Below are 144,179 nucleotides of genomic sequence, written 5' to 3'. Positions count from 1 at the left end.
TATCAGGGAAGGCAGAGTTTGCCAGGTTGAAACTGTGGCGAAAGTAACCTCACCATTGGTTTTTGGAGGGGCCTGTTTGCCAGCCTCCTGCCCTGTGACTATGGCCCTGGGATGTATTGCCCTTCTAGGAACTGATTTGGGCATAATGGATTTTTATATTGCTGTTCCTGGCCCTTAAACTACTTTGGAGCAGTGTTACCCCAGATAGCTATGCCATGGAGCCCATTCGTATAATGAAAGACTATGTTAAAGACTTTGGCTTCATGGCAACAGAACTGTATGTATGTGCTCTGAGCGCCATTCAGTAATAATGTGCGCTCAGATCTAAGCTATCTGGGGATATGTTGAATGTAATACACAGAACAATATAGGAATAGGTTGCGCCAAAGCTGGCTATGGTCCAGCTAAAATATACAAAGTCCAGATAATAAATAGTGCCAAAACAGAGTCTCAAGGTGGGCCTTATGGGGGCAATGGCGACTTGTGTAGAGGAATGTTTTCTTTATCGGTCAAGTGAAGGCGGCTTTCAGGATCCATATGTAAAGAAAGAAACAAGTGCTAGTGCAAATACGTCTGATACAAAGTGTTGAATTGCAGGAAGAAGAGATCTATCGAAATCCTACTCACGTGTAGTAGAGCTAAACTAGCTCTAGTGTGGGTGGCATACAGCGGTACAATCCCCACTTGTAGGATACGTAGGGAAGTATTGGTCTTTAGATCCGTATGTGTCACGTATTCATCCGCTTATAAAAATGTGGTTAATGCAGCAACCAAATCCACAGAAGGGTTAATGCTGAGCAGCAATTATGCAAATGGGAACCTAGTAACTGCCTTTGGGGTCAAAGGCCGATTACAGCCTATCAGATTTAGAGGAGGGGTATTTAGGCCCAGTTCTCATCCTGCTCAGTGCCCTGTCGTGGTTTCCCTTGTGGTTGTCCGAGAGCGCGTTCCTAATTCAAGTTTCTTCTGTTTTTTTACTTTGGCTTTGATTTTGACTTCCCTGTATTCTGTATCCCTGACTTCTGGCTTTCTCTTATCGTTGTGTCTCTTTCTGTATCCCCTGACCTCGGCAAGTATCCTGACTATTCTTTGGTACGTTAAGTCCGGACATTCGAAGGCCCGGTAATACGTTACCTATTAGTCATCTGTGTGACACAATTCTACGTGCTTGATCAACTAGTAATCTTGACATTACGACATGGCCTTAGATCCTGTAGAATTGTGTCAGCACATAGCTGCTTGCGAGAGAAAGCTAGTGGAGAATGATCACCGTATGGATCAGTTTGCCCAGCCTTTCAGTATGCTCCTTACTCGAACAGCGCATCTGCAACCTGCGGCTTTTCCAACTGTTTCACCTCCACCTTATGTACCTCCACCTATAGTACATAAGGCACCTACTATCTCCCTATCGCCTCCCCTGCATTTTGATGGTAATATTCAAGAATGCTGGGGATTTATTAACCAAATTGAGTATCATTTTGAGACCTCACTGGGATCTTTTCCCACTGAGAGAGCTAAAATTGGTTACCTGATGAACCAACTTAAAGGTAAAGCTTTAGCTTGGGCTAATCCGTTATGGGAGAGTAGTAGGAGCATTGCACACAATTACCAGGAATTCCTTGTGGAATTTAAACTTACGTTTGAACCATTAGGCAGGGAGGATGACGCCTCCACTGCCCTAATGCATATTAGACAAGGGAACCGGTCTATCTCGGAGTATGCCATAGAATTTCGCACATTGGCTTCCGAGGTAGACTGGACTAACAGCTGATTAATCTCAGCATTTAAGAAGGGATTATCTGAGACTATGTTGGATGAGATTGCTGCCAAAGAACTACCCAAAAAACGTAATGAGTTTATTACGTTTATTATGCTAATTGATAATAGTCTCAGAACCAGAAATAAAACCAGCTTCCAACTTATCCAACTTATCTGAATATATCGAAATTTTATTACAGCTATCAGTAAAAATAATGAAATCCTACCTAAAAGACTCCATGATGCTCCTGCGCTTTTTAAACGATTTTATCTGGGACTCTGATTACATTTTAGTTACCTGTGATGTACAATCATTAAACACAATTATCCTCCACAAGAAAGGCTGTGAAGCAGTTTTTTTCAATTTTAAAGGAAGCTAAATCCATCCCTGAAAATCAAATCAACTTCATTATACAAGGCATTAAATTAATTTTAAAAACAATTATTTTGGGTTTTTACTCATTTTACATTCAAAAACAGGGAAGTGCGATGGGGACCAGATTTGCCCTCGGCTATGCAAACCTTTTCATGGCACATTGGGAATCCCAGGCCATTTGGGGTGAGCATACCTGGCGGGCAAATCTGATTACATATTTTAGATACATAGATGACCTCTTTTTTTTTATATGGAAGGGTACAGAGAATTCCCTAACACAAGTTTTAAATCACCTTAACAACAACACACATGGCATTATCTCTGAACACAGTAAAAACAGCATACATTTTTTAGATTTAGAATTTTTTTATCAAAGAAGGCAACAGTCACACCAAAACTTTTTTTTTTTAAAGTAATTGAACAATCAAGCTGTCATGTTAAGCCTTGGTTGGATAGCATACCCAAAAGCCAATTCCTTCGTCTCTGCAGAAATTGTTCAGACACCAAGGATTTTATAGAACAGGCCCAGTCATTGAAAGAAAAATTCATTGATAAAAATTACCCACAGACCAACCTAAACAAAACAATAGAAATAAATAAATACATAAATAAATCAATAAAATTGGGAATCGGGGGAGGGGGGGAGGGGGGAAGGGATGACACGTTTATTTTTTTACAGATTTTATGTCCTATTTGTAGCAATAATCAGAGCATCCTGTTCGACCTGTGTTCATTTTCTGTTCTTGTTGGGATCTAACTGCTCCAAGGTCTCCGGCGACCTTTCCCTTTTGGTCTATTAGTTAACTTTCGTGACCCCTCCTGCTATTCCGTTTGGTCGTGGACCTGCATAGAGGCGCTCCTCTGTTTGTGTCATTTGAACTAAAGACTAAAAACTAAAGACGATAAAACTATGTACATGTGGGTGAACAAGCCCGGTACGGGCGGCTGTCTCTTCTTACTCTAACTTGTGTAGTGCCCTTTCCCTGTGGAAGGGTTTTGTCTATATATATATTTTGTCCCGAGAACTAGTCCTTTTCTTTTTTTTTTTCCCTTTTACTCCTTCTCCACTCCCATTGCTGTTACCCACTTCGAGTGGGCTAAGATAGCATATTTGTTGGTTGGGTTATGTCTGTTCAGTCCCCTTTCGTACTCCAGATTCGTGGTTATTTGCTGTAGTAGGGCCTCCCTAGTGGGTGTTTGCGTTTGTTTCCATGCTCTCGCTATTAGAGTGTTGGCTGCTGCAAGAATATGAAACCGCAGCCGGGAGTTTGTCACATTGTGTTCTTCTAAACCCATGAACAAGAGTCCACACTCTGGTGTCATCGTGACCTCTTTCCCTAGTGCTTTTGTCGCTATTTCCTCCACCCCCTTCCAGTACTTGGTAATGCTTGAACACTTCCACCATATGTGGTACATCGATCCCGTCTCTTCTCTGCATCTCCAGCATATGTTGGAAGTGTTTGGGTAGATTTTTGCTAACCTCTCAGGCACCATGTGCCAGCGGTACTGCAGTTTGCGCATCTGCTCCAAGTGGGACGCGCAACTTGTTCTCTTTTTGTGTGCCAAAAATGCTTTTCCCCATTGTTGTTCAGTATATGTTTTCACTATGTCTGTTTGCCATGCAGTCCTATATTTGTCTAGGGTACTTGCCGACTGTTGGATCAGCAAGTTGTATAGGGTGGACATTAGCCTCCTGGGCTGTTTTGCGGTGTCACATAATTGTGCGATGCGTTTGGCAGTGGCTGTGTCAGTGTCATTTTTAGATCCCTGGATCATGGATTTTACTTTGAGATATTGGAAAATGGTGTTGTGTGGTAGTGCGTACCTGCGTTGTAGGTCTGGGAAGTCAGCCAGTTTTTCTTTGTCGTACATCTGACTGAGTGTTGTGCATCCCTGTTTTATCCATGGGCGATAATCAAAGGTGGGGTTTGCTAAATGCAGGCTGTACAAGGGGGTCATTTGCGCCCACTTTGTGGTGTCTCCCCATTGTGACCTGAAAGTGTAACTCAGGCCCCTGGGACATGCCCAAGAAGCCTCCATGTCCACCCACTGTGGTACCTCCTCCTTCGCGTGGGCCTGTATGACCGTGGTCAGGATAGCCGCTTTGTAGTATTGTCTGATGTCTGGCATCCCCAGGCCCCCTTGCGCCTGCGGTTTGCACAGTACCTTAGCTGGCACCCTGGCTTTTTGGTGTGCCCATATGAAGCCCATTATGAGTTTTTGCAGTTTATCTAGGTATGATTTTGGTACTTGGATTTGTAGGGTTCTTATTAAGTATTGAAATTTTGGTAACACTACCATTTTGACTGCGGCCATCCTGCCCAGCCACAACAGGAACTTCCCCTCCCACCCCTTCAGGGTATTCGCTATACTCCTCAGCAGTGGGTCATAGTTTGCCGCCAGTAAGTCTGTCAGGTTTTTTGTGAGTTTAATCCCTAAGAATGTTAAGTGGTCTCGCCTCCAGTCTAGCGTGAAAGAATTTTGTAGGAGCTCCAGCTTATCATTTGTAATACCCACTCCGATGGCTTGTGTCTTTGTGATGTTTAGCTTATAGTAGGAGTGTTTGCCATATGTGGTTATTTCCTGTAGGAGGTTGGGGAGAGAGATTTGAGGTTGGGTAAGTGTCAGGAAAATGTCATCCGCAAATAAATTGGTCATGTACTCCCTTTCCCTGATCGTGATGCCGTGTATGTTTGGGTTGGCTCTTATCCTTGCCGCTAGGGGTTCCAGGGCTAATACGTATAGCTGGGGCGATAAGGGACACCCCTGCCTAGTGCCGTTGGTTAGTGTTATGGGCTCTGAGAGGAACCCTGAGTTTAGCACTTGGGCCCCAGGGGAGCTATACAACGCTTCTACCATTGACGCAAACTCCTCCGGGATATCAAACTTGTGCAGCACCGCGCGGAGAAATCGCCAGTTCAGGCGATCAAAGGCCTTCTCCGTGTCTAAGGAGACCAATAGCCCCCCTTGTTCCTTTCTGTGGAGATGGTGCAATATATTGAGCACTTTTCTCGTATTGTCAGACCCTTGTCTTCCTTTAATGAAGCCCACTTGGTTGTTATGTATAATAGTTTGCAAGATTGCCCCCAATCGGAGCGTATATATTTTTGCCCGAATTTTGGCATCGGTATTTAGTAGGGATATTGTCTGGAAGTTCTGTGGCAACGTGGGCGATTTACCTGGTTTGGGTAGCGTTACTATGTGCGCCTTCAACATTTCAGTGGGTAGGGTTTTGTGCTCAATGGCCTGTGTATAGCTTTTTGACTATGTAGGGTGCTAAGATGGTGCCAAACTTTTTATAGTACATGTTGTCTAGCCCGTCTGGTCCTGGGGACTTTCCCGATGGCAGAGACTTTATCACCCCTATTATTTCCTCTGTGCTTATTGCTTTCGTGAGGTCCTGCTGTTGGCTACTTGTGAGGTGCGGCAATTGTAGGTCTCTTAGGTACCGTATATACTCGAGTATAAGCAGAGTTTTTTAGCACATTTTCTGTGCTAAAAAAACCCAACTCGGCTTATACTCGAGTCAATGTCTGTATTATGGCAATTTACATTGCCATAATACAGACAATGGGGCTGTGGGGGCTGCAGAGATCTTACTTACCTCTCCTGCAGCTCCTGTCAGCTCTCTCCTCCTCCGCGCCGTCCGTTCAGCACCTCGGTCAGCTCCCAGTGTAAGTCTCGCGAGAGCCGCGGCTCTCCCCCCCACTGAACTACCAATGCCACTGGACCACCAGGGAAGGAGAGCCCCCCTCCCTGCTATGTATCAAGCAGGGAGGGGGGACGAAAAAAAAAGATAGTAATAATAAAAAATAAAAAATAAATAATAAGTAATAATAAAAAAATAAAAAATAAATAATAAGTAATAATAAAAAAATAAAAAATAAATAATAAGTAATAATAAAAAATAAATAATAAGTAATAATAAAAAAATAAAAAATAAATAATAAGTAATAATAAAAAAATAAAAAATAAATAATAAGTAATAATAAAAAAATAAAAAATAAAAAATAAATAATAATAAAAAAATAAATAATAAATTAAATAAATAAAAATAATAAAAAAAAAAAATTGCCCCCCCCCCACCAAGGCTCTGCAACACACACACACACACACACACACCACTCATACACACACACACACCACTCATATACACACGCTGCACTCATACACACACGCTGCACTCATACACACACGCTGCACTCATACACACGCTGCATTCATACACACGCTGCATTCATACACTCACGCTGCATTCATACACACACTGCATTCATACACACACTGCATTCATACACACACACACTGCATTCATTATACACACACTGTAAATAAATATTCAATTAATATATTTTTTTTAGGATCTAATTTTATTTAGAAATTTACCAGTAGCTGCTGCATTTCTCACCCTAGTCTTATACTCGAGTCAATAAGTTTTCCCATTTTTGGGGGGTAAAATTAGGGGCCTCGGCTTATATTCGGGTCGGCTTATACTCGAGTATATACGGTATGTTTGTATATCTTGCTCTATTGGTTGTGGGGTCGTGGGGTCTAGTTTTAGGTTGTATAGTTTGGCGTAATATCGCGCAAATTCATCGCTTATGGCTTTAGGGGTATTTAATTTTTGTCATGTGTGTGAGGAGAGGTAGGCTATCTTTTGGGATGTTTGTTTGTCTCTAAGTCTTTGCACTAGCAGTTTGCTAGCTTTGTTGCCTTGTGTGTATTGGTGGTGTTTCAGGCATTGTAAGATGTGCTCTGTGTGGTCTAGGGCTTGTTTGTTGAGAGTTCTAGTTATCTGGAGTATGCGCTGTCTTTTGTCGTCGGTAGGGGAGATTTGGTTTTGACGGTTTATGTCGTATAGTTCTTTACGTAAGTCGAGTGTAATTTTTTGTGCTTGTTTACGGGGGTATGATGCTCGCCATATTAACAGTCCTCTCACCACTGGTTTGTGGGCCATCCAGACAGTTGTAGATGAGACGTCCGGCGTCTATTTTCTGCAAAATACTGTTTCAATTGGGCGGATAAATCGGCCACAAACTGTGGGTTATGGAGCAGGGAGTTATTAATTCTCCAGGGGCTATGGTGCTTGCAGTCATATAGATCTTTCATTTCCAGGAGTACTGGGGCATGGTCTGACCATTTGATCTTAATCTGGTTGAGGTGGGGGCCCGACAGGAGGAACCCATCTATTCTGGAATATGAGTTCTGGACGTGTGAGAAATGTGTGTATGCTTTTTCCGAGGGGTGTGTCATTCTTCATGCGTTGTAGTAGTGGCAATTGTGTAAAAGGGTCTGAAGGGCTTTACTTTGGCGCCTAACGGTCCTATATCTATCACTAGATCTGTGAGTGGTCGTGTCCACAGTCAAAAATGTGAATAAAGTCTCCGCAGATCAGTGTTATTCCTTGTCTTATTGATGTCAAAGTTTGACATATTTTGTGCAAGAAGTTTCTCTGATTTGTATACGCAATTGTATACTCCATGTCATTAAGTGTTCCCACTATCACTACATATCTGCCCAAGGGGTCTACGTGTTGCAATTTTAGGGAGAAGGATACATGTTTACTTATCAATATAGAGGTGCCTTTGGACTTCGTTGGGGAGGTAGAATGAAACTGATGTGGGTATTCCGTAGTTAATACCTTTGGGTGGTCATTTGTGCGGAAGTGGGTCTCTTGCAGGCAGACCACGTCTGCGCCTTGTGTCTGTAGTTCTTGGGTTAGTAAATGCCTTTTTGCCGGGATATTTAGTCCCCTTACATTAGGTGTGTATATTTTCATGTAGGGTCTAGCATGAATGGTTGTGCTGAGTATTGTGAGTGTCTATTTGTCGCAGGGCGGCCCACTCCTCCCAGTGCTATCAAGCGGAGTCGGTCTACCCCTTGGGTCTGTGTGGTGTTTCCACAGGTACATTGGCTTAAATAGGACTTATGTTTTCCCGTTTACCGTTGAAGGAACGTGACTTGTCAGTGCTGTATTTGGGGCCGCCCACCCGGTCCCTAGTATGGTCCTCAGTGTCATGGGCAACCGGCCACATGCCGCTTAGTGCGACAGCATAAAATCATAACCAAACAATAAAGAAAGTATATACAATATTAAACTTTGCCCTGCTTGCGGCTAGGCACGTCATTCAAGCGCCTTGGGGGTTGAAGCTCTCTGCTCCTAAGCCTGGGACAGCGCACGTTTTTTTTTAGGCCTTTTCAGCTATGGCAATTTTTTTTTTTCTTTACCCAGTGTAGCAATTGGGTTACCGTAAGTGATTACCTGGGTACATTACATTGCATCTCTCTGGGATCCCAATCCCTTCAAAGCCTGATTCCCCCCTTATATTTCTGGGCAATTCCAATTACCCCAGGGGCCTTATCCATCTCTAGTTTCCCCTGCCAACTATGTAGGGTTGTAACTGTGTTCGGACAATGGAATAGTTATAACATTAACTTTTTTTTTTTTTTTTTTTGTGATCTAAGCAATAATACTGTGGTAATACTTGTGGTTTGTCTCTGTCACGTCCTGCTCTGTTCTGTGGAGATGTCTGGCCTTGGCTTCTAGTATCCAGTACTCTTGTTTAGTTTTTCTTGGTTTTTGGTTTTGTATTCTATGTCTTCTTGTTTAGTTTTTCTTGGTTTTTGGTTTTGTATTCTATGTCTGGTTTTCTTTATGCTGGGATTTCTGGGTTCATTCCTGTAATCAATCCCTGGGATTCCCAGTCTCCAGGTTTCATTTAAATGTTTGTTTTATGTTGACACACCCGTTTGTTTTCCACCATTCACTCTGTTTCAGTGTTCCTGCAGGCAGCTCCTCAAGGCTTCTGCCCTTTCTTGCAGGTAAGTGCTATATATGTCTTTTGGTTGTTTTAGCATACAGTGTAGGTCCTGCCAGAAATGGGGTACATTGGCGTTGTTGGCAGGCTTATGGCAATGTATGATCATATAGTGTGACTAAATCCCCATAATTTCCATATGTAGTACTTAGTTATTTCTCCTATTGTTTTGCCTATGTTATCTTGTCTTGTTTTAGTTTGTATACCCAGCCCATGTACAGTCCTGTCCAGTCATGCCCATGTTATGTTCATGTTTTCCTTGTGTATATGTTCTGGGTTTAGCTTACTATCCTTCTCTGGTTCTGGGTTCTCCTAGTTTTGTCTTGTTTCCTTGTTTGGTGCCTATCTCTAGTCTTGCCTTGTTTCTAGTACTGGATACAATCTTGCTGCAGAGCCTCCCTATTCAGCTCCTGGGAGGTCTGCTTAATTTCCAAGCTCCTAGTTCCTGGTATCCGCTTAAGCTGATTCAGGGTCTTGGTATGTGGCTGCACAAACGCTGGTGCTCAACACCAGGGGGCGTGCGGTTACCCTGCACCAGACCCTGCTAATCCACCTCCACGCTGTGACTCCTACTCTGAACATCAGGCATACTGGGTCCCGGTCCTGCACCGCCGCCCGGACACTGTCTGGGTCCCGGGCACCGGACCGCCACCCTGACAGTCTCAAAATGATTCATTAAGTTTTCTCCATCATCATGTCCATATAGTCTATGAATGCTTGGCTCTCTTCCAGTCTGGTTCTAGCCGTTTCGGTTCTTGAGGCTTGGTGTTCTGGGGTACAGATGACATGCCCCATTCGTTCACTAAGCGGGCGCCTTCCTCCGGAGTGGAGATTATTATGGTTTTGCCGGCTTTCTGCACCAGCAACTTGACTGGATACCCCCAGCGATACACGATCCTCTGCTCCCTGAGCGCGGCAGTGATGTCATGAAATTCTCTTATTTTCTTGAGCGTAAACGCTGAGATGTCTGCGAACAACACAATGTTCTGATACTGCTCAGACAGGTCTTTGCGGAGTCTGCTGCTCTTCAATATGGCCTCCTTAGTGTGGTAATAGTGCATACGCACTAGGATATCCCTGGGTGCGTCCGATGGGAGGAATTTGGGCCTCGCCGTCCTATGTATGCGATCAAAGAGGAGCATGTCTTGCGGCATGTCGGGCACCATAGTCCTCAGATACTCTGTGACATGTGCTGTTAATTCATTAATGCCCATGGCCTCTGTTACTCCTCTCAGCCGCAGATTGTTTCGGCGACTTCTATCCTCCATGTCCGCCTGTTTTACCTCCTGTGCTGTGATGCGCTCAGCCATTTGGGCCAGCTTATCCTCCATGTCATTATATGCCTCCTCAGCGCTGGCCATTTTTCCCTCTAACCGTGAGGTTCTGGATCCTAGATCTCCCAGTTCTTTGCGCAGGTCGCCTATGGAGGTCTGCACGCTCTTCATAATCTTGGTGGACATCGCGTCCAGCATACCTTGCATTATTTCTTGGGTTAGATGTCGGTGCTCTCGCAGGGAACTGCCTCATGTGCGTCGTCTGCGCCATCTTGGCTTCCCGCCGCCTGGGAGGATTCTTTGAGCGCGCTCGGTTTCAGAGTGAAAAAATGTGCTTTATCCGCCTTCTCCGTCTGTCTTTTCGGTTTTGGGTAAGACATGATAGCAAGGTAGGTTGGTGTTTACAATTATTTGTGGGGCAATTGCTCACTTTAGGCCTGTTGGCACGGAGCCGCTGTTACATGCGACTTCTCCCGCTGTAGTCCAGGCCACGCCCCCCTTCATGCATATTTATTAATGTATTTAAGATTATATGTTATGTAATTTTGCTAATAATAACCAACCTTCCTAAAAACCTGTATGAATGCACCTTAAGAACCCTGTCACTTCTTTATAAAATACTTTCATTCACTCCCCTTTACCTATTTGTTGTTGTTTATATGTATATTTCATACATTTATATAGTGACAGCCAGTCCATGTTCCCCACTCGCCCTCTGCCCCCTTCCCTTCTCCCATCCTTTATATTCTATATTAGTCCCTGGTTTAGTCTGTCCCTTTAGACTACACATTATAGCCATTCATCAGATCAGAGTGTGTTCGAGTTATGTCCCCTCCTTCCCTCACAGCCATATCAGCTGTACACTCCCCGGCCGACGGCATCATAACCCCCCCCCCCAGCCAAACTACACGCCCATTTCATCTGCCTCCACACACTCCCTCCAATAAGCCTGGCAGTTCATATTGTTTTTTCCCTAATACTACATGTCCCAATACTCCTAGCGGCACGTCACGCAATCGGCCGGGATTCCAAAATGGATGCCGATCACGTGACCAACTAAAATATAATTTTTACCTCATTTAAAACCCTAGTTTTTACTCCATATTTTAGGGGACGCTACCCTGATACCCTATCTATTAAATTATAAAGTCAGTTCTGTATTTTGAAAATTTACTTTACTTTGATGACGTCATTTGGGCACCAAATCCTGCCCATAATTAAAAAATCAGTCCCCCTATATAAACCTTACCCTACCAAGCATGTATTTTGTCTCCACTTGAGAAAGCCTTCATAGGTGAAACGCGTTGTGGATATTTTTATATTTTATTCTGTATTTCTAATAAAGGTATTTTGGCTACTTTTAACTCACTTTGATTGTGCCATTTTACTTTTTTATTCATTATTTTTATTTTTGCTTGGTATCCTGATTTCACTCCTCCTGCTGAGTATTACTCCAAAGACATCCGAGGTGGGGATTATACCACTCACGTCCGAGTCATTGAGCAGTTTGCCTGCTCAATCCCATGTGAGTATACATTTTATTTATACTAGGTATATACTATTTTATACAGCAAGCACTATTAGTTGTCTCTTCTCTTTCATGATCTATATAACGAAACTAGACTCAACCCTCTACACGTATCCTATAAGCGGGGATTATACCGCTGTACGCCATTCACACTAGAGCCGGTTTGAGCTCTACCCCACGTGAGTAGGACTATAGTAGACTCTGTTGTCGTACATACCACCTCTTCCTAGACGTATTGCCCTATCATCTGTCTTTTTTTCCCCACATATGGATCTAAAGACCAATACTTCCCTACGTATCCTACAAGCGGGGATTGTACCGCTGTATGCCACCCACACTAGAGCTAGTTTAGCTCTACTACACGTGAGTAGGATTTCGATAGATCTCTTCTTCCTGCAATTCAACACTTTGTATCAGACGTATTTGCACTAGCACTTGTTTCTTTCTTTACATATGGATCCTGAAAGCCACCTTCACTTGACCGATAAAGAAAACATTCCTCTACACAAGTCGCCAGTGCCCCATAAGGCCCACCTTGAGACTCTGTTTTGGCACTATTTATTATCTGGACTTTGTATATTTTAGTTGGACCAAAGCCAGCTTTGGCGCAACCTTTTCTTATATTGTTCTGTGTATTAGCTTTTCCTATAGGGCTTAGAGGGAACCCTATTTTTAGGTTGCTGCCTCCTATATTACCTAGCTCAGTATTGGTTTACTTTAGCACTGTTTCCTTCTTCTGTTTTTATATGTTGAATGTACCTTTATATATTTATATGTTGAATGTACCTGTTTTATGCAATAGCTGCACAGTTATATATTTTTATATATTTTATTGTATTTTGCTGCCATGTGGCTAATGGAGTTTTGCCTCTGTCCTTGGAGATAATTGGATTACTTCCCAATTATCTCCAGGATAGAAGACTCTGTGGAACTGGTTTTGGGCAGAAAAGCCATGCTTCATTTGGTTACAAAGGACGTCGATCTAACTTTTGACCCACTGGACCAATTTGTATGATTTTGACGTATGTTTGTATTTGGAGTATGCTGATTCTGAAATTTAAGTTTTATGTGAATGTGATGTATACTTTTAGAGTTATGAATATTGTGTAAAACTGTTTTCCTGCCTTTGATAATTAAGTTAGACCATTGTGTTCAGTAATTATATCACAGGCAGAGGGGAGGATTTTGTGTGGGAGTGCCTGTGTGTATTGTACGTATTGATTGGTTGTTCTGCAAAACCCTGTGGGCAGTACTATGTGTGTAAAATGTGAATAAAAGAGGCTGTATGTGCCAGTACAGGGAGTTCTTCTTCACCCTCAATCTAGAAACCTGTCTCTTATTGGGGGAATTGCTATATCCCTTCAAGGGATTGCTATGCTCTGCACGCTCCCTTGGATAATCACTTCTAAGCTCTTTTAAGACCTTGTTCCTGTTTTGCTAGCTGAAGGAGTCTACGGTGGTAATGGTGTCGGCTGGAGTGCTTGGAGCCCTCAGGAAGCGCTAGGAGCATCCTTCAACGGAGGTACCCAGTCGGGGTGCCAGGTGGTCCGTTACAGAAACGCTGCAGGATTATTTAGCCGTTTGCCCAGTGGTGGACGGCCCCCTGCTGGGGCATATACCAGGATCCCCTCTTACACGTTTCAGTTTCAGAGGGTCTGGCAGTTTTGTTTTGCAAAATTTGGCTATAAGGGCAAATTTACTACGCATTCCTTCAGAATCGGGGCAACCGAAGCGGCAAACTTGGGGTTTTGGACTAGATGCTATAAAAAGAATTGGGAGATGGGAATCAAACTGTTTTAAGATATATGGGAGGAATAACATGATTTAAAGTATTGATTTCATTCCCTAACACTGTTATTATTTTCTCAGGCACCGTAACAAATGTTTGGGTTATAGGTCATTCGTTTGTAGAACGGGCCATGTTGAGTGCAAGAGAAAGAAAATATGGACTGAATCTGGACTTCCAGCGAGAGGACGTCAAAGTATACTGGAAAGGTGTAGGTGGTTTATGTATTAACAAGTTAATCAAACTCATATTGGAGTGTGCAGAGGTTTGGCCTGCACTAGATGTTTGATATTTCATATGGGTGGTAATGACATTAGTGTGTTGACATCTTTACAGTTCCTAAATATTGTTAAAAAAATATTTGTTTTAAAGTGAAAAAGTTATTTCCTTATACGATAATGGTTGATCTGAAGTGGTACAGCGCTGGCGTTGGCTGATCAACAGAGAGTTGAAACCCTTGGTAAGAGTGCGTGGAAAGTTTAAATTTGGCACTATCAAGAATTTTGCCAGAAGTGGGAGGATTTTCATGCAGACACTGTGAATTAGATCAGAATGAACAGGGTATTTTTCTTAAAGACATAGGTCTGGATATTTTAATCTAGACCTGCAAAATATGATTGAAAAGGCCTTGCTGTGGGAGGCCTCAGCTGGGGGTAGTTCTATCCCTGGCTGAGGCAGTGGGGCAAAGTCATCCTCAGGTTCAAGTTCTGAGGATGGATATTGTTGAGTGGTGGTGTTAAAGGCGGTCAGGTTAGATATGACTGACTGGCACTACCGTATATACTCGTGTATAAGTCGATCTCATGTATAAGTCGAGGGCAGTTTTGTGACCAACAATTGTGAAATATGCTATGCCTCGTGGATAAGTCGAGGGTAAAACTTGGGGCTATGAAATTCTGTGATTTTTAGAATTATATACACACTCATACAAACACACTCTGCATTATACACACACACACTCATACAAACAATCTGCATTCTACACACACACTTATACAAACACACACACTCTGCATTATATACGCACACACTGTGTGTATATAATGCAGTGTGTGTGTGTTTGTATGAGTGTGTGTAGAATGCAGATTGTTTGTATGAGTGTGTGTGTATATAATGCAGAGTGTGTTTGTATGAGTGTGTGTGTATATAATGCAGAGTGTGTGTTTGTATGAGTGTGTGTGTATATAATGCAGTGTGTGTGTGTTTGTATGAGTGTGTGTGTATATAATGCAGTGTGTGTGTGTTTGTATGAGTGTGTGTGTATATAATGCAGTGTGTGTGTGTTTGTATGAGTGTGTGTAGAATGCAGATTGTTTGTATGAGTGTGTGTGTATATAATGCAGAGTGTGTGTTTGTATGAGTGTGTGTAGAATGCAGATTGTTTGTATGAGTGTGTGTGTATATAATGCAGAGTGTGTGTTTGTATGAGTGTGTGTAGAATGCAGATTGTTTGTATGAGTGTGTGTGTATATAATGCAGAGTGTGTGTTTGTATGAGTGTGTGTAGAATGCAGATATTGTGTGTGTGTGTGTGTGTGTGTGTGTGTGTGTGTGTGTGTGTGTGTGTGTGTGTGTGTGTGTGTGTGTGTGTGTGTGTGTGTGTGTGTGAGAGAGAACTGGGTGGGAGGAGGGCTTTTTTATTATACATTTTTTATTTTAATATTTTAAGTTTTTTATTTTATTTTAATATATTTTTTTATTTTTTTTTTATATTTTTTATTGTATTGTTTTTAATGTTTGATTTAATTTTCGTCCCCCCTCCCTGCTTGTTAGCTTGCCAGGGAGGGGGGCTCTCACTCCCTGGTGGTCCAGTGTATGGGCTGTGTAGGAGGGGGGGCTGGCAGAGAGCATTAACTTACCTTCCTGCAGCTCCTGTCAGCTCCCTTCTCCTCCGTGCAGCTCCTCTGTCAGCTCCCACTGTAAGTCTCGCGAGAGCCGCGGCTCTCGCGAGACTTACAGTGGGAGCTGACAGAGGAGCTGCACGGAGGAGAAGGGAGCTGACAGGAGCTGCAGGAAGGTAAGTTAATGCTCTCTGCCAGCCCCCCAACAGGACCGCCGGGCTTGTAATGAGCCCGGCGGTCCTTGTCTATATTATGGCAATGTAAGTTGCCATAATACAGATATTAACTCGAGTATAAGTCGAGTGAGGGTTTTTCAGCACAAAAAATGTGCTGAAAAACTCGACTTATACTCGAGTATATACGGTAAGTGATGGAAATAAAGTAAAGTTTTTGTGAAGTGAAGTGAAAAGTTTACCTAACATGTTACCGTTATCAAGTTTTGGTGTGTGCCCCAATTTGCAAGCTTTTATAAAAAACCATGGCCAAGCCTATTGAAATAAAATAAACAGTGTCTGTGTTTATTGTGTGGTCTAAGTTATTTATGTGAATTATTGCCTACCAGACATATAAAGTAAAAAGGACTCAAATTGCTTTTGCAGTTATCGTGATCTTGGAACAAAATTGAAAGATACCTAAACATTTGACAAAAACACATAAGAGACAAAATGTAGACATGAATTGTGGTGGCTGCAATGAAACCAAAACAAAAACAGCTGAAGACTATTTTTTTAGAAGCAGCATTTGAGGGAGAACCAAGTCTGACACAGTCCCTACAGGAAATGGTTAACCCTGCAATTAGTGGTCCTTAAACACACAGTACAATATCATTACAATATTTAGCCGCTCACTGAGACTATACATCAGTGGTTGTCCCAAAGGTAGATCCCCAGATGTTGTAAAACTATAGCTCTTATAATGCTTTGCCTTTAGAATGCTTTAGAATCAAAATCATGGAAGCTGTAGTACTACAACATCTGGGGATTTACCATTTGGCCACCCCGGATACATAAATAAACATTGTTTTGGTATTTTTAATCTAGTTTTCCCAAATAAACTAAATTTTTCTAAATAGGTTTTTATTTTGCATGTATAGTAATAGCAAACATAAGGCAAATTGACAATTCGGTGCCTACGCAGAGGCATAGTATGTTTTGTGCAACAGATAGAGCCGTTTACAAGTTATTTATCAAGTGCGACATAGGCAATAGTAAGCTGTTCACAGTAACTGGGTGACTATTACACTTATGTTTGTAGTTAAGGGTAAAGCCACATGTTTAGATGTATGTTAAGTAAGGAGAGCGATATAACGCTTTGATATCGAGTATGTGACCGGGATAATACAGGCATTTACGTAGTCCAATATGGGTGTTGTATATCAGCATGTAGTTGGGTCCAACCATGTGGGGCTGCTGCTTTCATGTTGGTGTTAGAGAAGGCGTGACATGGTAGCTGAAGGACTCTATGCCTATCTAGGCTGGTGTAGGAATATTTATTGAAACGTATTGCATGTGTGTCGTGGAGTACATCTACATTCAGCATGCATGGTGGGCAGCGTCGACCGCGCGTTATAGTAGTGTCCAAATAAACTAAATTTGAAATAAATATTAGTAGACTTTTTTCATTTTTGTTTTTGGACAATGGTTCACTTAGAAAATTCATCTGCCATTATCTGTATTGCCATCTGTTGTGTTATACTTGGATAATTTTGTACTTTGAGATAATTGTCCATACTTTTAGGCACTGGCGTACATACCGCGGGTCGCAGCTGCGATGGGGCCCGGCCGCCCTGCGAACCGGTACGTATGCCAGTTTGACAGCCTCTTCTCCTGGGGGGCCCAGGAGCTGGCCACCTCAGGGCCCCCCGAGGGTGGCAGTGGTCTCAGTAGGAGCGCGAGGGAGCATTCTCCCCTGAGCGCTCTCTGCCCAGCTCCCTCATGCGCACCGCATTGATGCCCGAGCCGGAATATGATGTCATTCCGGCTCCGACATCAGTAAGAGCTGGACAGAGAGCGCTCAGTGCTCCCTCGCCACCTGCAGGACTGGCTGCCCAGCAGCACCACTGGACCCCAGGGACAGCTGTAATCCCCTTAGCACACCCAAAGGTAAGGAGGCTGGGGGATTAAATAAAAAATATGAGTGTGTGTGTTAATTTTGGTGTGTCAATGTGTGTGTGTCTGTTACGGAGTGTGTTAGTTGTGTGTTTGTGTGTCTGTTATTGATTTCAGTGAGTGTGTTAGTTTTTGTGTGTTAGTTTGTGTGTTTGTTATTGAGTGTGTGTCTGCTAGTGAGGGTTCGTGTGTGTTACTGTGTGTGTGTCTGTTACTGAGCGTGTTAGTTTGTGTGTGTCAGTTAGTGAGTCTGTTTGGTGTCTGTTAGTGAGTGTGTGTTTGTCAGTGAGAGTATGTTTTGTAAGTGAGTGTGTCTGTCTGTCTGTCTGTCAGTGAGTGTGTGTGTGAGCTAGTGTGTATGCGTCTGTTCGTGAGAGTGTGTGTGTGTGTGGTTAAAACCCCTTCAGCACTTACCTTTCTCCCGCGCCGGGCTCCCTTGGCGCTGGGGATCTCTCCGCCCCGATCCGCCTCTCAGCTCCGAATGCGCATGCATGTGCATTCAAACCGCACATAGGAAAGCATTACTCAATGCTTTCCTATGGACGTCCAGCATCTTCTCACTGTGATTTTCACAGTGAGAATCGCAGAAGCGCCGCTAGCGGCTGTCAGTGAGACAGCAAGTAGAGGCTGGATTAACCCTCAGTGAAACATAGCCGTTTCTCTGAAACTGCTATGTTTTCAGCTGCAGGGTTAAAACTAGAGGGACCTGGCACCCAGACCACTTCATTGAGCTGAAGTGATCTGAGTGCCTATAGTGGTCCTTTAAGTGTATGTATCTGCATGCAGTGGCGTACATACCAGGTGCCTGCTGTATTGCGGCGCCGGCCTGCACAGAGCAAGCGCGCACGGGGGGTGGGGGAGGCACGGATCAATTATCGCACCGGGGACCCCATGGATGTGTGTATGCAACTGCTTTTAGTGTACTATTTCAGGTCTTCACACACATTTCTTTAAATCTTGCATTGGTGCAAACAAAAATTTTAATGATCATTTAAATAATACTTTGGAGTTCTGTCCCCACATCATCTAACATAAATATAAAGAAATGATAAACAACTCATTGGGTGTTTTTTTTTTCATATAATAAGCCAGTTTTTGTTTTTATTTTTTTATTCTCCTAAACACAACTGAAATAACAGTATATAAAGAACAGTAAATGTATAGATCAGTCATTTCACATATGAATGTGATAAAAAAAATAAAAATAAAAACCTATTCTTTAAATACTGATTCTTAAACAGCAACAACTGATTCTTAAACAGCAGAATATAAAATGCACAGGTCTTTGATTGATAATCATAGAAATATGTCATGCATCAATGCATCCTTTCAGTGGATCAGTTTTCCAGAATATATACTTAAATATTGGAAGTAAACTTGCAAACGTATGGAAATCTCTATGTTGTCTTGTCTGCATTGTCTTTCCATTTGCTGCCAGCAATTTATACTGAAGATTCCCCTGGAAGAAAAGTTAGAGAAGACAGGTAATGATCTGATAATCTATACTCTTCATTATAATGTAAAACAGGTATTGATGAGAGAACTGCTATTCAGACCAAGTACACTTTTTATGGAATCATTTGCACACACACAAAAAAAAAAGAATGATATGGATAGGATGTTGTGTATATTTTGCCAAGAACACTAAGGGTGAAATCCCTGTTATGGATGCAGAAGTCTGGTGGTGCAATAAGCAGTAGATACAGTATACTAAACTGAAGCTGTCCTCTGTATGCTTCCCCATATTTTGCATATTGTCACGTTTTGTCAACTTCAGGCTTTACCATAAGACAAAACATTTACCGGTACTAATTTGTCTTATAATATATTTTGACCACTTTTCAATTGAAATAAAATTCTGATATATTCAGTGTGACTATTTCATAGTCATGCATTCTTCGTGCAAATCAGAACAATTCCAAGTGATAATGGAGCTTATTTTCTTTAAAAAAAAAAAAAAAAAAAAAAAAGTACATTTAAATAATATAGCAGCACCTATCTATAAGTGTAATAGCTCATTAAATACACTACAATAAACAAACATTGACACCTCTTGAAAAATCAAAGATTTAAAAGGAATCATACCAGATTAACCTTTTGTTACAGTTAGGGGTGTGCCTAATTTTAAAGTTAATTTAACGCATAATCACCCTAAATAAGAAGTAAAAAAAAAATGTTTTTAGTTAACAGTAAAGGTTTTTTATTCCTGTAACAAATATATAGGATACAGCAAGAATACATCTCTAAAAGGTATAAATACATTTAAAACTAAAAATAATGAGATCATTTTACATTAATGATTTTTTCATTTGTTTTACTATGGACTTAATTTATCATGTAATTTGTCTACAATTGTGGTCTACAATACGTAGGCTGCACAATATGTCCATTTCACAAAAGAATAGGTGAACATGTGAATATTTTAAAGTGTTATGAGCAACATAGTGTGCCTGCACATTGTAAGAAATATCATAACATGAATCCAAAGGAACAGTTAACTAACTAAAAGCCATGGCGAGGGGTGATCATATTGTAAATATAGGTAGAGAGGAGATGAAATTGGTACATAAGCTCAGGACATTGGAACCTGATAGGTTAAATATAGAGTTTGATCTTTTGATATATTTTTATACACAGTTCTTGTGCATTTTTGCTTATATACATGATATTATGTGATCTAATGTTTTTCTTCCCCATTTCTCTCCTTTCAAGGTGCATGTATTTTATTCATTTTTTTTATTTTGATTGTATCCTTATTTGTTATTTAGTCAGGTCATTTTAGGATACTGCTATATATTTTGTATTTGTTTTTAATTGGCATTTCTCAATAATGTGTCTGTTTTAATATATGTTTGAGCATTCTTAATAAGTATTTTAATATGTGTTGCTTCAATTTGTCCTATTAGATTATCTGTGCTATATGTCTTTGAAATGCAATGCATAATCATTCTCCTTTAAGCATGGACATTCTAATATCCCTAATTGTGTTCTACATGTTTTAATTGCATGTTTTGATTGCATGGAAATGAAGGTTTACTTTGATACCTATTGCACAGCGCTACAGAATTTGCTCGCGCTATATAAATGATAAAATAATAATAATAGCCAATCACATGGAGGTATTATCTGACGTTTTTGGCGAGTCCCATCCATAGAATGGACATAAATACCACTATTAGCAGTGAAAGAGCAGATCTGAGGAAGCCGATTGGATCGGCAAAACCTGTCATTTGAAGTGATGTCATCACCATGTGTGAAATGTCATTGCCCAGCCTCCCGGAACCAGAGTTGCAAGTTAGTGGTTCAGAGCCGGCAATTTATTTTCCCCTTCACTTATAATGTCCATCTTTGCCGACTGTACTTTAAACAATCTCTTTTTTTGTTATTGTCTCTTACCCTTTTCAGAGTGTCCCATGTGTGTTGTCAATGGGTCTATTCATTAAATGGTGAGTGAAAAGTAAAAAGTTTAAAAAAGTCTCCATCTCATCGAAGCTGAAAGTTTTCAAATGTTACTATTTTGACCTATGTTAATGTGTGACATGTCATGATTCCCTTTTATTCCAGAAGTTTGGTCCTTAAGGGGTTAAGCTTTTAGAGACTTAGCAAATCACTGTTTAGTGAATTGACCCTCAATTGTTTGTCTGCTTGATCTTTATTTAGGGAGACAGGCACATATTAAGAAACAGACTGAAGCAACGGTAGATAGAGACCTATCTATATAAATATACTGTCTATTACATACTGTACATCCATACACATACTGCTATATATATATATATATATATACATACATATATACATACACACCTATACATACACACATACACACATACACACAAACTGCCTTATACATATAAACACACACCACCTAACAGACATACACACATGCACACTGCCAAATACATACACGCACACTGCCAAATACATACACACAACCACAAGCAAACTTCCTTATACTTATAGACACAAATACTGCATAATACATACATGCACACAAAGTGCTTAACATACACACAGAAGCTGCCAAATACATACACCAACACATACAAACTTCCTCATAACCACACACTTCATAATACATACACACACTGCCTAATGCATACACACACACTGCCTAATACATACACACTGCCTAATACACACACACACACACACTAAACTATCACATACTCAGGTAGGAGCTGGGGCACTGGCAGCAGCCCATCCAGCCTATGTAGTGTAGTGTAGTACCTCCTTTGCAGCCATGCTTCCAGTTTTTCTATATGGTCCAGGAAAGGACAGGAGGGCAGGACATGAATGATCTGCGCTAGCTCTGCCCTCCTCTTCAAAAGTCTCAAGGCTTTTTGTCTGGAGGTCTTGAGAGGAGTGGGTAAAAGCAGGTGGGGGCGGAGCTGCACTGTTTAGGATTGGTGAAAGGTGGGGTTATATGCAGGGTGCATGATTAATATTTTGTGGACGGTCAGAGGCAGGGCTATATCGATAGAGCGAAGAATTCATTATAAGAGTGGAGGAGGGCAGGAGTAGTGTGGGGAGGGTGCTCCTGGAAGCTCTGTTACAGTAGGAGTCGGCACACGCTCTGTATATTGTTCATATAAGAATAAGAACCCCTGCGGGCACTCCGTGTTACACTGCCCAACTGGCCTAATGAAAGCGCCGGCCCTGCCTTTAAAATGGCCATTGTCATTACCATGACTCCTCCATTATTTTATACATGAGGTCTTCAAATACAGTTTTCACGGAAGATTAGAAAAGAAACACGAAAGCAGTAATGAACTAGGAACGCTTTTCTAATATTATCTTAATTAATACAAAAGCACGAATTATATGACCTATGTTTCACGTTATGAGTGAAAACAACTCAGAAGATCTTTTTGGTTAGCAGATAAACAATAAATGAAACTGAATAAAACATGGTAAATTTTAACAGCATGTGTAAGTTTTAAGGGATAAGCGAAGCACCAAAACAGCATTAGCTAAATTAATCCGTTATGGTGTATAGATCATGTCCCTGCAGTCTCGCCGCTCAATTCTCTGCAAGTTTAAATCAGCTTAATTATGTTCTCACCACAACACCCCTCATTGTGACTCACACAGCCTCATTACAAATAAAAATTTACAGCACAGCATGTTCATTTTAGACGCTTATTTTTTGCTCTGTTACTTGAACTATAATCACAAACAGAAGACTGATTTATGTAATTCAGTGATCAGATTCTAACTTAAATAAAGTGGGTAATAAAGGAAGTTTCAAAATTAGACTTTTTCTTTATGGAGTGTGTAGGGAGGCTATGTGAGTCACAGCCAGGAGAATTGTGGCTAAGGCTTCATAAACAAAGGGATTTAACTTGAATGGCAGAGACCTGAGCAGTTACAGCAGTCAGGGCCATTATCTACACACCAAAACCGTTTAATTAAGCTAAAATATGTTTTATGCTTAGAACATTTCTTTAAATGGAAAAAAAGGAAATTGAAGACAATTTTCTAATTTTGTAACTTAGCCGCAACACCAAACAAAGGATTCTGACTGGAGTTAAATCAGTAATTAGGAAAACATAGACATTGTAATTCTGCTATAAAACATACACAGTGGAGCGCTATATTAAAAATATAAGTGCAATAAATCTAAATTTGGTGGTGATATCACTTCTAAAAATAAACCACTTAACTTTATATATCTTTATAAGTCAGTGTATATACCTTGAAAAAACAAAATATACAAAATAGTGTATAACATGTTGTAATATGCCATATGTTGTTGCTCATTTGAGGTTGTATTTACCTAATTTTACCTGATAATGAGCAGATGATGACTTTTTTTAGGACATACTGTATCCTGGTTCTCGTCATATCTCCCCCCAGAGATTTTTCAGTGTTTCTTTTTTCTGGCAACCCTTCTGTTCTCCAAGGTTCTGTCCTTGGTCCCCTGCTATTCTCAATCTATACTGCCTCCATCAGGGTCGGACTGGCCCACCGGGATACCGGGAAATATTCCGGTGGGCCTCGGCACCTGGGGGGCTGGAGAGAGAGAGGGAGCCCTGCTCCCTATATTTTAATAATATCGCGGCCGCATGTCACTCTGAGGTGATTACTCACCTTGCGGCCGGCGGCCCCATCTCCTGTGCTGACAGCTGTACTGCTGTCAGTATCAGTGAGTGTGCCGGGCGGCCGCCTAAGCGGCATAGCTGTCAGTACAGGAGGACTGAGGGAGGGGGCGGAGCTAACTACCATGCTCCCTTGCGGTTCCTATAATTCTCAGCTCAGCCACATCATAGAGTAATCACTACTCTATGATGTGTCCATGCTGGGAATTATGGGAACCGCGAGGGAGCATGGTAGTTAGCTCCGCCCCCTCCCTCAGTTCTCCTGTGACAAGGTAAGCAGGCACACAGAAAAATAGGGGAAGGGTGGGGGGGGGGGACAAGAAGTGGGGAAGGGGGGACCAAAATTGGGGAAAACAAATAGAGGGGTGACACAGAGACTGAGGGGTAATAGAGAGACACGGGGACGACGACAAAGAGACAGAGGGGTAATAGAGAGACATAGGGCAAGGTGGGACACATTCACAGATGGGGTAATAGAGAGACAGGGGATGGGGGGGACAAAGAGAGGGGTAATAGAGATAACAGGGAAGGGGGGGAACAAAGAGACAGAGGGGTAAGAGAGAGACACAGAGGATGGGGGTACAAAAAGACAGAGGGGTAAGACAGAGACACAGGGAGGAGATGGGGAAGAGAGACACAGGAAGGAGAGAGGAGAAAGAGAAACACAGAATGTTTGTTGGGAGGACAAAGAGACATACAGTAGGGAAGGGGAACAAAGTGACACAAGATTTGTGGGAGGCAACGCTGGGCTGGGAGAGACAGAGTGGCTGGGAGAAGAGAAAGAGGCACACAGTCTGGAGTTAGAAAGAGACACACAGATTATATTTGGAAGGGGAGAAAGAGACAAATCTCATCTCATTGATTGGACTCCAGTTGGCTGACATCTCGCTCCAATTAGCTCTTGGAGATGTCTTTAGTCTAGGGGTTCACATACTTTTTCCACCTGCACTGTGAATGTTTACATGGTGTGTTCAATAAAAACATGGCAACATTTAATTCTTTGTGTGTTATTAGTTTAAGCAGACTGTGATTGTCTATTGTTGTGACTTAGATGATGATCAGATCACATTTTATGACCAATTTGTGCAATTTGTATCATTCCAAAGGGTTCACATACTTTTTCTTGCAACTGTATGCATGTATATTGATGTGTGTATTAGTAACATATAATTATGCCTATGATATTTACACATATAGTAATATACATTTATATATGCATAATACACACATAAATGTCATTAATATATATATACCGTATATACTCGAGTATAAGCCGAGTTTTTCAGCACATTTTTTGTGCTGAAAAAACCCAACTCGGCTTATACTCGAGTCATAGTCTGTATTATGGCAATTTGCATTGCCATAATACAGACTGGGGGGAGAGGGGAGCTGGCAGAGCTGTACTTACCTTTCCTGCAGCTCCTGTCAGCTCTCTCCTCCTCCGCGCCGTCCGTTCAGCACCTCGGTCAGCTCACAGTGTAAGTCTCGCGAGAGCCGCGGCTCTCGCGAGACTTACACTGGGAGCTGACAGAGGGAGCTGCACAGACCGCGCGGAGGAGGAGAGAGCTGACAGGAGCTGCAGGAAAGGTAAGTACAGCTCTGCCAGCCCCCCTCTCCCCCCACTGAACTACCAATGACACTGGACCACCAGGGAAGGAGCCCCCCTCCCTGCCATGTATCAAGCAGGGAGGGGGGACGAAAAAAAATATATAATTAAAAAAATAAAATAATAATACAAAAAAAAATGAAAAAAATAATAATTAATAATATATTAAATGCCCACCCCCACCAACACATACACAAACACACTGCATCACACACACTCACACTTCATTCATATACACACACTGCACTCACACACACTGCATTCATACACACACTGCACTCACACACACTGCATCACACACACTCACACTTCATTCATATACACACACTGCACTCACACACTGCATTCATACACACTGCATTCATACACACACTGCACTCACACACACTGCATCACACACACTCACACTTCATTCATATACACACACTGCTCTCACACACTGCATTCATACACACTGCATTCATACACACACTGCACTCACACACACTGCACTCACACACACACTGCACTCACACACACACTGCACTCACACACACACTGCACTCACACACACACTGCACTCACACACACTGCATCACACACACTCACACTTCATTCATATACACACACTGAACTCACACACTGCATTCATACACACACTGCACTCACACACACTGCATCACACACACACTCACACTTCATTCGTATACACACACTGCACTCACATACACTGCACTCACATACACTGCACTCACACACACTGCACTCACACACACTGCACTCACACACACTGCACTCACACACTGCACTCACACACACTGCACTCACACACACACTGCACTCACACACACACTGCACTCATACACACACTGCACTCATACACACACTGCATTCACACACACACTGCACTCACACACACACTGCACTCACACACACACTGCATTCATTATATACACACACTGGAAATAAATATTCAATTAATATATACGCACACACACTGCACTCATACACACACACACTGCACTCATACACGCACTGCACTCATACACACACTGCACTCATACACACACACTGCATTCATTATATACACACACTGTAAATAAATATTCAATTAATATAATTTTTTTAGGATCTAATTTTATTTAGAAATTTACCAGTAGCTGCTGCATTTCCCATCCTAGTCTTATACTCGAGTCAATAAGTTTTCCCAGTTTTTTTGGGTAAAATTAGGGGCCTCGGCTTATATTCGGGTCGGCTTATACTCGAGTATATACGGTATATAGAATGAGCATGTATTGGCCCAGTCTTGTTCCTAGTTGCATACTCATGCACAATAACATATTCAAAGTGAAGAGTGCACCCATAGAACTTAAAAACAAACAAGATCACTTCATTTTTTTTTAGTTGTGCAACTGCAGACATTCAGCATTTCAGTACCATTACTAAAATGTCCTTAATAGGCCAAAGTAGTTGTCCTGAAACATTGATTACATGCAAATGTACGTCTACTTAAAATAAAGGCACTCTTTTGTTTATTTTGAAGCCCTATATGCGTTCTTTCGTTGGAGTAATAGTTTTAAATTTTAAGTTATTTTTTTACCCTCTATATCAGCACACTATGCTGGTGCGATGCATTATTGGGCTGGTATAGAATTTTTTTCCAGGGCTGCTTTTAGCTCCCAGTCCGGCCTTGGCCTCCATTGCTAAATCAGCTCCTTTGGCTTCCAATATCACTTCTATCTATCTATCTGTCCTCTTCTGATATCTTGCTGCCCTCTTTACTTGTGCCTCTAACTGACTCTCTTTTTCTAAATGGATGGCTGCTCTTTTCCTTAAACTAAACTTGTCCAAAACAGAACTTCTTGTCTTTCCTCCCTCGAGTGTTGCTACTCCAGTGTCTCTCTCCGTCCAAGTCGATGGCATTACCTCACCCTCACAGACTCACTTCCTATGTGACTCCAAGCTCACCTTTACCCCTCACCCCTAACTTCCAGTTACTCACCAAATCCTGCTGTGTCCATCTCAAAAACATAGCTTGCATCTAACCCTAGAAGCCGCTAAGGTGTTAGTCCATGCCATTATCATCACTCTCCTTGACTACTGGAATTCACTTCTCATTGGTCTTACCGTTTGCTTACAGTTTATAATTAATGTGGTGGCTAGGCTTGTCTGAGTGTTCATCTGCATCTCCTATACCTCATCACTCTGTCACTCTTACACTGACTCCCCATACATTTTACAGTTCAAATTGAAATTCTGGTGCTTGCTTACAAATCTGTATATAATATTGCTTCTACCTACCTATCCACACTAATGTACAAGTATGCCCCATTCAGGCCCCTATGCTCTACCGAAGACCTGCGACTATCTCCTGTTCGTACTTGCACCTCTGTTGCCAATCTTCAAAACGTCTCTAAGGCTGTGCCATTCCTATGGAACTCCCCAGCTCAGCTTTCCCTTTCTGCACCTTTGTAACCCACTTTGCTTCTTCTCCTGTAACTGTCATCCAAAAATCTAATCCTTCATTGTAAAGTATTGTGGCAACCATTTGTATTGATGTGACACTCTGGGCTACACACCAAACCTTGAACCTTGCCATGTATTTTTTGGGCTGGCAGTTTACCCTCCATGTTTCCATATTTCACAACCTCCATTTTCTTTGTCAACTGATTTAATATTGTTAAAAGCTTATTTGGGCTAAAGACTAATTATATTTTATTTTGCTATGTATGTGATGCCTTGGAGGATGGAGTTGTCTGGAGCTCCAACCCTGGTGTTGTTGCAGAATAAAATACATGCAGGTTGTGACAAATGCTCCTTCCCAAGAACGTTTGCCAAGGACTCCTGGAGGAGTGTGGAAACCGGCCTCCTGCCCACTAACTATGGTCCAGGTCTAAGACCCCGTTCGGGAGTTACCCTGCCCAGCCGCTACAAGCCGCTTTCCCTGGGTGCCTTGGGTTCGGCACTTTCCCTTCTCACACTCACTGGCGACCGTTCTCATTTACCAAACCCACGAATGGTCCACGGCGGAACTAATTTTGTCATGAGGATTTTGTTGGTCCCCGGTCGCCTCAGCGGTACTTAGCCGTGAATGTTATGGAACTGTGCGGTTCCCGGACAACATGATTCAGGGTTTTGAACAACTTTGCAACCCACCAGAAGAGTGCTTTTTGGAGGGAAGGTGCCTGAGACTAACGGGAACAAACGCACCCTGAGAGTCAGGCGAAGCACCACGTATTGCAGTCGCAGGGGCTCCCGAATGTTGAACGGCAAAAGCACTAAACGCCCTAGGACAATTTTGGCATAGGACCATGTGTGCGGCTGGTCAGAACTTTAACACAGTGGCGTTTCCACTACACTGCATGGATCTGAGCACTATTAGGAGAACTTGGACACTCAGATCAGGGCTATTTGAGGATGCACTTGTAGGTTTATTTTATGTTTTTATGAGGTTTTGGGGTATTTTTAGGTTTTATGTTTTTGTGTTTGCCTCTCTGTTCCTGGGAGATAATTAACTTACCTGTCTTTAACACAATTATCTCCCAAGCCCAGAGATTCCTGGGAGGGGCTTGTGGTGAAGACAAAAAAAAGGCTGTGTTTGGATGCATTAAAAACCAGTTGTATTCCCAGAACTATGTGTCGTCTAGTTACTGGGAGGGGAAAGGCTAATCACTGCTCAGCACCTTGTTCCAGCTCATGGAGGATTCGGCGGGGAAAGTCCTTGTAAGTACTAGAGCTCACAGGACTGTGTGTCATTCTGTCCCTGGGAGGGCATAGAGCTAGTCCCCTATCCTGTTCCAGGATGGAGAGGCTCCAGGAGGACCCCAGTCAAGCCATGGCGACTGGGGCAGAAGCGCTGAGGTTTTCCCCGGTTCCAGCTAGGAAGCGATCTTTGGCAGAGTTACCCAGTCGGGGTACAGAGAGCTCCGCTACAGTGGTGTCTGTGAGACCAGGCATGTAACAAGAGAGAGAGAGTTTTTTGGCTTGCACACTCTAAAAAAAAAGAGAAAATTTACTCATGTATGTTCTTTAAAGGAACAAACTCAATGCTGTTGCTTTGATGTTTTGAGGTCTTGAGCACCATCCTACCTAAACAGATGAAACTGATTACAAATGGTTTAACCCCAAATTTGTGTAGCCAGCACCCATCCACTCTGTACCTGTTCTTCTAGCCAAGTCCTTGGCTTCAATGAAGAAGGTTCTCTTTTAATTACTTTCACAGGGTAGAGCAGCACGTTTCTCTGAAACTAAGTTAAAAGTATATCCCCAGTGAGACCTTACTTCTTGTTTCACCAGGTGTAGCATTTATGCCAGAACAGGGAATTTTTACAGTCCTTGGAGCCACAACATCGTCAAACACAAAAAAAAAAAGACTTGCACCTTTTATAGTTTCCAATAGAGCGCTAGGAACTTTAACTAATAGGCATTGCTGCACAGTTTCACCAGTTTGTAAATAGTAAATTTGTCACAATGCCAAAATTATGTTGGTTGTAATAAGCTGAGCTCTAACAGGGTTATTCACTAAAGTGAGAATTGCAGGGAAGTCAAAGCAAAGTCAAAGTAAATTTAACATTTAAGGTCAGCTATGCTTTCAGTTCAGCTACTTTGGCCTTTCAAATTCACTTTAAATTCCCTGCAATTCACACTATAGTAAATTATGTGCATTATTGTATGTCAAAAATAAAGAAAATTTAAATATGAATACTACTTACATCCTTGAAAACATTTTGGATACTTCATTTTGCCATCATTGCATTCTCCCTTTAAGGGATTTCCTGAATTTATATTTTTAAAACCAGTTTTGCACTTAAAATCTACTTCATCACCATTTTCATAAATGTGCTCATCTTCCGGTGATATCAATTCAACATTTCTAGCATTGAGGTCTTTTGTGAAAATTTTGCATGGCTCTACAAAATAAAAGAAAGGAATTCACTTAATCTCAGCAACAATTATATGAACAGAATCCTTTCAAGCAAGGAAGGTTGCCAAATAATGGAGAAGTTAAACATACCTGGGGAAAAAATACAACCATTTTGAGAAGGGAATGAATTGGAAAATACAGAATGTTCATCATGTTTCTTATTTTACTTACTAAGACACTGCGGAAGATCAGACCACTGACCCCTTTCACATTTAACACTTATAGGCCCAGAGAGCACATGTTGAGGATCACATTCAAATTCCACAGTGGAGCCTGAATCATAGCCACCTTGGTTTTGTTCACCTTTAAGTTTTCCATTTTGAACTTCAGGAGCGGACTTGCATTTTTCTAGAAATATAAACATTGTTTATAAATGTTAGGCTTTCTTATATTATCTCATCTCTAATGTGAAGCACCATCTGCAATCACACTAATGTCAACGTCTAAAATACATTATATAGGCCCAAATAGACTTTCTAGACAAACAATATCAAAGTCTCAGTGAAGTGAACAGGTACATGAACATTATTTCATTAAAATAAGGGATTAACATTTTTTTTTTTTATGTTCAATATTTTATTGAATTTCCAAAAATAGACAAACGAGCACAATTACATCGAATAAAGTTTACATCATAAACAGTGCATGTTGTCATCAAACACATTTCAGGAACCTATAAAAGTGTTATACATGAACTGCAATTGTTCCCGTTTCTCGTCCATCTGATGATTAGAAAGATTGACATATTTTAACATATTAAGGGGGGTAAGGGAGGGGAAGAAGGGGTGGGGCAAGGGGAGAGGGGTCGATCACTTTCCTCAGTGTTTGCTACTCCGGGAAATGTAGGTGGGTGCGATGGCTTGGTGCTTACGTTGGAGTACACCCTCTGGTTGCTTTGCACCATGTGTCCCATTTTCCCCATGCTGTTTGCCAATATTTGTTTGTGGTTCGTAATCGTCGTGCTGCCATTTCGTATTTCTTAGTGGTGTCTATTGAGGTGATGCATTGGTCAACACTGGGTGGGTTTGTGTTTAGCCATGTTCTGCTAATTGATGTGAGTGCTGCTATGACTATGTGGTAGGCTAGGTATTTGTCGGCCTTATGTATTTTTGATGGCAGTATTAATAGTAGGTACGTTTCTGGTGTATGAGGCATTGTGGTACCTGTTACCTCCATTATGGCTTTTGATATACCTTCCCAAAAGGATTTGAGCGCTGGACATGACCACCATATGTGGGTCATTGTTCCTGCTTCCTTTTTGCATCTCCAGCATTCAGCTGATTTGCCTTTATCTGTTTTGTGTAGCCTGGTTGGCACCATATACCATCGGTACAACACCTTCCTGCTAATTTCCACGTGGGAGGCATTCAGAGTGAGGTGTTTGTGTGCAGTAAGGGCCTTAGACCATATTTCGCTTGGAAAGTTGTGATTTAATTATTTTTCCCATGCTCTTACATAGCTTAGTGTCTCTACCTGCTCGTCTTTCTGGAGTAGCTTGTATAAAACTGACAGCATCCGTTGGGGAGGTTTGCGCGTAGTGCATAGATTTTCCATATCAGTAGGCTCATGGCCCTGGTTTTGTAACTTATGCTGTGTCAGATGTTTGTGCATCCAAGACTGTAGTTGCAGGTATGAAAAATATGCTTTATTTGGGATATTAAACGTCTCAACCAATGTTGGAAAGTCCGTTAGTCGGCCTTTCGTCATTAGTTGGGAGATGTTGTCGATGCCACATCTGTTCCACACTCCACAATCAAATCCGGGGATCAGGATTTTGAGAGCTTGGATCTGTAGAGCTTGGGAGATGTGTGTCGCTGTGTATTGTTTTCTATAGTAGTTGTCCCATACATGGAGTGTTGCCTCCGTTGTGGGGCATATGTCTGTGTATTTAGGTCGTTTATGTTTGGGTATCCATATGAGCGTGGGTAGCATAGTCCCATCTGTGTGTGCCGCCTCTATTTGGCTCCAAATCTGCTGTGTTTTGTGGTGGAAGGTGGATATGAGTGTGTTTAACATGGCTGCTGTATAATATTTCCTCACATCCGGTACTCCCATTCCCCCTGCCTTAAAGGGTCTATATAGTATACTTGCCGCAACTCTGGGTCTTTTCCCCCCCCAAATGAATTGGTTCAGGACTCGTTGGGCTTCTGTAAGGAAATGTATCGGCACTCTAACCTGAAGAGTCCTAAACAAGTATTGTAGTTTCGGCAGAACCATCATTTTCACTGCCGCGATTCTACCTAACCAGGAGACATATTTCCCTGTCCAGCCTTGGAGTTGGCATCTAATGTCTTTTAATAATTTTGTGTAGTTTGCCTTGTGTAGTTTATGCAGGGACGGTGTGAGATTGATACCTAGGAAGGTTAGGTGGTCGCTTTTCCAGTCATATGCATGTGAGCGATGTTGAGACCCATAGCCTGCGTCTTGGTAACATTTAATTTGTAATATGAGCAGTTGCTAAAGTGTTGTATTAAAGATTGAAGGGCCGGTAGAGAGATATCAGGTTTAGCCAAGGTAAGCATGACATCGTCTGCGAACAGAGTAATCTTATGCGAGCTCTCACCTATTTGAATCCCTTGTATGTTATCAGAGTCCCTTATACTTTGTGCTAGTGGTTCCAAAGCTAAAATGTATAGTAGGGGTGACAGTGGGCAGCCCTGCCTCGAACCATTCGAGATGTGGAATGGCCTGGAGGAGAACCCCCCGTTGACTATTTTTGCTGTTGGATTGTTGAGACTAGTGTGATGAAGCTGTTTGGGAACTCAAATTTCCTTAGAACTGCTTTTAGGTATCCCCAGTGTAGCCTGTCAAACGCCTTCTCCGCGTCCAGTGACAGAGCCACACTGGGTTCCCCCGTTTTCTGGATCTTGTGAAGGATGTTGATCAATTTTCTGGTTCCATCCGATCCCTGCCTGCCTCGAACAAAGCCCACCTGGTCGGCATTGATTAGGGATGGTATAATGGTACTTAGTCTGTTGGCGTATATCTTCGATAATATTTTTAGGTCAGTATTTAATAGTGATATGGGGCGTAGGTTTTGGCATTTGTGTGGGGGTTTCCCTGGCTTTGGTAAGGTGGTTATGTGAGCTAGTAACATTTCTCTCGGAATAGTTCCTGTGGTGATAATGTCATTGTATAGTTTTTCTAATGTGGGGATCAAAATATGTGCAAAGGTTTTGTAGTAGATATTTGTGAACCCGTCCGGGCCAGGTGATTTCCCCTTTGGGAGGGCTTTAATCGTGTCTGCAATTTCCGTTTGGGTAATGTGGTCCTCCAGCAGTTTTTGAGATTGTATTGGTAATTGTGGTAGTGTAATGTCGGCTAAGAATTTCTCTATGTCCGTGTTTGTGGGTTGGTGTGTTTGTTTGTCCGTCCGTAGGTTATACAGAGTCTCATAGTACTCCACCATCATGTCATTTATAGTCTGAGGGTTATGCACTTTATTCCCTTGCGAGTTAATAAGATATGGTATTTTTGCATTTTGTCTTTTGTGCTTCAGAAGCGCTGCCAGTGTTTTCCCTGCTTTGTTACCTTGGGTGTATGTATTCAATTTTAACCTATGTGACAGAAGTGCTGTGTTGCGTAATTGTATGTCATTCAGTTTCTGTCTCAGTTGGTCAATGCGGAGTTGTGAGGATGGGGATGGGTTTTGCGTATGTGCAGCAGTCGTGTCCCTCAGTGCTCGCAGAAGCTCCATGTACTCTGTTTTTGATCGTCGTGTAGGTATGATGATTGGCTTATGAGAATGCCCCTTATGACCGCCTTGTGGGCCTGCCATAGAGTAGCAGGGGAGGTGTCAGGTGTGTCATTAGTGCTGAAGTATGATGTTAGTTCGTCTGTGAGTTTGGAGCAGAACTCCTGATCATATAGTAGGGTGTCATTTAGACGCCATTGTGTAGTCCCACGGAAGTTGAAAGCATCCCTTAGGGTTAGATGCACCGGGGCATGGTCAGACCATACAATATTCCCTATCCTACTGTGTTCTACGTGTGGAAGCAGGTTCCCAGATGTAAATATATAATCTATTCTCGTGTACGTGCCATGTACCGGGGAGTAGAACGAGTATTCTCGACCATTGGGGTATTGGGACCTCCATGTGTCATATAGATCATGGTCCGTCAGTATTTTCATAATCTCTGTCGCTTGTTTACGTAAGTGTTTGAGTCTGGGTGATTTGTCTGTTAATGTAGTATCAAGTTTAGGTTGCAGTACGTGATTCAGGTCTCCACACAGGATTATGGACTGTTTTTGGGTAGTGTGAATTTTGTTGAGGACCTTATTCAGAAAATGTATTTGATTAGTGTTGGGTCCATATACACTCACCAGAGTGTACAATTAGTTGTTTAGTGTGCAGCCTAATATCAGGTATCTGCCTTGTGCATCTTTTTTTAGGGTTAGAAGTTCGAATGATACTGATTTGTGAATAAGAATGGAGACCCCTCGCGATTTTGTGGAATAAGTTGAGTGGTATTGTACAGGGTAGTCTCTGCTGGCGAAGGCAGGGACCCTGTTGTGGACAAAATGCGTCTCTTGTACGCAAAGTACATCCACTTTTGCTCGAGTCGCCTCTTCAAGGAGAAGCCTCCTTTTGTGTGGCGTGTTAAGGCCACGAGCATTTATGGTTTGTATTTTCATACTTTACTTATTGGATTTTAAAAGGTTGCGTCTGTGTTTGGGCGATATGCCCTGATTTGCATTGTTTCGTTTTTTATCTTGCGGGGAGTATTGTCCCTCTGCCTCTTATGTGTTTTATATGTGTCCCTTGGTAGGCCACTTAGATTGTGGTAGCAGAGCTTGGGGCCATCGCCTCTATAGGGTAGTTGATATTGGTGAGAGTTGCGTATTGTGTATGTTATATTTAGGAATTTGAGCGATCGTGGTCTTGGTGGGGTTAAGGGTGAGTGACACAGGGGAGGTGGGATAACTATGTACATGGTATCTCCTTTGGAGATCTCGTGTGGGTATTCCACACTCGGGGAAGTGGAGAAATTTCTTTCCTCCATTTGCGTGGTCGTTGGCGCCCTTCTGGGCTCGGTTTAGCTATTTTATTTGGCTGCGTTTCGCTTGCATAAGGTGCACGGGCTTGGGCTCGGGCCTGGGACCGGGTTTTAGTTGCGGCTCTTGGGGCTCTATAGTATCTCTGTAGTGTCCCGTCATATCGTGTCATGTGGTTTGTTACAAATCGCTATTTGTAACTGGCCCTTTAAATGGAAAATTGCCCTGCTTCCCTGGATTGTGGAGAAGCCTATTTGCCAGCCTCCTTCCTCATGACTATGGCCCCTGGAAGATTGTGCCCCTGAAAATGTATTAACTTTTATTGGGTGTGTATGGCCCTTTAAGAACCGTCTGGGGACATATTGTGACTTTGCTGAACAATGCCCCTTTAAGACTATGTCCCCAGACCTGTAAAATAACTTGCCCCTGGCTCTCTCCCACTTGGTTCAGTAAATAAGGCTTACTGAACCAAGTACCACACAGGCGGACCACCCAGAAGTTAAAGTGTGCAGGCAATTTACCTCCCAGGCTGTGAGGTTACTGCAGGTTAATTGCCGAGCGCTGGGTGGCCGCCATTCGGCAGCCGAACACGTGGCGGCGGCCATTTTAGTCATTCGAATGCGGTCAGCGGTGTATGCTAAAGATTCTGTGGAACCAAAATCGGCTACACATTTTGCCGAACACCGCTGACCCTTACCTTCTCCCATACTGAACTTGCAGCTCCAGAGACTAAGTCCCGTTCGAAATGGGACTTAGTCGTTTTTCGGCATGAAATTGACCGGCCGCACAGCCCAAATCTATGGAACTGTTTTGGGCAGGAAATTGTGCTTGCGGTCGGTCATAAAGGACTTCCAGCTAACTTTTGATCCACTGGAGGGATTTGGCTGATTTTTGGAAGTGTTTATGTTTGATGTATGCTGAGTCTGAATATGCAACTTTTATTGAAATTGAATGCATGGTTTTAAAGTTACAGTGTGTGTGTAAAAACTGTATTTTTATTGTATGTAATAATTGGTTTAACTGTTTATCTGAGGGGAGGAAATGTGTGGGCTGCACCAGATGTGTGATTGGTGATTTTATGCCTCCCCCTGGGAGTGTCCTATTTGCATGTAACCTCAATAAAAGCCAGGCTGGGTGTTCCAGCATCTCAGACCTCTTCTGACCCTCAATACGTAGCCTTGTCTCGTTATTGGAGGGAACTGTTATATCACACTGGGGATTGCTATGCTCTGCATATTCCCCTGAGCTCTTAATCACTTAGTTCTTGTAAGAGCTTGTTCCGGATACGCTCTCCTGGAGGAGAGGTCTTCCCCACACGGTCCTGGAGGACAGAAGCCGATCCAGGGTGGAAGGAAGACGGCGCGGCTCCAGTTAAGCTACGGCGGTTGTGGAGCCTGCGGTGGTTGTGGTGTCGTCTGCAGTGCTTGGAGTCCTCTGAGAGCGCTAGGAGCATCCACTAACAGAGGGTACTCGGTCGGAGTACACGGAGCTCCGTTACATTGGTGGCAGCGGTGGGATGGCGTCCTAGTGCGAGGAGAAGCAGCTCAGAGACACTGGTAACGTTTGGAGTTACAATTGAGGGCAACGCTAGCCATTGGGCAGCGCCCCTGGCTACAACAGGATGGAATCAGCTGGTTTGCGGACAGCGTTCCATGATGAGGAGGAGAAGGAGGCCGCAGATTACAGGGATGCAGCCAGAAGGGAACTCTGGTATGATGCCTGGAAGATGCCCAGTGGCAGGGAGGTGAGAGGCTCCCCAGTGATGAGCAGCGGCTACAGAAGCGTGTGGCAATGCGAATGGGTCTATTGGGAGAGCAACCCCTAGATGAGTGGGTGGCAAGACTGGAGACCCTGGTATGGCGAGAGATCGGGCTAGACAACGCATACCAGGCCCTCTGGTGGCATACCATCCAACTTACTCCCTGGACAGCCGAGCACGACTTACCGGAGGGGGATGATTATGATGGTCCTGGCCTACTTCAGGATGCCATGGCGGAGGAGCTTGATTTCGGCAGCACAGAGGAGTTTAGGTTTTGGGACATCTACGACTACCGGATGGGCATGTATGTCTGGGCTGACGAACACGAGGTGAGAAAAGACATGACCCACCTGGTAACAAGGGAGTGGGAGCTGGAGCAAGACTACCTACACCTGCTCAGCTCCGTGCAGCCCCAACCTACCCGACAAGCAGAACCAGGTCTAGAGCCCTTCAGCTGGAAGGATATCGTAGAGGTTTACTGGGAAGATCCCCAACCCCAGAGTGAGTGTCAGGGAGCCGAAGGTGTCGTCCTTCCTCCCCAGCGGCAGTGTGTACCACAGGGGGCCGAAGGTGCCGTCCTTCCCCCCCAGCAGCAGTGTGTCCTACAGAGAGCAGAGACAGTTGGTCCCTCTCTACAGCAACAGGACAATGGTAAGGGAGTGGAGACAGGCGGTCTCCCTCTCCAGCGGCAGTGTGTACCCCAGGGGGCCGAAGGTGTCAACCTTCCCCCCCAGCAGCAGTGTGTCCTACAGAGAGCAGAGACAGTTGGTCCCTCTCTACAGCAACAGGACAATGTTACGGGAGTGGAGACAGGCGGTCTCCCTCTCCAGCGGCAGCCTGTGTTTCCGGGAAAGGAGCACAGCACCCCCTCTCCCCAGCGGCAGCTTACCCTAACAAGGGGAGACACCAATCCCCCAGACGGTGCAGATGGGACCGTGGTCTCTGTGCCTGACCTACAGGGATGCTGGACAACCTGTCCAGATCCCCAACTGCTCTCACCGGGACAACAGGAGGAGGGGGTAAGTACAAATTCCCCTCCCCAGCTAACTCCTAGCGTGGCACCAGGGTTAACAGAGGCGATGTTAACCCCTACTGACGTCCGTGTTCCCTTGGCTACAGAGCCGGACTATGGTCTCAGTACCCCAGCAGACGAGCTGGCAGCTGGGCAGAGTGCAGTCGGCCTCTGCCCTACCTTTGTCCCTGGTCCAGAGCCTGATGTCCCGCAGGCTACCCCAGCAGAAGAGCTGGCAGCTGGGCAGAGTGCAGTCGGCCTCTGCCCTACCTTTGTCCCTGGTCCAGAGCCTGATGTCCTGCAGGCTATCCCAGCAGAAGAGCTGGCAGCTGGGCAGAGTGCAGTCGGCCTCTGCCCTCCCGCAAGTCCCCACAGCATGTTACCACATCACCACAGCAAAATACCCAGGTGCAGTAATTGTGTCTTGTGGGTGGGTCACCCTTGTACCTGTTTGTTGTGGGTGGGCTACTCTGGCATTTGGTTATTGTGGGTTGGTGGATCGACTAACGGAGGCACTGACCGACAGAAGGTCAGGTGCCTGGTTAGTCTTCCCCCCAAAGGGGAGATGTGTTACAAATCGCTATTTGTAACTGGCCCTTTAAATGGAAAATTGCCCTGCTTCCCTGGATTGTGGAGAAGCCTATTTGCCAGCCTCCTTCCTCATGACTATGGCCCCTGGAAGATTGTGCCCCTGAAAATGTATTAACTTTTATCGGGTGTGTATGGCCCTTTAAGAACCGTCTGGGGACATATTGTGACTTTGCTGAACAATGCCCCTTTAAGACTATGTCCCCAGACCTGTAAAATAACTTGCCCCTGGCTCTCTCCCACTTGGTTCAGTAAATAGGGCTTACTGAACCAAGTACCACACAGGCGGACCACCCAGAAGTTAAAGTGTGCAGGCAATTTACCTCCCAGGCTGTGAGGTTACTGCAGGTTAATTGCCGAGCGCTGGGTGGCCGCCATTCGGCAGCTGAACACGTGGCGGCGGCCATTTTAGTCATTCGAATGCGGTCAGCGGTGTATGCTAAAGATTCTGTGGAACCAAAATCGGCTACACATTTTGCCGAACACCGCTGACCCTTACCTTCTCCCATACTGAACTTGCAGCTCCAGAGACTAAGTCCCGTTCGAAATGGGACTTAGTCGTTTTTCGGCATGAAATTGACCGGCCGCACAGCCCAAATCTATGGAACTGTTTTGGGCAGGAAATTGTGCTTGCGGTCGGTCATAAAGAACTTCCAGCTAACTTTTGATCCACTGGAGGGATTTGGCTGATTTTTGGAAGTGTTTATGTTTGATGTATGCTGAGTCTGAATATGCAACTTTTATTGAAATTGAATGTATGGTTTTAAAGTTACAGTGTGTGTGTAAAAACTGTATTTTTATTGTATGTAATAATTGGTTTAACTGTTTATCTGAGGGGAGGAAATGTGTGGGCTGCACCAGATGTGTGATTGGTGATTTTATGCCTCCCCCTGGGAGTGTCCTATTTGCATGTAACCTCAATAAAAGCCAGGCTGGGTGTTCCAGCATCTCAGACCTCTTCTGACCCTCAATACGTAGCCTTGTCTCGTTATTGGAGGGAACTGCTATATCACACTGGGGATTGCTATGCTCTGCATATTCCCCTGAGCTCTTAATCACTTAGTTCTTGTAAGAGCTTGTTCCGGATACGCTCTCCTGGAGGAGAGGTCTTCCCCACACGGTCCTGGAGGACAGAAGCCGATCCAGGGTGGAAGGAAGACGGCGCGGCTCCAGTTAAGCTACGGCGGTTGTGGAGCCTGCGGTGGTTGTGGTGTCGTCTGCAGTGCTTGGAGTCCTCTGAGAGCGCTAGGAGCATCCACTAACGGAGGGTACTCGGTCGGAGTACACGGAGCTCCGTTACATGGTTCATCATGGGCGTAACCAATATGTGTGGCTTAGTATGTTATGGTCTGTGGGGCCCGTAGGTGAGCAGGGGGGGTCGACATATCAGTTAACATATTAACACATTGTATATACCACCTAACTTCCCCTTGCTCAAGATTCCATAACGGATCTTCCCTATTAACCTCCCATCTGACTTGCCATCGTCCCCTACCCCCTCCCCACAAACCCCACACAAGCATTCCCTCCCATTCTATCCCCTCATTTTTATCCTGTCCCTTCCCCAGTTGCTTTTTCTGTCTGTTATACCATGTTTCGTTCCCCAATACATTACATTTTTGTGTTTCATACCTAGCAGGCCATGGTTCTGTACTGAGTCTCTATTCTTGGGTTCCCCGGCTCTGTGGAGCAGCACATGTCCTGTGATATGTGGTATGAGTCGTGCTCGGGGATTCTCACCTCGATGGTGATCTGAAATTGGGGGGAACTGCAAATATATTTAGCACACTCACATATGTTAGTCCGGACCCGGGGGACTCCTCGCCGGTGCCGGCTCTGCTCACGCCTCGTCACAGGCCGGCGGGAAGTCCCGGCTCCGTATGGGTAGTCCGCATGTGGTCTGTCTGTTCCCTTTGTAAACAGAAGAGAAGGGGAGAGGGAAAAGAGAGCAGAAACAAAAAATAAAAAGTACATGTTTCTTCTTGGGGAATACCGCTCGTGCATGTCGAGTCAAAGCTGTGGGTTCTGCCTCGGCCTCTGCATCCGCACCGGCTCTGTTTGCACTTCGTCACCAGTGCGGCTCGAGGCCCAGTTTTGCTCAGGTTGATCGGGAGAGACCGTGAGTGTTATATTGGCTTTCCATGTAACACCTATTTCAGGGGGGGAAGGCGGTGTGTCCTGTTCTCACTGGTGCGGGTCCGGGGCTCCCACCGCGGCTCCCGCTCTGCTTGAGCCTCGTCACGGGCCGGTAGGAGACCCGGTCCGAGAAGGTTAGGTTTTAAACAGTCTATTCGTGGTCCACATACCTCTTGCCAGGAGATGGTTACACAGTTCGTGTTGAGTGTGTGTAGGCCCAGGACCCCCACGTCCACCCCGGCTCTGCTTGCGCCTCGTTGTCGGAGCGGCGGGAGGCCCAGAATAATGGCGGTGATGAATTCTCTCGCCCTGTCACAGAGGTAAGTCTCGTGTCCTCGTACAAGGGTGTATAAGGGAGGCCCTGTGGTTTGTGCCGGCTTTCCTCGATCGGGGACCCCCGGTTCGGTTCCTGCTCCGTTTACACTTCGTCACAGTTTACTGTTTCGGCGGGAGGCCCCGATCTAGCGGTGTTTGCCCGGCCCGGTCCCATTGTGTCCGTGCTTGTCAATTTGATTTTGTCTCAGTCTCATAAACCAGTGAGTCAACTGGCTTTAATGTCCTTTAGAGGTTTTCTTCCAGTCGGGCTTGAGGTGCCCGGATGGTTTCGTTTGGTGTTCGGGTGCCTCCACAGGCAGGTCCCAGGCCTTCAATTGCTTCAGGCCTTCTTCGGGGGTGGGTATGATAGTGGTGTCGCCATCTTTGGTGATGATAAGTTTGGTGGGAAACCCCCATCTGTACCTTAGGCCTTGTGCACGTAGTGTGGTAGTAATTAGATGGAATTCTTTCCTCCTCTTGAGTGTTGTCGCTGAGAAGTCTGCAAAGATTTTCACGTTGGGGAATTCTGTTGGAGGCTTCGCCCTCATCTTGCTACTCCGGAGGATTATTTCTTTGATATGATAGTAGTGGGCGCGCAGGAGTACGTCCCTCGGGACTGACTGCGGGAGGAAGCAAGGTTTCGGGATGCGATGCACCCTGTCTACCAGCAACATGTCCGTTGGTACATCTGAGGCATGTGCATGCAGTAACGTACGTACATAGGCTGGGAGTTCAGCGGTTGTTACCTCCTCTGGGATGCCTCTCAAACGGAGATTATTTCGGCGGGACCTATCCTCGAGATCCGCCAGTTTTTCTTCCATGGAGGTAAGTTTCGTCATTAATTGTTCCACGTTCCCTGCCAGGTCGTTGTGAGCTGTTGCGAATTCATCACACTTATCTTCCATGTGGGATGTCCGCTTCCCTAGCTCTTGTATGTCCCTCCGCATGGCGTCCGCTGTGTGTTGCCATGTGGTTACTAATTTGTTGGAGAGAATCTCCAGTGCTGCAGTGAGGTCTGCCTTTGTGATTTGGGCAGAATCTGCTTGTGAGCCGGGTCCCCGGCCTTGCATTCCGGCCACTGAGCCTGGGTCTCTGGTGTCATTTGAGGCCTGTTGCGACTCAGCCAGTTGTGGCTGTTTCTTATTAAAAAAATGCATCTTGTCCGGTTTGGCCGAGTTCTTTTTGCTTTTGTTGTGAGACATTTTGTTTAAATTCTGTTGGATGCAGCGTTATGTCGCCAGATTAGAGTGGATTATGTGCCCAGGGTGCCAGAGCAAGAATTCATGCGGCCATCTTGCTCCGCGGTCAGCCACGCCCCCCAGGGATTAACATTTTAATTGATTAGTTATTCATTCCGATATTTCTGGCTGGGGTTTGATGCATGTTAAAAGAGCACATTGCAAGGAGATGAAGGTGTAAGTGTAAAAATAGGCTATTTCTGACCTTTGGAGAGATCAGAAATAAAAACACGAAGAAAGCTCTTAAACCCGTTGTTTTTTTAGTTCTTTCATTATTAATTGTAAACTCCGCAATAAAAGAAAAAGAGTTTCACCTCCCTACCTAAAATAAAAAAAAAGACTGCTAATCTGTCCCATTATTTTTGGTCCCTTAAAAAGTGGGAGGCACATATACAAACTGTTGTAATTCCTACACCGTTCACCTGATTTGGATGTAAATGCCCTCAAATTAAAGCTGAAGGACTGCAGTTAAAGCACATCTTGTTTGTTTCATTTCAAAACCCATTGTGTTGGTGTATAGAGCCAAAGAGATTAGAATTGTGTCAATGTCCCAATATTTATGGACCGACTGTATGTATATATATATATATATATATATATACATACAGTATATACATACAATATATATATATTAGTAAAAATATAAATCCAGCGCACTCACTTATCAACTAAACAGCTACTTTGATGCTGACAGATTTGACTAGTTTTATTAACCCCTTAAGGACCCGCCTGTTTTTGCGATGTTTGTACGTTAAGGACCAGAGCAGTTTTAACACTTTTGTGGTGTTTGTGTTTAGCTGTAATTTTCCGCTCTCTCATTTACGGTTCCCATACAAGTTATATATTGTTTTTTTCACGACAAGAAGGGCTTTCTTTACATACCATTATTTGTATTATGTCATATATTGTATTTAAAAAAAAATAATAAAATATGGTGAAATTTTTTTTTAAAAAAAAACATGTTTTTGGACTTTTACTTGAAAAATCATTTACTTATCTACAAAAGCTAATGAAAAAAACTACTAAATAGATTCAAAATTTTGTCCCGAGTTTAAAAACACCCAGTGTTCACATGCTTTATTGCTTTTTTTGCAAGTTATAGGCCTATAAATACAAGTAGGAAATTGCTGTTTCAATATATATATATATATTAAATGTATCAATAGTGACATTGTAACACCGTTATCTGTCATAAATCCCCGAAACACACCTAACATGTACATATTTTTTTAAAGTAGACAACCCAGGGTATTCAAAATGGGGTATGTCCAGTCTTTTTTAGTAGCCACCTAGTCACAAACACTGGCCAAAGTTAGCATTTATATTTGTTTGTGTGTTAAAAATGCAAAAAACGCTAACTTTGGCCGGTGTTTGTGACTAAGTGGCTACTAAAAAAGGCTGATCATACCCCATTTGCAATACCTTGGGTTGTCTTCTTTTGCAAATGGTATGCCATCATGGGGCTAATTCTCATTCCTTGGCTACCATACGCTCTCAAAGGCAACCTAACCAATCTGACAAATTTCAACCAAAAAAAAAAAAGTAAAATCAAGCCTTATATTTGACCCTGTAACTTTCACAAACACTATAAAACCTCTACATGTGGGGTACGGTTATACTCAGGAGACTTCACTGAACACAAATATTAGTGTATCAGAACAGTAAAATATATCACAGCAATAATATCCTCAGTGAAAGAGCTGTTTGTGTGTGAAAAATGCAAAAACTTCACTTTCACTGACTATATAATCGCTGTGATATGTTTTACTGTTTTGAAACACTTATATTTGTGTTCAGCGAAGTCTCCGGAGTAAAACAGTACCCCCATGTACAGGATTTAGGGTGTCATAGAAAGTTACAGGGTTAAACACAGTGCTAGCAAATTAAAATATCTGGACTTTCGGCCTGGGTTGGCAGGCAGGTCCCTCAAATTGCAATCATTAAAATTACTTAATTAGGTAAAAATATTACATAAATACACACGTATAATTTTAATATATATACATATTTATATATTTGACGTCTACGTGTATATTTATGAAATTATTTATGTAATTATGTATGTGGACATATGTATATTTCGTATTATTTTTATTTATTTATTTATACATAGATATATATATATCATTACATTGTAAGTGTATTTTGATATAAATATATATATATCAATATCAAAATACTGTTAGAATAAAATTGCATATATATATATAAAATTTTTTTAATTATTAAATTTTTTTTTTATTTTTTGTTATTTATTTTTATTAACATATCATTTGTATTTTATAATAATATATATATATACCATATATATAATTATATATATTGTATATATTCGTGTGTAATTTAAATATAAGTGTATTTTTATATTAATATACGTATATATAAATATAAATATACACTTAGTATGACATTATATATATGATATATATACATATATTATATATAGGTATATATAGATATAATACATGTATATATATCATATATATATACACACATTATAATTTTTTTACACTGATTGGTTTTTTTTCACTTTATTTTTTTATTTTACACTTGCAGGGAGACTGCCTGTCAGCACAGACAGTCCCCCTGCAGGCAGACACATGGACCCCTATTGCGGTCATGTGATCGAGTGATCACATGGCCGTGGGGTCCTGATCTGCCGAGGGGGGACTGCCCGGGCAGACAGGCAGTCCCCCTGGACCGGGTGGAGCACTGATCGCCGCCGTGGGACCGACGGCGATCAGGTAAGTAGCCCCAGACCGTTATGACGGTTCAGGACCGTCAGCGGTCCAAACGCACGTTTTACCGCTGACGGTCCTGAACCGTCAGCGGTCCTGAAAGGGTTAAAAACACCTAATCTAGGCAAAAAATAATGGGGGTTTAGTTACACTATATGATCATACATTGCATAAGCCTGCCACAAACGTCAATGTACCCCATCTTTGGCAGGTCCTACTCTCAATGCCAACTGTCTACTAAATGAGCTACTCACTTGGGGAAATCCTTCCATCTCGAGTTCTCTGCAGTACAAGGCTTAAATAGGGTCCTGAGATGAGACACCTGTGACAGGGGGCATTGCAAAACCAAGGAGCTGGCTGCACTTTGCCTAGATTAGGTGTTTTTAATAAAACTAGTCAAATCTGTCAGCATCAAAGTAGCTGTTTAGTTGATAAGTGAGTGTGCTAGATTTCTATTTTTACTGTACTTATTGGCCCCCAGCAGCACCCCATTTAAGCATGTTTAGGTGAGTGCAGCCAGCCCCTTGTTTTCATATATATATATACCGTATATACTCGAGTATAAGCCGACCCGAATATAAGCCGAGGCCCCTAATTTTACCCCAAAAAACTGGGAAAACTTATTGACTCGAGTATAAGACTAGGGTGGGAAATGCAGCAGCTGCTGGTAAATTTCTAAATAAAATTAGATCCTAAAAAAATTACATTAATTGAATATTTATTTACAGTGTGTGTATATAATGAATGCAGTGTGTGTATGAGAATGCAGTGTGTGTGTATGAGAAAGCAGTGTGTGTGTATGAGAATGCAGTGTGTGTGTATGAGAATGCAGTGTGTGTATGAGTGCAGTGTGTATATGAGTGCGCTGTGTGTATGAGTGCAGTGTGTGTATAAGAATGCTGTGTGTATGAGTGCAGTGTGTGTATGAGTGCAGTGTGTGTATGAGTGCTGTGTGTATGAATGCTGTGTGTATGAGTGCAGTGTGTGTGTATGAGAATGCTGTGTATATGAATGCAGTGTGTGTATGTGTGTGTGTAATGCAGAGTGTGATGCAGAGCCTTGGTGGGGGGTGGGCATTTTTATTTTTTAAATATTATTTTAATATTTTTTTTGTTTCATTAAATTTTTTTATTATTATTTTATTTTTTATTTTATTATTAATTTTTATTTTATTATTTTTTATTTTATTATTATTTTTATTTTATTATTTTTATTTTTTTATTATTATTAACATATATATATACACATTTTTTCGTCCCCCCTCCCTGCTTGCTAGCTGGCCAGGGAGGGGGGCTCTCTTTCCCTGGTGGTCCAGTGGATGGGCACTGTGTAGGAGGGGGCTGTGGGGGCTGCAGAGAGATGTTACTTACCTTTCCTGCAGCTCCTGTCAGCTCTCTCCTCCTCCGCCGGTCCGTTCAGCACCTCGGTCAGCTCCCAGTGTAAATCTCGCGAGAGCCGCGGCTCTCGCGAGACTTACACTGTGAGCTGACAGAAGAGCTAAACGGACCGGCGGAGGAGGAGAGAGCTGACAGGAGCTGCAGGAAAGGTAAGTAACGCTCTCTGCAGCCCCCACAGCCCCCCTGTCTGTATTATGGCAATGCAAATTGCCATAATACAGACTCTGACTCGAGTATAAGCCGAGTTGGGGTTTTTCAGCACAAAAAATGTGCTGAAAAACTCGGCTTATACTCGAGTATATACGGTATATATATATATATATATATATATATATATATGTTAAGACACCTTTTGTCTTAATAAGTAAATCACCGTTTAGTCCACCTTCCCCTCTCACCGTATCAAGTCCTTGTTCGTATGCTGTATAATCCACGAACCATAACCAGGGGAAGCAGTAATCTCTCGAATAACGATATCCACCAAACGGCATAAGTTCCCAATAATAGTCCTTAAGCGTAAAATAAGAATCCCCCCAATAACGAGACTGAAGCTCCGTGTTGAGGGTCAAAACAAGATCTGAGGACTGGAACATCCAGCCTGCTTTTTATTAGGAAAAGGCACACACAGGGCACTCCCAGGGGGAGGATGAAAATAACCAATTATACACAGGGTAACACCCCCACCTCTCCTCCCCTCAGATAACCACATAACACAATTATACTGTACAATAATTTACCCCAGTTATGGATGTACCCCAAAACCAGGGGGTACACCTTTAAGTCCAGCACCGCTTGAAAGGTCTTGGTTAGGGGAACACTCTGTCCAAATCCCAGCCCATTCGGTTAAGGGGTTCGGGAGTTATGGATGATTGAAGTTTTGACCGACTGCACGGATCTTCTAGCCGAAAAGAGTTCCATAAGTTTTGGCCTTGCAGTCGGTCTCCGTTCGCCGGTTAAAATCATACGAAATCCTCATCATCCACAACTATCTCCGAGTTCGCTGGATTCCCCATAGCCGATTACAAGTAACTACCGAATGGCTCGTCGTTCGGTAGTTCCAACACGAACTTCTGGGTGTATGGTAGTCTCAGCGGTGTTCGCCTGTTTGGGTATCCGTTTTTAGTTCCACGCGTTCACAGGCAAACACCGCTGTTCGCACGCAAGATGGCCGCGAACACGTGCAAAAGTCCCAAAATGGCGGCCACCCATATGTTAGACATGGAGTTCGTGCGAAATGAGGTGAACGGCTGGAAAACAGGCTGGAACGGTAAAACATGTTTCATAACATCACAAATCAGTCCTTTAGACGGATGGCCTAAAATAGTCGAATCCACTAAAGCACCAGACAGACGGATGGTTCCGTCACACGGCTCCCCCCTTGTGGAACACTCCAGCAGACCCGGCTTGACCCTGTGGCGGGTCAACTTGGGGATGTCCGGACTAAGAGGTGGTGGATATGTCGGTCTGCCGTGATAAGCCATCCGCATTTCCGTTCAGCTTACCGGGTCTGTAGCCAATAGTAAAGTTGTAAGGTTGTAATGCCAAGCTCCATCTCAGCAGTCTCCCATTGTCGCCTGAGACCCGGTTAAGCCAAACGAGGGGGTTATGATCTGTTACAAGGGAAAATTCTTGCCCATACAAGTAGGGACTTAACTTTTTCAATGCCCAGACTAGGGCTAAACATTCTTTTTCAACTGCCGCATAACTCACTTCTCGGGGTAGTAATTTTCGGCTGAGGTATGCGACAGGATGCTCTCCTCCATCTTCCCCAACTTGGCTTAACACAGCCCCCAGTCCATACATGGAAGCATCTGTGTGAACGAGAAAGCGTTTGTTAGGGACTGGGGCAGCCAAGATAGGGGCATTCACGAGAGCTTGTTTCAGTGCCTGGAACGCAGCTTCACAAGCCGGGGACCACAGGACCTGCTTAGGCAAATTCTTTTTCGTCAGATTTGTCAGGGGCTTAGCAATAGAGCTGTAGTCAGGAACGAAACGTCGGTAGTACCCTGCTGTCCCTAAGAAGGCCAATACCTGGGTCTTAGTAGTGGGCGTGGGCCAGTTAGCCACCGCTTCTACTTTGGCGGGCTCTGGTCTCTGGTTCCCACATCCCACTCGGTGACCCAGGTACTGTACTTCTGCCATACCTACATGGCACTTTTCTGGCTTCAATGTCAGGCCAGCGGCCCGGATCTTATCCAGTACTACCCCTATGTGTACCAGGTGTTCCTCCCAGGACCCACTATAGATCGCTATGTCGTCCAAGTATGCACAGGCAAATTCTTGGAAGCCATCCAGGAGTCTATCCACCATCCGTTGGAAAGTAGCCGGGGCATTCTTCATCCCAAAAGGCATGACCCTAAATTGGTACAGGCCAAATGGGGTGACGAAGGCCGACTTGGGGATAGCATCCTCGGCCAGGGGAATCTGCCAGTAGCCCTTACATAGGTCTATGGTGGTCAGATAACGTCCCCTGGCAATACGATCCAATAATTCGTCTACCCGGGGCATTGGGTAGGCGTCAGTGGTAGTCCGCTCGTTGAGTCGCCTGTAGTCCACACAGAACTGGGTGGTTCCATCTTTCTTAGGTACTAGGACTACAGGCGAAGCCCAAGGGCTGTCAGAGGGTTCGATGACCCCAAGCTGGGTCATCTCCTGTATCTCCTTCCGCATTCCATCTCGGACTGCTTCAGGGATACGGTAAGGCGGCTGTCGTAAGGGGGTCTGTCCAGGGGTCTCTACCTTGTGTATAGTGAGGTGGGTGTAACCTGGCTCCTGGGAGAAAGTTGCTTGCTTCTCCCATAACAACTGTTTCGCTTGGATCCTTTCTGTGGGGTTTAACCTGTCTCCTAACTGTACGAGGGAGGTGAGGTCAGTCTGGGGGTCCCTTTCTAATAGATCAGGGAGAGGCAAATTCTCAGGGTCATCTGTAGCTGGGGCACATACGGCCGCAATGTTCTCAGGTCGTTCTTGATACTCTTTCAGCATGTTCACATGAAAGGATCTCTGGACCCTTTCGTCTGAACAGCTGGCTATCAAATAGGTAGTATCGCAGATCTGCGCCACTATTCTGTACGGGCCTTGCCAAGAGGCTTGCATCTTGTTGGCCTTCACAGGTTTGAGCACTAATACTTTTTGCCCCACCTGGAAGGCTCGCTGTCGGGCACCCTGATCGTACCATCTCTTCTGTTTCCCCTGGGCCGCCCGGAGATTCTCCCTTACCATCAGGGACAGTTTCTCCATGCGGTCCCGAAGTTCCAGAACATATGGCACTATGGGGGTCCCTTCTTGCTCAGTCTCCCCTTCCCAGTGTCCCCGGATGAGATCTAGGGGTCCGCGGACCCGTCTCCCATACAGTAACTCAAAAGGGGAGAACCCAGTAGATTCCTGGGGCACCTCCCGGTATGAAAACAGAAGGTGCGGCAAGAATCTCTCCCAGTCCCTGCAAGTGTCCGTAAAGGTCCTCAGCATCTGTTTGAGGGTACCGTTAAAACGCTCGCAGAGACAGTTAGTCTGTGGATGGTAAGGTGAGCTAAGCAAGGGTTTAATGCCACATACTTTCCACAGCTGCTGGGTGAGCACCGCAGTAAATTGGGTTCCCTGGTCGGAGAGGATCTCTTTAGGGAACCCAACCCTGGTAAAAATCCTAACCAGGGCATCAGCAATCGTCTCTGCCTCTATGTTAGACAGCGCTACTGCCTCTGGATAGCGAGTGGCATAGTCCACTACAGTAAGAATATACTTCTTGCCTGATGGACTAGCCCTGGCCAGTGGACCCACAATGTCAACAGCTATGCGGGAAAAGGGCTCCCCTATAATAGGCATCGCTGATAGTTTAGCCTTAGGGTGGTCCCCCCGCTTTCCTACCCGTTGACATGTGTCACAAGTACTGCAATATATCCGCACAGCCTGGTTGAAGTTGGGCCAAAAGAAATTCTGGGAGATCCTATAGGCTGTGCGACGAGACCCTAGATGTCCTGCTAAAGGGACATCGTGCCCTATCCGCAGAAGCTCCTGCCGGTATTTTGCGGGCACCACCAGCTGGTGATTCTGCGGAGGGGCTATCTTCTTCTGGGAAGGTTTCGGGATTCTGTATAGCCTGTCCCCCACCCACTTATACCGCTCCCCGTCTATCCCTTCCTCTCCAGCATCTGCTCTGTCCCTGTACTTTTGTAAGGTAGGATCTGCCCGGGTTTCCCTCCCAAACTCCTCTGGTGAATCCCAACGTAAGGGGGTCTGAGCTAATGTGTCAGTCAGGGAAAAGGGTCTTACCTGGGCCTCCTCGGCAGGTGGGCTGGTTCCAGAGGCACGGGTCTGAGAGCGAGTAGTCACTGGGTTAACGTCCAAGGGGCCCATTGGAGCATAGGCCGAAACCAAAGGGGCCAAATCATTCCCAAGAAGCACATCAGCGGGCAAGTCTTTCATAACCCCAACATCCACGTGTCTAGCGCCCACTCCCCAGTCCAGGTGAACACGGGCAACAGGTAACCGGAATACGGCTCCCCCTGCTACCCTCACGGCCACTGTGTCTCCGGTGTGCTGGTGTTCTGAGACCAAGTTCTTTTGGAGCAGTGTCATGGTGGCTCCTGTGTCTCTAAGTCCATTTACCACTCGGCCATTTAGTTTCACAGTCTGCCGGTGTTGCTGGCGATTGTCCTGATGGGCGGCTTGCACCGGGTCGGCTTCGTGCAAGATGCCCCAGAATTCCTCCTGCTCTACACAGTGAGCAGCAGGCTGTGGTGGTCGCTGATTCGGGTTGGATGATCTCCTCCAGGACTGAGCTTGGTTAGCGTGGTTCAGTGGACACTCCGGGCGCTTGTGTCCCAACTGTTTGCACAGAAAGCACCGGATGGGTTGGGAATAATCCCTGGCATTAAATTTGGATGGCTGCACATAAGTATTGGTCGGTGGTACTAATGGGCTGCGATGCACTGGGGGTTGGTATGTTGTTGGAATCGGAGGGGCTGCTGGTCGGTATTCCACTCTGGTCGGAACTTTAACAACGGTATTGTCCAGTTTGCGAGCATCAGTATATTCGTCTGCCAACCGGGCCGCCTCGGGTAGGGTAGAGGGTTTTCTATCTCTGACCCACTCCCGGACCCCGGTAGGCAATTTCTCGAAGCAGTGTTCCAGTAAGAATACCTGCAGCACCTCTTCCCCCGATACTGCTTGGCATCCTGCCATCCAGTGGGCTGCAGTACGGTGAACTCTGCAGGCCCATTCCACATAAGAATCGCCACTTTGCTTGTTGGTTTCCCTGAAGCGCCGTCTGTAAACTTCTGGGGTCACCGCATACCTGGCTAGGAGCGCATCCTTCACTGCCCGGTAGCTGGTGATCTCCTCCTCTGGGATGGCCCGAAATGCGTCACTAGCCCGGCCAGATAATTTCCCAGAAAGGATGGTAACCCATTGGTCTGTGGGTACCTGATGGAGGGCACACTGCCTCTCAAAATCGGCCAGGAACCCATCGATCTCTCCTTCATTTTCAATAAAATTTTTAAATGCAGCAAATGGTACCTTTTTCCTTCCGGAATCGTTATTGGGTACCTCTGCTGCTGCAGCTCCTCTTTCTTGGAGCGCTTGGTGTGCTGCTACTGCGGCTTGCACACGTTCCACAATGTCTGCTGAGGGGTTGGGGCCAAAGTGTGCCAGCCTTATTTGCACTGCCCCGTTAAATTGTATTTCCTCGGGTGTTAAATCCAAACTGCTGGGCACATTAGCGCTCTCCGTTCCCTGTGTTGCATCCATTTCCCTTAGCAAAGCAATAATTTCCCGTTTCTTTAAATTGCTTGCTGATCGACCTCGGCGTTCTATTATGTCCTTAAGAGTAGCACGTCTTAACTGTTCATACTGCATTTCTTTCCTTCTGTGTTGTGGGATTCATCCCGTCGCTTGCCACCAATTGTTAAGACACCTTTTGTCTTAATAAGTAAATCACCGTTTAGTCCACCTTCCCCTCTCACCGTATCAAGTCCTTGTTCGTATGCTGTATAATCCACGAACCATAACCAGGGGAAGCAGTAATCTCTCGAATAACGATATCCACCAAACGGCATAAGTTCCCAATAATAGTCCTTAAGCGTAAAATAAGAATCCCCCCAATAACGAGACTGAAGCTCCGTGTTGAGGGTCAAAACAAGATCTGAGGACTGGAACATCCAGCCTGCTTTTTATTAGGAAAAGGCACACACAGGGCACTCCCAGGGGGAGGATGAAAATAACCAATTATACACAGGGTAACACCCCCACCTCTCCTCCCCTCAGATAACCACATAACACAATTATACTGTACAATAATTTACCCCAGTTATGGATGTACCCCAAAACCAGGGGGTACACCTTTAAGTCCAGCACCGCTTGAAAGGTCTTGGTTAGGGGAACACTCTGTCCAAATCCCAGCCCATTCGGTTAAGGGGTTCGGGAGTTATGGATGATTGAAGTTTTGACCGACTGCACGGATCTTCTAGCCGAAAAGAGTTCCATAAGTTTTGGCCTTGCAGTCGGTCTCCGTTCGCCGGTTAAAATCATACGAAATCCTCATCATCCACAACTATCTCCGAGTTCGCTGGATTCCCCATAGCCGATTACAAGTAACTACCGAATGGCTCGTCGTTCGGTAGTTCCAACACGAACTTCTGGGTGTATGGAGGTCTCAGCGGTGTTCGCCTGTTTGGGTATCTGTTTTTAGTTCCACGCGTTCACAGGCAAACACCGCTGTTCGCACGCAAGATGGCCGCGAACACGTGCAAAAGTCCCAAAATGGCGGCCACCCATATGTTAGACATGGAGTTCGTGCGAAATGAGGTGAACGGCTGGAAAACAGGCTGGAATGGTAAAACATGTTTCATAACATCACAAATCAGTCCTTTAGACGGATGGCCTAAAATAGTCGAATCCACTAAAGCACCAGACAGACGGATGGTTCCGTCACAATATATATATATATATATATACACAGAAATAAAGAGATGCACTCCAAGGACTTGGTAGATGACTTGGTAGATGAAAAAAGGGGTAGTTTATTCCAATAGGTATAGCATTAAAAAATAGCCGACGTTTCGAACCGTTCGGGTCTTTCTCAAGGTTTCTGTTTATATATTTTCAACGTGGGATTGCACCCAGGCTAAATTGAACTATACACACACTGTTTGTGTATATATATATATATATATATATAATATGCAGTGTTACCCAGCACACACACTCAAAGTTTTGAAAATGCCGGGTGCTTAAAAAGCCATAGCCAAAAAATTATAATAAGTAATAAATGTAGGCTTGCACTCACGGTCTGCAGATAGATACAATTTCTTGTTTATTTCAATTCATTTAAAATATGGTTGCTGCCATTATCGTCAACGTTTCAGCCACTCCTGTGGCTTTCATCAGGACCAATTCAGCATAAAAAAAATGCTGAATTGGTCCTGATGAAAGCCACAGGAGTGGCTGAAACGTTGACGATAATGGCAGCAACCATATTTTAAATGAATTGAAATAAACAAGAAATTTTATCTATCTACAGACCGTGAGTGCAAGCCTACATTTATTACTTATTATATATATATATATATATATATATATATATATATATATATATATATATATATTTATATATATATATATATTGTGATAAAGTGAAGACAGAGAGGGCATTTAACCCCAGGGGGAGTATATGTAGTTTGTGTGTTGCACAACACAAAGCTATGTTTAGTTATGGGCCCCTGGGGTGGAGAATTTGGAGAGAAGGGTGGGCCAATGATCCACTCCTCAGTTTAGACACAACTGGGAGAAATAAGGTCCAGGTCAGAGTTTTTTGGACCTGTCTCCAACCCACTGCTCAGATGCAGATAATCAGCTGTAGCAGTGGGAATAAACCACTCCCTGCTAGGCAGGTAAAGGGGGGATTGCTGGCTTCCTCCCAGGAAGCAGGTAGGAGAGAGGCTGTTCTCTCCAGTGAGAGAGTCAAGGAGACTAGGCACTGGGAGTGCAGAAAGGAAGCAGTCAAGGCTGGCTTGGAGCACTGGGAGTGCAGAAGGAAGCAGTCAAGGCTGGCTTGGAGCACTGGGAGTGCAGAAAGGAAAGCAGTCAAGGCAAGGCTGGCTTGGAGCACTGGGAGTGGAGAAAGGAAAGCAACAGGCTAGCTAGCAGAGTGTTGCTATCTAATAAGGTTGGTGCGATATGTTTTTGGTGGTTTAACCCTGATAGAGAGGGATATTAAAAGTGAGTCAGTGCTCAGACGAGCTAGGTTTTTGTTTAAAGGAAATTTATGTTTTAGGTGTGTTGCTGTGTGGACTTGCCAATAAAGTTGCCTGGATTATATGAAAACCAAAGGACTGTGCCTGTTTACCCTAGAGGACCGTGCTATCTGCAAACAAGGATCACAATAAATATATATATATATATATATATATATATATATATACACACACTTTAATTATACTCATTTTAAAACAAATAGTACTTAGAATTAAATGTTTGTGTGTGTGTGTGTGTATATATATATATATATATATATATATATATATATATATATTCTATGTGTACATTTATTCATTATTCTTACATAATTATGTGATTTTATTCATTATAATATGAGGGACCTGCTTGACAACTCAAGCATAAAGTCCAGAGAATTTAATTTCAAGACCTTGTAAAATCTATACATGGGTGGTACTGTTGTACTCATGAGACGTTGTGAACACAAATATGAGGGTTAAAACAAACACTTCTAATTACCATGATATTTTCAGTGAAAGTGCAATTTTTATGTGAAAAATGCAAAAAGAAAATCTACACACTAACTTTGGCCAAGGTTTGTGACTAAGTGGCTACTAAAAAGACTGGACATACCCCCATTTTGAATACCCTGGGTTGTCTACTTTTGAAAATGGTATGCCATGATGGGGGTAATTCTCATTCCTGGGCTGCCATATGGTCTCAAAGGCAACATAGGTCCAGCAAACCAATATTGGAGACTCACTGCAACTGCAACCAATATTGGAGACTAACACTGCAACTTTCCAAATCTACATAAATGATATAAAACTTACACAATGTACTGATGTACTTGTGAGAAGTTGTGGAACTCAAATATTAGTGTTTTAGAGCAGTAAAATGTGTGTGACATTATCATCTGTGAAAGGGCAGTTTATTTGAAAAATGCAAAAAACAAATATGAACACTAATGTTGGCCAGGGTTTGTGACTAAGTGACTACTTCTATTTTCTTTTTAATTTCTCTCATATATATATATATATATATATATATATATATATATATATATATATATATATATATATATATATTAATATATATATTAATATATAAATTATTTTTTTAAAAATGGATGTATCCACTAAACACAGTGAGGCTATTTTCCAGTAACATGGACTGGTCACCTAAACTATTCTTTATTACCATAAGTGACTTGAGAATGTATGCGGATTACACATATTGGGTGAAACAGTAATCCTGGATGCTATATTGCTACTTATATTTGCTGCTACTCTTCAAGAAGGTATTAGGCTGTTTTTTGTACATGTTTTCTGTATCTTTTGTATATTTTGCATTATTCGTGCATATACTCACTAGGTGTTGGTTGAGGATATAGAAGTATCTGCACTTTCATAATATTGTGTCTATTACTTAGTCTCATATTTCAGACATTTAGCATTTTCACTTTCCAACCTAATGGTACTATATTCTCAAATAAAATAGGATTCATTGATACTTTTTAAAACCTAAATTATTTTGAGTGCCGAATCATTCTTGCTATTTTACTAAAAAATATACACCTTTCCATAGAGGGCATTGTTGTACCCATGAAACATAACAAACACGTGTGTGCTTTATTGCAGTCAAATCTAACCGTATAATGACATTGACATTTAAAATGCCATGCAGAACTTGGAAAATAACATTTCTTAATTTTCACACTTTTTTTTTTTTTTTAGATTTTATTCATATTAAAATATGTTCCATATATAAATATTTGGTGTGAAATGAAAGCACTAGTTCTCCTGAACAAAATAAAATATTATAAGTGTGGGTGCACTTAATATAAAAAAATAAAATTGTGATAGAACAGACACAACTCCAATTCTCAAGTTTGTTTTGGTCTAAATTTGTACATTTGCCTCAGTCCTTTAAGGGGTTAAGGTCTTGTCATAAATACGTCAATATTTTATATACCCTGTAGTATTGGCGACATTGTATAGAGGTAACCGTGTCTTAATTCAAATATACTTTCACCATTTTGTAAAAGGATGGTCATATTTTTTTTTTTTTTTTTTTTTAGAAAACTGCAATTAAAGGACCGCTATAGTGCCAGGAAAACACTAGTTTTCCTGGCACTATAGTGCCCTGAGGGTGCCCCCACTCTCAGGGACCCCCTCTCGCCCGGCTCTGCGGAGAGTAAAGGGTTAAATCTTACCTTTATTCCAGCGCCGGGCGGGGAGCTCTCTTCCTCCTCTCCGCCTCCGATCCTCCCTTTCGGCTGAATGCGCATGCGTGGCAAGAGCTGCGCGCGCATTCAGCCGGTCGCATAGGAAAGCATTTACAATGCTTTCCTATGGACGCTTGCGTGCTCTCACTGATTTTGACACGCAAGCGCCTCTAGCGGCTGTCAGTGAGACAGCCACTAGAGGATTTAGAGGCTGGCTTAACCCTTATATAAACATAGCAGTTTCTCTGAAACTGCTATGTTTATATAAAAAAGGGTTAAACCTAGAGGGACCTGGCAACCAGACCACTTCATTAAGCTGAAGTGGTCTGGGTGCCTAGAGTGGTCCTTTAATCAAATGTTGGACAAGGTTTTTTCTTGTTCAACATTTGCCAGTGGAGCCGTTTCCATGCAACCAAGCTACCATTTCACATAAACCACCCTGAGAACGTCCAAGTTCATGCTTCTGAGAATAAAATAGCATTGATAGTTCTGAAAACACAGTATTGCTTAAAGGGACACTATAGTCACCAGCCAGAGCAACTGCAGCTTAATGTAGTTGTTCTGGTGAGTATAATCAATCCCTGCATGCATTTTTATGTAAACACTATATTTTTAGAGAAAAGGCAGTGTTTACATTACCTTCTACAGACACCTCCAGTGGCCACTTCTCAGATATGCTCTGTATCAATGCATTCCTATGATGAAGCTCTAATGCACATTCGCATTAGGTTCTTGGCACTAGAATTAAAGGTAAACTATAGTGCCAGGAAAACAAGTTTTCCTGGCACAGTTGATTCCCCTTCTGTCAAGGCCCCTTCCCGCGGCACTGAAGAGGTTAATAACACCTACAGTCACTTACCTGGGTTCATCGCCAATATTTTTTTGGCGCTGCATCAGCTACGCCCACGCCCTCCCCCCACTGCCAGCAGGGGAGACCTAATGCGCATGCGCGGCAATTATTATTCAATGCTTTCTTATGGGGAGTCCAGCGACGCTGGAGGTCCTTATGCATAGCGTGAGGACGTCCAGCATCGCTTAGACAACCAAAAGTCGTCTAAGAACCTGAAAGTCCCTCCAGTGGCTTTCTGATAGACGGCCACTAGAGGAGGACTTAACCCTGCAAGGTAATTATTGAAGTTTATAAAAAACTGCAATAATTACCTGCTCAGAGTTAAGGGTGATGGGAGTTGGCACCCAGACCACGTCAATAAGCTGAAGTGGTCTGGGTGCCTACAGTGTCCCTTTAAGGTAAGTTTTAAAAGGGTTAACTTTTTCATGCTTATGGGGAGGTGATGAAATGGACCTAAAGTTTGGGACAGGGGCATACTACAGCATTAGGAATATAGTTTTGTGTTCCTAAAGATTTAGTGTTCCTTTAACTACATTACTATGACTATATAGAATGGATAGATTTAAATACAATAAATTAAAAAGTATTGCATGGGGCGGAGCCAAGCTGCAGAGCAGAGAAGTCGCACGGCACTGCAGCTCCTGCGACTACAAGCCAAAAAACACCCAATCTGAGAGCAAAATCGATCAAAACAACCACAAATCTCAGGCAATAACGGGGGACTCGATATGGGCCGAAAAAACAAAAAGCCGAAGCCCGATGAGCCCAGACTAGGCCTCGATATTGGAGCCATGTGGCGCCAAGCCCGCGGAGCAGCTAGGCCCAAGATGGCCGAATACCCGGAGACTTATTCCGACCTGTCGGACGACCTCTCCCAGGAGGAGGACACATATCCCTCTCCCAGTCCATCGGCAGCCAAAGCCACACCAATAGACCCTGAAAATGCACCAGTCACGACCGCGGTGCTCAAGGCATTACTGGCGGGCCTGCAGACCACGATCCAGGCTGAAATGGCAGGCCTCCGAACGGATCTCCAGGGCATAACCGGGAGACTGAACACTCTGGAGAATACATCCACCAATAATGCCACCGCTATCACAGCTATGCAACAGGAGATATCGAGCTTGCGGGCCACAACAGAGGCCTTTGAGCGGCGGTTCGCCATGATGGAGGACACTAGAAGGGCAACCAACATAAAAGTACGGGGTGTACCTGACGACTTGCCGACTGAAGAACTCCCACATCTCGCGAGGAGGCTCCTAACAGCACTCATGCCCGCACGGCAGGTCAAAACAATGAACCTTGAGGGGGTCCACAGAGTCCCCAAATCGGCCAAAGCCCCACCAACGGCCACCAGGGACGTTATACTCCGCTTCCAACGCAAAGCAGATAGAACCACAACCATGGCGGCAGTCAAGAATCTCCCCCAGTACTCCTTCGAAAATATGTCCCTCTCCTTTTTCTCGGACCTGTCTGGCAGTACCCTGGCATGGAGACGGTCGCTCAAACCCATTACGACGCTACTCCAGCGAAACAACGTACCATACCGGTGGCGCTTCAACCGCTCGCTGCAGGTGTCCCATGGCGGGGTCACCTACGAGATATTCGACCTACAGGGAGCTCAGGACTTGCTACCCACACTGGGATTACCTCCCGATGCTGTACAGCCCACGACAGCCTCCGGGGTCACCAAACCGCGACATACCTGGAACCCAGACGTGGTGAAGAATTTTGTACCAAGAAAACCCGGAATTGGCACCCACACTGACACCCCGGCGTGAAAGACCCAAGATCTGTCCACACAGTAATGAGAGACTTGCTGAGACTGTAAGACCTCACTACTTCGGAACTGGTGTTTCTATGCCTCACTGAACTACTATACTTACCTGTTGATTTAGACTTTATTTTTCATTGTTTATTTTTGTGTTCCTTACTTTCACCTACTCATACTTACCAGCTAATTCCCTGTCTGACACAAATAGGAACGCTTCACTCCAGGCCGGACACCCCGGCCCATGTATTGTCGCCTTAGAAGCCAACTAGGTATCACAAGACACGAATAGTAGACAGGCAGGGTTTAGATACACCCGAGACCCAAATATCGTACCAAACAATGCTAACATACACAGAGGAGAAGGGGAGGGAAGACACCGTCCTCCACAAGGCACTCCCTGGCCCATCACCTCCGGACACCGCTCAATCGACCATAGGGGTGCCCCTTCCACAGTACACACACCCCAAAAGCAGTTCACATTAACGAACCTGAGTATCACCAGGAGCCCTAGGGCCCGCTACAGCCACTAGCAGGGACGTATTTTCGGACCACGCTGGTCATTTTTATGGCTATAATGTTGCCCAGCTATAACAAAGGCATATACATTTTATTTAGATGACATCGCGACAGCGAACCTAATTTAGTTTATTTTAATACACTCCATGAACGTCACATGTGCATCGCTTATTTGCTAAAATCTCCTTGGATGCATGCATTTCTATAGCCACATGCTACGCTCTGATAGGGCGCCACATGGGTTAGTTCCGCGAAAAATATTGCATAGGCACACCTGCCCGAATAGCGGTATGTATAACCACCAGCAAAGCACAACAAAATGATATACCACTATTACCCACTCTCACAGTTATTCATTTGTGTTACACGTTTTTTAGTTTACATCCAGCTAGGGTTACCGAATGTAACTCCCAGAAGTTTACTATGCGCTCAGCCTGTGTATAATATTCCTTCATGTATGCTCATAGTTTGAAATAATATTCATTTATGTATACTCATAGTTTGAGAAAAGAATGTATTTAAGTCATCATAAGAAAAATTTGTGCTCGTACTTAGGCCACTGTTAACTCTATATGCAACGTGTACGCTGTTGTGGCGTTTTTACTTGCAATGTTCCTACCTGCACATCAAAAATAAAGAATTCAAAAAAAAAAAAAAAAGTATTGCATTCACAAAACGTTGCTTGCATTGTGCTATTTTACTTGCATGGCAAAACTGACATAGCAAAGCTTTGGTAAAAATAACAATTCATTATCTTTAGAAATTAGCATTGTCCCATCATCTTTTGAGTTTTCAGCTCACTACAAACATTGATAGTAAAATACATGCATATTACTATATTACTATATTACTATTATCAGCTTAATTTATATTAATATTAAAGGACCACTATAGGCACCCAGACCACTTCAGTTTAATTAAGTGGTCTGGGTGCCAGGTCCAGCTAGGATTAACCCTTTTTAAAAAAAATAAATAAACATAGGCGTTTTCGAGAAACTGCTATGTTTATAAATGGGTTAATCCAGCCTCTAGTGGCCGTCACATTGACAGCCGCTAGAGGGCTTCCACGCTTCTCATTGTGAAAATCACAGTGAGAAGATGCCAGCGTCCGCGTCCATAGTTAAGCATTGATAATGCTTTCCTATGAGACTGGCTGAATGCGCGTGCAGCTCTTGCCGCGCATGCGCATTCAGCCGAAGAGGAGGTGGAGAGGAGGAGGAGAGCTCCCCGCCTGGCGCTGGAAAAAGAGGTAAGTTTAACCCCTTCCTCTCCATCCAGCCCGGCGACTGAGTATGTTTTCCTGGCACTATAGTGGTCCTTTAACAATTTTGTTTTGAATAATAAGGATTTAATGTTTTCTGATAAAACTATTACTATTTATAGCATAAACACACAAATTACACTTACCTGCAAATAAACATTTTGGGTAATCTAACTTTCCATTCACGCAAGTTGCTTGCAGAACATTTTCAGGCACCATTTTTTCATAGCACTCAAAAGTAACTGTTTCGCCATTAGATATTTCACTACTCCTATTTAAATATATATTTTGTTGTTTCATTGTTGATTGTGATAACAAACAAGATCCTAAAAATATAAGCATATAATAGACTTAAAACATACCTCTCAATTTATTAGTGTGTAAGATAGTCTGTTTAAGGATTAACACTAATTGTGATTTATTTCCCCTAAAAAGGATCTGTGACATGTGCTTGTCTAAATATGAGTGTAACTTGACAGCAATATTGTCAAAGATTTCCTGTCATAAAGCCTTCAATCAACCCAAAGTGCAGCACCCCCCATCTTCATCCATGTATAGTGTGTGTAAGCCCCGCCCACCCGCACATGTGTGTTTTGGGATAGTCGGCTATCCGGGTGATGGAAAAAGGAAATCCTCCACCCGGGTAGCAGGTGCGCACAGTTCACATCCGGCCATGTGTGAGCTGTGTCAGCTGCCAGGGCGCCCCTGTTGCCATGGTGCCCCCAATATCTTCATCCGTGTGTGTGTGTGTGTGTGTGTGTGTATATATAGAGGTGTAGTGTTTGTATAGGGAACAGTCATACACACAGTTAGTAATACACACACACACAGGCAGACAGTATCTCACACATAGGCGTGCGCACGGGGTGTGCCGGGTGTGCCTGGGCACACCCTAATCCCCATGGCACGCCTATGTATTAAGTCCTGCAGGAACAGCGTTCCTGCACTTTTATTTGAGCAGGAACGCTGTTCCTGCAGGCACTCAGCTCCCCCTACGTTTCCCCTGTCATGGGGGGGAGGGGGGGGCAAGAGGTGAAGGACCCCCACCCCCCGGTCAAGCGCCGGTCTCCACTCAGCCGCGGCGAGGGAGCTGTGTGCTCTCTGCTTCCTCTCGCCGCGCGCTGTTTGCTGATGCCGGAGCCAGAATATGACGTCATATTCCGGCTCCCAGCTACAGCAGACAGCCCGCGCGGTGAGAGGAAGCAGAGAGCACACAGCTCCCTCGCCGCGGCTGAGTGGAGACCGGCGCTTGACCGACCCACTGGACCCCAGGGACAAGTCCACGCCAGCACTCCAGGTAGGGAGGCTGGGTGGACATTTTTTTATTAAAAAATAATACTTTGTATGTATGTGTCTGTGAGTGATTGTGTCTGTGAATGTATGTATGTGTGTGTATGTGTGAGTGTATCTGTGAGTGAGTGTGTCTGTGAATGTATGTGTGTGTGTGTGTCTGTGAGTGATTGTGTCTGTGAATGTGTGTGTGTGTGTGTGTCTGTGAATGTATATGTGTGTGTGTGAGTGAGTGTGTCTGTGAATGTGTGTGTGTGTCTGTGAGTGATTGTGTCTGTGAATGTGTGTGTGTGTCTGTGAATGTATATGTGTGTGAGTGAGTGTGTATGTGAATGTATGTGTGTGTGTGTCTGTGAGTGATTGTGTCTGTGAATGTGTGTGTGTGTGTGTGTGAATGTGTGTGTGTGTGTGTGTGTGTGTCTGTGAATGTATGTGTGTCTGTGAATGTGTGTATGTGTCTGTAAGTGTGTCGGTGAATGTAGGTGTGTGTGTCTGAGAGTGTGTGTGTCTGAATGTGTCTGTCTGTCTGTGAGTGTGTGTGTGTGTATGGGTGTGTGTCTGTAGGTGTGGGTGTCTGTGAATGTATGTGTGTGCACGCGTATATATGTGTGTGTCTGTGTATGTGTGTCAGTGTGTGTGTGCACGCATATATATATATATACACGTGTATATTATTTTTTTGGGGAGGTGGGAAAAGAGTTCCCACACTTTATTCCCCAGGACTTCACTGGAGATCTCCGGATCTCCCCTGTCGGCTCACGCAGAGTCGGCACTATCAGAGTGCCGGCTCCGCTCTAAGCCTCCATGGGCTGGCGGGGAGATCAAAGATCTACCTCACCAGCCCACAGCAACATGGAGGGAGGCAGTAGAGGACCCGGGGAGCTCTAGACAGCAGCTCCGCCAGGTTCCTCTCACGAGATCTGAGCATTGCCACGGCAACACTCAGATCTCGCGAGAGTTAACTCTAGCCCTGCATGCTAGAGTTCACTCTCCACTGGACCACCAGGGATGGCACATGGCAGCAAGGATCCCCCCTCCCTATATAAGGTAGGGAGGGGGGGTATTTACTAATCTGCCCCCACCTCCACAATCCCTCCAAACATACAGCCCGCACGCTCACACGCACAGTACACTAACCGCACCCTCACAAACACACACAGCACCTTTACAAACACACAACACCCTCACACACAGCACACTAACAGCACCCTCACAAACACACACAAACAGCACCCTAACAAATACACGACACCCACACACATCACACAAACGGCACCATCACACGCACACGCACACATCACACAAACAGCACCCTCACACACACAGCACCCTCACACAGCACAGTAACAGGACCCTAATAAACACACACACAAACACCCTCACCCACATAGCACACTACCAGCACCCTCACACCACCCTCACACAGCACACGAGCAGCACACACATACACAGCAGTGTATGTGTGTGTGTATGTATGTATGTATATATATATATATATATATATATATATATATATTACATATATACACATATACACATGCGCCGTGTGTTTGTGCTTTAGGGTGCACACCCTAATGCAATAGGCTGCGCACGCCTATGCTCTCACACACAGGCAGACAGTCTCTCACACACAGGCAGACAGTTACAGTTTCACACACAGGCAGACAGTCTCACACCTAATATGTTAATCCAACCCTGGTCAGTTTAATGTTTACATTATATGAAAATGCATATTCCTTATCATGGAAGTGCTCTGATATTTTTATACTAATATAAATGTATTTATTTTGTTACAGAATATGACACTTACCAATTTTAATGCATTTAGGATATAAAATCACTCCTCTCTTACACTTTACTCTTAGATGTGTTTGATTAGAAATCTCAAAGCCATAAATACACCTAAATTCCATCTCATCATCATGTTCACTGTAGAGCTTATTGCCAGCTATCCATTTAAAATCTATATTGTTTTCTTTCATGTCTTTTGCATTTGCAGTGCATGGCTCTGAAATAAAGAAAAGAAAACATTAGTTTGACTTTAGTTACATTCTCATGTCTGAGGTTTTGTAATGAATTAATTTATACTACCATCATTTCATTACACAGACTAGTGCTTAGCCCCAAGATAATCTCTCCCTCTACCCTGTGAACATTGAAAAAATAAAATAAAACTTAATTTCTTTCAATTAAAAAACAATCAACTTAATGGTTTAAACTCCTTGCCTGGTGTGACGTGACAAAAGAATCATAGATATGTGCAGTGGTGTATTTTAAAATGGTGATGCCCTAGACATGACAGATCTTGGGTACCCCTAATTTAAATGTACCCGCCCTTTCCTGCCAAGGCCACACCTCTTCCTGTTAACCTACACACATTTTGACTGACACACACATGCATGGACCAGCACACACTCTCAGATACACTGACATACGCACACAATCAGTTGACACAATCTGACACACACACTCATTTAGACACACACTGACAGATGCATACACTTACTGACAGACACGCACAATCACTCAGACACATTCATTGGACACACTCACACACTCACTCACTTCCTCACATTCACTGACAAACACAGTCAGATTCATTGACACACACATTTCCCCCCAACACTCACAATTATTATTATTATTGTAGAAATTTCTTTAAATTTAAATCCACCCAGCCTCCCTACTTTTGGGATACCTGGGTGGATTTGTCACCTGGCGACCGGACGTGCAGGTGGGCGGGCGCTCTAGGTTTTCAGCGAGGGAGCTGTGATCTCTCTGCTCAGCTCCCTCACGCCGCAAAGTGATGCTGGGAGCCGGACTGCAGGTCACGCGACGGAGCTGAGCAGAGAGAGGTCAGGGGAAAGTGCTCCTTCGCCGCACCCTCCCACACACACAGCACCCTCCCACACATATACAGCACACTCTCTATTTATTATATAAATTTACCCTCAGTGAGTTGACAAAGACAATTAGAAACATAGAATGTGACAGCAGATAAGAACACCCTCACACACACACTGCACCCCTCACATACATGCTGCACCCTTCACACATACACACAGCACACCCAACCCACTGCGCCCCTCACACATACATTACGTCCAAACAAATAAAATATACACTCTGAATCCTCTACACACACACGATCTCCTAAACACACTCTGGGTCCTTTACACACTAGATCTCCTACACACACACACACACACACACTACATTCCTGACATACAAGCTCTGGATCCCCTATGCGCACACTACATTCCTTGTAAGCAAACACATACAACATTCTCTACAACCCCTACACACACTACGTCACCTATATACACACACACACACTACAGCCCGTATGCACACACTCGCTACATCCCCTATACACACTATGCCCCTATACACACACACTCTACAGCCCCTGGCCACACATATTACACCACAAACACTAATGAAAATCAACCTTGTCCTCTCCTTTACACAATACCATACCACAATCAGCTCACTCTACACACGCAATCCCACAAGCAGACTCCAAACACATGCACCATACGCTTTCCTAGCCCTTTTGTCCTCTGGTATCCCACTTATGGAGACACCAGAGACAAGTTAAAAGCAAACACAGCGCAAGCAGGTTATTAAATTTGCTTGCGCTAGGCAGGACAAATACAGGGCCTTTTTCTCATGCAAAAGCTCTTCTGCGGGACTCTGCGCATTGAACCAACATGCTCACTTTGAGAGGGAGCGTGCTTGTCATTAGTCATGACAAAACACACCCTTAGTCATAACAAAAAACACCCTTGAAAAAAGAGAGAGAGAGAGACACACTGACTCCCAGATGCCTACTCAGGCACAAATAGCCACATGGATGCAATAGGAGGGAAAGCAACATTGTACCTTCAACCCTGCTCCCTCTTATGCTGTGCGACCACCGCCTCTTCCTCCAAACTGGACACGTCACTCGCATGACCTTCATTCCATGTGGGGTCTAGGACCTCATCTTCCACCCACTCCTCAGCCCTGCCCTCCTTGCCGGTCTGGCACCTGTGTTTTGTCATCATCAGAGACGTGCTGCGGTGGTCCTTGCATGTCCACATCCTGACACATAAGTAGTTGTGCATCAGTGCACTCAATTTCTTCCACTTTTGGGGCAGGGCTAGGTGGTTGGCCCACGGAAAAGTCCACCAGCAAAGTCATCAAAAAGCATAAGAGACTGCTGCATGACTTGTGGCTCAGACTGCTTGGCTGATTTGCAAGGGTTTGAGGTGAAAGACAGGTGGCCATGGGCTGCAGGTGCCAACTCTGAGCTTTCAGTAGGGGACCGGGTGGGAGACAATGTGCAGGAACTGGAGGCACTGTCAGCCATCCAATCTACTATCGCCTGTACTTGTTCTGGCCTCACCATTCGTAGTGCGGCATTCAGCCCTACCAAATAACGCTGAAGGTTCTGTCGTGTACTCGCACATGAGGAAGGTGTTTCACTTGTGCGTGTAGCTGGCACAGATCGACCACGTCCTCTCCTTGCAACGGGAGCTCCACCAACACCAGCAGCACCACGACCAGGGCCACGTCCCTTATTTGACGCTCTCCTCATTCTTACAGTTCACCCACCCACCAAACTAACAGATGTTTTATGTCAGGCGACAATGTAACCGCCAATAGTCAATTTTTGTATTTTTATTTTTATTTATTGGACTGCAAGAAATGCACCGCAGGCCGCAAATGTACTATTAAGCACCCAAAAAATTGAATTTCTGAAAGTGCGATGTAACCACAGTATTTGATGCTTCTATTCGACTCTCAGATATGAAGTGCAGGCACCAAATTGACTTTTTAGCACCTAAAGAATTAGAATTTTTTAAAAGTGCTATGTCACAGCAGTATTTGACAGTTCTATTTGACTCTCAGATATGAAGTGCACACACCAAATGTACTATTTAGCATCTAAAGCATTTGAATTTTTAAAACTGCAATGTAAGCACAATATTTGATGGTTCTATTTGACTCTCAGATATGAAGAGCACGCCCCAAATTTACTATTTAGCAGATTAGCACCAAAACAATTAGAATTTTTACAAGTACGCTGTAACTGCAGTATTTGACGCTTCTCTTTGACTCTCAGATATGAAGTGCACACCCCAAATGTACTATTAAGCACCCAAAAAAATTGACTTTTTAAAACTCCGATGTAACCGCAGTATTTGACGCTTCTATTTGACTCTCAGATATGAAGTGCATCCCATTAATGTACTAGTTTGCAGAATTATTTCCTAATCTGTCCCTGAAAGCGGCAGCATCCTCTCCCTACACTAATAAGAGCTCATGTGCGTGCGGCGCTACGCGACTCCAGCTTATATATATATATATATATATATATATATATATATAGAGCCTGGGTCACATGCTGCACTGGCCAATCACAGCCATGCCATTAGTAGGCATGGCTGCGATGGCTTTTAAGGGCACACGAGTTAAACGCTTGTTGATTGGCTGCCCTGTAGCCTTTCAAAACGCGCCATTAAATCTGAACTCCAACCCGAACATACAGTGATATGTCCGTGTTCGGGACCAGTGTCCAAAAAACTTAATGTTCGATACGAACCCGAACTTTACAGTCCATGTTCGCTCAACTCTTGCCTTAGCAACTGCTGATTGAAATTACACATTGTTGCCTAGTTTGTTGTCTATAACAATTCTCCTTCTCATGTGTTGTTTTCCCTAATTCACTACTATTCAGGCTGCAAGTTGCTTGTGCATTATTTACCCCGCAGAGCATAACTTTGCATTTATCTATATTCAGATTCATTTTCAGTTTGAGTGCCCAGTCCCCCAATCTATCTAAATTGCTCTACAGCAAAGTAATATTCTGCTCACATACACACAGAGATTTGTGTCATCTGCAAACACTGAAACATGACTTTCCTTTCATATTCCAAGATAATTTGTAAATATGTTGAACAGAAGTGGTCCAGAACAAATACCTGAGGGACACCATCAATGGTGGATCCACAGCCTGGTCTCGGGAGGGGCACTTGTAGATTATTTAAATAAATAATCCATGCACAATAACCACTACAGCTCTGTGTAGTGGTTATGGTGCCAGGAGTGCCAGGACCCCCCCCCCCCAAAGTAAGTAGTCAAACCATAAGAACAGTTTAACAACTTACCTGGGGTCTGCTGGAATATGGCGCTGTAGTAGGGCATAGTAGCAGTGGTGTGTGAGAGTGCTGCAATGTGTGAAGGTGCAGTGTATGTGAAAGGTTCAGTGTGTGTGTGTGTGGGGCAATGTGTATGTGTGTGGGGCTTTGTGTGTATGGGTGGGCAGTGTATGTGTATGGTGGGCAATGTGTGTATGGGTGGGCAGTGTATGTGTATGGTGGGCAATGTGTGTATTGGGGGCAGTGTATATGTGTGTGGGGCAATGTGTGTATGGGTGGGCAGCGTATATGTATGGGGCAGTGTATGTGTGTGTGTGTAGCAATGTGTGTGTATGGTGGCAGTGTGTGTGGGTGGGCAGTGTATATGTGTGTGTGTGTATGGGGAGGCAATGTGTGTGTGGGGGGGCAGTGTATGTGTGTGTGTGGGAGGCAGTGTGTGTATGGGGGGGAAATGAGTGTATGGGGCAGTGTGTGAAGTCCTGGGTCCTCTCTCCCTCCCTGCCCTGCCGGCTGCCAGCACGGTTCCTGCGGACCGGGGAGGGAGATTTTTGATCTGCCCTCCGGTCCGTGAAGGCACATTGCAGGGCTAGCGGTTGGACAGTGTTAGCCCTACATTAGCCAGCAGGGAGAACCTGTGTGGGGGGTGGGGGGGAGGGGATTGCCCAGTTGCCCAGTTGCCCAGTTGCCCCCCCTTCCAAGGGTCCACCAGTGGACACCATTTACAACATTTGTTCAGATTGTATGTAGTACTCAAGAATAAGAATTTTAATTTAGACCAATTTCTTTTAGTTTGAAAACGAACATATTGTGTGGAAAAGTAAAGAACACCTTGACAAAATCCAAGTCGATCACATTCAATCAAAACTCTCTATTTCTACTTCATTTGACATGACCGGTTTCAGAAAAACATGCAGATTTTTGCTAATAACCACGTTCTTCCCAATGAATTCCTGAAATGTACCCCTTAATAACCATTCAAATACGTTCCCAGCCACAGAAGTTAAAGGACCACTATAGTACCAGGAAAACAAACTCGTTTGTGTCCCCCCCCCCACCCTCAAGGTCCCACTCCCACCAGGCTGAAGGGGGAGGAAGGGGTTAAATTCTTACCGTTCAGGGGCGGGGCCTGACAGCTAAGATGGCCAGTCGCACATTTTAGGAGCTCCTGCAACTCCGGGCAAAAAAGCGATGTGCCATTATGACAGTCGGTAACAAGCGGCAAATGGTGACCGGGAGCAGGTGCAGAACCGCATCCTGCTTACAGTGATACACGCCCGGCACGCATGCACCGAGGAAAAACTTAAACCGGCCATGCGGCCTAAACTAGTGCTGAACCTGGGGCCCGGGGTAGACGGCCGACTTCCTGGCACGGGACGCGCTCCTATCCAACAGCCCATCGCAGCCCTGCTGCCCCCCCCTATGGACCGGTGGGGGACATCCCGGTCCTCGCTGGGGACGATTACCCCCATAATCACGCCTGAACAAGCAACAAAATCGCCAACCAAGCGAAACTTACAAGGCCCGGCCAAGATGGCGGTGAGGCCTAAGACCGAGCACCCACGCATCGCACCACCAAGCACACAAGGGACCTCATAGACCTGCTACACACTCATTTCTGGGCAAAGCTTGAAGAAAACCCTACCGGCTGGTGATGAGGGAGGTGGTGGCGTGGATCCGCCCGTCCACCCAGCGCACCCTGCAATGGAATCTCCCTCATAACTTCAGGGCGGCCTCCAAACGGAATAGAAGCCCAAACAGGTGGGAAACGGCGCCGGACCCCTCAAACGCTGAAACCCCTGAGTCCGCATCACAGAAGAAGACCCGACCTACCCCTCACTCAGCGGTCCCAGAAAAAAAGGATAAGCGACACACCAACCTGCATACTGCCACCCACAAAGCTCGACCAACACTCAAGCGCACAGGAGGAGGGATAAAAGCACCAGGATATCGACCACAGACAGCCCGTGCGTACACCAACATACCTGCACGGAGAGTAGCCACCGGACGGCAAACAACGATGCGCACCACTACTGTGACATGCCCTCACTACTTCTCTGCCAGCTCAGAGACACTGCGACACCTGAAGGATCACCCAGCGAGCTATGGTCTAAATACCACTCTGGTCCAGACCATGTCAGCTATAAAGCAGCAACGGCAGCGTGATCACCCTGGGAGACACACTCTCACCGAGGTGCCGAGCGGAACTCTGACTACACTGAGAGGCCTACCTCACCGATCCGTTGTGAGCCGGGACAGTCAACAGCGCTTACCCTGGTCATGGGACTCTATCTGCCCCCTAGAGGGCATAGGCTGAGCAGGGGTCCACTGGTCATACCCTGACCCTCGGAGGAGAACATGCAAATCTCACACGTGAGGGACGCTATCCTGCCTTTTCTACATTGTTAGACTTTTCTTTTTAGTTCTCTCACTTTAGCTTTCTTAAGGGTAGCAGGTACAAGTCTATCTTATTCATGTAACACACCGTGTTTTCTAGTGCATACGCTCTCTCACCTAGCATCTACACACATGAGCTGTTAGATAAGATGTTACTCCATAAATGAAGTTGTAAACCATGTTATATGAGCAGCACCCTTTTTATATGTCTCAATCTACCTGCCAAATTGATAGCCAAGGCAGTGTCTTACACTGATGAAAGTCAGTACACTGCGGTATCCCGTTGATTATAATTTACCACTGGTCTCTGGCCCGCTCATGCATTAATTAGTCCCACCAATCTCACTGCCACTGAGCTGATCTTGTGTAATAAAATAAAGCTCTAGCCTGAGTATTACTCCCAGGACGCTCAATCAGACCATCAAGCAAACTACTCAACACGTCTAGCATATCAAGTTTATTAATCTCTTAGTAGGTCAACTTCATGTTATAGCGTGGTTACTACATACTGCGATCTACTGAGGTCACAAAGTTAATTAATTTTATGTTATGGCATGTTCACTACTTACTATAACCCACGGGTACCTCATAGCTAGTAAACTTCATGTTGTGGCATGTATATTACTTACTATACTCTGCTAATCTTATTATTAATTATCCTATGTTAAGGATCCAAGGCGACGTTAATGCATAATGGTGTAAACGTTAATAGTTAATAATTAATCTTACGTGAGACTAAGCTTGAATTATCTTACTCTATAGTTTAAAATTATATCTCCTGTTTTGACATAACTGTTACTACTCTGATATTAATATAAAAATGTGCTGTCAAAAAAAAAAAAAAAAATATTCTTACCTTTCTCCAGAGCCGGGCTCCCTCGGCGCTGGGGACTCTCCTCCCTCTTCCGACGTCATCTGCCAAATGCACATGCGCGGCATTCAATCAGTCTATGGACAGCAGCGTCTACTCACTGTGAAAATCACAGGGGGAGGGGAGAAATTGCCTCAGGGGGAGGGGGGGTTTACAGCTGCAGGGTTATCCCTAGATGGAACTGGCACCCAGACCACTTCATTGAGCTGAAGTGGTCTGGGTGCCTATAGTGGTCCTTTAAGTTCACATGTCTATAATTTCTGGACATAACTTTTCAGAAATACATAAATCCTGTCGAAATGAAGCCCTTCATGAATGTTAATGGGAATCCTGTGGAGAAGACAGTATCACACTAACTGAGACATGCTGTATTAACACTTGAGGCAGCTTTTTTATTGTGCTCCTATTAAAAGTTAGTGTAATTTTCAGAGCATTGCTGTATAACAATAAGTTGTAAAGGATAATCTGCACTAGAAAGTGCTTCTGTTTTGTGCTTCCTTTTAAATATGTGAGGAATATATGAAGTTAAATATTTCCTGTGCTCTTAAAGTGGTACCACCTATTTTCATACATGGAGCATTTGACAGAGAGCTAGTACAAAACGCTCTTCCAAGTGTGAGTACGACTTCACAAAGTTTACTTTAGTGATTATGTATTTGTAGTGTTAAGCTATACAGTTTGATTTGTGCTGTTTTTTGTTTTATATGTATATTGTAAAGATACAATTCTTAAAGTGCTTGTGTATCACTATTGGGTGTGAATTACATAAGTATGAAGCAGCTTAATGGTACACTGATTACATATTTTGTTTATTTAATTATATACACATAATTACTTTGTACAGGATGGAAGTGTGTATAGTTGTATATACTTGCACTACATAACAGAGATTGATCATTGGTGGTTTAAAGTGATAGGGGATGATGATCATTGGTGGTTTAAAGTGACAGGGTACGATATCTGGATTAGTACAGTAGCATTATTGGTCAGGGAGTGATATGCTGAATTTTTCCTGAAGTTTATTTGATATATATACACACAGGGCCGCCATCAGGGGGTGACAACCATGACGGTTGTCACGGGCCCGGCGGCTCTGGGGGGCCCGGACTGCTCTGGCACTTTCCCTTTCTGCACACATAGATAGCGAATATCGCTATCTATGTGTGCAGCCGCGGGCCCCCGGCTCCCTGTTACCACAGAGGGGGCCCAGCACACTGCCTGTTCTCCTCTCTTCTCTCTTCTAATAACTCTCGCGAGACCCGGTTGCCATGGCAACGCTCCGCGGGTCTCGCGAGAGTTATTAGAAGAGAGAAGAGAGGAGAACAGGCAGTGTGCTGGGCCCCCTCTGTGGTAACAGGGAGCCGGGGGGGGGGGGCACCGGACCACCAGGGATGGAATCTCCCCCTCCCTGGACCAGGTAAGCAGGGAGGGGGGAATAACATTTAAATTAAATTATTTTTTTTTAAATGTGAAGATGCCCCTTCCTCCCCCTCCCCCTTCCCCTCCCCCCCCAGATTGCACATTTACACACAAACACTACATACACTGACACAACACACACACTACATACACCAACACAACACACACTGCCTACACTGACACAACACACACTGCATACACTAACACAACACCCACTGCATACACTAACACACACTCTGCATACACTAACACAGCAAGCACTGCATACACTAACACAGCAAGCACTGCATACACTGACACAACACACACTGCTTACACTGACACAACACACACTGCATACACTGACAAAACACACACTGCATACACTGACAAAACACACACTGCATACACTAACACAACACACACTGCATACACTAACACAACACACACTGCATACACTGACACAACACACACTCTGCATACACTGACACAACACACACACTGACACAACACACACTGCATACACTGACACAACACACACTGCATACACTGACACAACACACACTGCATACACTGACACAACACACACTGCATACACTGACACAACACACTGCATACACTGACACAACACACACTGCATACACTGACAAAACACACACTGCATACACTGACACAACACACACTGCATACACTAACACAACACACACTGCATGCACTGACAAAACACACACTGCATACACTGACACAACACACACTGCATACACTGACACAACACACACTGCATACACTGACACAACACACACTCTGCATACACTGACACAGCACACACACTGACACAACACACACTGCATACACTGACACAACACACACTGCATACACTAACACAACACACACTGCATACACTGACACAACACACAAACTGACACAACACACACTGCATACACTGACAAAACACACACTGCATACACTGACACAACACACACTGCATACACAAATACACTAATATAATACACTCTGCATTCACTACACATTAACACACACCCTGCATTCACTACAAATTTACACACACACTACATTCATTACACTGACACACTCTGCATTCACTACACCCTAACACACACTCTGCATTTATTACACACTAACACACACTCTGCATTTATTACACACTAACACACACTCTGCATTCACTAAACTATGCACACACTCTGGATTCACTATACTGACACACACACTCTGCATTCACTACACTAACATACACTCTGCATTAACTGTACACACAGCATCCACTACACAAACATCCTGTATTCACAGTACACACACTACATCCACCACAAATTGAAAGTCTGCATTCACTATACACAGACATTGCGTCTAATACACACACTACATCCACTACAGACACTGCATCCGCTAAACACATTTCATCTAGTGCATACAAACACTACATCCACTACACAAACACACACTACATCACTGTACACACACTACATCCACTACTCAAACACTCTCTGCATTCACTACACATTAACACTCTGCATCCGCTACACACTAACACACACTCTGCATCCGCTACACACTAACACACACTTTGCATCCGCTACACATTAACACACTCTCTGCATTCAATACACATTTACACACACTCTGCATTCAATACACATTTACACACACTCTGCATTCACTGCACTAACACACACACTACATTCATTACACACTAACACACACTCTGCATTCACTACACACTAACACACACTCTGCATTCATTACACACTAACACACACTCTGCATTCATTACACACTAACACACACTCTGCATTCATTACACACTAACACACACTCTGCATTCATTACACACTAACACACACTCTGCATTCATTACACACTAACACACACTCTGCATTCATTACACACTAACACACACTCTGCATTCACTAAACTATGCACACACTCTGGATTCACTATACCGACACACACTCTGCATTAACTGTAAACACAGCATCCACTACACAAACATCCTGTATTCACAGTACACACACTACATCCACCACAAATTGAAACACTCTGCATTCACTATACACAGACACTGCGCCTAATACACACACTACAGACACTGCATCCACTAAACACATTTCATCTAGTACATACAAACACTACATCCACTACACAAACACACACTAAATCACTGTACACACACTACATCCACTACTCAAACACACTCTGCGTTCACTATACACACTGCATCCGCTACACAAACACACACTCTGCATTCACTGCACAAACAGTATCTAATACACACAAACACTACATCCATTACACACATTCTAATTCACTTCCACTATACACACCACATTCAGTCCTGCATCATTGTCAGCGGACTAGGTAGGGCGTGGGCGGGCCCGGGAGGGAGCGGGCGGGGGGGCCCCAGACTTTGTGCTTTGTCAGGGGCCCCAAAATTTCTGATGGCAGCCCATACACCAATATATGCTTAAAATACCTGAGAGAATGAATTGGTTTAACCATGGCAAGCCTTCTAAATGTATGGATTGTGCACCATTTAGTGGTGTTATCTTTGCAAAATGTTTTTATTCTGCAAGTATTGCAGACTGTGGTTTTCTGTTAGTTTTGAGGTTTTGAATTCTCAGTGAATGGAATGATGTAGAATGGTATAAAATTAAAGAAACACTAGAGGCACTGTACACACAATACATGTGTTCCACTCTCTTAAAGAGGTAGAGCACAGTTAAGAAAGTAATATAAAAATGCTCTGACCTTTATTTACTAGTGCTACTATAACCCTTCAAAGTTAATACCGTTAGTATAGGAACCAACACAAATCTGTTGCACACAAGCACTATTGTTTTTAATTATTTCATGTGTGTGTTCTTGTAATAAATAAAGATCCAAGAGTTGTTATAACACTTTCCTCAGTCTGTTCTACCTTTTTAATAGAGTGGAACACCTCTACTGTGGGTCTTGTGCTACTGGTAAAGATTGTAATTGTAGAAGAGTACCACCACTCTAGGGGAGAGCAAGATTTACTTTGTTTCTGCACTTCCTTATTTCACTATAGGCACTGTAACCGGTTTATTTAGTTGAAGTAGTTTTGGTATTTGAATACCCTGGAGCCATCCTACTGTTCAGTGTTAAACCATTTCTAATGGTCTAACGCTAAATGAGAATACCATGCAGGCCATCCCCTCTATGCTGCTTGGACTAATGGGAAAGCAAGGTGTGGATGTGTTGGCTGAAAATGTTAACTAACTGCTTTCAACCTAGCTCTGCTTCTCATTGTTGGTATGAATTGGTATGAGTAAGAAAGTGTGTAATCTTTACCTTAGTCATATCTCCAGTGGGGGTTGGGCTGTGGGTAGATCCTTAGTTATCGTTACACTCCTCAAAAATCGTTTAAGACTGAATGGAGAGATGGCGCCAGGGTACTCCAGGCAATGAGATTAAGTGGTTCTAGTGTTTAGAGTGTCCCTTTAATAACCACCTTACTCCCAGCTCAGCACCATTAACTAACATTAAGTATAACTTGGATATAAGAGGGAATACAATGCTTTCTGCAAAAGGGTTAAACATTAAGCCTTTTTCCCCCTTTCTGAATGCTCCCATGATTATATTGTTTTGCTTTTTCCCACTTCTATCCTGTATACATATACTTCCAGTGCTGTAGATTCTTAGACATTTCAAAACCAGGGACGTGTCTTACACGAGGCAAACAAGGCATCTGCCTTGGGCGGCACTTTGCATGGGGCGGCAAAAAAAGCCGCACCAAACACCCAGGCAGATCCCTTGTTTGCCTCGTATCCTAGGGGGCTCAGCAGCTGGCCACTTTTGAGGAGCATACTCACCTGAGCTCTCCCTGCTCAGCTCCCTCCGCGCTGCTTAATAAAGCCGGGAGACGGAATATGACGTCACTCCGGCTCCCGGCATCACTAAGCGGCGCACGAGGGAGCTGAGTAGGAAGATTAAAGTTCCCTCGCCGCCTACTCTGCCTGTCCGCCCCCTGCCTGCCCGACCAGCAGACCCACTGGAAAGGTAAGTAATCCACTCCAGCTCTCCCAGGGAAGCTGGGTGGATTTAAAATAAAAGTTTAAAAATAATAATTTGTGAGTGTGTGTGTCTAACTGAATGTGTGTGTCTAAGTCAATGTGTGTGTGTGTCTGTGAATGTGAGTGGATGTGTGTCTGTGAGTGAATGTAAGTGTGTGTGTCTGTCAGTGAATGTGTGTGTGTTGGTCAGTGAGTACGTGTGTCTGTCAGTAAGTGCATCTGTCAGTGAGAGTGTGTCGGTCAGTGAGTGTGTCTGTCAGTGTGTGTCTGAGTAATAGTGTGTGTCTGAGTAATAGTGTGTGTCTGTCTATCAGTGTGTCAAATCAGTGAGTGTGTGTGCATGTCATTGTTTGTCAGTGTATATGAGAGTGTGTGTCGGTCAAAGAGTGTGTGCGTCTGTCAGAGAGTGAGCGTTTGTCAGTCAAAGTGCGGCCTTGACAGGAAGGGGTGGGGACAATTTAAATTAGGGGGGGGGGTGCCCGAGCCCCGTTGCCTAGGGCAGCACAAATCCTAAATACATCACTGTTCAAAACAATACAGTTATCAAATGTTGCCCTTTTTCATTGCAGTTCAGTCATTGTCCTTTAAAACGTTTAACCCCTTAAGGACACATGACGTGTCTGACACGTCATGATTCCCTTTTATTCCAGAAGTTTGGTCCTTAAGGGGTTAAAGACTTAGGAATATTATAACTACTTTATAAAATATGAAATGAATGAGAATTTAATTTGCTGCTTAGCAATGATGACAATCAACTAGAAGTCAAATCACACTTACCTAGACAGACTGGTGGGTCTCCCCATACTCCATTCTCACATCTAACCGATGTTTCTCCTTCAGTTTTATAAAAATTTGGACACTTATACTGCATAGTATATCCTGATTTATAATAATTTTGTTTCGGTCCTAAATAGTCTCCATATTGTACAACAGGGGCTGGGCCGCAGGGCTCTCCTATTTCTAAAATAGAAAAACAATAAAAATGATAAAACAGATATACATAACAGATAAGATAAACATTAATTTAGAGCAAATTTGGAGACAAATAAACCGCAATTAAGAAGGAAATGAATGTATTCTAGAGAGTCATCTGTAATCATGTTTTCGACTCTACCTGTTAGCACACCTTGCTTGAATTGAGAATTGATGATTCACTAAGAAAAACAGAGACCTTTCTTCACCTGCCCAACAGCATGTTCACTCTGACAGCTAATTTAGCGAACACCTATAGTGTTAGAATTTAACATAACTTCTATGTTATTGGTCTGGGGTGTATTCGGACAATTCATCACTTCATGAGTATTTATTTCTGGGTTAGAATAATGACAACAGATGGACCTATTACTGCCACAAAAAAAATCATCAATCTCTGAAGCCATAATTCCTCCTACCCCTCCCTAATATGTAAAACAACCATTATAAACTTTTAACTTTATTATTATTATTATTATTGTAACATTTATAAAGCTAAAACAAATTATGTAGTGATGTTCAATGGGGACTATATTAACCAGAAACTAGTCAGTGATTATACATGTTACTTCTTTCACATGTGTGGAGATCATCATTCACTGTATAGTCAACCTCATATGTTGTTCAACAAGGTTATATATAAAGCAGCAAAACGTAGGTAACGTTTTTTTTTTCCAAATGGGAAGCTATTTTATTTTTGACCCACAGCCGTAGGGTTAGACATACCTTTTGTCTGTGCCGTTCAGGACTGGCTCAACTGTTACGTGAACTAGGCATTCCCCAAGGGCGCCAACCTTCTGGGGACGCCCACATGATATTTCCTGGTGGGCTCCCCATATCCTGGGATCAAGCACTGGGCGAGGGGCTCAAGAGCCACCCTCCACCCCCCAGTGCCAGGCCGACTATCCACGTGCCTGATAATGAGGATCCCTGTCACGGGGGCCGAAATAATGGCCATTTGGCCACCTCAGGGTGCCCCTGAAACTGTCCTTCGGTATGGCAGATTAGGCACCTGCTTACCCTGATTGCAGGTGTCTGCTCTGCCAATGAATGCTGGAGGAGAGGAGGCAGGCGACGGCAGTGAGGGCGGCGAGGTAGGCTCTTCTTGCGGCTCCACACTCCTCCCTCGGGCGCACTCTGTGATGCCGGGAGCCGGAATATGATGCCATTCCAGCCCCAGCATACTAAACTGGGCGCTGGAGGAGGGAGGGTCCCCACACTGGACCCCATGGACGTAGGGAGGCTGGGTGTCTGAGTCTGTGTGTCAGTGAGTATGCAAGTGTTTGACTGTATTTGGCTGTCAGTTAGTGTGTTTGTGTGTGTCTGTCAGTGAGTGAGTGTATGTATGTCAGTGAGTGTCTGCCTTTGTGAGTCTCAGTCAGTGAGTGTGTGAGTGTTTGACTGTCAATGTGTGTGTCTGTCAGTGAGTGTCTGCCTGTGTGTGTGTCAGTGATTGAGTGAGTGAATGTATGTCAGTGAGTGTCTGTGTGTGTCATTGAGTGTATGTCTGTCATTGAGTGTCTGTGTGTCTGTAAGTGAGTGTGTGTGTCTGTCAGTGAGTGAAGGATATGAGGGGGCGGCAAATTAGATCTTTGCCTAAGACGGTAGAAATCCTTGCACGGTCTCTGGTGCCGTTGTCACTATTTTATATGAGTCGCAAGTATTAATGTTGTGGCTCATAAGGTGAAAGATACGGATTTAAGGGCTTCAGGAACAATCTGGCAGAAAAATATATTTACCTTCAATATTTAATACATAATATATTTACCTTACCAAGGTGGGTTGAGTGCTTGGTTAAGTCTGGTCTTAGCATAGTTATCTATTTTAAAAAAAAAAAAAACATTTTGTCATGCTCTGGATTTTGATGCGTAAGTCTTTTGGCTCTCTCACTGTTAATTTGGGCACTCAGGCTCAAAAAGGTTCACCATCACTGCTCTAGGATATGGTTAGGAGTAGGTTAAGGTTAGGAAGATTTTAGCATTAGACTGTGTAGGCATGTCCAAAGGACCAGGTGGGAGAGTGTCGCAAAAGAAAAAATAAAGATTTTTTTTTCAGGAGTGCATTTCAATTAAAATATAAAAAAGCACATTTACATCTTTGAGATAAGTGTGTTCAAGGAATACATTGTGTATCTATTACTTTAATGTCTAATTCTGCTATTTTTCTTTCTCATATTACTGTCATTTCTCTTTTGCTGCTGGAGGAACTTTTGAGAGCAAAGTAAGTGTAACATATCAATGGGCACGCCGACTGGGTGCCTCCGTTGAAGGATGCTCCTAGCGATTCCTGAGGACTCCAAGCACTGCAGCAGACACCATAACCACCATAGAATCCTCCAGAGAGCAAGGCAGGAAGAAGCTCTTACAAGAGCTTAGTAGTGATTTAGCATGGAAGTATGACAAGCACAGCAATCCCTTGTAGCAGTTTCCCCCAATAAGAGATGGCACTCCAAATTGAGGGTGAAGTAGAACTGAAGCTTTTTAATCAAACACTCTGCTTTTATGCACATTTTGCACACATAGTACTGCCCACGGGGTTTTGCAGAACAACCAATCAATACGTACAATACACTCAGACACTCCCAGCAATTACACACAAAATCCTCCCCTCTGCCTGTGATATAATTACTGAACACAATTGGTTAATGTAATTATCACAGGCAGAGAAATAGTTTTTACACATGCACTGTAACTTTAAAAATATGCATTCAATATTCATAAAAAAACATATTATTCAGCACACTTTAATTATACACATAGTCAAAATTCAGCCAATTCCATGCAGGGGTTAAAAAGTTAGCTGGAAGTCCTGTTATGACCGACCACAAGCACATTTTCATGCCCAAAACAGTTTCATAGATTTGTGCTGTGCGGTCGGCCAATTTCACACTGAAAAAATGAGTAAGTCCCATTCGAACATGCGTTCAAATTGCCGAATGGGACTTTGTCTCTGCAGCTGAAAATTCAGTGTAGGAGAAGGTAAGGGTCAGCGGTGGTATAACTGGTATAACAGAGATTGAGCCAGTTTCAGGCAAGTTCTCCTATACTAAGTGCCCTCGAATGCTCAAGACAGTGATAGTTAATTAATCTCAGGGTTGTTAGCACTACAACTATGTACTACATCTACCAAGGTGGTGTCAACTCGATTTTTAGTCTGACTCAGTGACAAGTGTATTCAGCAGCACCATTCAGTTCATGTCCAGAGAGATTGGAAAAAGAAAAGATTTAGAGGGACGAATTACAGAGAAGGAAGGAATTAATGAAAACAAAATTGAGGTTCAATATAGGAATACCGAAGGATACCCCAACAAATTTGTAGCTAGGAGAAATTCAAACAGTAAGGAGACTAACACTGTAGTAAGACGAAAGGAGACCACTAGAAATATGGTGAATGATGGCAAGAAGGGAAATTATGTTCAGAGAGGAGGTTTTTTAGAACATGGCCAGAGAGACAACCATTGGCGAAGCCCAAAGGCTTGGCCCCTAAAAAACGACCCCCCCCTACAGATGACTCAAACCCCACCCAAGAAGAGAAGGCTCCTAGGAGCAACTGGAGGAATAGGGGAGGGAGAGGAGGGAGAAATGTCAGATTAAGCTCAAATAAAAAGTAGAGCATAGATGGGATTTTTAATTTATCAAAGGTTGTTTTAAATGCAGAATGACTAACAATTTTAAATAAGGGTTTAAAATTTGCCTCCCAAACAGAATCAAACACATTTAAACTTTTTATAGATACCCAGAAATGTTTAATAAAATTAACAATTAAAAGATTTTTTGAACAAAAGAAAGAGATCGAGAATGACTCAAGAACATCAATAGGGACCCTAGAAACTGTAAAGGATGACATTAATACAATTGAGACTATTCATTCTGGCCTAAAGAATAAGTCAAAATTCTTCCCAACGTGGGAAAAGGGGGAACATATCCCCGCTTTCAGTGACATGATCATGACTGAGTTTAAAATAATTCTAAGAATAAAGGTAGAGAGAATTTTACAAAAAAAGAAAAACAGGCTCTAAAACAACTAAAGGAGAATAAGGAAATTGTCATCAGACAGGCCGATAAAGTGGGAGGTATAGTGATCCTAAATAGAGAAGACTACATGAAGGAATCAATGAGAACATACAAGATACTGAAAAACAACCCTATTAAAGAATTTAAAGGGGAATTGCACGGTATATTGGCTGAGGGTCTAGATAAAGGGGTGATTGACAAAGATGAATTCAATTATTTATGAATCAAATCCATTAGAATGGCAGTATTCTATTATCTGCCCAAGATCCATAAATCCATTGAGAATCCACCTGGTAGGCCCATTATCAGTGGGATTGGTTCCCTCACCAGCAACATTTCCCAATATGTAGACTTTTTCCTACAGAAATATGTGATAAAGGCAGGATCATATACTAAAGACTCCACCCAAATTATTAAAAAGATTGAGGGCCTGGACTGGAAAGAGCAATATCTATGGGTGACAGTTGATGTCACCTCATTGTACACGGTCATTGACCACGAAAAAGGTTTAAAAGCAGTCCAGGAGATTTTAAATAGAGATGGCCATATGTCTAAGGTTCAGGCACACTTCATCTTAGGAATTATTTGTTTATTTTTGTTCCATATTTTTGGGGGGTTTGAAGGGACATATTCCCTTCAAACTTGTGGTTTGAGGGTAATATGGGCACCAGGTTCGATGGGCACCAGGTTCGCAACAAGTTACGCCAACAATTTTGTGGTGGACTGGGTATTAAAAAACATTTGGGCTAACAACCCTTTTGGTGCGAACCTGGTGCTATGGAAAAGGTTCAGCGACGATGTTCTGATCATATGGGAAGGTGAGAGAAGCACCTAATTTCTTAAAATATATCAGTTCAAATACATATGGTCTTAAATTTACGGTGGAGATAGGATAATCCTCTATACATTTTCTGGATCTAACACTATTTATTAAAGAAGGAAAGGTGTTTAGCAAAACTTATTTTAAGCCTACTGATGGCAACGGTTTTATTGAATTTTGTAGCTGTCATCATAAAAATTGGCTGAGAAATATCCCTAAGGGACAGCATATTAGGATTTTAAAGAATTGTACTAAGGAAGAAGATTTTAAAGAACAGGTACAGGTTTTAAACAAAAAGTTTTTAGATAGGCATTATCCTGAAGATTTATTAACGACTACACAAAAGCAAATTGAGGGGCTTAAAAGAGAAGAATTTTTGGAAAATAAAAATAGGAGGAATAAGACCTCGGTTAATAGTTTTGATTTTGCATTTCTAACTAAATGTAGTAATTAATCTCATTTGATTGAGAAAACGATTAAGAAAAACTGGCCAATTTTGAAGCAGGATAAATACTTAAAGAGAATTCTACCATGCAAACCAAAAGTGATTTATAAGAAAACAAATAATTTAAAGAATATTTTGGCTCCAAGTGTCCTACCTAAGAAAGAAAATGTTATAGGAAATTCCACTTTTTTTAACTGTTAAACCCAATGGATTTTTTAAATGCGGGAGATGCAGTACTTGTAGATATCAAGCTAATAAGACCACACAGTTTCAAAGTTATGTTACGAAGGAAATTTTTAATATCAAACATTTTATTAATTGTCAAAGTCAATTTGTAGTTTATCTACTACAATGTAAGTGTGGCATCCAGTATGTTGGACGCATGATAAGAAAATTGCACGTGAGGTTTTTAGAACATTTTAATGGCATAAATAAGAAAAATTTGAAACATAGCGTTCCGAGACACTGTACAAATTGCAAGGATTTTAATTACCCGAGTTTCATATGTATTGGAATTGACATTGGCAACCCCCCCAGGAGAGGTGGTGATATGGAGAAAGCATTAGCCATGAGGGAAACAGAGTGGATTTATAAACTAAAAACCTCTGTTCCCTCAGGTCTAAACACGGATTTAGACATATTAGCTTTTATGGACTAATATGATTTTATATATTAACTATAAATTGTAAAACATGCATGTTATATTAATTCTGGTTCTCTTTTTTTATCTCCTTTATTTATTTTGTATATTTAATTATTTTTTTCATCATCTTCAGGATCTCTCCAAAGAATACAAGATTTTGAATATTATATATAAAATGTAATTTAACTCTAGTTTATGATGAAATGTTTTCTCATATACCGTACTTAAATTGCGTTTATTTATATGCTTAATTGTTCTTTTTATATATATTTTATATATTTTTTATATGTCTAACTGTTTTGTTACACTTAATTGTTTTTTTATATTCAATTTCTGTTTTTTAATTATTTGTTTTGTGGGTCTTTTAAATATTTTTTAAAGATTTTAAGATTCTTAGGATAGTTAAGATCTTCCCTGTAGCCATATAAGCACCTTTGAATCCTTCCTCACAATTGATGTGTTTTTCATTTGCCTTCTAATTAATGAGTATGCTTTCCAATATTGTATTAAACTTAGATATACTATGTTAGACTCCTCCATTATAATTGTAATTATTATACCAATATTAAATATGGGTTATGTATGAAGGGACTATTTTCATACATACATTCTACTTCTAGGTCTAATTTTTTACACACTATGAAATACATAAAATATTTTTTTTAATATATTCTCTTTAATATATTCTTTTTGCATATGTCACGTATTCATCAGCTTATAAAAATGTGGTTAATGACATTTACTGTCCACACAGGAAAAGTTGTGCCGAGCAGCAACCAAATCCACAGAAGGGTTAATGCTGAGCAGCAATTATGCAAATGGGAACCTGGTAACTACCTTTGGGGTCAAAGGCCGGTTACAGCCTATCACACCTAGAGGAGGGGTATTTAGGCCCAGTTCTCATCCTGTTTAGTGCCATGTCATGGTTTCCCTTGTGGTTGTCTGAGAGCGCGTTATTTATTCTGGTTATTTGACTTTGGCATTGTTTTTGACTTCCCTGTTTTCTGGCATCCCTGACTCCTGGCTTTTCCTTATCGTTGTGTCTCTTTCTGTTTCCCTTGACCTCGGCTATTTCTGACTATTCTTTGGTACGTTAGTCCGGCCATTCTAAGGTCCGGTATACGTTACCTATCAGTCCTTTGTGTTACACAATTCTATGTGCTGGATCATTCTGTAATCCTGACAGTATATATGGAAACAGTTTAATATCACATCCTTTTCGATCTTTGGAGAAAAGGTTTTTAATATAAGTCCCATTCATACATTTGTTTATCAAAATTGACTTTAGATTTGACTGTTAGCTGTTTTTTTTACATATTGATGTAAGAACAGATTGCAGTGATTCTGAGCCTTGCTAATAGTTGTGTAAATATGTAGATTGCCAATAAAGTTATGTTGCGTTCCACGGTGGTTATATGCGCATATGTGGTACCAATGTCCGAACGTCATGACGTATAACTTTACGTTCGTAGTGGTCTGCGCATGCGCGATCATCAATTGGGACGCGAAGACCGGCCAGTTTAAAAGTAGGAAGATGGGGACAGAAGACACAAGCTCCTGAGGAAGTCGGACGCCCGACGAAACGCGTTGAGCACAGTGACAGACGACCCTATATGATTGGTATCAGCAGTTTGATGTTATATACATTTGGCACTTTGATTTTTTTGCACTTTAACTCTGCATTGGGGTACTATTTAGTTAGTGACTCCTACTGTACCATTTCTATTCCCATTTCTATTCCCAATAGCCCATCTACGGCTATTATCCCAAGTGGATACTGTGAAGGGATAGTGTATGCTAGTGGCTATTTATAGCCATTTATCTTTACTTCCCTTTACTTATGGTTCTTTTGCAGTGTGCACTTTATATTGTATTTTTTCAGGTGCTGACCAAAGGGTCCTGAGCCTATTGAGGCTATTTTTATTGGATTGTATTTTATTGTGTATATATTATATTATTATTTTTTTGATGTCTAAATAAATTGTAAAACTTTACTATACTTTACTATCCGGCTATAATTGGTCTCCTTTTAGATCTATTAGAGACAATCTGGTAAAGACAAGTGATTGTGGCGCCCTGTGATCTGTTAGCATTTTTTGCAACTCTATTTTTAGTCTGACTCAGTGACCAGTGTATTCAGCAGCACTATGCAGTGCATGTGCACTTGCAAACTTGACCTCTTAGACTGCAACATTGTTTTTTTAGTACATTAGTTATTTTCTAACTCTTCAGTGTTTGTCCTTTTGATTTATACAAACTCTTTTCACCTTTTTTAAATCAATATCCAATAAATATTAAGTTTTACATTTGATTCTGTGGTCAGAACATCTGTCCAGTTTCTTGCGCACTCTTCCTTACACAACGTTTGGTAGGTAGTAACCAGTGCAGACCGTGAACATCCCACAAGACTTGTCATTTTGGAGATGCTCTGACTCAGTCGTCTAGCCATCACTATTTGGCCTTTGTCAAAGTCACTCAGATCGTTTCGCTGGCCCATTTTTTTTTTTTTTTTTTTATTCCAACCTATGAAATTCACTCATTATTCACTTGCTGTCTAAAATATACCACCCTTGGAAAGGTGCCATTGTAACAACATAATCAATGTTGGTCACTTCACCTGTGGCTGATCAGTGTATGGTCTTATAGCCTTGATTCAAGACACTATGCTGCCACATGTTAAAGAATATGAAAAGTAAATATATTAAATGCCAAAAGACTTGAAGCCAGGAGTTAGTCTAATGCCTCACAAACTTGAAACTTCACAAGCTGCCTCTGATCTTGAATGAAAGTATTTAAGAATGCTAAAAACCCACACAAACCTAAGTCAAACCAACCCCAAGTCATTCTAAATCTAAACATTGCTTAAATGTAATCCCCATTATTTGAAGTTGAAGTAACCCAAATACTCTAAATCCTACTACATGTGGAATCCTCGTGCAGCTTTGACCCTTGTTGAAATTATAATTACACCTCTCAAATGTGCCAAGTGCAGTTTTCACATTGGAGTCTTTGCTAAATCCTTCAGTCTCAAGTTTAATATTTGCATGCGTCACATTTTCATAAAAATGGAAATATAATCTAGCATACATGTACTAATGATTTCGTTCCGAAATGTAATTATTTCTAGATTATTTTACCATAATATTTCAATTATGTCCTGGGCCCACAGACAGTGCATTGTTACAAGGGAGTGCAGTCTAATATTAAAAATACACGTGATGATACATACCTGGCGTCTCTATCCCTGAAGATTGATCAGTTTAAGCCTAGTATCGCCTGTTGGTCTCTTTGCATTAGCCTGTACTTTTCCCGCTAGCAAACAAAGCGTCACTCCGATTCAGTTGGAAGCGATATGATCCTGACATCTCTGTTACCGAAGTTGTAACAGTTCGGGCCTTGTATCGCCTGCACGAACATCCACTAGCTCGCCTTGCAAACTTCTACCCTGCACACTAGGACTCTGATACTTGAGTTGCTAGTCCTCAGGATACACTGCAGAGTTGCTCTGGGTATTACAGGACATTCTATCTAACTAAAAACCACTAGTGATTCTCCTATGAATGATCGCACTATAGCAGACTGTAGATAGTTACAACAAAGAAAGAGACTAGCTAGTTTCTTCTTCATGTAAAAGTGAACTCCAATTAACTGATTTATTGTCTGAGCACACAGCTTTTTCTACATTTACAGTCATGACACTTGTTTGCATAATACAAGGAGGAGTATGCAGATACTGTAAATACACTGGGGAAATGGTCAGAGCCAACTCTTGCAATACCATGGGTCTCCTTGACCATCTTACTTTAAACTTACAATCGGCAAGATGTCATATTGTTGACTCAGTCCCATGTTGACAGGGATCTCTTACAGGATTTTAGACTGGAGAAAGATTTGAGTGTGTCTTTGAGGTTATTCTATAATTGTGTTGCTCTGTAGGAAAATGAGGATTGCGCTACATTCTTATTGTAATGTGGTATACAGGCCTGGACTGGCCATCGGGCATACCGGGCAAATGCCCGGTGGGCCGCGGTGGCCGTGGGGCCGAGGCCGGCAGGGGAGATCACAGGATCTCCCCTGCCAGCCCCTGCAGGGCCAGCGCTACCCGAGCGCCGGCCCTGCTGTGTGTCTCCATGGGCCGGTGGGGAGATCAAAGATCTCCCTCACCGGCCCAGAGACACTGAGATGCGGCCGCCAGCAGGAGAGGGAAGGAGGGAGGCAGGAGAGAACACCGGCGGAGCTCTAGCCAGCAGCTCCGCCGGGTCCTCTCGCGAGGTCTGAGCGTTGCCGCGGTTACCGCGGCAACGCTCAGATCTCGCGAGAGTGAACTCTAGCCTCCAGGCTAGAGGTCACTCTCACCACTAGGACCACCAGGGAAAGAAGCTGCAGTAAGGATCCCCCCTCCCAGGCCTGATGTAAGAAGGGAGGGGGGATATTAAGCAATCTGCCCCACCTCCACTAGGACCACCAGGGATCAGGCACCCCCCCATGGAAACCTTCCCACCCCCTAAAGGTAAGAAGGGGGAGGGGAGGGAAGGGGAGGGAAGGGGGGTAGGGGAATATAACTTTTTTTTATTATTAATAAAAAAAAAAATTTAAATACAAAATACACTCACACTAACAGCCCCCCAGACACACACACACAGCACCCCCAGACACACACACAGCACCCCCAGACACACACAGCACTCAGACACACACAGCACTCAGACACACACAGCACTCAGACACACACAGCACACCCAGAAACACACAGCACCCAGAAACACACAGCACCCAGAAACACACAACACACCCCCAGACACAGCGCACCCACATACACAGCGCACACAGACACACACAGCACCCTCAGACACACAGCAAACAGCACCTTCAGACACACACAGCATAATATATAAAATAACCCTCAGTGAGTTAACAAAGAAAATTAGAAACCTAGAATGTGACGGCAGAAAAAAACACCCTCACACACAGCTCCCCTCTCACATACATACACACACACACACACACTGCGCCCCTCACACATACAATACGTCCAAATATAAATATACACACACACACACACACACACACACACACTACAGCACCCCTCACACTGCACCACTACATACATTACGCTCCAGATAAACGCTAGATCCCTTACCCTATATGCACTCTTAATCCTCTACACACACACACACACACACACAATCTCCTATAAACACACTACATTCCTTGTCAGCAAACACATACAACATTCTCTAAACACACCCTCTCTACAACCCCTACACACACTACGTCACCTATACACACACACTACAGCCCGTATGCACACACTCGCTACATCCCCTATAACACTATGCCCCCTAGCCACACATATTACACCACAAACACAAATGAAATTGACCTATTTACACAATACCACACCACACTCTACACACACGCAATCCCACAAGCAGGCTCCAAACATATGCACCATGCACTTTATTGGCCCTTTTGTCCTCTGGTATCCCACTTGTGGAGAAACCAGAGACAATGTAAAAGCAAACACAGCGCAAGCATGTTTTAAATTAAATTTGCTTGCGCTGCGCAGAACAAATTCAGGGCCTTTTTCTAATGCCAGAGCTCTTCAGCAGGCTCTGCGCATTGAACTAACATGCTCACTTTGAGAGGGGGCGTGCTTGTCATTAGTGATGACAAAACACACCCTCTCTGGCCCCGCTCTGATTGAAAAATGCCCGGGCCTAATTTTTTTCCCAGTCCGGCCCTGGTGGTATACTAAAGTGCAGGTCCTGGGTCAGAGTTTATAGGAGGCGGAAATGGCTGGGGAGAGCATTTTGCTCAGGTAGGGTGGGAGCTTCCCAGAAAAGCTCTTAAACACAAGGTTGGAAAGATGAAGGGTGCATTTGGATTCCAGCGAAAGCTATTTTAGCTCTTTTAACATGTCACAATGGTGGGTCATGTAATTACATTGTAGCACAACGCATCAGAATGAGTTATACAACACAGTACGTTTATGAAGGTGGGTTTGCGGCGCCAGTGCATAAACTACATCCCTATGTTCAATGACAATGACCGGCATTAGCATTTATTGTACAATCTGTTTCCTTACCATGGGCTTAGGCAGGATTTGTTTCTGTATAGGGCACATCGTTTTGAATAAAGTTATGATTTGAACTAATTTGACAGTCTAGAAGTTTAAAAAAAAATAAAACAAACTTAAAACAAATTAATTTGGAACAAAGTAAAACATATTTTTGATCCATTTATTTTCTTAAGAATAGCAGATTAGGGAGCTATCTACTAAGCAACTGTAAAAGCAAAATAAGAAAAGGGGCTTTTTTCTTAATTTTGATCAGTTGGCTGTACAATAGATAGCTTCCTAACTTGGTATCTTTAGACCAAATTGCCATAATTAAGTGTACCAAATTAGGGACTTGTCTATTAAGCAACTAAAAGCAAAATTAAGAAAATAGCTTTTAGTTAATTTTGCTTTTTTAGCTGCTTAGTATATAACTATAATAAACCTAATTTGGTATCCTTATATTGGATTTCCATGATTAAGGATACCAAATCAGAGAGCAATTTAATAAACAACTGAATGATAAGAAAAAGCTCTTTAATTTTAATAGTTCAGCTGTATTTAATACATTGCTGCCTATTTTGTTACCCTTATGTATGATATCAAGTATATAAAGTAGTATGCTGATGATAAAGGGGGTAACTGTTTACATATTTTTTCATAAAACAAATAAAGTTTTTTTCTTCTATTTTACAAAACATTAACTGAGATATTTATCTATTGCAGACACCTACTTCGACAAACAGGTATAGATTTCCATTGTGTCTCTTCACAAATTGCTTCAGATTTATCATTTGTTTTTTTCTCAAAAGCATATCCATTGTTGCATCTATATCGCACTTTATCACCAGATGCATATTGATCCTTTTTTTTACCGGTAAGCACTCCATTTTCAATTTCAGGTGGTGGTGAACACGAGATATCTAGGAAATCAAGAATAGTGATAATTGTATATAAGGTTTGGTTAATACATTTGTATTAGATTTTTTTTTTTAGAACCATTCTGCTGAAATATAAAATGTAACTTATTACACCAGTTTGTAAGAATTGGTTAACATCAAGATTATTTTTCTCAGGTTACCTAAATTTCCCATGTACCCTAGTAAATATTTACAAAGACAACCCCTTCTATTTGCTTGTAGACAAATAGAATGTCATTTACAGTATGCTTTTGGTTAGGTGCCCAATTTGCAGGGAATAATCTTCGGACCCGACTTGCACAGATACCATGTACCCCAGACTGCTAACACCTTGCAGAGGCCCCTCTTTAGAACAGATTGACTTCCCATGATACAATTAAATATTTTATCATTGTACTCTATAAAAGAGTTCTATGTGTGGTACTAACTATACTAATATCAACAGTAATCCCAAAGCAATAGCTAATGTTACATTATTTTTCAATAACTATATATTACCAGTACTATCTCCTACTGGTCCATTTGTGTCATTGTCTCTAGCTGTTGATTAAGTATCGGTTTATGAATGGAAACATGTCTAACTTCTCCAGGCATGTGGTAACTTGACTTTTCCATGTTCACCCCCTTCATATGTAGTCAGTATAATTATATATTTTATTACTGACTAGAGTTGAGCGGACACATGGATGTTGGGGTTTGCCAAGTTCGGCCAAACTTCGGCAAAAAGTTTGAGTTCGGGACTCGAACTTGACCCTGAACCCGAACCCCATTGATGGGAACCCGAACTCTTGGGCACTAAAATGGCTCTAAAAAAGTCCTAGAAAGGGCTAGACGGCTGCAAAAGGAAGTCAAATGTATTGCCTAACTACTAATATACTTACTTACCCAGTGGAAGAAGAAGAATGTTAAACTATATACAGTTTTAAATAAAAAAGTATACAAACATAGCCAGGATTCAGCTGTAAGCATTTTCAACACTTACAACAATCAAGTAACACACATTCATATAAAATGTAAGTTACTTGGCCAGTCAATGTAATGACAGGAATGAATAAGTAGATAACTCCCTACTCCCTACGGTATTAGAGAGCTATCTACTGAAAGGCTGAAAGACCTGAATTGGTCTTTCAGCCAAATTTACTAATACTAAGTAAAGATTACTTAGTATTAGTAAATTATGCCCTTACTCGCTATACCGTGAGTAGGGGCATGTCTATTAAACAGTGAGCAGCCTATGGTTAAAAAAAAAAAAAGTCCCCCCCTCCTGAGCCCCCACCCCTGAACGGCGGGTGGGGGCCCTAAAGTAAAATAAAGGGGGGACCAATTGTCCTCCTCGCGGCCCCCACCCATGAGCGGTGGGTGGGGGCCCTAAATTTGAATAAGGGGGGCACACCTATTGTCCTCCCCCCCCCCGGCCCCCACCCCCGAGCGCTGGGTGGGGGCCCTAAAGTAAAATAATGGGAGGTGAACCTTTTGTCCTCCCCCAAGCCCCCACCCTTGAGCGGCGGGTAGGGGCCCTAAATACCAATAAGGGGGGGGACCTATTGTGCTCCCACCCCAGAGCGGCGGGTAGGGGCCCTAAACTAGAATAAGGGGGGACCTAATGTAAAAATTGGGGTGGAGGACCTACCCCCTCACCCTAAAAATAATGAGGGACCTTTAACTAAATACCTGTAAAAATAAAATAAAACTTACCATTTGATGTTTTCTTTCTTCTAAAATCTTCTTTTTTCAGCCCCAAAAAATGCCAAATAAAAATCCATAATAACCAACGCATAAAAAAAAAAAATAAAAAAAAAACGTGCGCAAAAAAAATAATCCATCTTAACCCATGGAGGGCTCCGCGCAGACTGAGCTCTGCAGGTCGGGGGAAGGCTTATAAAGCCTTGCCCCGCCCTGCAATAAGGCTCAGAGCACTCTGATTGGTGGGTTTAAGCCATCCAATCAGAGTGCTCTGACAGGTAAATAAAGAGACTGACAGGTAAGTCTCTACATTTACCTGTCACAGCACTCTGATTGGTTGGCTTGAAATCCACCAATCAAAATGCTCTGTGTCATTTTACACAGCGTGGGAAAGTTCTCTGGAATTTTCCCACGCTGTGATAATTTGGATTATAACACCGATTGGTTAATTAATCTCAAGCAATGGTCAACGGTATTGGCATCAGTGGTGTCGCTAGGAGGGGGGCAGAGGGAGCCATGGCCGCCCCCTATATTATGCAGTCTCCCCCCCCCCCCCCAAATAAAATTGAAGTCGGGAGCACTGAGTCTCCCTTCACACACCGCAGTAGCACTGTCACGGTAGAACTGTGTTCCACCCTTTTTCCAAGTGCAGCCAGAGAGGGCACTGTCCTGGGTCACAGAGTGAAGTGAAAGGGAGAGACAGGGATGCTCAGCTCTGCACAGAGGCATCCAGGCAGCGGCTGGGAAGTGGGAATCAGTGTGTGTATCAGTCTCTGTGTGTGTCGGTGTGTGGGGGGGTCAGTGTGTGTATGAGTCAGTCTGTGTGTGTGTGTGTGTGTATGGGTCAGTGTGTGTAAGTGCTAGAGCTCCATAAGAGAGACCTCTCATTTTGTGAGTTCCCCTGTACCCGATGGATAGGCAGCCTTCTCAACCACCACGTTGTATCAGGGAAAGGGGAATGTTCTGTCTCTTCTTTTTTTTGTTTAAACAATTAATAAAGTAAAAATTGTAAAGCTCTTTCCTATCCCACTCTCTATACCCCCCTGACCACAGTACACCCTCATAGACAGTAAACCCCCCACATACAGTACACTCCCATCAACACAGAGTACACCTTTGCATACACACAGTGCACCACACACACACACACACCATTTCTTCACCCACATATATATATATATATATACACACACACACACACACACACACACACGCTGGCCGGGTCTTGGGTCATAAATAACAGTTCTTTTTTCCAATATGAGGAAAGCTTTATTTAGCAAGCAGGCCAATTGAGCCACAGCAAAACATGAGAACCAAATAAACTCCTACTCCGCACTGGAGACGAACTAACAGAGTACCCGTTCTATGCTACTGGGCAGCTAAGCTGACCAACAAGCAAAAATAAAGTCTTGCAAAATACCTTTTTGTTCCCACACAGTTTCAGCAGTCTTTTTGACTCGCAGTCTCAGTCTCCACCCCAGCTCTTCACAGGAGAGAATGAATTCCCTCTGCATAGGGTTTATGTAGCTCCCTAATTGATGTACTAGAGCAACCAGATTTTAACCCCCTCTAGTCAGGGAACACTGAAAGTGCCATTCTGAGGCTAATATAGCAGTGTTCCCTCACACTGCCACAACACACACATAAATTTAATACATAACAGATAATAAATATATTCAACCATGACAGATGCATTCTGTATTGAGGTATATTGCCATAGATCTCTTTTAGATTGAATGAAGATTTGACTGTGTCCCTGAGGTTTTTCCATAATTGCGGTGGTCTGTAGAAAAATGAGGATCAAACCACTTTATTTTTGTATTGTGGTTTGCTAAATATTTTGCGAGTACTGGATCAGAGGTTATAGTAGGTAGGAACAGCTGGAGAGAGCATTCTACTCAGGTAGGGTGGGAGCTTTCCCAGAAATGCTCTTATGCACAAGGCTAGAAAGATGAAGAGCGTGTCGGGATTCCATTGATAGACAGTTTAGCTCTTTTAACATGTCACAGTGGTGGGTAAAGTAATTACATTCTAGTACAAAGCGGCAGAACAAATGATATAACATAGTGAGTTTATTAAGGTGGGTTTGCAGTGCGGGTGCATAAACTGCATCTCCATAATCAATGACCGTCAAAAGCCCTGGCAAAATCAAGGAAAATAGCTCCACTTAAGTCTCCTTGTTCCATGCCAAATTGGATGTCATTGCAAACTTTTAAGAGGGCAGTCGAAGTTGAGTGATTTGGACGAAAGCCTGATTGATAAGGGGTCAGATAATTTGATCACTGATAATATTCACATAGTTGCGTATGGATGCCTTTTTCCAAGATTTTTGACAATACGGGGAGTAATGATATCGGGCGATAGTTACCGTATATACTCGAGTATAAGCCAAGTTTTTCAGCACATTTTTTGTGCTGAAAAAACCCAACTCGGCTTATACTCGAGTCAGTGTCTGTATTATGCCAATTTGCATTGCCATAATACAGACAGGGGGCTGTGGGGGCTGCAGAGCTGTTACTTACCTCTCCTGCAGCTCCTGTCAGCTCCCTCCTCCTCGCGCCGGTCCGTTCAGCACCTCGGTCAGCTCCCAGTGTAAGTCTCTCGAGAGCCGCGGGGTCATAGTGCGGCTCTCGCGAGACTTACACTGTGAGCTGACAGAAGAGCTGCACGGACCGGCGCGGAGGAGAAGGGAGCTGACAGGAGCTACAGGAGAGGTAAGTAAGAGCTCCGCCAGTCCCCCTCTTCCCCCCCACTGAACTACCAATGCCACTGGACCACCAGGGAAGGAGAGCCCCCCTCCCTGGCCAGCTAGGAAGCAGGGAGGGGGGGACGAAAATAAAATAATAATAAAATAAAATAAAAAATAATAATTAAATATAAGAAAAAATAATAATAAAAAAAAATATTAAACTAATTAAAAATAATAATAAAAATTGCCCACCCCCCCCACCAAGGCTCTGCAACACACACACACACACACACACTGGACTCCTCATACACACACACACTGCACTCATACACACACACACTGCACTCATACACACACACACTGTATTCATACACACACACTGCATTCATATACACACTGTAAATAAATATTCAATTAATATAATTTTTATAAGATCTAATTTTATTTAGAAATTTACCAGTAGCTGCTGCATTTCCCACCCTAGTCTTATACTCGAGTCAATACGTTTTCCCAGTTTTTTGGGGGTAAAATTAGGGGCCTCGGCTTATATTCGGGTCGGCTTATACTCTAGTATATACGGTAGATACCAAAGTATTATCGCCACTTTTATGGGTAGGAACAACTTTTGCAGTCTTCCAAATTTTGGGTATGTATCCTGACACCAGGAATTCATTGATAAGGGTAGTGACAGGTTTAGCTATTGCTGGCACCACTTAACTTTAGCAACATTGCTGGGATTTGATCTGGTCCACACTAGTTTTTCATTTTTAAATTATTAAGATGTTTATTAACGACACTAACAGGCACAGATCTAAAATTGAATTTCTCTATATGAAGAGTTTGAAGATTTGGCAGGGCCTGATCTTTATTTGCGGTCTGAAAATGAGTGTAATTTGTTATCTTGGCAACCAGGATGGTAGCACATCCAGCAAAATAATTGTTAAAGGCATTTGCTACATCTAACGGGTGTTGCAGTGTTTGGTTGTCCATTTTGACAATGGAGGGTTGGGAGTGGATTGTGGGGGTTTGTATGCTATTTATGATTTTCCAAAGGTTTCTTGGGTTTGATAGGTTGTTTAAATCTTCACTGAAATATTGGGCCTTTTTTGTTATTTTTGTGCATGCATTTTACCATTGTCTGTAAGCACAGTGATCGTTCATGGAGCCAGTACGCTTGAACTTTGACCACAGTGAATTTCTAAACTGGTACATTTGAATGAGGTCAGCTGTAACCCAGGGCAGGTGTGTCTCTTTTAGTTGCACTTTACGCAGAGGGGCATGCAAATTACAAACAAGCAAGAACTCGGACTAAAACAATGCAATTTCAGAGTCTAGGTTTGGTATTAGACCCAATCTGTGCCATGGTATGTTCTTGAGATCATTTAAAAAAGATTCAAGATTAAATTGTTTGAAAGATCTGGTGATTATAATCTTGGGAGGGGATTTAGTGGCCTTAATTTTGTGTATGCAGTACACTAGACAGTGGTCACTGAAACTGTTAGGGAGAATGCCTGCCTCCTGGATTCTGTCAGGACAACAGGACAGAATCCAATCTAGCAAGGTATGGTTTTGGCTTTAAATATTAATGCGGGTTGTGGAGGAAATTAATTGTGTTAGCTGCAAAGTCTTAAACAGCGTACATGATTTATGTATATATATATATATACTGTATATATAAAGTATCTCACAAAAGTGAGTACACCCCTCACATTTTTGTAAATATTTTATTAAATCTTTTCATGTGTCAACACTGAAGAAATTACACTCTGATACAATGTAAAGTAGTAAGTGTACAGCCTGTATAACAGTGTAAATTTACTGTCCCTTCAAAATAACACAACACAGTGATTAATGTCTAAACCGTTGGCAACAAAAGTGAATACACCTCTTAACGGAAATTAGCCATTTTCCCTCCTCGCTGTCATGTGACTTGTTACTGTTACAAGGTCTCAGGTGTAAATGGGGAGCAGATGTGTTAAATTTGGTGTTTTCACTCTCACACTCTCTCATACTGGTTCAACACAGCACCTCATAGCAAAGAACTCTCTGAGAAACTGAAAAAAAGAATTGTTGCTCTACATAAAGATGATCTAGGCTATAAAAAGATTGTCAAGACTCTGAAACTGAGCTGCAGCACGGTGGGCAAGACCATACAGTGGTTTTACAGGACAGGTTCCACTCAGAACAGGCCTCACCATGGTCGACCAAAGAAGTTCAGTGCACGTGCTTAGCGTCATATCCAGAGGTTGTCTTTTGGAAATAGACGTATGAGTGCTGCCAGCATTGATGCTGAGGTTGAAGGGGTAGGGAGTCAGCCTGTCAGTGCTCAGATCATACGCCGCACACTGCATCAAATTGGTCTGCATGGTTGTCTTCCCAGAAGGAAGCCTCTTTTAAAGATGATGCACGAGAAAGCCAGCAAACAGTTTGCTGAAGACAAGCAGACTAAGGACATGGATTACTGGAACCATGTCCTGTGGTCCAATGAGACCAAGATAAACTGATTTGGTTCAGATGGTTTCAAGCATATGTGTTGTGGCAACCAGGTGAGGAGTACAAAGACAACCGTGTCTTGCCTACAGTCAGGCATGGTGGTGGGAGGGTCATGGTCTGGGTCTGCGTGAGTGCTGCCAGCACTGGGGAGCTACAGTTCATTGAAGGAACCATGATTGCCAACATGTAATGGGACATACTGAAGTAGAGCTTGATCCCCTCCCTTCGGAGACTGGGCCGCAGGGCAGTATTTCAACATGATAACGACCCCACACACCTCCAAGACAACCACTACCTTGCTAAAGGTAAAGGTGATGGACTGGCCAAGCATGTCTCCAGACCTAAACCCTATTGAGCATCTGTGGGGCATCTTCAAATGGAAGGTGGGGGAGTGCAAGGTCTCTAACATCCACCATCTCCGTGATGTTGTCATGGAAGAGTGGAAGAGGCCTCCAGTGGCAACCTGTGAAGCTCTGGTGAACTCGATGCCCATGAAGGTTTAGGCAGTGCTGGAAAATAATGGTGGCCACACAAATTATTGACACTTCGGGCCCAATTTGGACATTTCCACTTAAGGGTGTACTCACTTTTGTTGCCAATAGTTTAGACATTAATGGCTGTGTGTTGAATTATTTTGAGGGGGCAGCAAATTAACACTGTTATACAGGCTGTACACTTACTACTTTACATTGTAGCAGAGAGTCATTTCTTCAGTGTTGACACATGAAAAGATATAATAAAATATTTACAAAAATGTGAGGGGTGTACTCACTTTTGTGTACCGAGAGGCGTGTTACCTCCGAGTATGAGGATGGCCTCAAGGGACCACTAGCCTATGGATTAAGACCAGAAAAGTTTACCTAATTGGGCCACAACCTAGGACCAGTACCCCTTAAAACATAGAAAGTAATGGGTTCTGGCGTAGTACCTGATATGTGAGTCAGGCCGAGTTGTCAATGAAGAGGTAAACAGTGACTGTAATAGTATCGAGTAGTTGACCTGTGGGCATGATATATAAATTCTGAATATAAGGTAGTAGTTTGGCCAGATCGTAGGCCCTAAAACCAGAACCTACCCGACACTCTGCAGAGGGGATTTAACTGAGAGAAAGGTGACGGCTTCCTTGCTTGTAAAAGCTACCGTCCAATGAATAATAACCTAGAAGAGTAAATTACACGCTTAACTAATTTCATATGTATTGTATGCCTTTACATGAATCATAATTAAATTCCAACCAACATAGAAAGAAAATATAATTGATACGGGTGTCGTAATTCACAAATCCTAGTACGAATCCCTGGTAAGAAAAACCTGATGGGAAAAGGTCAGGAAAATCAGGACACCACTCTAGGTTTAAACGTATAGTAGAATTATAAGTGACTGTAATACCGTTTGTGACCAGTAGGGGCAAAATTCCCCTGGAGTACTGGTTGAAATTCGTGAGTAGTTGTAATGAAAATGAATGAACTAGATGGAGTATTGATACATACGAATGGATACATTTTAATTGTAATTGAACCGAAAAGGAAATGTTATGTATATAACCGAATGATAGCATTCGTTAGTTTAAGTAATATGAAACATATGCGAGTGGCTAAGGGAATTTAGCCGAACGGTGTACTGTATGAAACAAAAAGTACTGAACGCTGGTTGAAACGAACGGGGCTCTGCCGTGTAAAGCTGGGAAGTTTGCAGCGGTTGTTTTACGGCAGGCCTAACTTACGGTTTATTCAGCGGCAAGTAACGAACGGGCTGTGCGGATGCCGGCGACGGGATGGAGAGCCAGTGGGGGGCACTGGACCAGGAGACCACGAGGAAACCGGTAAGAAAATCCAAAATGGCGGTCTGAACCAGAAGTAAACGTTTCTGACTCGCCAGACCAGTAACGATAAGGTGGGAGTGGTTTGGCAGCCCTTTTAAATGGAATTCAAGCCCCTCCCACAACTACAGGCCAAGCCTTCAAATATATCAACAACAGCTCCCTGATAAGCACACAATGCCAATACACATACACTCACAATGCAGCACCTAGATGATCACACTACAGCCCCTCTCAACACACACAATCTCAAAGGCTCCTATACATGAGCACGTGTTCACACTACAGCCCCTAGTTACACATAGTACCTGTTGACCATGTTCTTCTCCAAACTCTTCAATCACTCGGTCTCTGTGACACTGTCCTCTCTTGATTTTCCTCCTATCTCTCCCAACGCTCATTCAGTGTCTCCTTTTCTAATGATACCTCCTCCCTTTGTCCTGTCTCTGTTGGGAGTCGCCCAAGGCTCTGTACTTGGTCACCTTCTATTTTCTCTTAATACTGCCTCTCTTGGCAAACTTATTACCTCATTTGGATTCCAATACCACGTGTACGCTGATGCCACTCAGATATACTTTTCCTCCCTGGACCTCTCCCCTGCCGTCCTGCAATGTGTCACTGCTTGCCTTTCTTCCATCTCTGACTGGATGTCCTCACGATTTTTGAAACTCAATTTCACTAAAACTGAACTCCTTGCCTTTCCTCCTCCTAATTCTTTCAAGTTTCCTCCTAATACGGATCCCCCTTCAAGTGAGTGGTACCCACATCAGTGCATTCTTGCAAGTGCGCTGTCTTGGAGTTATACTTGATCCTGGTCTCACATTTGAGCCTCACATCCAGTCTCTTACCAAATCCTGTAGATTCCACCTTAAAAACATAACCTGCAACCGCCCGTTTCTTATGCAAGATGCTACTAAGGAGCTTGTCCATGCTCTAGCAATCTCTCGCATGGATTATTGTAACTCTCTCTTAATAGGACTTCCCACAAGTCGCATTGTCCCGCTACAGTCTATAATGAATGCTGGAGCTAGACTGATTTTCCTCTCCTGTCACTCCTCTCACACCTCTCCCCTCTGTCAGTCCTTAGATTGGCTTCCTGTATCCTATAGGAGTCAATTCAAGGTACAAATCCACACCTATAAAGCACTGACCAATTCTAGTCCCTCTTATATCTCTTCACTGATCCGCAGGTATGCCCCTTCTCGATCTCTCCACACACACTTTCTGATTGAGACACACATTTTCTCACAAATTGCTATATTTTTTTAAATTCTTTATTTTTGTCGTGGAGGATTTTACAACATTGTCTGTGTAGCCACAACAGCCTTTACAGATGCAATCATGTGTAACATTTAGAAACATTTTCATGGCATAATTACACTCAGCACGTTTTTGTAGTTTAGTGTACAGTGAAGACTATATTGAGCAGTGTATAATTCAGCTTATGAGTAGGTAAAGGTGTTTGTGTACTCTGCGGGTCTGTTCGCTATGTGAGTGCTGCTGTAGTGCTTGCTGTGCTCTGTAACTTCGTCAAGTGTGAGGGGTAAGCCGTTTAGAGGAAGATATGTCTTTCATGCTTTAGAGTAAGTAAGCGTGTCTATCCCCCTGTTTCTGCCCTCGGGGGTGTAGTGTGTGTGGTAAGAGATTAGCGTATCGTCAGTGGGCAACTATATATACAATAATAACAAAACGAAACATTATGAAACAGAAAAAAAATGACCCGTTGTAGCTTTAGTCCGGTGCCCACCATGACTTGGTCTTTTCGTTACTTTCATTCATTTAGAGGAGTGGTATCTGAAGGTGTGATTGTGCTTCAGGTGGGTAAGTACGGGTGGGTGGCATAAGTTTTCCTTGCCCATATGACCCCCGGGTCAGGGGCGGGGAGTGAGCGGTGGTGAGCGTAGTGTATCCGCAGGATAAGATCCCTTGCGTGGGGTGGGCGGCAGGAAGGTACTCGAATCCTGAATTGGGTCTGTGTGGGGCAGTCAATTGTAGAGTCAGGTCTTGGCTTTGCCCTGAGAGTGCTGGGTGGCCTCCCTGGGCACAAATTCAGCTGAGGTTCACGGGTTCCATTTGTGGATTGGACTTTGTGCTGCTTCAGGGGCTCCCATGATGAGTGAGTGTTGTGGGATGCCAAGTCGCTGCAGAGTCACTGGGGTCCCGGATGATGTGGGTTTCAGTCCCCTGGGTTATTGACAGGGCTCTAGAGTGGCGCCATCTGTAGCCGATGTTATGTTTTTGTAGCAGAGTGGTGAACGGCCACATCCCCCTCCGCCATGCCATGGTTCCACCGCTCATGTCTGCAAAGAAAGTCAGGGTCATGTCTGCGAAGATGTAAGGTGAGTTTCCACGCAGTGCTTTTAGGATAGCTGCCTTATCTAGTCCTCTAAAAAATTGTACAATCACGTCTCTTGTGGCTGAGGCATGTGCCCTGGCTGGTTTGGGCACTCGAAATATGCCCTCCATTTCTACTGTTTTGGCTAGTTTGGGCATGAGTAGGGTCGAAATTAGTCTCCTCACCACGTGTGGGAGCTCTGCATCAGGTACATTGTCGGGGACCCCCCTTACTTTTATGTTATTCCGGCGACGGGAGTCCTCAAGACCGGCAAAGCGTCCTTCGTAGGAGCTGTTTAATTGTTGCAGGGCCTTGACCTCTTGCTGGAGGGTGTTGATCGGTTGCTTGCTTGAAAATGAGGTGGTTTCCAGTGCTCTGTTTCTGCCGGTCAGCCCTTTCAAGTAATGGCGGATTGTGGCCACGTCTGCTTGTATTTTTTTTTAGTAAATTCGCCAGTAGCTTTTATGAGCGAGGCTGTCACCGGGGTCGAGTCCGGGTTTGTTGCCAGGCTCTGTGGTGGAGTGAGCGCCTGAGCTTGTGTATAGCCCTCTTCGGATCCACAATAGAAATCCTCAGAGAGGTCTGAGCAGTCCCCACGTGATGGCTGCCATCTTAGACCCCTGTGCGCTCCGGGCCTGCTGCCATAAATCCCTTACGTCCATACCCATGTGGGGCACCTCCTGTCTTGTTTTTTTTTCCCCATCTGGGTTGTGGGTCCTGGGGAGAGTTGTTGGGTCCCTTAGGTCTGGATTCTAAGAATTCTGCTTATCTACTTCTCCCAAGTGTTCTTCTGTTGGTATTTAAAATTTTAGTTCAGTATAGTTCATCCAAATTCTACACATTTATGTAAAGGTAAATATTTCCCAACAAAAGTGTTATCTATACAATAATCTTCCTTTAACGTCAAAAGGTTGAATTAGAACATCATTTCTGATAATCTGTAAATGACTTTTATACATGTTGAAAAATACTTTTACCAGAGCATTGCGGAGCGGCCAACCATGTTCTTTCTGTGCATCGACTTTCATCTGACCCAGTGATGTGGAAACCAGGGTTACAACTGTACTTCACAATGTCATCCGTGAAATATTCACTCTTTCTTGTTTCTTCAGTAATCTCCCCATCTTTTATAATCGGTGGCTTGGGACACTTTTGTAAAGCTTGAATATAAATAAGAAAATATTTATCCTATTTTAGACTGTTTACTCTCTAGTTTTAAGTATCCTGTTTAGGGTGGCCACATATATACATATAGTTTGCATTATATTGCTTTATATTAATCAGTAAGGGTCTGAGGGTATCCCCATACGCTCTCTCACCTAGCATCTACACACATGAGCTGTTAGATAAGATGTTACTCCATAAATGAAGTTGTAAACCATGTTATATGAGCAGCACCCTTTTTATATGTCTCAATCTACCTGCCAAATTGATAGCCAAGGCAGTGTCTTACACTGATGAAAGTCAGTACACTGCGGTATCCCGTTGATTATAATTTACCACTGGTCTCTGGCCCGCTCATGCATTAATTAGTCCCACCAATCTCACTGCCACTGAGCTGATCTTGTGTAATAAAATAAAGCTCTAGCCTGAGTATTACTCCCAGGACGCTCAATCAGACCATCAAGCAAACTACTCAACACGTCTAGCATATCAAGTTTATTAATCTCTTAGTAGGTCAACTTCATGTTATAGCGTGGTTACTACATACTGCGATCTACTGAGGTCACAAAGTTAATTAATTTTATGTTATGGCATGTTCACTACTTACTATAACCCACGGGTACCTCATAGCTAGTAAACTTCATGTTGTGGCATGTATATTACTTACTATACTCTGCTAATCTTATTATTAATTATCCTATGTTAAGGATCCAAGGCGACGTTAATGCATAATGGTGTAAACGTTAATAGTTAATAATTAATCTTACGTGAGACTAAGCTTGAATTATCTTACTCTATAGTTTAAAATTATATCTCCTGTTTTGACATAACTGTTACTACTCTGATATTAATATAAAAATGTGCTGTCAAAAAAAAAAAAAAAAATATTCTTACCTTTCTCCAGAGCCGGGCTCCCTCGGCGCTGGGGACTCTCCTCCCTCTTCCGACGTCATCTGCCAAATGCACATGCGCGGCATTCAATCAGTCTATGGACAGCAGCGTCTACTCACTGTGAAAATCACAGGGGGAGGGGAGAAATTGCCTCAGGGGGAGGGGGGGTTTACAGCTGCAGGGTTATCCCTAGATGGAACTGGCACCCAGACCACTTCATTGAGCTGAAGTGGTCTGGGTGCCTATAGTGGTCCTTTAAGTTCACATGTCTATAATTTCTGGACATAACTTTTCAGAAATACATAAATCCTGTCGAAATGAAGCCCTTCATGAATGTTAATGGGAATCCTGTGGAGAAGACAGTATCACACTAACTGAGACATGCTGTATTAACACTTGAGGCAGCTTTTTTATTGTGCTCCTATTAAAAGTTAGTGTAATTTTCAGAGCATTGCTGTATAACAATAAGTTGTAAAGGATAATCTGCACTAGAAAGTGCTTCTGTTTTGTGCTTCCTTTTAAATATGTGAGGAATATATGAAGTTAAATATTTCCTGTGCTCTTAAAGTGGTACCACCTATTTTCATACATGGAGCATTTGACAGAGAGCTAGTACAAAACGCTCTTCCAAGTGTGAGTACGACTTCACAAAGTTTACTTTAGTGATTATGTATTTGTAGTGTTAAGCTATACAGTTTGATTTGTGCTGTTTTTTGTTTTATATGTATATTGTAAAGATACAATTCTTAAAGTGCTTGTGTATCACTATTGGGTGTGAATTACATAAGTATGAAGCAGCTTAATGGTACACTGATTACATATTTTGTTTATTTAATACTCAACTTTTCACAGTAACGAGCACCAGTTCTACATACTGTTTTAGGTATTTGTTGGTAAATTAAGTAAATGTTAAGTGTCTTTCTGACAACAAGGCTGGAGATAAAAATCCATTAAATCTGAAACATTCTTATTCAGGGTTCCAATGCCTGAAACAAGGGGTCTGCGTGCCAACTAATGGTCTCACTTTTTTATGGACCTTGGTAAATAAATATTTTAACAGGTGACTGCAGCACCAAGTTAGGAGCCAGCATTATCTAACATTTATCTAATGCACTCCCTTTCACAGCAATACCCAAATTAGCCAAAAGTTTAAAATGGAAACTATTGAAGGTATGTTTGTTGAGCATCAGATGTGCCTCCTTATCCTCCAGCGGTTGCATAGTTTCCATATAGTAATCTATTGAATTAAGGATTGCCCTAGATTTGTCTGCTTTTCTGATGACTACTACATTTTTAGGGCTTTGCATTCTTCCATAAACAAATTAGAATGGACACCATATTTATATTCAACCTTACTACTAATTCAACTATATCTCTTTATAAAGATCTCACTTTAGGCTGAACTTTGGAAACTGGATTAATATCCCCACTTCTATCTCTATCAATATTATCCCATTCTAAATCATCCCACATTGGCAAACGTGACGTCTCCCAGCTAACATAAAATGAGAGGATATGATGTCTGAAAGAACATTGGTTCTTATATAAGGGGAATTTTACATCTAGTAAACACCCATGGAAATGTTGTAACTTCAGCTTGAGATTTCTTCCAATGTAACAGGGTAAATATATGATATCAATTCATACATAAACTGTGAAACAAGGTTTGTTGTGCGTTTGATTACTTGCAACTTTAGTCATGTTCAATATGTCGGTAAGACAACAGCAATAGGAAAACCACAGTTGGTAAATATTTTATTGAAACTTATTCTTATACTTGGATATTTCAGCCTTTTAATACCAGGGTATATATAGGGGAGATCTCACCTGGCTTTTGTGCAGAAGAGAAATGTACTGGATTTTTCCTCTCGAGATCATATATCCATTAGGTTTAGCAACTGAATGGGAAGTTTCCCTCAGATACTAGCACTATCATATTGTAGGAGAATATAAAGATCATCTGAGAATGCATATTTTAATTGTGTGGATATAGCTTTATTTAAAAGAATGAATGCATGGATCGTATGGAGTTTTTATATTGGCAGTCTTGCCTCAACAGGAATTGTGTAACGCCTATAAGAGTGGACATCTTGTATCCTTATTTTAACCATTTGTATCCTCATTGTTTGTATCAGAACATATAATTACTTTGTACAGGATGGAAGTGTGTATAGTTGTATATACTTGCACTACATAACAGAGATTGATCATTGGTGGTTTAAAGTGATAGGGGATGATGATCATTGGTGGTTTAAAGTGACAGGGTACGATATCTGGATTAGTACAGTAGCATTATTGGTCAGGGAGTGATATGCTGAATTTTTCCTGAAGTTTATTTGATATATATACACACAGGGCCGCCATCAGGGGGTGACAACCATGACGGTTGTCACGGGCCCGGCGGCTCTGGGGGGCCCGGACTGCTCTGGCACTTTCCCTTTCTGCACACATAGATAGCGAATATCGCTATCTATGTGTGCAGCCGCGGGCCCCCGGCTCCCTGTTACCACAGAGGGGGCCCAGCACACTGCCTGTTCTCCTCTCTTCTCTCTTCTAATAACTCTCGCGAGACCCGGTTGCCATGGCAACGCTCCGCGGGTCTCGCGAGAGTTATTAGAAGAGAGAAGAGAGGAGAACAGGCAGTGTGCTGGGCCCCCTCTGTGGTAACAGGGAGCCGGGGGGGGGGCACCGGACCACCAGGGATGGAATCTCCCCCTCCCTGGACCAGGTAAGCAGGGAGGGGGGAATAACATTTAAATTAAATTATTTTTTTTTAAATGTGAAGATGCCCCTTCCTCCCCCTCCCCCTTCCCCTCCCCCCCCAGATTGCACATTTACACACAAACACTACATACACTGACACAACACACACACTACATACACCAACACAACACACACTGCCTACACTGACACAACACACACTGCATACACTAACACAACACCCACTGCATACACTAACACACACTCTGCATACACTAACACAGCAAGCACTGCATACACTAACACAGCAAGCACTGCATACACTGACACAACACACACTGCTTACACTGACACAACACACACTGCATACACTGACAAAACACACACTGCATACACTGACAAAACACACACTGCATACACTAACACAACACACACTGCATACACTAACACAACACACACTGCATACACTGACACAACACACACTCTGCATACACTGACACAACACACACACTGACACAACACACACTGCATACACTGACACAACACACACTGCATACACTGACACAACACACACTGCATACACTGACACAACACACACTGCATACACTGACACAACACACTGCATACACTGACACAACACACACTGCATACACTGACAAAACACACACTGCATACACTGACACAACACACACTGCATACACTAACACAACACACACTGCATGCACTGACAAAACACACACTGCATACACTGACACAACACACACTGCATACACTGACACAACACACACTGCATACACTGACACAACACACACTCTGCATACACTGACACAGCACACACACTGACACAACACACACTGCATACACTGACACAACACACACTGCATACACTAACACAACACACACTGCATACACTGACACAACACACAAACTGACACAACACACACTGCATACACTGACAAAACACACACTGCATACACTGACACAACACACACTGCATACACAAATACACTAATATAATACACTCTGCATTCACTACACATTAACACACACCCTGCATTCACTACAAATTTACACACACACTACATTCATTACACTGACACACTCTGCATTCACTACACCCTAACACACACTCTGCATTTATTACACACTAACACACACTCTGCATTTATTACACACTAACACACACTCTGCATTCACTAAACTATGCACACACTCTGGATTCACTATACTGACACACACACTCTGCATTCACTACACTAACATACACTCTGCATTAACTGTACACACAGCATCCACTACACAAACATCCTGTATTCACAGTACACACACTACATCCACCACAAATTGAAAGTCTGCATTCACTATACACAGACATTGCGTCTAATACACACACTACATCCACTACAGACACTGCATCCGCTAAACACATTTCATCTAGTGCATACAAACACTACATCCACTACACAAACACACACTACATCACTGTACACACACTACATCCACTACTCAAACACTCTCTGCATTCACTACACATTAACACTCTGCATCCGCTACACACTAACACACACTCTGCATCCGCTACACACTAACACACACTTTGCATCCGCTACACATTAACACACTCTCTGCATTCAATACACATTTACACACACTCTGCATTCAATACACATTTACACACACTCTGCATTCACTGCACTAACACACACACTACATTCATTACACACTAACACACACTCTGCATTCACTACACACTAACACACACTCTGCATTCATTACACACTAACACACACTCTGCATTCATTACACACTAACACACACTCTGCATTCATTACACACTAACACACACTCTGCATTCATTACACACTAACACACACTCTGCATTCATTACACACTAACACACACTCTGCATTCATTACACACTAACACACACTCTGCATTCACTAAACTATGCACACACTCTGGATTCACTATACCGACACACACTCTGCATTAACTGTAAACACAGCATCCACTACACAAACATCCTGTATTCACAGTACACACACTACATCCACCACAAATTGAAACACTCTGCATTCACTATACACAGACACTGCGCCTAATACACACACTACAGACACTGCATCCACTAAACACATTTCATCTAGTACATACAAACACTACATCCACTACACAAACACACACTAAATCACTGTACACACACTACATCCACTACTCAAACACACTCTGCGTTCACTATACACACTGCATCCGCTACACAAACACACACTCTGCATTCACTGCACAAACAGTATCTAATACACACAAACACTACATCCATTACACACATTCTAATTCACTTCCACTATACACACCACATTCAGTCCTGCATCATTGTCAGCGGACTAGGTAGGGCGTGGGCGGGCCCGGGAGGGAGCGGGCGGGGGGGCCCCAGACTTTGTGCTTTGTCAGGGGCCCCAAAATTTCTGATGGCAGCCCATACACCAATATATGCTTAAAATACCTGAGAGAATGAATTGGTTTAACCATGGCAAGCCTTCTAAATGTATGGATTGTGCACCATTTAGTGGTGTTATCTTTGCAAAATGTTTTTATTCTGCAAGTATTGCAGACTGTGGTTTTCTGTTAGTTTTGAGGTTTTGAATTCTCAGTGAATGGAATGATGTAGAATGGTATAAAATTAAAGAAACACTAGAGGCACTGTACACACAATACATGTGTTCCACTCTCTTAAAGAGGTAGAGCACAGTTAAGAAAGTAATATAAAAATGCTCTGACCTTTATTTACTAGTGCTACTATAACCCTTCAAAGTTAATACCGTTAGTATAGGAACCAACACAAATCTGTTGCACACAAGCACTATTGTTTTTAATTATTTCATGTGTGTGTTCTTGTAATAAATAAAGATCCAAGAGTTGTTATAACACTTTCCTCAGTCTGTTCTACCTTTTTAATAGAGTGGAACACCTCTACTGTGGGTCTTGTGCTACTGGTAAAGATTGTAATTGTAGAAGAGTACCACCACTCTAGGGGAGAGCAAGATTTACTTTGTTTCTGCACTTCCTTATTTCACTATAGGCACTGTAACCGGTTTATTTAGTTGAAGTAGTTTTGGTATTTGAATACCCTGGAGCCATCCTACTGTTCAGTGTTAAACCATTTCTAATGGTCTAACGCTAAATGAGAATACCATGCAGGCCATCCCCTCTATGCTGCTTGGACTAATGGGAAAGCAAGGTGTGGATGTGTTGGCTGAAAATGTTAACTAACTGCTTTCAACCTAGCTCTGCTTCTCATTGTTGGTATGAATTGGTATGAGTAAGAAAGTGTGTAATCTTTACCTTAGTCATATCTCCAGTGGGGGTTGGGCTGTGGGTAGATCCTTAGTTATCGTTACACTCCTCAAAAATCGTTTAAGACTGAATGGAGAGATGGCGCCAGGGTACTCCAGGCAATGAGATTAAGTGGTTCTAGTGTTTAGAGTGTCCCTTTAATAACCACCTTACTCCCAGCTCAGCACCATTAACTAACATTAAGTATAACTTGGATATAAGAGGGAATACAATGCTTTCTGCAAAAGGGTTAAACATTAAGCCTTTTTCCCCCTTTCTGAATGCTCCCATGATTATATTGTTTTGCTTTTTCCCACTTCTATCCTGTATACATATACTTCCAGTGCTGTAGATTCTTAGACATTTCAAAACCAGGGACGTGTCTTACACGAGGCAAACAAGGCATCTGCCTTGGGCGGCACTTTGCATGGGGCGGCAAAAAAAGCCGCACCAAACACCCAGGCAGATCCCTTGTTTGCCTCGTATCCTAGGGGGCTCAGCAGCTGGCCACTTTTGAGGAGCATACTCACCTGAGCTCTCCCTGCTCAGCTCCCTCCGCGCTGCTTAATAAAGCCGGGAGACGGAATATGACGTCACTCCGGCTCCCGGCATCACTAAGCGGCGCACGAGGGAGCTGAGTAGGAAGATTAAAGTTCCCTCGCCGCCTACTCTGCCTGTCCGCCCCCTGCCTGCCCGACCAGCAGACCCACTGGAAAGGTAAGTAATCCACTCCAGCTCTCCCAGGGAAGCTGGGTGGATTTAAAATAAAAGTTTAAAAATAATAATTTGTGAGTGTGTGTGTCTAACTGAATGTGTGTGTCTAAGTCAATGTGTGTGTGTGTCTGTGAATGTGAGTGGATGTGTGTCTGTGAGTGAATGTAAGTGTGTGTGTCTGTCAGTGAATGTGTGTGTGTTGGTCAGTGAGTACGTGTGTCTGTCAGTAAGTGCATCTGTCAGTGAGAGTGTGTCGGTCAGTGAGTGTGTCTGTCAGTGTGTGTCTGAGTAATAGTGTGTGTCTGAGTAATAGTGTGTGTCTGTCTATCAGTGTGTCAAATCAGTGAGTGTGTGTGCATGTCATTGTTTGTCAGTGTATATGAGAGTGTGTGTCGGTCAAAGAGTGTGTGCGTCTGTCAGAGAGTGAGCGTTTGTCAGTCAAAGTGCGGCCTTGACAGGAAGGGGTGGGGACAATTTAAATTAGGGGGGGGGTGCCCGAGCCCCGTTGCCTAGGGCAGCACAAATCCTAAATACATCACTGTTCAAAACAATACAGTTATCAAATGTTGCCCTTTTTCATTGCAGTTCAGTCATTGTCCTTTAAAACGTTTAACCCCTTAAGGACACATGACGTGTCTGACACGTCATGATTCCCTTTTATTCCAGAAGTTTGGTCCTTAAGGGGTTAAAGACTTAGGAATATTATAACTACTTTATAAAATATGAAATGAATGAGAATTTAATTTGCTGCTTAGCAATGATGACAATCAACTAGAAGTCAAATCACACTTACCTAGACAGACTGGTGGGTCTCCCCATACTCCATTCTCACATCTAACCGATGTTTCTCCTTCAGTTTTATAAAAATTTGGACACTTATACTGCATAGTATATCCTGATTTATAATAATTTTGTTTCGGTCCTAAATAGTCTCCATATTGTACAACAGGGGCTGGGCCGCAGGGCTCTCCTATTTCTAAAATAGAAAAACAATAAAAATGATAAAACAGATATACATAACAGATAAGATAAACATTAATTTAGAGCAAATTTGGAGACAAATAAACCGCAATTAAGAAGGAAATGAATGTATTCTAGAGAGTCATCTGTAATCATGTTTTCGACTCTACCTGTTAGCACACCTTGCTTGAATTGAGAATTGATGATTCACTAAGAAAAACAGAGACCTTTCTTCACCTGCCCAACAGCATGTTCACTCTGACAGCTAATTTAGCGAACACCTATAGTGTTAGAATTTAACATAACTTCTATGTTATTGGTCTGGGGTGTATTCGGACAATTCATCACTTCATGAGTATTTATTTCTGGGTTAGAATAATGACAACAGATGGACCTATTACTGCCACAAAAAAAATCATCAATCTCTGAAGCCATAATTCCTCCTACCCCTCCCTAATATGTAAAACAACCATTATAAACTTTTAACTTTATTATTATTATTATTATTGTAACATTTATAAAGCTAAAACAAATTATGTAGTGATGTTCAATGGGGACTATATTAACCAGAAACTAGTCAGTGATTATACATGTTACTTCTTTCACATGTGTGGAGATCATCATTCACTGTATAGTCAACCTCATATGTTGTTCAACAAGGTTATATATAAAGCAGCAAAACGTAGGTAACGTTTTTTTTTTCCAAATGGGAAGCTATTTTATTTTTGACCCACAGCCGTAGGGTTAGACATACCTTTTGTCTGTGCCGTTCAGGACTGGCTCAACTGTTACGTGAACTAGGCATTCCCCAAGGGCGCCAACCTTCTGGGGACGCCCACATGATATTTCCTGGTGGGCTCCCCATATCCTGGGATCAAGCACTGGGCGAGGGGCTCAAGAGCCACCCTCCACCCCCCAGTGCCAGGCCGACTATCCACGTGCCTGATAATGAGGATCCCTGTCACGGGGGCCGAAATAATGGCCATTTGGCCACCTCAGGGTGCCCCTGAAACTGTCCTTCGGTATGGCAGATTAGGCACCTGCTTACCCTGATTGCAGGTGTCTGCTCTGCCAATGAATGCTGGAGGAGAGGAGGCAGGCGACGGCAGTGAGGGCGGCGAGGTAGGCTCTTCTTGCGGCTCCACACTCCTCCCTCGGGCGCACTCTGTGATGCCGGGAGCCGGAATATGATGCCATTCCAGCCCCAGCATACTAAACTGGGCGCTGGAGGAGGGAGGGTCCCCACACTGGACCCCATGGACGTAGGGAGGCTGGGTGTCTGAGTCTGTGTGTCAGTGAGTATGCAAGTGTTTGACTGTATTTGGCTGTCAGTTAGTGTGTTTGTGTGTGTCTGTCAGTGAGTGAGTGTATGTATGTCAGTGAGTGTCTGCCTTTGTGAGTCTCAGTCAGTGAGTGTGTGAGTGTTTGACTGTCAATGTGTGTGTCTGTCAGTGAGTGTCTGCCTGTGTGTGTGTCAGTGATTGAGTGAGTGAATGTATGTCAGTGAGTGTCTGTGTGTGTCATTGAGTGTATGTCTGTCATTGAGTGTCTGTGTGTCTGTAAGTGAGTGTGTGTGTCTGTCAGTGAGTGAAGGATATGAGGGGGCGGCAAATTAGATCTTTGCCTAAGACGGTAGAAATCCTTGCACGGTCTCTGGTGCCGTTGTCACTATTTTATATGAGTCGCAAGTATTAATGTTGTGGCTCATAAGGTGAAAGATACGGATTTAAGGGCTTCAGGAACAATCTGGCAGAAAAATATATTTACCTTCAATATTTAATACATAATATATTTACCTTACCAAGGTGGGTTGAGTGCTTGGTTAAGTCTGGTCTTAGCATAGTTATCTATTTTAAAAAAAAAAAAAACATTTTGTCATGCTCTGGATTTTGATGCGTAAGTCTTTTGGCTCTCTCACTGTTAATTTGGGCACTCAGGCTCAAAAAGGTTCACCATCACTGCTCTAGGATATGGTTAGGAGTAGGTTAAGGTTAGGAAGATTTTAGCATTAGACTGTGTAGGCATGTCCAAAGGACCAGGTGGGAGAGTGTCGCAAAAGAAAAAATAAAGATTTTTTTTTCAGGAGTGCATTTCAATTAAAATATAAAAAAGCACATTTACATCTTTGAGATAAGTGTGTTCAAGGAATACATTGTGTATCTATTACTTTAATGTCTAATTCTGCTATTTTTCTTTCTCATATTACTGTCATTTCTCTTTTGCTGCTGGAGGAACTTTTGAGAGCAAAGTAAGTGTAACATATCAATGGGCACGCCGACTGGGTGCCTCCGTTGAAGGATGCTCCTAGCGATTCCTGAGGACTCCAAGCACTGCAGCAGACACCATAACCACCATAGAATCCTCCAGAGAGCAAGGCAGGAAGAAGCTCTTACAAGAGCTTAGTAGTGATTTAGCATGGAAGTATGACAAGCACAGCAATCCCTTGTAGCAGTTTCCCCCAATAAGAGATGGCACTCCAAATTGAGGGTGAAGTAGAACTGAAGCTTTTTAATCAAACACTCTGCTTTTATGCACATTTTGCACACATAGTACTGCCCACGGGGTTTTGCAGAACAACCAATCAATACGTACAATACACTCAGACACTCCCAGCAATTACACACAAAATCCTCCCCTCTGCCTGTGATATAATTACTGAACACAATTGGTTAATGTAATTATCACAGGCAGAGAAATAGTTTTTACACATGCACTGTAACTTTAAAAATATGCATTCAATATTCATAAAAAAACATATTATTCAGCACACTTTAATTATACACATAGTCAAAATTCAGCCAATTCCATGCAGGGGTTAAAAAGTTAGCTGGAAGTCCTGTTATGACCGACCACAAGCACATTTTCATGCCCAAAACAGTTTCATAGATTTGTGCTGTGCGGTCGGCCAATTTCACACTGAAAAAATGAGTAAGTCCCATTCGAACATGCGTTCAAATTGCCGAATGGGACTTTGTCTCTGCAGCTGAAAATTCAGTGTAGGAGAAGGTAAGTGTAGGAGAGGAGGTGGTATAACTGGTATAACAGAGATTGAGCCAGTTTCAGGCAAGTTCTCCTATACTAAGTGCCCTCGAATGCTCAAGACAGTGATAGTTAATTAATCTCAGGGTTGTTAGCACTACAACTATGTACTACATCTACCAAGGTGGTGTCAACTCGATTTTTAGTCTGACTCAGTGACAAGTGTATTCAGCAGCACCATTCAGTTCATGTCCAGAGAGATTGGAAAAAGAAAAGATTTAGAGGGACGAATTACAGAGAAGGAAGGAATTAATGAAAACAAAATTGAGGTTCAATATAGGAATACCGAAGGATACCCCAACAAATTTGTAGCTAGGAGAAATTCAAACAGTAAGGAGACTAACACTGTAGTAAGACGAAAGGAGACCACTAGAAATATGGTGAATGATGGCAAGAAGGGAAATTATGTTCAGAGAGGAGGTTTTTTAGAACATGGCCAGAGAGACAACCATTGGCGAAGCCCAAAGGCTTGGCCCCTAAAAAACGACCCCCCCCTACAGATGACTCAAACCCCACCCAAGAAGAGAAGGCTCCTAGGAGCAACTGGAGGAATAGGGGAGGGAGAGGAGGGAGAAATGTCAGATTAAGCTCAAATAAAAAGTAGAGCATAGATGGGATTTTTAATTTATCAAAGGTTGTTTTAAATGCAGAATGACTAACAATTTTAAATAAGGGTTTAAAATTTGCCTCCCAAACAGAATCAAACACATTTAAACTTTTTATAGATACCCAGAAATGTTTAATAAAATTAACAATTAAAAGATTTTTTGAACAAAAGAAAGAGATCGAGAATGACTCAAGAACATCAATAGGGACCCTAGAAACTGTAAAGGATGACATTAATACAATTGAGACTATTCATTCTGGCCTAAAGAATAAGTCAAAATTCTTCCCAACGTGGGAAAAGGGGGAACATATCCCCGCTTTCAGTGACATGATCATGACTGAGTTTAAAATAATTCTAAGAATAAAGGTAGAGAGAATTTTACAAAAAAAGAAAAACAGGCTCTAAAACAACTAAAGGAGAATAAGGAAATTGTCATCAGACAGGCCGATAAAGTGGGAGGTATAGTGATCCTAAATAGAGAAGACTACATGAAGGAATCAATGAGAACATACAAGATACTGAAAAACAACCCTATTAAAGAATTTAAAGGGGAATTGCACGGTATATTGGCTGAGGGTCTAGATAAAGGGGTGATTGACAAAGATGAATTCAATTATTTATGAATCAAATCCATTAGAATGGCAGTATTCTATTATCTGCCCAAGATCCATAAATCCATTGAGAATCCACCTGGTAGGCCCATTATCAGTGGGATTGGTTCCCTCACCAGCAACATTTCCCAATATGTAGACTTTTTCCTACAGAAATATGTGATAAAGGCAGGATCATATACTAAAGACTCCACCCAAATTATTAAAAAGATTGAGGGCCTGGACTGGAAAGAGCAATATCTATGGGTGACAGTTGATGTCACCTCATTGTACACGGTCATTGACCACGAAAAAGGTTTAAAAGCAGTCCAGGAGATTTTAAATAGAGATGGCCATATGTCTAAGGTTCAGGCACACTTCATCTTAGGAATTATTTGTTTATTTTTGTTCCATATTTTTGGGGGGTTTGAAGGGACATATTCCCTTCAAACTTGTGGTTTGAGGGTAATATGGGCACCAGGTTCGATGGGCACCAGGTTCGCAACAAGTTACGCCAACAATTTTGTGGTGGACTGGGTATTAAAAAACATTTGGGCTAACAACCCTTTTGGTGCGAACCTGGTGCTATGGAAAAGGTTCAGCGACGATGTTCTGATCATATGGGAAGGTGAGAGAAGCACCTAATTTCTTAAAATATATCAGTTCAAATACATATGGTCTTAAATTTACGGTGGAGATAGGATAATCCTCTATACATTTTCTGGATCTAACACTATTTATTAAAGAAGGAAAGGTGTTTAGCAAAACTTATTTTAAGCCTACTGATGGCAACGGTTTTATTGAATTTTGTAGCTGTCATCATAAAAATTGGCTGAGAAATATCCCTAAGGGACAGCATATTAGGATTTTAAAGAATTGTACTAAGGAAGAAGATTTTAAAGAACAGGTACAGGTTTTAAACAAAAAGTTTTTAGATAGGCATTATCCTGAAGATTTATTAACGACTACACAAAAGCAAATTGAGGGGCTTAAAAGAGAAGAATTTTTGGAAAATAAAAATAGGAGGAATAAGACCTCGGTTAATAGTTTTGATTTTGCATTTCTAACTAAATGTAGTAATTAATCTCATTTGATTGAGAAAACGATTAAGAAAAACTGGCCAATTTTGAAGCAGGATAAATACTTAAAGAGAATTCTACCATGCAAACCAAAAGTGATTTATAAGAAAACAAATAATTTAAAGAATATTTTGGCTCCAAGTGTCCTACCTAAGAAAGAAAATGTTATAGGAAATTCCACTTTTTTTAACTGTTAAACCCAATGGATTTTTTAAATGCGGGAGATGCAGTACTTGTAGATATCAAGCTAATAAGACCACACAGTTTCAAAGTTATGTTACGAAGGAAATTTTTAATATCAAACATTTTATTAATTGTCAAAGTCAATTTGTAGTTTATCTACTACAATGTAAGTGTGGCATCCAGTATGTTGGACGCATGATAAGAAAATTGCACGTGAGGTTTTTAGAACATTTTAATGGCATAAATAAGAAAAATTTGAAACATAGCGTTCCGAGACACTGTACAAATTGCAAGGATTTTAATTACCCGAGTTTCATATGTATTGGAATTGACATTGGCAACCCCCCCAGGAGAGGTGGTGATATGGAGAAAGCATTAGCCATGAGGGAAACAGAGTGGATTTATAAACTAAAAACCTCTGTTCCCTCAGGTCTAAACACGGATTTAGACATATTAGCTTTTATGGACTAATATGATTTTATATATTAACTATAAATTGTAAAACATGCATGTTATATTAATTCTGGTTCTCTTTTTTTATCTCCTTTATTTATTTTGTATATTTAATTATTTTTTTCATCATCTTCAGGATCTCTCCAAAGAATACAAGATTTTGAATATTATATATAAAATGTAATTTAACTCTAGTTTATGATGAAATGTTTTCTCATATACCGTACTTAAATTGCGTTTATTTATATGCTTAATTGTTCTTTTTATATATATTTTATATATTTTTTATATGTCTAACTGTTTTGTTACACTTAATTGTTTTTTTATATTCAATTTCTGTTTTTTAATTATTTGTTTTGTGGGTCTTTTAAATATTTTTTAAAGATTTTAAGATTCTTAGGATAGTTAAGATCTTCCCTGTAGCCATATAAGCACCTTTGAATCCTTCCTCACAATTGATGTGTTTTTCATTTGCCTTCTAATTAATGAGTATGCTTTCCAATATTGTATTAAACTTAGATATACTATGTTAGACTCCTCCATTATAATTGTAATTATTATACCAATATTAAATATGGGTTATGTATGAAGGGACTATTTTCATACATACATTCTACTTCTAGGTCTAATTTTTTACACACTATGAAATACATAAAATATTTTTTTTAATATATTCTCTTTAATATATTCTTTTTGCATATGTCACGTATTCATCAGCTTATAAAAATGTGGTTAATGACATTTACTGTCCACACAGGAAAAGTTGTGCCGAGCAGCAACCAAATCCACAGAAGGGTTAATGCTGAGCAGCAATTATGCAAATGGGAACCTGGTAACTACCTTTGGGGTCAAAGGCCGGTTACAGCCTATCACACCTAGAGGAGGGGTATTTAGGCCCAGTTCTCATCCTGTTTAGTGCCATGTCATGGTTTCCCTTGTGGTTGTCTGAGAGCGCGTTATTTATTCTGGTTATTTGACTTTGGCATTGTTTTTGACTTCCCTGTTTTCTGGCATCCCTGACTCCTGGCTTTTCCTTATCGTTGTGTCTCTTTCTGTTTCCCTTGACCTCGGCTATTTCTGACTATTCTTTGGTACGTTAGTCCGGCCATTCTAAGGTCCGGTATACGTTACCTATCAGTCCTTTGTGTTACACAATTCTATGTGCTGGATCATTCTGTAATCCTGACAGTATATATGGAAACAGTTTAATATCACATCCTTTTCGATCTTTGGAGAAAAGGTTTTTAATATAAGTCCCATTCATACATTTGTTTATCAAAATTGACTTTAGATTTGACTGTTAGCTGTTTTTTTTACATATTGATGTAAGAACAGATTGCAGTGATTCTGAGCCTTGCTAATAGTTGTGTAAATATGTAGATTGCCAATAAAGTTATGTTGCGTTCCACGGTGGTTATATGCGCATATGTGGTACCAATGTCCGAACGTCATGACGTATAACTTTACGTTCGTAGTGGTCTGCGCATGCGCGATCATCAATTGGGACGCGAAGACCGGCCAGTTTAAAAGTAGGAAGATGGGGACAGAAGACACAAGCTCCTGAGGAAGTCGGACGCCCGACGAAACGCGTTGAGCACAGTGACAGACGACCCTATATGATTGGTATCAGCAGTTTGATGTTATATACATTTGGCACTTTGATTTTTTTGCACTTTAACTCTGCATTGGGGTACTATTTAGTTAGTGACTCCTACTGTACCATTTCTATTCCCATTTCTATTCCCAATAGCCCATCTACGGCTATTATCCCAAGTGGATACTGTGAAGGGATAGTGTATGCTAGTGGCTATTTATAGCCATTTATCTTTACTTCCCTTTACTTATGGTTCTTTTGCAGTGTGCACTTTATATTGTATTTTTTCAGGTGCTGACCAAAGGGTCCTGAGCCTATTGAGGCTATTTTTATTGGATTGTATTTTATTGTGTATATATTATATTATTATTTTTTTGATGTCTAAATAAATTGTAAAACTTTACTATACTTTACTATCCGGCTATAATTGGTCTCCTTTTAGATCTATTAGAGACAATCTGGTAAAGACAAGTGATTGTGGCGCCCTGTGATCTGTTAGCATTTTTTGCAACTCTATTTTTAGTCTGACTCAGTGACCAGTGTATTCAGCAGCACTATGCAGTGCATGTGCACTTGCAAACTTGACCTCTTAGACTGCAACATTGTTTTTTTAGTACATTAGTTATTTTCTAACTCTTCAGTGTTTGTCCTTTTGATTTATACAAACTCTTTTCACCTTTTTTAAATCAATATCCAATAAATATTAAGTTTTACATTTGATTCTGTGGTCAGAACATCTGTCCAGTTTCTTGCGCACTCTTCCTTACACAACGTTTGGTAGGTAGTAACCAGTGCAGACCGTGAACATCCCACAAGACTTGTCATTTTGGAGATGCTCTGACTCAGTCGTCTAGCCATCACTATTTGGCCTTTGTCAAAGTCACTCAGATCGTTTCGCTGGCCCATTTTTTTTTTTTTTTTTTTATTCCAACCTATGAAATTCACTCATTATTCACTTGCTGTCTAAAATATACCACCCTTGGAAAGGTGCCATTGTAACAACATAATCAATGTTGGTCACTTCACCTGTGGCTGATCAGTGTATGGTCTTATAGCCTTGATTCAAGACACTATGCTGCCACATGTTAAAGAATATGAAAAGTAAATATATTAAATGCCAAAAGACTTGAAGCCAGGAGTTAGTCTAATGCCTCACAAACTTGAAACTTCACAAGCTGCCTCTGATCTTGAATGAAAGTATTTAAGAATGCTAAAAACCCACACAAACCTAAGTCAAACCAACCCCAAGTCATTCTAAATCTAAACATTGCTTAAATGTAATCCCCATTATTTGAAGTTGAAGTAACCCAAATACTCTAAATCCTACTACATGTGGAATCCTCGTGCAGCTTTGACCCTTGTTGAAATTATAATTACACCTCTCAAATGTGCCAAGTGCAGTTTTCACATTGGAGTCTTTGCTAAATCCTTCAGTCTCAAGTTTAATATTTGCATGCGTCACATTTTCATAAAAATGGAAATATAATCTAGCATACATGTACTAATGATTTCGTTCCGAAATGTAATTATTTCTAGATTATTTTACCATAATATTTCAATTATGTCCTGGGCCCACAGACAGTGCATTGTTACAAGGGAGTGCAGTCTAATATTAAAAATACACGTGATGATACATACCTGGCGTCTCTATCCCTGAAGATTGATCAGTTTAAGCCTAGTATCGCCTGTTGGTCTCTTTGCATTAGCCTGTACTTTTCCCGCTAGCAAACAAAGCGTCACTCCGATTCAGTTGGAAGCGATATGATCCTGACATCTCTGTTACCGAAGTTGTAACAGTTCGGGCCTTGTATCGCCTGCACGAACATCCACTAGCTCGCCTTGCAAACTTCTACCCTGCACACTAGGACTCTGATACTTGAGTTGCTAGTCCTCAGGATACACTGCAGAGTTGCTCTGGGTATTACAGGACATTCTATCTAACTAAAAACCACTAGTGATTCTCCTATGAATGATCGCACTATAGCAGACTGTAGATAGTTACAACAAAGAAAGAGACTAGCTAGTTTCTTCTTCATGTAAAAGTGAACTCCAATTAACTGATTTATTGTCTGAGCACACAGCTTTTTCTACATTTACAGTCATGACACTTGTTTGCATAATACAAGGAGGAGTATGCAGATACTGTAAATACACTGGGGAAATGGTCAGAGCCAACTCTTGCAATACCATGGGTCTCCTTGACCATCTTACTTTAAACTTACAATCGGCAAGATGTCATATTGTTGACTCAGTCCCATGTTGACAGGGATCTCTTACAGGATTTTAGACTGGAGAAAGATTTGAGTGTGTCTTTGAGGTTATTCTATAATTGTGTTGCTCTGTAGGAAAATGAGGATTGCGCTACATTCTTATTGTAATGTGGTATACAGGCCTGGACTGGCCATCGGGCATACCGGGCAAATGCCCGGTGGGCCGCGGTGGCCGTGGGGCCGAGGCCGGCAGGGGAGATCACAGGATCTCCCCTGCCAGCCCCTGCAGGGCCAGCGCTACCCGAGCGCCGGCCCTGCTGTGTGTCTCCATGGGCCGGTGGGGAGATCAAAGATCTCCCTCACCGGCCCAGAGACACTGAGATGCGGCCGCCAGCAGGAGAGGGAAGGAGGGAGGCAGGAGAGAACACCGGCGGAGCTCTAGCCAGCAGCTCCGCCGGGTCCTCTCGCGAGGTCTGAGCGTTGCCGCGGTTACCGCGGCAACGCTCAGATCTCGCGAGAGTGAACTCTAGCCTCCAGGCTAGAGGTCACTCTCACCACTAGGACCACCAGGGAAAGAAGCTGCAGTAAGGATCCCCCCTCCCAGGCCTGATGTAAGAAGGGAGGGGGGATATTAAGCAATCTGCCCCACCTCCACTAGGACCACCAGGGATCAGGCACCCCCCCATGGAAACCTTCCCACCCCCTAAAGGTAAGAAGGGGGAGGGGAGGGAAGGGGAGGGAAGGGGGGTAGGGGAATATAACTTTTTTTTATTATTAATTAAAAAAAAAATTTAAATACAAAATACACTCACACTAACAGCCCCCCAGACACACACACACAGCACCCCCAGACACACACACAGCACCCCCAGACACACACAGCACTCAGACACACACAGCACTCAGACACACACAGCACTCAGACACACACAGCACACCCAGAAACACACAGCACCCAGAAACACACAGCACCCAGAAACACACAACACACCCCCAGACACAGCGCACCCACATACACAGCGCACACAGACACACACAGCACCCTCAGACACACAGCAAACAGCACCTTCAGACACACACAGCATAATATATAAAATAACCCTCAGTGAGTTAACAAAGAAAATTAGAAACCTAGAATGTGACGGCAGAAAAAAACACCCTCACACACAGCTCCCCTCTCACATACATACACACACACACACACACTGCGCCCCTCACACATACAATACGTCCAAATATAAATATACACACACACACACACACACTACAGCACCCCTCACACTGCACCACTACATACATTACGCTCCAGATAAACGCTAGATCCCTTACCCTATATGCACTCTTAATCCTCTACACACACACACACACACACACAATCTCCTATAAACACACTACATTCCTTGTCAGCAAACACATACAACATTCTCTAAACACACCCTCTCTACAACCCCTACACACACTACGTCACCTATACACACACACTACAGCCCGTATGCACACACTCGCTACATCCCCTATAACACTATGCCCCCTAGCCACACATATTACACCACAAACACAAATGAAATTGACCTATTTACACAATACCACACCACACTCTACACACACGCAATCCCACAAGCAGGCTCCAAACATATGCACCATGCACTTTATTGGCTCTTTTGTCCTCTGGTATCCCACTTGTGGAGAAACCAGAGACAATGTAAAAGCAAACACAGCGCAAGCATGTTTTAAATTAAATTTGCTTGCGCTGCGCAGAACAAATTCAGGGCCTTTTTCTAATGCCAGAGCTCTTCAGCAGGCTCTGCGCATTGAACTAACATGCTCACTTTGAGAGGGGGCGTGCTTGTCATTAGTGATGACAAAACACACCCTCTCTGGCCCCGCTCTGATTGAAAAATGCCCGGGCCTAATTTTTTTCCCAGTCCGGCCCTGGTGGTATACTAAAGTGCAGGTCCTGGGTCAGAGTTTATAGGAGGCGGAAATGGCTGGGGAGAGCATTTTGCTCAGGTAGGGTGGGAGCTTCCCAGAAAAGCTCTTAAACACAAGGTTGGAAAGATGAAGGGTGCATTTGGATTCCAGCGAAAGCTATTTTAGCTCTTTTAACATGTCACAATGGTGGGTCATGTAATTACATTGTAGCACAACGCATCAGAATGAGTTATACAACACAGTACGTTTATGAAGGTGGGTTTGCGGCGCCAGTGCATAAACTACATCCCTATGTTCAATGACAATGACCGGCATTAGCATTTATTGTACAATCTGTTTCCTTACCATGGGCTTAGGCAGGATTTGTTTCTGTATAGGGCACATCGTTTTGAATAAAGTTATGATTTGAACTAATTTGACAGTCTAGAAGTTTAAAAAAAAATAAAACAAACTTAAAACAAATTAATTTGGAACAAAGTAAAACATATTTTTGATCCATTTATTTTCTTAAGAATAGCAGATTAGGGAGCTATCTACTAAGCAACTGTAAAAGCAAAATAAGAAAAGGGGCTTTTTTCTTAATTTTGATCAGTTGGCTGTACAATAGATAGCTTCCTAACTTGGTATCTTTAGACCAAATTGCCATAATTAAGTGTACCAAATTAGGGACTTGTCTATTAAGCAACTAAAAGCAAAATTAAGAAAATAGCTTTTAGTTAATTTTGCTTTTTTAGCTGCTTAGTATATAACTATAATAAACCTAATTTGGTATCCTTATATTGGATTTCCATGATTAAGGATACCAAATCAGAGAGCAATTTAATAAACAACTGAATGATAAGAAAAAGCTCTTTAATTTTAATAGTTCAGCTGTATTTAATACATTGCTGCCTATTTTGTTACCCTTATGTATGATATCAAGTATATAAAGTAGTATGCTGATGATAAAGGGGGTAACTGTTTACATATTTTTTCATAAAACAAATAAAGTTTTTTTCTTCTATTTTACAAAACATTAACTGAGATATTTATCTATTGCAGACACCTACTTCGACAAACAGGTATAGATTTCCATTGTGTCTCTTCACAAATTGCTTCAGATTTATCATTTGTTTTTTTCTCAAAAGCATATCCATTGTTGCATCTATATCGCACTTTATCACCAGATGCATATTGATCCTTTTTTTTACCGGTAAGCACTCCATTTTCAATTTCAGGTGGTGGTGAACACGAGATATCTAGGAAATCAAGAATAGTGATAATTGTATATAAGGTTTGGTTAATACATTTGTATTAGATTTTTTTTTTTAGAACCATTCTGCTGAAATATAAAATGTAACTTATTACACCAGTTTGTAAGAATTGGTTAACATCAAGATTATTTTTCTCAGGTTACCTAAATTTCCCATGTACCCTAGTAAATATTTACAAAGACAACCCCTTCTATTTGCTTGTAGACAAATAGAATGTCATTTACAGTATGCTTTTGGTTAGGTGCCCAATTTGCAGGGAATAATCTTCGGACCCGACTTGCACAGATACCATGTACCCCAGACTGCTAACACCTTGCAGAGGCCCCTCTTTAGAACAGATTGACTTCCCATGATACAATTAAATATTTTATCATTGTACTCTATAAAAGAGTTCTATGTGTGGTACTAACTATACTAATATCAACAGTAATCCCAAAGCAATAGCTAATGTTACATTATTTTTCAATAACTATATATTACCAGTACTATCTCCTACTGGTCCATTTGTGTCATTGTCTCTAGCTGTTGATTAAGTATCGGTTTATGAATGGAAACATGTCTAACTTCTCCAGGCATGTGGTAACTTGACTTTTCCATGTTCACCCCCTTCATATGTAGTCAGTATAATTATATATTTTATTACTGACTAGAGTTGAGCGGACACATGGATGTTGGGGTTTGCCAAGTTCGGCCAAACTTCGGCAAAAAGTTTGAGTTCGGGACTCGAACTTGACCCTGAACCCGAACCCCATTGATGGGAACCCGAACTCTTGGGCACTAAAATGGCTCTAAAAAAGTCCTAGAAAGGGCTAGACGGCTGCAAAAGGAAGTCAAATGTATTGCCTAACTACTAATATACTTACTTACCCAGTGGAAGAAGAAGAATGTTAAACTATATACAGTTTTAAATAAAAAAGTATACAAACATAGCCAGGATTCAGCTGTAAGCATTTTCAACACTTACAACAATCAAGTAACACACATTCATATAAAATGTAAGTTACTTGGCCAGTCAATGTAATGACAGGAATGAATAAGTAGATAACTCCCTACTCCCTACGGTATTAGAGAGCTATCTACTGAAAGGCTGAAAGACCTGAATTGGTCTTTCAGCCAAATTTACTAATACTAAGTAAAGATTACTTAGTATTAGTAAATTATGCCCTTACTCGCTATACCGTGAGTAGGGGCATGTCTATTAAACAGTGAGCAGCCTATGGTTAAAAAAAAAAAAAAGTCCCCCCCTCCTGAGCCCCCACCCCTGAACGGCGGGTGGGGGCCCTAAAGTAAAATAAAGGGGGGACCAATTGTCCTCCTCGCGGCCCCCACCCATGAGCGGTGGGTGGGGGCCCTAAATTTGAATAAGGGGGGCACACCTATTGTCCTCCCCCCCCCCGGCCCCCACCCCCGAGCGCTGGGTGGGGGCCCTAAAGTAAAATAATGGGAGGTGAACCTTTTGTCCTCCCCCAAGCCCCCACCCTTGAGCGGCGGGTAGGGGCCCTAAATACCAATAAGGGGGGGGACCTATTGTGCTCCCACCCCAGAGCGGCGGGTAGGGGCCCTAAACTAGAATAAGGGGGGACCTAATGTAAAAATTGGGGTGGAGGACCTACCCCCTCACCCTAAAAATAATGAGGGACCTTTAACTAAATACCTGTAAAAATAAAATAAAACTTACCATTTGATGTTTTCTTTCTTCTAAAATCTTCTTTTTTCAGCCCCAAAAAATGCCAAATAAAAATCCATAATAACCAACGCATAAAAAAAATAAATAAAAAAAAAACGTGCGCAAAAAAAATAATCCATCTTAACCCATGGAGGGCTCCGCGCAGACTGAGCTCTGCAGGTCGGGGGAAGGCTTATAAAGCCTTGCCCCGCCCTGCAATAAGGCTCAGAGCACTCTGATTGGTGGGTTTAAGCCATCCAATCAGAGTGCTCTGACAGGTAAATAAAGAGACTGACAGGTAAGTCTCTACATTTACCTGTCACAGCACTCTGATTGGTTGGCTTGAAATCCACCAATCAAAATGCTCTGTGTCATTTTACACAGCGTGGGAAAGTTCTCTGGAATTTTCCCACGCTGTGATAATTTGGATTATAACACCGATTGGTTAATTAATCTCAATCAATGGTCAACGGTATTGGCATCAGTGGTGTCGCTAGGAGGGGGGCAGAGGGAGCCATGGCCGCCCCCTATATTATGCAGTCTCCCCCCCCCCCCCAAATAAAATTGAAGTCGGGAGCACTGAGTCTCCCTTCACACACCGCAGTAGCACTGTCACGGTAGAACTGTGTTCCACCCTTTTTCCAAGTGCAGCCAGAGAGGGCACTGTCCTGGGTCACAGAGTGAAGTGAAAGGGAGAGACAGGGATGCTCAGCTCTGCACAGAGGCATCCAGGCAGCGGCTGGGAAGTGGGAATCAGTGTGTGTATCAGTCTCTGTGTGTGTCGGTGTGTGGGGGGGTCAGTGTGTGTATGAGTCAGTCTGTGTGTGTGTGTGTGTGTATGGGTCAGTGTGTGTAAGTGCTAGAGCTCCATAAGAGAGACCTCTCATTTTGTGAGTTCCCCTGTACCCGATGGATAGGCAGCCTTCTCAACCACCACGTTGTATCAGGGAAAGGGGAATGTTCTGTCTCTTCTTTTTTTTGTTTAAACAATTAATAAAGTAAAAATTGTAAAGCTCTTTCCTATCCCACTCTCTATACCCCCCTGACCACAGTACACCCTCATAGACAGTAAACCCCCCACATACAGTACACTCCCATCAACACAGAGTACACCTTTGCATACACACAGTGCACCACACACACACACACACCATTTCTTCACCCACATATATATATATATATATACACACACACACACACACACACACACACGCTGGCCGGGTCTTGGGTCATAAATAACAGTTCTTTTTTCCAATATGAGGAAAGCTTTATTTAGCAAGCAGGCCAATTGAGCCACAGCAAAACATGAGAACCAAATAAACTCCTACTCCGCACTGGAGACGAACTAACAGAGTACCCGTTCTATGCTACTGGGCAGCTAAGCTGACCAACAAGCAAAAATAAAGTCTTGCAAAATACCTTTTTGTTCCCACACAGTTTCAGCAGTCTTTTTGACTCGCAGTCTCAGTCTCCACCCCAGCTCTTCACAGGAGAGAATGAATTCCCTCTGCATAGGGTTTATGTAGCTCCCTAATTGATGTACTAGAGCAACCAGATTTTAACCCCCTCTAGTCAGGGAACACTGAAAGTGCCATTCTGAGGCTAATATAGCAGTGTTCCCTCACACTGCCACAACACACACATAAATTTAATACATAACAGATAATAAATATATTCAACCATGACAGATGCATTCTGTATTGAGGTATATTGCCATAGATCTCTTTTAGATTGAATGAAGATTTGACTGTGTCCCTGAGGTTTTTCCATAATTGCGGTGGTCTGTAGAAAAATGAGGATCAAACCACTTTATTTTTGTATTGTGGTTTGCTAAATATTTTGCGAGTACTGGATCAGAGGTTATAGTAGGTAGGAACAGCTGGAGAGAGCATTCTACTCAGGTAGGGTGGGAGCTTTCCCAGAAATGCTCTTATGCACAAGGCTAGAAAGATGAAGAGCGTGTCGGGATTCCATTGATAGACAGTTTAGCTCTTTTAACATGTCACAGTGGTGGGTAAAGTAATTACATTCTAGTACAAAGCGGCAGAACAAATGATATAACATAGTGAGTTTATTAAGGTGGGTTTGCAGTGCGGGTGCATAAACTGCATCTCCATAATCAATGACCGTCAAAAGCCCTGGCAAAATCAAGGAAAATAGCTCCACTTAAGTCTCCTTGTTCCATGCCAAATTGGATGTCATTGCAAACTTTTAAGAGGGCAGTCGAAGTTGAGTGATTTGGACGAAAGCCTGATTGATAAGGGGTCAGATAATTTGATCACTGATAATATTCACATAGTTGCGTATGGATGCCTTTTTCCAAGATTTTTGACAATACGGGGAGTAATGATATCGGGCGATAGTTACCGTATATACTCGAGTATAAGCCAAGTTTTTCAGCACATTTTTTGTGCTGAAAAAACCCAACTCGGCTTATACTCGAGTCAGTGTCTGTATTATGCCAATTTGCATTGCCATAATACAGACAGGGGGCTGTGGGGGCTGCAGAGCTGTTACTTACCTCTCCTGCAGCTCCTGTCAGCTCCCTCCTCCTCGCGCCGGTCCGTTCAGCACCTCGGTCAGCTCCCAGTGTAAGTCTCTCGAGAGCCGCGGGGTCATAGTGCGGCTCTCGCGAGACTTACACTGTGAGCTGACAGAAGAGCTGCACGGACCGGCGCGGAGGAGAAGGGAGCTGACAGGAGCTACAGGAGAGGTAAGTAAGAGCTCCGCCAGTCCCCCTCTTCCCCCCCACTGAACTACCAATGCCACTGGACCACCAGGGAAGGAGAGCCCCCCTCCCTGGCCAGCTAGGAAGCAGGGAGGGGGGGACGAAAATAAAATAATAATAAAATAAAATAAAAAATAATAATTAAATATAAGAAAAAATAATAATAAAAAAAAATATTAAACTAATTAAAAATAATAATAAAAATTGCCCACCCCCCCCACCAAGGCTCTGCAACACACACACACACACACACACTGGACTCCTCATACACACACACACTGCACTCATACACACACACACTGCACTCATACACACACACACTGTATTCATACACACACACTGCATTCATATACACACTGTAAATAAATATTCAATTAATATAATTTTTATAAGATCTAATTTTATTTAGAAATTTACCAGTAGCTGCTGCATTTCCCACCCTAGTCTTATACTCGAGTCAATACGTTTTCCCAGTTTTTTGGGGGTAAAATTAGGGGCCTCGGCTTATATTCGGGTCGGCTTATACTCTAGTATATACGGTAGATACCAAAGTATTATCGCCACTTTTATGGGTAGGAACAACTTTTGCAGTCTTCCAAATTTTGGGTATGTATCCTGACACCAGGAATTCATTGATAAGGGTAGTGACAGGTTTAGCTATTGCTGGCACCACTTAACTTTAGCAACATTGCTGGGATTTGATCTGGTCCACACTAGTTTTTCATTTTTAAATTATTAAGATGTTTATTAACGACACTAACAGGCACAGATCTAAAATTGAATTTCTCTATATGAAGAGTTTGAAGATTTGGCAGGGCCTGATCTTTATTTGCGGTCTGAAAATGAGTGTAATTTGTTATCTTGGCAACCAGGATGGTAGCACATCCAGCAAAATAATTGTTAAAGGCATTTGCTACATCTAACGGGTGTTGCAGTGTTTGGTTGTCCATTTTGACAATGGAGGGTTGGGAGTGGATTGTGGGGGTTTGTATGCTATTTATGATTTTCCAAAGGTTTCTTGGGTTTGATAGGTTGTTTAAATCTTCACTGAAATATTGGGCCTTTTTTGTTATTTTTGTGCATGCATTTTACCATTGTCTGTAAGCACAGTGATCGTTCATGGAGCCAGTACGCTTGAACTTTGACCACAGTGAATTTCTAAACTGGTACATTTGAATGAGGTCAGCTGTAACCCAGGGCAGGTGTGTCTCTTTTAGTTGCACTTTACGCAGAGGGGCATGCAAATTACAAACAAGCAAGAACTCGGACTAAAACAATGCAATTTCAGAGTCTAGGTTTGGTATTAGACCCAATCTGTGCCATGGTATGTTCTTGAGATCATTTAAAAAAGATTCAAGATTAAATTGTTTGAAAGATCTGGTGATTATAATCTTGGGAGGGGATTTAGTGGCCTTAATTTTGTGTATGCAGTACACTAGACAGTGGTCACTGAAACTGTTAGGGAGAATGCCTGCCTCCTGGATTCTGTCAGGACAACAGGACAGAATCCAATCTAGCAAGGTATGGTTTTGGCTTTAAATATTAATGCGGGTTGTGGAGGAAATTAATTGTGTTAGCTGCAAAGTCTTAAACAGCGTACATGATTTATGTATATATATATATATACTGTATATATAAAGTATCTCACAAAAGTGAGTACACCCCTCACATTTTTGTAAATATTTTATTAAATCTTTTCATGTGTCAACACTGAAGAAATTACACTCTGATACAATGTAAAGTAGTAAGTGTACAGCCTGTATAACAGTGTAAATTTACTGTCCCTTCAAAATAACACAACACAGTGATTAATGTCTAAACCGTTGGCAACAAAAGTGAATACACCTCTTAACGGAAATTAGCCATTTTCCCTCCTCGCTGTCATGTGACTTGTTACTGTTACAAGGTCTCAGGTGTAAATGGGGAGCAGATGTGTTAAATTTGGTGTTTTCACTCTCACACTCTCTCATACTGGTTCAACACAGCACCTCATAGCAAAGAACTCTCTGAGAAACTGAAAAAAAGAATTGTTGCTCTACATAAAGATGATCTAGGCTATAAAAAGATTGTCAAGACTCTGAAACTGAGCTGCAGCACGGTGGGCAAGACCATACAGTGGTTTTACAGGACAGGTTCCACTCAGAACAGGCCTCACCATGGTCGACCAAAGAAGTTCAGTGCACGTGCTTAGCGTCATATCCAGAGGTTGTCTTTTGGAAATAGACGTATGAGTGCTGCCAGCATTGATGCTGAGGTTGAAGGGGTAGGGAGTCAGCCTGTCAGTGCTCAGATCATACGCCGCACACTGCATCAAATTGGTCTGCATGGTTGTCTTCCCAGAAGGAAGCCTCTTTTAAAGATGATGCACGAGAAAGCCAGCAAACAGTTTGCTGAAGACAAGCAGACTAAGGACATGGATTACTGGAACCATGTCCTGTGGTCCAATGAGACCAAGATAAACTGATTTGGTTCAGATGGTTTCAAGCATATGTGTTGTGGCAACCAGGTGAGGAGTACAAAGACAACCGTGTCTTGCCTACAGTCAGGCATGGTGGTGGGAGGGTCATGGTCTGGGTCTGCGTGAGTGCTGCCAGCACTGGGGAGCTACAGTTCATTGAAGGAACCATGATTGCCAACATGTAATGGGACATACTGAAGTAGAGCTTGATCCCCTCCCTTCGGAGACTGGGCCGCAGGGCAGTATTTCAACATGATAACGACCCCACACACCTCCAAGACAACCACTACCTTGCTAAAGGTAAAGGTGATGGACTGGCCAAGCATGTCTCCAGACCTAAACCCTATTGAGCATCTGTGGGGCATCTTCAAATGGAAGGTGGGGGAGTGCAAGGTCTCTAACATCCACCATCTCCGTGATGTTGTCATGGAAGAGTGGAAGAGGCCTCCAGTGGCAACCTGTGAAGCTCTGGTGAACTCGATGCCCATGAAGGTTTAGGCAGTGCTGGAAAATAATGGTGGCCACACAAATTATTGACACTTCGGGCCCAATTTGGACATTTCCACTTAAGGGTGTACTCACTTTTGTTGCCAATAGTTTAGACATTAATGGCTGTGTGTTGAATTATTTTGAGGGGGCAGCAAATTAACACTGTTATACAGGCTGTACACTTACTACTTTACATTGTAGCAGAGAGTCATTTCTTCAGTGTTGACACATGAAAAGATATAATAAAATATTTACAAAAATGTGAGGGGTGTACTCACTTTTGTGTACCGAGAGGCGTGTTACCTCCGAGTATGAGGATGGCCTCAAGGGACCACTAGCCTATGGATTAAGACCAGAAAAGTTTACCTAATTGGGCCACAACCTAGGACCAGTACCCCTTAAAACATAGAAAGTAATGGGTTCTGGCGTAGTACCTGATATGTGAGTCAGGCCGAGTTGTCAATGAAGAGGTAAACAGTGACTGTAATAGTATCGAGTAGTTGACCTGTGGGCATGATATATAAATTCTGAATATAAGGTAGTAGTTTGGCCAGATCGTAGGCCCTAAAACCAGAACCTACCCGACACTCTGCAGAGGGGATTTAACTGAGAGAAAGGTGACGGCTTCCTTGCTTGTAAAAGCTACCGTCCAATGAATAATAACCTAGAAGAGTAAATTACACGCTTAACTAATTTCATATGTATTGTATGCCTTTACATGAATCATAATTAAATTCCAACCAACATAGAAAGAAAATATAATTGATACGGGTGTCGTAATTCACAAATCCTAGTACGAATCCCTGGTAAGAAAAACCTGATGGGAAAAGGTCAGGAAAATCAGGACACCACTCTAGGTTTAAACGTATAGTAGAATTATAAGTGACTGTAATACCGTTTGTGACCAGTAGGGGCAAAATTCCCCTGGAGTACTGGTTGAAATTCGTGAGTAGTTGTAATGAAAATGAATGAACTAGATGGAGTATTGATACATACGAATGGATACATTTTAATTGTAATTGAACCGAAAAGGAAATGTTATGTATATAACCGAATGATAGCATTCGTTAGTTTAAGTAATATGAAACATATGCGAGTGGCTAAGGGAATTTAGCCGAACGGTGTACTGTATGAAACAAAAAGTACTGAACGCTGGTTGAAACGAACGGGGCTCTGCCGTGTAAAGCTGGGAAGTTTGCAGCGGTTGTTTTACGGCAGGCCTAACTTACGGTTTATTCAGCGGCAAGTAACGAACGGGCTGTGCGGATGCCGGCGACGGGATGGAGAGCCAGTGGGGGGCACTGGACCAGGAGACCACGAGGAAACCGGTAAGAAAATCCAAAATGGCGGTCTGAACCAGAAGTAAACGTTTCTGACTCGCCAGACCAGTAACGATAAGGTGGGAGTGGTTTGGCAGCCCTTTTAAATGGAATTCAAGCCCCTCCCACAACTACAGGCCAAGCCTTCAAATATATCAACAACAGCTCCCTGATAAGCACACAATGCCAATACACATACACTCACAATGCAGCACCTAGATGATCACACTACAGCCCCTCTCAACACACACAATCTCAAAGGCTCCTATACATGAGCACGTGTTCACACTACAGCCCCTAGTTACACATAGTACCTGTTGACCATGTTCTTCTCCAAACTCTTCAATCACTCGGTCTCTGTGACACTGTCCTCTCTTGATTTTCCTCCTATCTCTCCCAACGCTCATTCAGTGTCTCCTTTTCTAATGATACCTCCTCCCTTTGTCCTGTCTCTGTTGGGAGTCGCCCAAGGCTCTGTACTTGGTCACCTTCTATTTTCTCTTAATACTGCCTCTCTTGGCAAACTTATTACCTCATTTGGATTCCAATACCACGTGTACGCTGATGCCACTCAGATATACTTTTCCTCCCTGGACCTCTCCCCTGCCGTCCTGCAATGTGTCACTGCTTGCCTTTCTTCCATCTCTGACTGGATGTCCTCACGATTTTTGAAACTCAATTTCACTAAAACTGAACTCCTTGCCTTTCCTCCTCCTAATTCTTTCAAGTTTCCTCCTAATACGGATCCCCCTTCAAGTGAGTGGTACCCACATCAGTGCATTCTTGCAAGTGCGCTGTCTTGGAGTTATACTTGATCCTGGTCTCACATTTGAGCCTCACATCCAGTCTCTTACCAAATCCTGTAGATTCCACCTTAAAAACATAACCTGCAACCGCCCGTTTCTTATGCAAGATGCTACTAAGGAGCTTGTCCATGCTCTAGCAATCTCTCGCATGGATTATTGTAACTCTCTCTTAATAGGACTTCCCACAAGTCGCATTGTCCCGCTACAGTCTATAATGAATGCTGGAGCTAGACTGATTTTCCTCTCCTGTCACTCCTCTCACACCTCTCCCCTCTGTCAGTCCTTAGATTGGCTTCCTGTATCCTATAGGAGTCAATTCAAGGTACAAATCCACACCTATAAAGCACTGACCAATTCTAGTCCCTCTTATATCTCTTCACTGATCCGCAGGTATGCCCCTTCTCGATCTCTCCACACACACTTTCTGATTGAGACACACATTTTCTCACAAATTGCTATATTTTTTTAAATTCTTTATTTTTGTCGTGGAGGATTTTACAACATTGTCTGTGTAGCCACAACAGCCTTTACAGATGCAATCATGTGTAACATTTAGAAACATTTTCATGGCATAATTACACTCAGCACGTTTTTGTAGTTTAGTGTACAGTGAAGACTATATTGAGCAGTGTATAATTCAGCTTATGAGTAGGTAAAGGTGTTTGTGTACTCTGCGGGTCTGTTCGCTATGTGAGTGCTGCTGTAGTGCTTGCTGTGCTCTGTAACTTCGTCAAGTGTGAGGGGTAAGCCGTTTAGAGGAAGATATGTCTTTCATGCTTTAGAGTAAGTAAGCGTGTCTATCCCCCTGTTTCTGCCCTCGGGGGTGTAGTGTGTGTGGTAAGAGATTAGCGTATCGTCAGTGGGCAACTATATATACAATAATAACAAAACGAAACATTATGAAACAGAAAAAACATGACCCGTTGTAGCTTTAGTCCGGTGCCCACCATGACTTGGTCTTTTCGTTACTTTCATTCATTTAGAGGAGTGGTATCTGAAGGTGTGATTGTGCTTCAGGTGGGTAAGTACGGGTGGGTGGCATAAGTTTTCCTTGCCCATATGACCCCCGGGTCAGGGGCGGGGAGTGAGCGGTGGTGAGCGTAGTGTATCCGCAGGATAAGATCCCTTGCGTGGGGTGGGCGGCAGGAAGGTACTCGAATCCTGAATTGGGTCTGTGTGGGGCAGTCAATTGTAGAGTCAGGTCTTGGCTTTGCCCTGAGAGTGCTGGGTGGCCTCCCTGGGCACAAATTCAGCTGAGGTTCACGGGTTCCATTTGTGGATTGGACTTTGTGCTGCTTCAGGGGCTCCCATGATGAGTGAGTGTTGTGGGATGCCAAGTCGCTGCAGAGTCACTGGGGTCCCGGATGATGTGGGTTTCAGTCCCCTGGGTTATTGACAGGGCTCTAGAGTGGCGCCATCTGTAGCCGATGTTATGTTTTTGTAGCAGAGTGGTGAACGGCCACATCCCCCTCCGCCATGCCATGGTTCCACCGCTCATGTCTGCAAAGAAAGTCAGGGTCATGTCTGCGAAGATGTAAGGTGAGTTTCCACGCAGTGCTTTTAGGATAGCTGCCTTATCTAGTCCTCTAAAAAATTGTACAATCACGTCTCTTGTGGCTGAGGCATGTGCCCTGGCTGGTTTGGGCACTCGAAATATGCCCTCCATTTCTACTGTTTTGGCTAGTTTGGGCATGAGTAGGGTCGAAATTAGTCTCCTCACCACGTGTGGGAGCTCTGCATCAGGTACATTGTCGGGGACCCCCCTTACTTTTATGTTATTCCGGCGACGGGAGTCCTCAAGACCGGCAAAGCGTCCTTCGTAGGAGCTGTTTAATTGTTGCAGGGCCTTGACCTCTTGCTGGAGGGTGTTGATCGGTTGCTTGCTTGAAAATGAGGTGGTTTCCAGTGCTCTGTTTCTGCCGGTCAGCCCTTTCAAGTAATGGCGGATTGTGGCCACGTCTGCTTGTATTTTTTTTTAGTAAATTCGCCAGTAGCTCTTTTATGAGCGAGGCTGTCACCGGGGTCGAGTCCGGGTTTGTTGCCAGGCTCTGTGGTGGAGTGAGCGCCTGAGCTTGTGTATAGCCCTCTTCGGATCCACAATAGAAATCCTCAGAGAGGTCTGAGCAGTCCCCACGTGATGGCTGCCATCTTAGACCCCTGTGCGCTCCGGGCCTGCTGCCATAAATCCCTGATGTTCATACCCATGTGGGGCACCTCCTGTCTTGTTTTTTTTTCCCCATCTGGGTTGTGGGTCCTGGGGAGAGTTGTTGGGTCCCTTAGGTCCAGTCTGGGTCTTAGAAAACGGGTAGGTATCTGCCTTGCGGTCTGGAGCTCCAGATACATGCAACCATTCGCTTTGGCAGTCAGACTACGCCCCCCACAAATTGCTATTTTTATTTAAATCCATCCAGCCTCCCTACCTTTGGGAGAGCTGAGTGGATCTTTCCCTGACATCCAGTATGTCTCCTCTCAATCTTCCTGCAGTCTCTCTGTGCTCCCCTGCATGCTCTCTGTAGCGATGACAGGGCTGGTGTGATGTCATGTCGCTAACCAGAGCACAAGTGAGCAGAGAGGAACTGCAGGAAGGTTACTGCTCCCTCATGTGTTGCCTCCATGCTCCCCATGGCAATGACTTTAATGTTTCCTGCGCGGCTTAGCAAAGGGCTGACAAATAACAGGCGCCAGAGCGAAATGTCTAGGCGCCCTGGTGACCTGGCACGTGGAATTTGTCGAGCCCTGTGTATGTATGTGTGTGTATGTATGTATGTATGTATGTGTTTATAACTGCCCCCTACTTTGTCCCTGGCCCCTTATGTGCCCCCCTAAGTATGAATCCTGGAGACGCCACTGATTGGCATCCACCTTTTACAGCTCTGCAGCAGCTAGGTACATGTTACCTGACAGGATAGGAGCCATGAAGCAAGTAAGGACCCAGGTAAGAAAGAAAGCTTTTGCAAAATAGCTGTTCCATTACTGGAGAACAGTCCCAGGGAACTCCTGTAATCATAACCACTATTGTGGGTTGCAGTGGTATTGTTCTTGGAGTGACTCTGTAAATATGAAGTGGTGCATTCTCCCTTTTGACCCTGTTTATTCTTCTAGTTTCACCTGCGTTGCTACAGATCTTTATTGGAATAGCAAGCATTTCTGGCAACTGTAGTTCAGCTAACAGCTTTCTAGATAAATATATATATTGCCCAATGACATCATGCTACATGCTTGCATTCTGGAGTTACCATAATCATACCAGCATCTGGTTGTCAGGTTTACATTCAAGCACATTGATAGTTTTAATAGTCACTATCACAAACACATAATTTCTGTGGACATTAGAAAATGCTGCCACAGAACAATTCATACAGAATCTGTTACACATAGGTGTAGTTATCTTTCTAGTGTTGTGTGATATCTGTACTTACAAACACAAGTAGGGACATGCCACCATTTTCCTTCAAGACACGTTGCTGGTTTCTCTTCAGTCATTTTGTAGTTATTCACACACACATATTGTGCATATTCACCATGCTTGTATTGTTTTTTTTTGTAAAGAACTCGTGTGTTGGTTACACTTGGAGGGGGGCCACATGGGTCCTCTAAACAAACAAAAAAACAAAAGGGGATTATGTATTTAATGCACCACAGTATGTACAAACATAAATAAATATGCAGTCTACTATGGTTCACAATGTATGAATATGCTTCCACCAAAATGTTCACTTTGGATTTTTACACCCAGTTTTAGAGAGAGTTATAATATAGTGTGAGGCAATATTCCATACTAGCAAAATACATAGGCAAGAGAGGGATTCATTATGGAGCAATGCACATGGGAGTTTGGATTGCATCCTCACATCACCATTCTCCTGCTTATTAATTGCAGCAGGAAGTGTATTGGGCTGTCTATTGGCATAGTACTTCAAGAAAGAGGTGGCAGGAAAGACTTATGCAATTATATGAATTAATGCTCAATTCTCTTGTGCATTGGGTTTGTTTGCACTAGACCACAGGCCAAAATCTACTATCCCTTGTTTGTACAGAGTCATGCTCAAGAAACCGTTACTTGTGTTTCATACTGCTTCTTACAGTTATGAAATAAAGCACTGTATCACTTTGTAGCTCTGTACCACTGTAATAATACCACCGCATCACTTAGAAATGAAACCTAGAAATAATGAAAGCATTATTTCAAGTATTATTTTCTGGATTCTAAGAATTCTGCTTATCTACTTCTCCCAAGTGTTCTTCTGTTGGTATTTAAAATTTTAGTTCAGTATAGTTCATCCAAATTCTACACATTTATGTAAAGGTAAATATTTCCCAACAAAAGTGTTATCTATACAATAATCTTCCTTTAACGTCAAAAGGTTGAATTAGAACATCATTTCTGATAATCTGTAAATGACTTTTATACATGTTGAAAAATACTTTTACCAGAGCATTGCGGAGCGGCCAACCATGTTCTTTCTGTGCATCGACTTTCATCTGACCCAGTGATGTGGAAACCAGGGTTACAACTGTACTTCACAATGTCATCCGTGAAATATTCACTCTTTCTTGTTTCTTCAGTAATCTCCCCATCTTTTATAATCGGTGGCTTGGGACACTTTTGTAAAGCTTGAATATAAATAAGAAAATATTTATCCTATTTTAGACTGTTTACTCTCTAGTTTTAAGTATCCTGTTTAGGGTGGCCACATATATACATATAGTTTGCATTATATTGCTTTATATTAATCAGTAAGGGTCTGAGGGTATCCCTAACTACCAGTGTATGCTGCCTGTTTACAATTCTACGTATAGCTGCCTTTTAGCGCTTATCCTATTTTCTATCATTTGTACATATATTCAAAGTGACTAATATTTCTTTTTTCTTTCAGTTTTCCTTTTCTTATGTGTAAAATCTTCTGCTTTTTCTTTTTTTCTGGTTTATTGAAATATACGTCTTTTGTATATATAGTCTTGGGCCAAAGGCTCACTACATTAATATACATCTATATTAATGAAAAGTACTAATACTCAATCTGACTTACGGTTTCTTCAGGTTTATTCTTAGTTACTGATACATAATAAAACAACAAAGGATGTTACATGATCATGGATGTTCAACAACAGATGGTAATTGCTGGACTTCTGAAGGGAGAGTTACATCGTTAGAGAGAGACAGAGAGAGACCTTGTGTCCCTTTAAGTTACTATATAGATGTGCCCATACTGACGTCGGACTATAACTCTAGACATATAAGGACAAGACCCTCAATCCACATTCCAGAGTTCTCATACAAAGAAAGGCACGTGACAGACCATCTGTTACTTATGTCAATCCAGACATCCATAAATAATCAATAGAAACATAGAATATGCAATATTCTACATTATGCCTCTTAATGACTTTACTTCTCTCTTTGCCAATTGCTTTTAATGTAATTAATTATCTTCTATTCCTTGCGTTGCATATTAAACCGCGAATGTCACTATCTGGGGACTTTGTAGAATTCGCAAAGATTCTATCTTTATGAAATACTCATCTTTCAGGGGGATTGAGATTATGTGGGATTCTGTTGATAGATGGATTGTGGAAAAATAAGCTAAGCAACTGAAATGAAACTTTGCTTAATGGAACACTATGGCGTTATGAATACAAATGTGTATTCCTAAAGCTATAGTGCCCTAGTCACCCTTACTAGGGTTAAAAAGATATGTTACCTTTTTTACCATACCATTCTTGGCTGAAATAATCAAGACTAATGATCTTAGCCAATCCAATGGTTTCCCTTAGGAAAGCATTGGGGAAAAGTGTGCATGCGCATAAATATGTGTGTCTCTCTATGAGGCCATCTGATAGAAATCACTGAGTGGTTATCACTCAGACATTTAAGCCCTGCAATGTAAACACTGCCATTCATGCAGGGTTAAAACTATAGGGACATGGTACCCATGCCACTTCATTGAAATTAAGGTTTTTTTTTTTTTTAAGCCCTGCCTATATATAACAAAAAACAAATAACAAGGAGAAATAGAAAGACAAAAAAGGGCTAATACAAAAGCAAACACTGCAAAGTGCCAGCCGCTTTAACAATAAAAATGTGAATTACACCTTGATATCAAACAAGCTAAGCAATTGAGCCTATTGTAATCACAGTTACACAGTTACATAGTAATATGGGCTGAAAAATGATACGTCCATGAAGTACAGCCTTTCAAAAGTCTGTGCTATTGCTGTTGATCCATAAGAAGGTGAAAAAACTAATTTGAAATGATTTCAATGTTGCCATGGAATAGGAAAATAATCAATGAATGGAGGGGACTGTAACATTGGTTATCATTCTTATATTGTTACTATAACCAACTCATTCTTATTATAATAAGTTGGAGTGCATACACTGCATAAACCAATGTATTTATGGGGCAGAAAACTGATTTTTTTAAGCAGCAAGAGTAGCAAATTTTGTGTGCCAGAGGATAGTTGCGCCTCCAGCATACTTGACTTAGGTAGCCCAGAGCTCTGTTCCGGGCCACATAATGGCAATTATGTGCATATATCTTTATGAGAAGCCTGTGATTGCACTGAGTACGGCCCCTGTGACGTTGGAGGGGGCGTGGAAGTTAGCGCCTGGATGCTGGATTCCAGATAAGTAGATTATCTTTCTTATAATACTTGTAATACTGCAATCAGAGGGGGTGCATAATTCATAGTGCCCAATAGAGCATACTACACCCCCCAAAGGGTTAGAGTAATGCTCTAATTTTTATATATATATATATATATATATATATATATATATATATATATATATATATATATATATATATATATATATATATATATATATATAATTAGGCACAATGATGGCTGCACTCCTCGGTCTTGATTAAAATCCAAATAACTTTTATTGAATATACATTAAAAATAGATCAACGTTTCAGCCCCACTCTGGGCTTTCTTTGTTTTTTTGTTTTTTTATCCTGAAGAAAGCCCAGACTGGGGCTGAAACGTTGATCTATTTTTAATGTATATTCAATAAAAGTTATTTGGATTTTAATCAAGACCAAGGAGTGCAGCCATAATTGTGGATACTTTATGTGGACCAGCCAGTTGACGTTTGCACCCGGCATCTAACAGGAAAGCGTGAGTGCAAGGAACCCTTTTGTTTTATATATATATATATATATATATATATATATATATATATATATATATACACACGCAAGCCTTATATTAAAAAAATAATTAAAACAATTTCAATGCTCATATATATGAATTGGGTTATATTATGTACGGTGAGGGAAGAAAAGTATTTGATCCCCTGCTAATTTTGAACGTTTGCCCACTGACAAAGAAATGATCAGTCTGTAATTTTAATGGTAGGTGTATTTTAACAGTGAGAGACAGAATAACAACAAAAACAAAAAAAAATTCTGAAAAAAGCATGTCAAAAAAGTTATAAATTGATTTGCATGTCAATGAGTGAAATAAGTATTTGATCCCCTATCAATCCGCAAGATTACTGGCTCCCAGGTGTCTTTTATACAGGTAACAAGGTGAGTTTAGGAAAACTCTCTTAAAGGGAGTGCTCCTAATCTCAAATTGGTACCTGTATAAAAGACACCTGTCCACAGAAGCAATCAATCAATAAGATTCCAAACTCTCCACCACGGCCCAGACCAAAGAGCTGTCCAAGGATATCAGGGACAAGATTGTAGACCTACACAAGGCTGGAATGGGCTGCAACACCATTGCCAAGCAGCTTGGTGAGAATGTGACAACAGTTGGTGCGATTATTCGCAAATGGAAGAAACACAAAATAACTGTCAATCTCTCTCAGTCTGGTGCTCCATGCAAGATCTCACCTCGTGGAGTTTCAATAATCATGAGAACTGTGAGGAATCAGCCCAGAACTACACTGGAGAATCTTGTTAATGATCTCAAGGCAGCTGGGACCATAGTCACCAAGAAATCAATTGGTATCCCACTACGCCATGAAGTACTGAAATCCTGCAGCGCCAGCAAGATCCCCCCACTCAAGAAAGCACATATACAGGCCTGTCTAAATGTTTGCCAACTAACATCTGAATGATTCAGAGGAGAACTGGGTGAAAGTGTTGTGGTCAGATGAGACTAAAATCGAGCTCTTTGGCATCAACTCAACTCGCTGTGTTTGGAGGAGAAGGAAAGGTGCCTATGTCCCCAGGAATACCATCCCCACCATCAAACATGGAGGTCAAATCATTATGCTTGGTGGGTGTTTTTCTGCTAAGGGGACAGGAGAACTGCACCACATCAAAGGGACGATAGACGGGGCCATGTAACGTCAAATTTTGGGTGAGAACCTCCTTCCCTCAACCAGGGCATTGAAAATGGGTCGTGGATGGGTATTCCAGCATGACAATGACCCAAAACACACAGCCAAGGCAACAAAGGAGTGGCTCAAGAAGATATTTGCCTAATAATGTTGGTTTTATGACATGTTCAAGCAAGAGGTGGTAAAAAAAAAAAGTATTTCCAAGCTGGATTCTTCTAGGAACTTTAGAAAAAGGGAACATTTTCAGTATAGGTGGGACTGGCAACGTAAGAAAGGGTAGTCAGCTTGTGGTAAATAGGGAATATGCTGCTCTGATCATTCCAACCAGAAAATTTGCTGTCTCCTGGATGCACGGATCCAGAATGTTGTTGATAGAGTGGGTTAATTATCGAGATGGGGCTGGGGATGATATTGTCATGATACTTATAAATATAAATGACAAAGTCAGAAGAAAATGAAGGGTTTTCTAGAAAAATTAGTTCAGGAAACTAGAAATTAAACTGAAGAAAAGGACCCCCCAGGTTGGATTTTTAGAGATAATACCTATGTCATGCGCTACAGTAGAAAGGCAGCAGGAGATTAAGGAGATTAGGATTTGAGCTTTTTGAGCTTGGGTACAATTTCTATAGCTTTGATGGATTACACCTACGTACACAGAAGAGGGTCTGTTGTGCAGGGGGACAGGACTGCTAGAAGATTGGAGGAGATATGAAACTAGTGGTAGGGGAACTGGGACACAGAAGTCTACAAAATGAAGATAGGATAGAAAGGAGATGGGATTTAGAATGAGAGAGAAAGGGGATGGAATTTAGGAGATGTGGAGGGAAAAGATTAGAGGATGTATGTAATTAAATTTTAAATAAGTACAAGTGCTTCATGACAATATTTAATGGACCATTGTAATGCCAGGAAAACAAACTCTTTTTCCTGGCACTATGTAGTCCTTCGTTCCCCCCACCCTCATGGCCCCCCTCCTGCTGGGCTGAAGGGGTTAAAACCCCTTCAGCCACTTACCTTTCTCCAGCACTGGGCTCCCTGGGCGCTGGGGAACTCTCCTCCTCCTGGCGACGTCAGCGCCGAATGTGCATGCGCGGTAAGAGCCACAATGCTTTCCTATGGACATCAGCGTCTTCTCACTGATTTTCACAGTGAGAATCGCGGAAGTGCCCTCTAGTGGCTGTCAGTGAGACAGCTGCTAGAGGCTGGATTAACCATCATTGTAAACATAGCATTTTCTCATTGAGCTGAAGTGGTCTGGGTTCCTATAGTGGTCCTTAAAGATAAGCTTACTAATGCAAGGTGCCTAAATAACAAAATGAGTCACTAGCACACACTAAGCAATATGACATACTAGGCATAATGGAAACTTGGTGGCATAAGACACATGGCTGGACAATTAATTCAAATGGTTACACATTATTCAAGAAGGATAGAAAAAACAGGAAAGTTGGAGGAGTATATTTGTATATCAACCATGAGTTAAAGCCAAATATTAAGCAATTGGAATGTGACAACGAAAAAAAGGGAAAATGTGAAAGCTTTATGGGTAGATA

General features: G+C 42.6%; 2 protein-coding genes across 2 annotated transcripts in view; both read right to left on the bottom strand.

Annotated features, from left to right (window-relative positions):
* Positions 1-29,186: 29,186 nt before the first annotated feature.
* LOC134569202 (complement factor H-like) lies at positions 29,187-103,967 on the bottom strand. Its single transcript, XM_063428116.1, has 9 exons — positions 103,931-103,967; positions 103,137-103,319; positions 90,955-91,143; positions 78,047-78,229; positions 64,216-64,413; positions 61,262-61,441; positions 30,270-30,446; positions 29,887-30,084; positions 29,187-29,263 (listed from the first exon to the last, which is right to left on the bottom strand). Exons 1-9 carry the CDS (start codon positions 103,965-103,967, stop codon positions 29,187-29,189), a joined length of 1,422 nt encoding a protein of 473 aa, XP_063284186.1.
* A 7,761-nt stretch (positions 103,968-111,728) lies between these two features.
* Positions 111,729-144,179, bottom strand: part of CFH (complement factor H) — a 1,233,551-nt gene continuing 1,201,100 nt past the window's right edge. Inside the window, exons 18-21 of the mRNA XM_063428115.1 lie at positions 138,759-138,941; positions 137,747-137,920; positions 124,658-124,846; positions 111,729-111,937 (exon numbers count right to left, since the gene is read on the bottom strand). Coding sequence (XP_063284185.1) covers positions 111,729-111,937; positions 124,658-124,846; positions 137,747-137,920; positions 138,759-138,941 — 755 coding nt within the window. The remainder of the gene's footprint in view (positions 111,938-124,657; positions 124,847-137,746; positions 137,921-138,758; positions 138,942-144,179) is intronic.

This window comes from Pelobates fuscus, chromosome 7 (assembly GCF_036172605.1).
Source record: "Pelobates fuscus isolate aPelFus1 chromosome 7, aPelFus1.pri, whole genome shotgun sequence".
NCBI classification, from domain to species: Eukaryota; Metazoa; Chordata; class Amphibia; order Anura; family Pelobatidae; genus Pelobates; species Pelobates fuscus.
Note: the sequence above shows the minus strand (reverse complement) of the source record. Positions and strands in the feature narration are given on the sequence as shown.

Bases quoted from the DNA above. Each gene is read 5' to 3' on its own strand.
- LOC134569202 (XM_063428116.1), bottom strand. From the start codon at position 103,967: ATGAAGTTTACTAGCTATGAGGTACCCGTGGGTTATA. The intron at 103,320-103,930 runs GTAAGTAGTGAA...TTTATATTCAAG, and splicing joins TGAGGTACCCGTGGGTTATA to CTTTACAAAAGTGTCCCAAG. The intron at 29,264-29,886 runs GTAAGTAGTATT...TCATCTGTTTAG, and splicing joins TCCAAAATGTTTTCAAGGAT to GTAGGATGGTGCTCAAGACC.